This window comes from Crinia signifera, chromosome 3, assembly GCF_055691185.1.
Source record: "Crinia signifera chromosome 3, ASM5569118v1, whole genome shotgun sequence".
Classification (NCBI taxonomy): Eukaryota; Metazoa; Chordata; class Amphibia; order Anura; family Myobatrachidae; genus Crinia; species Crinia signifera.
The window spans coordinates 204,109,850-204,254,028 of NC_139219.1; the positions used below are offsets into that span (position 1 = coordinate 204,109,850).

The window sequence follows — 144,179 nt, forward strand, 5'->3', positions numbered from 1 at the left end:
CGAAACATGTCAGGGAGCACCTGCTGATTTTATGCTGATTTTATTTGGGTTACTGGCAATTTGGATATCTTGATCCTTGGAGTATATTCCTGGTACACCAATACTGGACTGTCTGTTGGACATTATTACCACCTGGTACCATCCACCTTTGGGGACACCACCACCTGCATACTAAGGATCACAGGGGCGCATCTCATCGAGGATACCCACAATTCCAGTGGTCTAATACCCTTCCTCCAGTGTCACTTATCCGGCAAGGTATATGGACCCCACCTGCAAACAGGCACAGACCACACAATAATACCAACTACCTCCAATAAGGACATTTCTTCAAGTATCCAGCCTATAAGTATTATACCCATCTTATCGCTCAATTTTCAAATGTTATTTGAAAATTGAAATAAATTTCTTTTTAAAGTTTGACCTGTAATTGTGTACACAGCTATATACCTGTTTTAGTGGATATATTCCACCCTATACTATGTAATAAATAGATTGTTAATTTTATTATACTATATTGATCCAAACCATTTTTTAGCGCTCCACACTTTGCTTTTTCCTTTTACACGATATACAGGGGCCTGACACCCCCTAGAGGAGCTGTTGACAAACCACCCTATTAGGCGCCTGTTCACTACTAGCCTAGGCTACTAGTTTACCTTCTATACAATTGGGAAAAATGTGTCTATTTTGTACCCTGATATCCTAGAGACTTGAGACTGGTATCATATGAAAGAGAAGACTCTAGTAGTAGTTTATATGACATCAGTAAGGGAAGCGGAAAGCATCCGTAGTTAGGGCTTCCTCCAATTGTCCACCTAATGCAATTCATTACTACTGAGTACCGCAAATAGGAGATCCTGTATAGAGAGTCTAAAGACAGTGAAGACAGTGTTTTTGCATCCGAGGACTTAGGGAGGAGCTTTTATCTGTCCCCATTAAACTTATATTGCTATAACTTATAGCTGTAACTGTTACAGCAGAGTACAAAAAAAAGCTGTTTGTGCTACTAAATACACAAAGTGCTATTGAGTAGCAAGTGCTACTTATTGCCCAAATAGGAAAAACTCTATGGACGGGCTAGGAACAATGTTTTTTATTGTTATTATAATTCTTTTTTTTAATTTAAACATTTACAAACCTTATATTTAATAGCACTAGACAAACATAAATAACTGTTTTCATATAAGCCTTTTAGTTTAGCCTAGTAGTTTATATGGCATCAGGAAGGAAAGTGTCCGTAGTTAGGGTCCCCTCCAATTGTTCACCTAATGAGATATAATGAGATCTGCTACGAGGTTCAAACAGAACTGCATCAACTTTCTTTTTTATAGCAAGCTAGGTGAGACTTTCAACCTGACTTACAAGCAAAGTTTAATATCCAATAAGACCCCTATCTGGCTTGATCGTGTTTACCACCAGCCGAGGAGCAGTGGGCAATTTGTGCAGCAATGCAATAGCTGCAAAGGAGTGTAACCTTCTGACCAGATATAACCAGGCGACGACCAGCCGAGGAGCAGTGGGTGATTCGTGCAGCACTATGTTGTTCTACGAGTGTGTATCTGTTTTTGTCAGTTTAATACCCAATAAGACCACTATCTGGCTTGATCATGTTTACCACCAGCCGAGGAGTAGTGGACGATTCATGCAGCAATCAATGACTCTCAGCAGTGATATTGCTCAGCTCTGTGATTATTACCAATTGAGCGCAAACAGTTGTATGTGATTAAAGGCTAGTCCACTTATCTCACATATAAATGACTCTCAGCAGTAGGATTAATGAATGGTGATGCAAGATGGAATTGTCCTTGGGCCCTCCCACCCAGGGGCGGATCCAGGAAAAAATGACAGGGGGGGCACCAAGATAGGGGAGGGGGGTTGTTAGTGGTGCCAGTGTGCACGCTCAGAGAGCAGAGAGAGAGAGAAGGAGAGCAGAGAGAGAGAGAGAGGAGGAGAGCAGATAGAGGGTGGGAATGGGATTAAAAATAGGCCCTGGCATTGAAAGTATGCAGGCCTACCTTGGCGTTAATAGTGAAGTATGTAGTTGTGCACGCGCCAAAAAAGGGGGTGGGGCCACTCAATAGGGGGCGTAATCTTGAGTGTAGTGTACCACACCATATACCACTTCTACACATCATGCAAAATTCACATAATGCTACACAGATTACGTCAATATGTCCATTACGTATTATGCCAAACACCATAATGCCAATTACAAATTATGCTACATAAGTGCTGCTTACCTTCATGCTCGTTGCCAGGGGTTCCATGCTCGTTGCCAGGGGTTCCATGCTTGTTGCCATGTGGGATTCCATGCTCATTGCCATGTGGGATTCCATGCTCATTGCCATGTGGGATTCCATGCTTGTTGCCATGTGGAATTTTTTTTTTTTGTCCCAGCCAATGATGCTTATGCAGAAAGGAATAGTGGGTCCTGGACTCCTGGTGAGTATGTGTGCGGTGCGGTGCGGTGCGGGGGTGGGCACACTGGCACCCAGTATTGGTGCAGCATAGTGGGCAAAGGGGGCACCCAGTATTGGTGCAGCATAGTGGGCACCCAGTATTTGTGCAGCATAGCGGGCACAGGGGCAGAGAACAGATGGATTGCTGGATCAATGCTGTTAGCAGTGAATAGCTGGAGTAGCCACAAGTGCCCCTTTGTTCCCTGCTGCTGCAGGTGGGTGGCTTATAGCTAAACATTATCTTTCCCCCGCAGTGGTGTCTGGCTCCATTAGAGGCTGCACAGTGCACTGCCCCAGCAGGTGCCACATTCTAATGGTGTGACTATACAGCAATGTTTCGTATGGTCGCCTACATGGTGTACAGGCAGCATTGCTACTGTCTGCTCATCATGATAACGGTCCCCACAGAGGAAACTAGTTCTTTTGTCAATGCAGTGAGGGGTGTGGAGGTGCAGGGGGTGAGGAGTGAGAGGTGTGGAGGGCAGGGTGTGGGAAATGAGGGGTGTAGGGGGCACAGTGTGTGGGGAATTAGGGGTGTGGAGGTTGTGGGGGCCCAGGGTGAGGGGTTCAGGCTGTGGGGGGATGCAAGGGCTGTGCACAGTAGTAGAATTTTTGCCTAGGGCTGGGGACTGGGAAAAAAATCTGCGCATGCTCCCACCCACCCTTATGTTGCGGAAATAGGACATGCACACTTTCACAAACCAAACATTTCAGTGACAGGGCCTCCAAATCTGTGGCTGAAATGATTGGTTTGTTTGGGCCCCCACACAAAAAAAAAAATTCATATCTCCCTGTATAAACTGGCTCTACAGAGACAAGGGGTGAGATTTAATAGGATGAGATATTTAGAAAATGGGAGATTTGGTAAGAAACCTCCAGTTTTTTTTAAACCGGCAATCATTTACACTGCAAAACCAGTTTGATGTTGCAGTGTAAATGATTGCCGCTTTAAAGACCCCAAATCTCTCACTTTCTGAATCTCTCATCCTATTACATCTCACCCAAAATGTCATCGTCACTAGTCATCCTTCCTCGCCCCCTTCAGTGTGTACTTCCTCATCTTAATATTTGGTCACTGGATTTCAGTGGCCAGATTGGGCGCTAATGTATCTAGTGTTATAATTAAAATAATAGATTTGTTTTGGATGTCAGTATGAGCTGCAATTTTTCTATATGCCTGAGCATTTCTGAGCATATATATTGTATTGGATCTGGAGCCAGAAAACCTGGATCCAGAATCCACACAAGAAAGAGCCAGCTATCCCAAAAGGGTTGGAAATACTGCGCTAATATATTCTTAATCCTTTATAAATAAATACAACATGAATGAACACACATGAACAATAACAAGATGGAGACTGTTTCAAAAATATATCATATAATCTATTTTAACCAATAAAGAATATATCTTATTTTACTAGGCGGCCACCTATAAAAAATATAACAATTACACATACTAGATAACAATAAAATTAATTGTAATGCGCATATATTAAAAACAGTTCAATAATAGAATTCGCATGGGAGTAAGCCTTAATACTTAATACTTTAATAATTTTTTTTCCAGCTTCCAAATTCAGCCACAGAGTATTTCAGTTAGCTGATGTGTATGAAAGCTTGCCATATAAAGATATTTTTCATAAATGAAATGAGTTAGCCGGGCTGTACCGGTAGTGATGCCAGGCCACGGAACTTCACAACGGGGAGTCTTTTGAATGAAAAGTGAGTCACGGATGGACAGTTTTTGTATAAAAGCAAATATTGTAGAGGTCGGTGCACAGCATGTGTATATCTCACCTATGCCTCCATGCAGGGATGTCCTGAGTCTTTGTGAGCACTGCAGAGTGTCCCGCCGTTAGGAGACTGATGTAAGTGCGGTCAGCATAACTCTCCTCTACGCTGCCGGTAGTTGGAGCTCAGATCACAGCGTGTCTCTCCCCCACGTGGATCAGAGGCTCCTGCTCCTGCTGGCATTCTCCATATTTAGACTTTAAGCTGCAGCTCAGATGGCTGGATGGTAAAGCCGTTTTGAAAGACCATGTAGTTGTGGAAATGGTGAAGAAGGGCCGATCATCAAATGCTGTCTGGCTGATGTGAAAATTCAACTCCAATCGCTGGGAGATAGCTTCTAATGTGTTTCGCCCATATGAATAACAGGTCCCTTTAGAATCTCTGGAGGCAATTCCTGGTCTTCATTGAATAATTGATAATTCATTTTTATGAACATTATCTTCTCCACATTTTGCAGAAGCAACCTCCTTCGCCGCTCACTGACCAGGTTCCCCACTGCACTAAAAACTCTTTCGAAGTACACACTGGAGGGGAAACAACTCAGGCAAAATAGAGCCAGTTTGTACAGGGGCTTCCAAACTGCCTTTTTTTCCTGCCAGTACAGGTAAGGACTGTCTGACATGTCTACTTGGATGCTGTCACCAAAGTAATACTCCAACATTTTTTCAATGGTGACAGCATCCAATGCAGCGACAGTAGACATGTCAACAATCGTTGGCAGATTCTTTAGTCCGGACCAGATGTCCAAACTCCCTCTTGCCTGCCCTGCAACCCCGCCAGCGGGTTGTGTGGGAAATCTACCTTTGTAGACTTGTGTTTGCCAGAAACAGAGACACAGCATACGCTTTAAACCGAGGATCGAGCACGGTGGCCAAAATTAATTCCTCTGACTTTAACAGACTGACCACCCTCGTATCCTGGCAAAGTGTATGGAGGGCTTCATCCACAAGAGCTACATGATTTGCGGAATTGCAACGCTTTAGCTCCTCCTTCACTTTCTCCAGCTGCTTCTGAAACAGCCTGATCAGGGGAATCACCTGACTCAAGCTGACAGTGTCGGAACTGACTTCACATTTGGCAAGTTCAAACGGTTGATGAACCTTGCACAACACGGAAATCAGCCTCCACTGTGCTTGAGTCAGGTGTGGCCCTGCTCCTCTGCCTATGTGGTAGGTGGCCATGTAGGCTTGAATGGCCTTTTGCTGCTCCTCCATCCTCTGCAGCATATAGAGGATGGAGTTCCAGCGCATCACCACCTCTTGTTTAAGCTGATGGCAGGGCGGGTTGAGGAGTTTTTGCTGCTGCTCCAGCCTTTGGCAGGCAGTGGCAGAATGACAAAAGTGTCCGCAAATTTTATGGGCCACCGCAAGCATCTCCTGCATGCTCCTGTCACTTCTGATGAAATGCTGCACCACCAAATTTATTGTGTTACTGCCATTGTCCGACACCACAAATCCCCAGAAGAGTCTAAGTGGGGTAAGCCACTGGGAGATGATTTCCCTCAAATTCTCTAAGAGGTTGTCGGCATTGTGCCCCTTCCTTAAACCGGTGATAAACAGCGTAGCCTGCCTTGGATGGAGCTGGCATGCAGGAGATGCTTCTGCTGTAGAAGGAGATGCATCTACCAAGTGGGCAGTCACAGTCATATAGTCCTTAGTTTGCCCTGACCCACTTGTCCACATGTCCTTAGTTAAGTGGACAGTGGGTACAACCGCATTTTTTAGGGCACTGAGGACACTTTTTCTGACCTCTCTGTACATCACGGGTATCGCCTGCCTAGTGAAGTGGAATCTAGACGGGATATGGTACTGGGGACACAATACCTCCATCAACCGTCTAAATACCACTCCACTGATGGCGGACACAAGATGCACATCTAACACTGCTGTCAAGGCCACGGTTATCCGCTTTGCCATAGGATGACTGCTGTCCTATTTTATCCTCATGGCAAACGACTGTTGGACAGTCAATTGCTTAGTGAAAGACATAGCGGTCTTATGACTTCCCCTCTGGGATGATGACCGACTCCTAGCAGCAACAGCGGCAGTATTAAGCGTAGCTCAGCAGGATCTTCCGGAGGAATCCCGGATAGAAGAGGAGTCAGTCATGATGCTAACATGGCCTGCAGGACTCCCCCCAATCTGGATCAAGGAGGAAATTGACGAGGAGGGAGTTGGTGGTGTGCTTTTCAGGCGCTTGGCTCCAACAGGAGGACCAAGGGATTTAGGTGTCCCTGGACTGCTGACGGTTCTAGCCACAGTTCCTGAACTAAACACTGATTTATGAAGGGTCTTCAGGTGACGTATAAAGGAGGATGTCCCTAGGTGGGCAAGATTCTTACCCCTGCTTATTGGAGCATTATATAAGCTACATGTGGCAATATATTTGTTGTCCGGATTCGGATAAAAAAATTCCACACTGTAGAGGTGGATTTATTGGTCCTCTGCCCAGGCATGACGATGGGCTTTTTCATCCCATGGACAACAACTGTTCCGCCCCCGGTGCCTCATTTAGGCAAACCACATCAGCATCCTCCTTGTCAATTTCCTCCTCAGCGCCAGCTAAATCAATATCCTCCTCTCGGTCTACAACATTGACAGCTTTATCAAAATCAGGAACTGCACTGTGGGTTATCCTTCCAGCATATGCAGAGGGAGTGCTGAAAATGGTGGAAGGAGCCACCTCTTCCCGTACAGCGATGTGAAGGTCAGGCATCGCAACTACCAACACCCTTGGACTCTCCTTGGGGGTTTGTGATAACATGTCTTCTTTAGTAGGCAGAGATGTTTGTTGTGTTTTTGATGACAGCTGAAATCTCTTCAAATTTCTAAAGGGGGGAGTAAGAGGGCTTGCATGGTCATGGGAATTTGAACCACCAGTCTCTCCGTGTCATAAATGGCACATTGGCAATTTTACATTTCTCCTCCAATGATTTGAATTTTTTTTTTGGTCCTCCTTTTACTGAACTTAGCTGGCCATTCATATTCTTTTTACATGCATACTGTATTTGTCCCTAGGGAACATATATGTGGAGGATCATGTTGGAGTGAAAAAAAGAAAAAGACCCATTGATATGCGCATTTTATCCTATGGAATGTGAGTGCACTGAATAAATATTATCATTGCTCCACGTTTAAAACATTGCTGCACTATGGTCGTCTTTCTTGTTTGAGTTTCTTTTAGATCCAAAAGAACTCCATTTTTGAGTATATTAATCATTGTGTAAGTGATATATACGTTTATTTGTGTGAAAACTCGCCAGTGGATCTACAAAACTTTAGAAGGCTTTATTGTATTTCCTGGGCAGAGTGTCACTGATTGCGCTGTGGGTGGTTCAGTAAAAATCTTTTTCTATCCTAATACTGTGTTTGTATTCCTATCCAGGAATACGAATGCGTACACCATCAAAAGAATATGAATAGGAATTTCCCAATCTTTTTGAATGATGAACCCAAATTTACTAACCAAAATACGGCCGGTAATTGACCGAAAAATACGGCTAAAAAATACTCCTCATTTTCAATCCTTATTTGGGTGACTGATCCCTGCAGGCTTCAGTGTGAAAAAAAAATTAATAGAAAAAATAAATAAAAAATTTAAATTACCCTAGGCCTGGTTTTAAAAATTCATAGGTTTAAAGATGTAGGGGTTCCCCAGAGTTTCTAAGACCAGCACCAGGCTCAAGAGCCAGTCCTCATTCCCAAAATATAAAATAAGTAGGGGTCCCCGTATTTTGAGAACCAGCACTGGGCCCAAACAGCCAGCAGGGTAATGCCAGAGCTAGTTCCCCAGCCAGCATTAATCAATGGGGCTGGTCAGGCCAGGCAGGGACTCTGGGGCAGTGGGGACCCGCCAATAAAGGGATCCTCCCCTCCAGAATTTAGCCTGCCTGTAAGTCATATTTATTTGTATATAGTGTCAGAAAATTTGGGGTTGGCATCTGGACGTGGGGTCTCCTGGGCTGTTCTGGGTGGACTGTCTCAGGGCATCACTACTTAAATACACAGTCACTTTTTATATCATGTTTGTTCATTATTTACATATGCACATTTTTTTCACACACTCTGAACACATAGAAGGGACCTTCATACTTATAACTTTATAACTTTACCATCACTATCTTAATTGTGATGCCCTGGGGGGGGTCATTGGCTGGATCTTGTTTCAAGGTTCCCTCACCCCAGATGATGACCCCATAGTGTTAGGGACCTGCTCGACAAGAGGTGACCTGGACGATTGGTGGGCAGGCCAATATCACTGGCCAATGATATACCAACAACCTTTTATAATATATTATATTGTCATGTAATGCCATCATTGACGTCAGAGACCCAAACAAAAAACACCTTGTCACACTTGTGTTTTAACAAACACACCCATAATACGCCATGTTTCCACCCCTAAACACTGTCTTCCTGTCAATCAAATTGTAACTGCTATGCGTACAGATATTTATTCGCAAATTGCATGGATACATGGGCAATGCAAATGCTGCGCATGTGGATAGCGATCCATGCTGAATTAGGCCCATTGTCAATTAATATGATCAGAGGCAGAACTCTGGGAGGCAATGGAGTCATCTGCCGCCGGGCTCCTACTCCCAATGGGGCACCTCTCCTCCCCCTGGAAGTTTAAATCAGTTATTTAAAAGCCAACGATACTGCTTCTGAAATATATATGTGTTCTCTATCTATCTATGTATCTATCGATATTTCTGATCAGAAATATATATTTTATATAAGGTTATATAGGGTTGTGTGTGTGTGTGTGTGTGTGTGTGTGTGTGTGTGTGTGTGTGTGTGTAGGGGGCGCACCAATATATATCTTGCCTCCGGGCAACTGGAACGAACTTACGCCACTGAATATGATTAATACTAATAGTAAATATACTGTAAGACTGATCAAATATAATTGTACACATATACACAATTATAGTATACTGTATTCCATGTACATATAAAATGCCACCTTCTTACCAAGCTTTTACAATACAATATTTCAACATTTCTACACTTTTAAGATGAAAAACTTTTCATAGTAAGGTGTCCCTTGTGTAAGCTTTTCTCAACAATACGCAATGGATAATTTATCAACCAAGAAGTAAAAGCGATATAAAAGTCGCTGATGGATGTGGTAGCTTACAGAAAGATTGTCTGTGGGTTAATGACGATAATAATAAGAATAAACAATACAGGAAAGAGACAAGCTAATGAAATGTTAAAAAGAGGTACAGTAAACTAATGACAAAAAAAGAAGAAAATGACGGAGTGGAATGGTACAGCATTTGGATCGGGAATATATCATTAAGAGAGCCACATAAATTATTGTCTCAAGCACTCAGGATGTGCATCAATAGTTCTAGCTCTCAGACATGCACAAAATAATCTCACTGTATCTTATTAGACTATATATCCAGTTGAATGGGTTTTGTTTACAGTTTTGACCTTTTCATCCAGGATAAGTACTGGACTGTGTGTTCTATTGATGTCCATCTACTGCATCCTAATAAAATACATTCAATTGTTCCCACAGTATCTTAAAGTTTTGCTTCTTTAATACCAGACTTGCTAAATATCTGTAATAAATTAATAAAGAATTTATATCACAATGCTGAAATTGGCTTAATATTATTTTATTTAGCCTTCACTTTAGCCTTTAGTTTATAGCATGCTTTGGATACATGAGGGCAATACAATTTGCATTTCTGAATACCCATTGGCCCTTATTCAGTTCTGATCGCAGTACAAATTTGTTCTCAAAATGGGCAAAACCATTTGCACTGCAGGTGGGGCAGATGTAACATCTATAGAGCAAGTTAGATTTGTGTGAGTTATTTTGTTTCTGTGCAGGGTAAATACTGGCTGCATTATTTTTAAACTGCAATTTAGATTTCAGTTTGACCACACCCTACCCAAATCTAACTCTCTCTGCACAAGTTACATCTGCACCACCTGCAGTGCACATGGTTTAGCCCATTTTGAGACAAATTTGTACTGGGGTCAGATCTGAATAAAGGCCATTGTCTCATAGATGTTTAGGAAAAATGTAGGACCTGCTTCACTGTGTATGCAAATGCATTTGAACGTGCAAACTTTCAGTTTTTGCTGCCGCTTTACATCTCATAATCGGTCCGTTATTTTCAATCACTGTGCGAATAGATCCTCTCTGCAACATTAATGGAAAGGTAGCAGACAAATTGGCACAACAGGGGGTGTGGTTCTGGAATATGGAACAGTCCGTGGGGGATAAAACATGATTGCATTACCCCCCCCCCCCTATATAATTTACATATTACCATAATTGTGAAGTGGAGGGGTGGGGCAATGATGATGTGTGAGTGCCACATGATTTTCAGGCACCTTCAAGGCACTTGTGCAGTGTGACTTAAGGAGCCCACACACGCACCGATCCCGGCAGTGCGATGCTATGTGATGGGGTGCGCGCTCCCGCGGCACCTCATCGCACAGTACAAAAAGTATGTGCTGCACATACTTTTTGTACTAGCTTTTTATAGCATAGCATCGCATCGCATGCACATCACATGCACAAGGCATATGATGCAATGCTATGTGTGCTGGTTAAGCCCACAACGCACGCCGGGATCAACGCGTGTGTGGGCACCTTTACACGCATGTGCAGTGGCACAAAATTGTTCTATTGCACACTAAATTAACAGTGTGTCCATTTCTGAATTAGGCCTTTAGCGAACAGATTAGAGGGCAGATTTATTAAGCTTGGAGAAGAGATAAACTGGAGATAAAGCGGAGAAAAGGTAAAAGGAGATAAAGCACCAGCCAATCAGCTCCCAACTGTCTTTTTCAAACACAGCTGATTGGCTGGTGCTTTATCTCCATTTACCTTTTCTCCGCTTTATCTCCAGTTTATCTCTTCTCCAAGCTTAATAAATCTGCCCCTAGGTCTGAATAACCCCCTGTGTTTTTGTTGGTGATTGCAGGTGGCATCGATAGAGTACCTTGGCATGTGCACAGTCAACCTATAAATGCTCAGTTGCATAAAAATCAGCATAGCATACAAATATTTATCGGGATCTAGAAGGCACTTGGGGCCTGATGGGCGCAAGGCCGGTGTCTAGGATGCCTTTGTGGAAAATCCACCTCTGGTTCCAATGTAAACAGTGTACATGTAGTAGGGAATACAGATTGTAAGATCCACTGGGGCAGGAACTGATGTGAATGATCAAATATGCTCTGTAAATTTCTGCAGAATATGTGTGCACTATATAAATAACTGTTGTTGATAATAATAATAATAATAATAATAATAATACTATTAATAACAACAAATTATTCTCCAGCCAATCAACTCCTGTCATGTGTTTAACGAATGATAGTCAGGACTTGGCTGGTACACCATTTAACATGCAAAATAAGTTTTAAGTAGCCAAAACTCATTGATAAATGGGCCCCAAAATAGAGTATATTACCAGAACCATGCTTAATATAAATTAATTGATCATTTATTTTTACATTGCTATAATCTGCAAAAATTCCTTTTCTGGAACAATAAATAAATCTATCAATATATTAAAACATAGGTTATTTGGAAGCTTTGGTCAAATACATTCTGGTATTACTGGGATTTGCAGATTTTTTTTTTTTCCACAAACCATAAAAGAGAAAATATGTTAGAGGGAGAAAACATTACAGAATGGTAGTGATTGTACACACAGGGGAAAAATAAAATGTGTGAATGTATTGTGCGAAAAAGAAAGATGAAAAGTAGAACCACGCCAAGCAAAAATAAATCATGGACAGCGGCACAAAAGATGATATTTTTAAAAGTAAACCAAGGGAAGCTGTAGAGTGTGACAAATGATTTTCTTGAGATGAATCTCAATGTGGGAAAGAAACTGTGTTGTTGCCTCACTGTTTCCCCTATTGATTTGTACAAATGTGGAATCATCAAAAACTTAGCTTTTATGAAGAACATAATTCAGTTGCATATTTTATAGGTTTTCATTGCAGAAGTCTCCACTCTGCTGCTTCTTGTAAGATTAAAGAACTCTCAAAAAAAAAAGAAAACCGATCTCGCATTCCTGTGAAAAAGAGATTAAGAAATACTTTTTTTTTTCCTTGTGAAGAGGGTCCCAATGGCCAGTATATAAAAAAAGCATGGCACATCTGCCAACTGCCCGCAGGATGTGGAACAACGGAAGGGAAAAGTAGTGTGTTATTAGTTCTAGCTGTAGAATATGCTACCGCAGTGGTACCTAGACGATTTGATAATGTGAATAGTGAAATAAAAAGATAGGATTATTTGCTGTAGCCAATATTACAGGAGATAGCGGAAAGTATAGTTAATATTGGTTTCAGAATATTTCGGATTTTAGGACACAGTACAGGGGAGGATTGGGACAAAGAAAACTTCCCACTGGGCCAGACCCCTCTCTCAGCAGTACAGTATAAGGTCATATACAGGGTGACAGGTGTCCCAGGCTCCACACCACCTTTCTGATTGGTAGCTGCTGTTACAGAGGGAAACTGATGTGGCCCCACGTACCTACATCCAATTATTTAAGCAGTGAGACTGCATGGACTCAGAGTGTATTACCAATACACTGGCCATACAGGCTGCATGTATAGGGGAGGTGGGCATAGAGGTATGGGAAAAGGAGCAGCTGCTGCACTGCAGACCTCTAAAGTAAAGGTGGTGATGGAGGTAAGGATGGAATCAGAGTTTTATGGTAGGAGCAGGATAAGCCAGAGATTAAGGGAAGGAGTGGTGTGATGGAGGAGAGGAAGAGGTTGATGTAAAATGGAAGTAGAAAGCTAATTAAAGAGAGGAGTGGCTAGAGTGTGAGGGAAGAAGAAGAAAAGTAGTTAAAGAGAGAATATGGCTGGGATGTGAGGACAGTAGGAGGTTGATGATGAAGACTATGTGGGTGGGTTGTAAGGGCAGGAGAGGGTTGATGAAGGATAGAATGTAAGGGAAGGAAAGCTTGATTTAAAGTATTGAACCAGGGTATTCCAGCAAACTATATCCATTAATGCAATGCCTACTGTATCTGGCCATTGTTAAGATCGACAATGTTCTTAGCAGAGAAACCTGGTCAGCACAGATTGCTCATCACACATCACTGATGAGTCCCATGTATGCTTAGCAATCTCTGCTTAAGCATGTTACACAGCATGGGGCTCCCGTTGCCCTAGGTGTACAGGACTTTATTCTTCACACTTCCATTTTACCATAAACCCAGTGTCACCAGCCTTACCATCAGTGTCATCAGCTGATCACCAGTGCCATCAGCCTTTTAGCATTAGCTGGTTTTGTACTGCATTTTTGGTGCAATAATAAATATGACTAGTTCACTTATACAGACAGAGCTGCTCTCATCAGAGCGGCTCCCGGCACACCATGCGAGATGTGCTGTCCGCCAGAATGGGGCTGTGGTAAGCAGAGAGTGGACCATCTGTAAATGTTATTATATCAATCTGGTAAATCCACGCACAAAAGGCAATTTCTAGTGAATCGTTATTGGTATATCCTGAGCAATTGTGGCACGTTTGAGATGTACCTGTACCCAGCATGCTGCTGGATTTTGTAGAGTGACACTAAAGCAATTATTGGCAGATATCAGGGCAGAGGAGCTGGAATGGAGAAAGTACCAGAATGGATGCAGTACACAGTGTTTGAGGTGAATTAATCAATACTAATAATATAATGATGCTGTATTGGTTTTGAGAGCAGTGTGGTACATGGAACTGGCCAGTATATTGTAAAATCCCCATGTCAACCTAATGCATGTCAACCTTTTAAATGTATCTGCCTTCTACCTGTCAAACAAAAGTGGTCAACCTGTTGACTATCAACCTAATGAATGCATACCCTGTGGATCATAACTTTACTAATTCATGGGAATATTAATTTCCAGGAAGGTGACATCAGGAATAGTCATTGAAAAGTAATTTCATTAAACTTTGATGGTCAATGTATATCTGCAGCATATGCATGGACTACAGGCCTCTCATTTTCTTACACGGGGTTAAAACACTTGCAGGCTGGGTTAGCACACAATTAACACTAGCCGCATTGGTGGGGGACATTGCAATGTACCATGCAATGGTAGAAAATTGAGGCACTATTTAAAAAAACAGACCTTTTAGTGACCTTTGTACAATACAGAGGCCGACATACAATACAGAGAACATACCAGAGAATCATAATGGTAATCTTATAATACAGAAAGTATTTTAGTTAATCTCTGGTGTTGTTGTGGATTATACAGTATGTGTGAAAACATGACTGCATAGACCAACACCTCTGTATGTAAACTCCTCCTAGATTTTGTAAATGATTTGCATACAGTACATCCTTGGAGTGTTGTCTCTAACAACAACAAATGCAGGGAGAATAGCCATGATTGGAGCACAAAAGAACTAGCATTCCTTATTTACAATGGAAACCCAGAAAGACATTTTTCATTAAAATTCCCAAATTCACATTTAAGATTGTTTCATGCTTATCAACAGATAATTAGTGAATACAAAATGTAGAAGGATCCACAGTCTATTCTTTTTCTAGGTATCTTTTAGTCCTAGTCCATTTCTCCTGGTGGGAGATACAGTAACTTTTTATTACTTTCATTTCATCTGAAGTTTTCTTCATTTACTATTAATTTGCAACCTTTATAGTACATGCTCACATGTACTATAAAGTACAGCTACACTGTCAACTACTTTATTAAGTTACAAAAATATTTAGATTACCAAAGAGAAATGTACAGAATTATCTTCTTAAGTTTTATGCAAACTATGTTCTTTTATTTCCATTAAATACATTTATGTCAGCAAGACAAGTCATCTAATAAGATAACATGAAAATTGTTTGCCTCTAATCTGCCCCAATGTGAAGTTGTATTGGATAAATTAAATGGATTTAATTAAATTCATATGCCTTAGATTGTTGGGCATGCTTATTTATTTGGTACATTAATCAGGTAATTATAGTTAAAAAATGATTGATATCAGACTGTTTATGAGGTATTCTTGAAACTGCTTTAACTACCAATAATGGTGCTGGAAATGTTAAAGTCCAGTTTGTGGCCACAAACTGGAAGCAGTACTACAACTGGACTCAGTAAATATGTTTGGCAGAACCAGCTAATGTGTGACCAGTTTAAAATTATGCTGATTTATAATTATTTCACTGTGGAAGTTTGCCAATCATCCACACAAAAGCCAGCTGCATAACTGAATGGGAGCCATGCCTGTCAGAAGTTAAAGAAGGGTCTTAAGAGGTCCATGATGAGTCTGTTGAAAGAATCATCCAAATAGACTCTACCAACTATGGAGTTATTTTCTCTGTTCTAGCATTAGCAACCTGTAATGATTTTAGCTCGGATATTGCAATTTACAGATGGCATCTGTAAAATGCAGTTAAAGATTGTAGTAATCTGTGATTAATTGATCCACAGATTATATTAGCCAGCACGAACAGCTCAATCTACTGGCCAAGGTCAGGAAGAGACTATGATCAGCAATAGTGAAAGAAGAAGGGCCCTAAAACTAGTTGCTGGATTGTGTTGGGTCACTGTTGAGTCTTTTTTTCTCCACAAAGAGGTATTGTTCCTCGTGGAGAAATGTATCTTCTATGTATTGTGTTAGCCTGGGAGTTACAGTATAGTGGGCATACCCAGACTTAGTTCCCTATATAGTCCTAGGCTGCACAGAACAGTTCTTAAATACAGCTATGTGACAATGGATATGGCCTGAGATAAATTCAGAACAGGAGATCCCTTGTTTTTTCTGCAAATTCCTTAAAAAAAACTGAGATTGGGGCACTTAAATAGCTGCTCTGGCTACAACAATCAAAGCTCAGCTGCAATCAGGCAACTCAGTTGTGGACCAAAAAGCTGGCAATGCACAGTGGCATGCTACACCAACACCTTTTACAGAGCAAAACACAGCAATTCTAATACTTTTAAAACCATAACTGAAATAATGAAGCAGGAATTGATATCATCAGCCAAGCAGGGCAAAACTTAAAAGACCCAGTCAATGACCCTAGAAGGGACCTTGACACCAATAGGGGTGGCCACTTTAAAAAAGTGATAAAAAGGAAGATTGAGAAGATCACTGGTCATTGTAAACTTGGTCACAGATATATTTGAAGTGGTAGCTGCAGACCAGCCAAAAAAAAAAAAAAAAATGGAATCTCACTCAAATAATGAACAAAACTATTTAGTAACATGGTGCTGAAGAATTACCAGTAATAACAAAGGGAATCACAATTCATGCTATACATTATTGCTCCATTATGACCTCATAACTTTCAGTTTACTCAACAGACAGTAACTTACTTTTGTTACTTACCATACCATGTAGATGAACTTATTCTAGTCATCAGATACACCCTCAGCAACTTTCTGCTGAGAGGTATTCCTCTGAAACAGTTGGATAAGCAAGAGTCTGAATACAGATAATTGATAGAGGACTCTTGTGATGTATTATTATACTGGCATTCCTGGTATACTATAACTAGTACTGTTGTTTACATAGTTAGCTGACATACTGTGTAAAAATACCTTTAGTATTGTTTCCTCCAAACTCACAAGGTACCAGAGTACTGTGCCAGCTACTGTATATATAGCCATCTTTTCAAGGAAGTAAGGCATACATTAACCAAGAATCCCCACATTGAGGGATGGTGCACATTTGGTATTAATAGTATAGAGTGACTGAGTCCTTTGTTTAAAAAAAGATCTGAGAACAGTAACGTAACAATCAAGTACAACTGGTTCTGCTAGTAAACGTCAGAATTGTAGGCACATTGGATAGTTGTCACCTGAACATACAGTATGAATGCTCTACTCTACACTACCCTGGCAAAAAGTAGTTATCTGTAAGTGTTCTATTATGTATGATCCAAGTAGGTATTATGGGCGCTGTGGACAGTTATCACCTGTACATATGAGTGCTTTACTCTTTGGCCCTGATTATAATCTGCTTGGTAGACAGATAAACTCGCAGTTTACCAAGCACCTGTAATGTCGCCCCACCAAGACCCCCCACCGCTGATTCCCCATCAAATAATTTCTATTAGCTGCGCAAATAAAAGTCAGTGGGAACTGACTTTATTTGCACGGTCTAGGACAAAGACAGGGTGGACGGCTGATGATGTGTGACTTCAGCCATCCGCCCGCAGAAAACATCGGCCCAACCTGCACAGCCATAGGAATGCCCAGCGTTTTGATGGGAACACCCATGAAACGCTGGGCATTCCCATGGGTGGCCACCGTCAGCCACAGCCTGTTGGGATAGGGCCGAACTTGCTATATAGCGAGCAGATTAGAATCACCCCCTTTATGTCATAGAAATGTTGACTCAGGAGCCTGTAGAAGTGATGTCATTACACCTTCCTGGAATATGTAGCTGGACAATCCACTAGAATTTCTCAGATTGCATTACCTGTTTTCAGTCAGATATGAAAATCTCTTACAATTAGTGTCTATCTCCACAATTTAAAAAAAAAATGCATTCCAAGAAAGGTTGAGTAGCATCTTGCAAACTGAAGGTGACAGATGGTGAAGCACACAAGTATCATACAGTATTTATCCCCCCACCTACCTATATTTAGAAGTCCCTAAAATGTATACATTTCCAGGTAAATATAATTCTGTAATTTGCAAAGCCTCCAGTGGACGTCTCAATAAAATCCAGTATGAATCTGACTTTCATTTCCTGTAAGTTTTATATTGCAGACAGATATTAAAAACGGAGTTGACACAGGAGCCCCTAATGACTAAGCATCCAACTCACTGTGAGTATTAGAAAAAGAGGAAAAAGAAAGTCCCAAGGCGCAAAAATTGGTGTCCATGCAGTCACAATGTTGATGGAGGATCACTGGAAATGCCTCCTTTGCCTCCGTGGTATATGTTCAGTGGTGATTAGTATGGATTATTTTGAAAAAAAAACAAAAAAAAAAACATATAAGTTGCCACAATTTCGAGCGTATAAATAGAAACTGGGGGGTAACAAGAAGTCACATGGGTATGAGTAAAATCCAGTGAATAAAGGTTTCTTTATATAAGGACACCTTCAGTGTATTCCCAGGAGAAAAGTGATAAAGATGCGTACCATACTCACAATAATGCAGAGCTTTCAACTCCTATCAAGGTATCTTGGTACTTATTTGTTAGTTGGGTGCCATCTAAGCTATTTGCTTACTGGGCTATTCTGCGTAAGTAATCGCATTGCATCGCATGTCCAGTGTGTTACAGGATGCGATGCGATGCAATATTAATAATTAATATAGTCAGTGCTATTTTTCCAGGTCTTATCGCATTGCATCGTATTGTACCTCTTGCATCCAATGCAATGCGACTTTACACTGTCCTGCCAATTGTTGGTACCCCTCCTACTACCCACAGCACCCCATAGCTACCCCCCCACTATCCCCTCACTATCCACACCACCCTATAGCATTGCAAGTGCAGCGTTGCCCCACTATCCATGCCATCCCAAAGCATGGCGAGCGGCGGCAGAACGCGTCCTCCCGACCTTTTCATACCCCCACTATCCACGTTGGCATGGAGTTGATTTTATATAGTGTGGTGAGCGCAGCTCGCCACCAACCCCGAAGCGCGTCAAGCATACACGTAAATCATGTAAAGTAATCCGCGCCCCCAAGCGAACGTATGTAAATTGGGAGCCCAACTAACATATAAGTACCGGTATCTTTATACTTGTCCTCCTGTTCTTTGACATCCAGTTCAAATGACTCGATTTGGAGGTGTGGAGGAGGTAGTAGTAGTAGTAGTTTGTTTATTTATAAGGTGCCACAAAGTGTCCGCAGCGCCATACATAGCAAACAAAAACAAATTACAAGGTAACGTACAGGGTGTGTTGATAAAATACAGCATAAATAGGGGTATAGCTGGTAGAGGTTAGAAACAAAGCAGTCTTAGATATCAATCCTCAGTTGCAAACCATATTATTCATCTTTGGGAAACCAATATAGTGTACCAGATTCACAGGTTTAATATGTCACTGTGCCTATAAAGGTTTCTTTTTCTAAAGGGTCACCAGCAGTGTAAACCAGGAAAAGCTTGTGCTTGTACAGGGACCTTCGGGCATATGAGGTCACCCTCCAGGTATTTTATTGTATTTTAATCCTTTTTGTTAGTTTTTTAAAATCATCTTATCGCTATTAAATCGTTTGCTACTGAGACGGTTCCAATTTTTTCTTCATGCACGGCCCTTCTACATATGAGAGTCTATTGGAATCAATCTAAGAGCAACATTTGCAAAATATACCATTATAGGGGTCACTATGAGTATTGATTTTGTATTTGGGACAGATACTCTTTAAAGCATCTGTGCCTATGATTTCTAACATTGCTAACAAAGTAGCAGTGTTTCATACCAGTGTGAGTCACCTATGCATGTTCGACCTGAATTCACACATGTGCACCTACACTGGGCACACGGTTCAGTAGTGGAGAACCGATCCCATTGAATCCCTTTTAGAAACCTCAGACCTCCCTCTCATAGGAAGGAGTGGGGCTCCTGAAACTAACACAAAAGATGACATTGGTTTCCACAGACAAACTCCAAAACTTTCTGCATGTGTAACAGGTCCATTAAGGCTGATGAATAGACCTTAGTGAGAGGCATTTGCTGTTTTATAATGGCAGTAAGAATTAAGGTGTTTAGCCATATGATTATGTTATGGTGATGAATATTGCTTTATACAGTAATTCTAAAGCCCAAAGTTTTGGATTTAAAATTTGCATTCTTAACCAATGTAGGATTTGAACTGGGAATCAGTTCAGACAGGATCTCCTTTAGTGGATCCAGACTGTGTTTTGGTTCAGTTCAGTTTCTCAGTTTTCAGGTGGATTTCGGTTTTCTGAAGAACCGATTTCCACATCTCGTAATACTTGTGCACTAATCGCTTCTTGGCCTTTTGGCTAAGATCAAGTGTAGTATCTGTTCTTATCAGTGGGTATGGACTAGCCCCTGGTAGAAGAATAGAGAAAGGCTGGGCTGAGTAACTGCTGTGATAGGTGGAGGGGATGGGATCCCTCATGCCTGGGAGCGGGGAAAAGTCTGGCTGAGTACCTTCACATCTGCCAGATGGTGGGGCAGTTCTAGTGCTGTAATTCCACTGGTGGTAGGAGGGGGGGGAGAAACACTGGGCCCAGTAGGTGATTCTCTTGATGGGGTTTGTAGCCCCTGAAGGATAAGACAGCGAAAGGCTCAGTTTAGTATCCATTCCGAAGGAGTGGAGAAATGCTGGGACTGAGTAGACTGCTCATATTCCAGAGATTCGTAGCCTCTGATGAAGAGAGAGCGAAAAGCCCAGCTTAGTACCTTAACCTTGGGATGCAAGAAACACTGAGACTGAGTAGATTGCTCTTCCAAGGGGGCCTCAACCCCTTAGGGAGTCATTCGAAAAGCCCAGTGGATTATCCATTCCCATGCCAGGGGCTGGAAAGTGCCCTAGGTGGTAGCAGAGAAAGACTTGGTCAGACACTGTCTGGCTGGCTGCCTGGAGCCCGAGGCTACACTTTGCCCCCGGGAAACTCGGGGGTGCCGGAACATGCACTCGTGATCCAAAAATCACTATGCACAAGTATGCCACTTGCACTGCGCACTCTCCCTTTAGGTTAGCGCTTCCTTACCCTGGGCCTTTTGGCTGGGGTAGGACAATTTTTCACACCCCACACCCGGCCTTCTGGCTGAGGTCTCTTTATTATTTATTTCTCTCTTTTTCACGTTCGTTCACTTTTCACTTATTGTTTTCTGTAGTGTGTCACTTTTTTGGGGCTTTGTGTGTGACCCTTATGGGCCATCCAATCCCCAATGTACCAAAGCTCTTATCCCTCAAGGGCGACCCCGAGCCACAAGGCAGAGGGAAGCCTACTTCGGGTCTCTCCAAACCTTTGGGTGCCCACCATCCTAACCCCTCTGAGGGTTGAGGAAAGCGGGTCTCTCTGAGCTCTGGTGAAGAGGACCCACAATCTCTTTTTTCCCCTCTTCGGGCCTTATGGCTTAGAGGGGTTAGGGGAGTAACGGGGCCCTTCTCTTTTGGGAGAGGGTCCATAAGTATGTACGGCCCACTATGCATGATTTAGGTCACTGTACTGGGTGTTAGGAGTACACCTCGGGCTCCCTGAGTTTCTTCAAACTCAATACAAGTGCACTAATGTAAATCATCTAACGAGCAAAACTTTGTGACTCTGCATCCAGTGCTGTCAGGAGACCTGACGGGGCCCCATACAGAGTGGCAAAGCTGATTAGGTGAATGAGTATGCTGAGGCATGTTTAACATGCAAGTCTCCACAACACTGGGATAATTCAGGTCATGATCATATGTAAGTGGAGGGCCTGTCTGTAGTTGACTCTAATAACACTGTTTTGCTGCTCTTATAAATGTGCTTAGCCCTAAAAAGATTTCCATCTTTATAGGGCTAAGCACATATAAAGTCCCTGACTCTACACACTCAGTTTAATATCTGTGCATTGTAAATAAATCTTGCCTATAGTAATGAACTTTATTTGTATTTTTCATTTTTTACTTTCCAATATATCTTCCTTGACAATAATTATGCAGACTATTTATATTAAAATATCCTGTAGGCATCATCATATATTCCAGGATGCGGAATCTAACGAATTCATTGAAGTTATTTCCCATCTTTAAACTGCCTAAACTGAGGCAACAATGAACATTATTTAGAATTTAGCTTCTATTCTGTAGAGGTTCTTTAGGCTTTAGGAAAAATATGACTTTTAAACTGATGGCTAAAAAACATGTATTCAGTTTTCAATTCGATTTCCGCTTGCTAGGCAGCTTTTTATTGTCAAAAGTAAATAAAGATGCAAAGTTTGTGTTTTCAGCACTGACTTGTATTACTTATCGGTAAACATTAACATATGCTCCGAGATAAAGGTATAATTCTTGAAATATTATGGTTCTAGTAAGTGTGTGAACATTTTGATTGTACTATTGAAATAAAGTATTTATATGTAAGAGAATGTACAAGCACATAGGATGTGTACAGCTTTGTCTGCTGTACTATAAAGCTAGGCATTTATATTTTTAAATCTTAAAAAAATAACTTTTATATAATATTATTTTACACAGTTATTAACGACTAGTCTAAACATTTTCCTTTTATGATTAAAAGAGGATGGTTTCTGTTAATCTGTTAAATAGAACACTTTTTTTAAACTATGTTGAAAGTACAGAATGAAAGTCAATAAAATAATGACTGAAAATAAAGAGTCAAATGCAATGATTACAAAAATCCTAATTCTACTAGGTTAACAATTCTCCTTATGGTAGCAGTGATTTTGTGGCACATCAATGATCAACAACACAGATTCGGCTTGAAAATATGCCCAATGGTCACAAAGGACAGATTTTAAAATGCAATTATTTATTCGATATTCAAACGTGAGTACAACTGACAAGAGAAGATATTTTTATATTATTATTTTACATTTCCAATGTTATTGAATCGGTCCATTTAAACACCAAAAAAAAGTTGCTCAATGATTTATTTGAAAAAATATGTCACAATAAATGTTGATTTTTAATTTTGTATTTTTGTGTGATGGGAATGTTTACCGTAGCAAAGACACAGATCTACATGTGCACACATATTATATACAAATTGACAGGATCCATCATGTGATTAGATCCCAAACTATGGTATTATTCCGCATGGTCTTCAAATTTGGTCCTCAGGACCCCACACATGTTTTGCAGATCTCTTCACAGAATCAAGTGAAATAACTAGTTCCACCTGTGGATCCTTTAAAATGTGCCAGTCAGTAATGGGTAAACTGGAAAACGTGAACTGTGTGTGGTCCTGAGGACCAAGTTTGAGAACCACTGTATTATTCAAATTGTATATGGTGCCACTTTATTTTCTGTTTGGTAGATGTCATTTCTCAAGACTCTGTGCAGTATCTGGAAAAACAACCTTTTACCTAGTACACAGACTGCATATGCCTATCAATTTGCCATTGTCTGTCCTGACTAACAACTATAAATCAACTTGTATGGGCCAAAGCAAGTAATTAACTGTATGGGGTGTCAGACAGGGAAACCTCTGAAAAAAACATTAATTGTGGTTCTGAAATGGGTTAAAAACCAAAGCAAGTTGTGTGTATGCCAATAAACAGGATTGGAATTATAAAGATGCGGGCCTGGAGAAATGTCATGGTTGTTCACACAAGGTTGCGACATATAGTAGTTTGGATGATGCTACGATTTCCAGCATTGGTCCTTCAGGCGATGTCTGAACCATGTTTTTATCATGCTTATTTCTGAATAAAGCTCTGAAGTTAGTCTTGAAAATAAAACATTATTTCTAGTTATGAATGATTCCTGTTTTCTTAGACCCAAGGCTCACATGGCCTTTGTTTCCTTTTTTGTAAAATATTAATAATTGTGCGCAGGTAGAAGCTAAGGCTACCTAGTGGTAGAGAACTGAATTCCTCTTGGTGGCAGCAGGGAGCATGTCTTAAGTAACGCAGTAGTAATGTGTGTCGATTTTCAGATTGGTGTATCTGGAGAATCAGTTGACCAGTCATGACACAAATATTTAGATAAATAAATGCACTATACATATAAAAAAACATATCAGACTATAAAGTGTGCTATAGCCTATACATTACTGTATATAGTACAACCTTTACACAAATCATAATTAATATTAATTGTTAGGTTATGCTCCCTATCACATTCTAAGAAGACTTAATTACTTAAGTTGGTGTTAAACCATTCATAATGGTGTGTTAGTTGGACAAATGTAATGATACATACTGTCATAGGTTAAATGTGTTAAGTGTGAGCAGAAACAAGCTTAGCTTAATTGATGCATTTAATTTTAAGTTTGAGTAAATTGGTTTCTAGCGTATTTACGTCTCTATCATTTCATTTTGTAGTAATTCTGACTATGTGCATACAGTATGCTATGCACACAAAGTGCATTGTTTGTAATGCTATCATTTATTTTTATGATTGTACTACTGATTAAGAATTTTGGTGGAAACACAGAGTGTGGACCCCCTATGTGTTTCAAGCCCTAAAATTCTGGTTTACTTGCACATCCTGAGGCTTCAAACGCTTTGCACTAGCTCCTTACTCTCTGGAAACAACATGTTATTCTTCATTGAGCACAGCATTCAGAAATGTTTGCAGGGAAGAGGCTGGATCAGTATAAGTAGCCTATAACCTTGGCCATAGGTGCGTAACTCTCTTGTCTTAGTTATAAAAAGTCAACTTGCCTCTTCATAAATAACAAGCACCGTCACACTGCATTGTGCAGGGTCGATTTGTAATGTGTAACAGTTTTTATATATCAGAAAGTTATTTGATAAATAGACCAAAAATGCTATTTAGAAAATATACAAATTGTTTGCAACCAAAAATTATGTTTTCTAAATGTATTGCTTTGCTGCATTGGTGTGTTGTCCTTTTGATGCTTCGTAGTGGTGTAAGATTTAAAAACTTTAAAATATATTTGTGTACATTCATACTTACTTACTTATTGTGTTTATCCAACCTAATTTAAGTTAAATGCATTTGTAAAAATAATTGTAATGATTAAGATATTTAATTCAGGGAAAAATACTAAATACTTTTAGAACTACTATTACTTCTTCTACTACTACTACTACTACTACTACTACTACTAATAATAATAATAATAATAATAGATGCGTCATACACAGAGAATTCCAAAAAGTATAAATGAATTATACATTTTATAAAATTAGAGTTGTTATAAATGTGCTAATAATGTATTTCTACACATCTTAACTAACCATGCAGACTAACTATGCAGACTAACTATGCAGGCTGTTATAGGGTAGAAGACAGAATGTCCCTTCATAGTAAGTCACAGGGACGGATTGGGACTGCAATCCAGCCCGGGGAAAAAACTCCTGCAGCAGCCCGGGGGGGGGGGGGGGGGGTTGGTGGTGGTGCTGGTAGCGGTGGCGGCAGCCCGGGAGGGTGGAGCTGGGTGCTGGCAGCGGTGGCAGCCCGGGGGGTTTGCTGGCAGCGGCGGAAGCCCGGGGGGAGGTGCTGGTGGTGGGGCGTATGAAATTGGGGGGGTAGGCGGGGTCATATCTAATTCGGGGATGCCGAGGGTGGTGGCCACTGATGTAATGCAGGCGGCGGGGCGGCGGTGTTTGTAATGTGGGGCGGGGGGGCTCACCTGCTCCTTTCTGCTGCCTACAAATGGGGGAACGGGAGCCCGCTGCCGCCGCACATGAAAGCCCATGGGAGGTGCTGTGCGCTATCGCGCATGTGCAGCAGCCCTCCCGTGGCCATTTTGAATGTGGACAAAGATGTGGGCAGTCCAGGGGGAATGCGTCCGGCCCGTTTTTATGGATTTTTGGCCCGGCCCACCGGGAAATGGCCCGGTTTTCCGGTGGTCTAATCCACCCCATGTAAATCAGATCAGTATATATCATGTTTATGGATTTTTCTTCTTATTTTCCCCATTTTCAGAATTATAAAACAGTTTGAGCACTATCTTGGCAGACAGACTAAAAGGATTATTACTTTTTTAAATGATACATAATGTTTATCTACTACCTATTTTAGAAGAATTTAGATAACTATGACATGCCATTAGTATGTAGTTTGTATGTGTCTTTATATTTGTGTGATTACCATATGTTTATTGATATACAGTACCAGGTACATTGGGATAAAGTATTAGATGGTACACAATTTCTATTGAACTGCTAACATCATGGACAAATTCCCAATTTAAATGGCTGCTGCCAGGATCCTTAAGTAGCAATATTAACTAACTACTGGTAGAAAAGATATTACATACTCTCACAGCAAATCATATAAACCAAAAAGGATTATTGCACCCATCTAACATGAGAAACCAGCTGGCATAATTAGTTCCCTGCTAAGTATCCTGGGGCTTATTGTTGTTCTGAATCTGGCTGATTGTACACACCAATATAAAAGTGTTCTTTATTACCTGACATATAATTTTAAAATAATAATAATTATGTTTCACAGATATCTGAGTTTTCAGAACACACTTTTAACATTGTTTTGCCCATTTGTGTGCTTCTTGTTTTGCTAAGAAAGCTGAATCAGGTACTTTGCTGCAAATCAGCCCATCGATGGAACTACATTACATTATCTTGTATCCAACTACATTGTCTTGCCGTGTTATATAAGTAGACAATGGCATGTGGATAAGTTGAGCTTTAGTTCAGCTCTACCACACACACACACTATGGGCCTTATTTTGGTTCATTCTTTCTGACAAAATCCTTCTTAGATGGGCAAAACCATGTGCACTGCAGGTGGGGCAGATGTAACATGTGCAGAGAGAGTTAGATTTGGGTGGGGTTTTACTTCAAAGTGAGATCTATATTGCAGTGTAAAAATAAAGCAGTCAGTATTTTCCCTGCACAGAAACAAAATTACTCACCCAAATCTAATTCTCTCTGCACATGTTACATCTGCCCCCCCTGCAGTGCACATGGTTTTGTCCATCTAAGAAGGATTTTGTCAGAAAGAATGAACCAAAATAAGGCCCTATATTATGTAGTGCAATTAAATGTGAAATACTAAGAACAGTTCACTGTTTGAAATTATTATTTCATTGGTTCAAATTCTGCATCAAGGGTAACCCATATTGACATTAAGGACTATCCTTCACTCACACTAATATCTCAACTTTACATTGAGTATTGAGCTTTTATGAAGCACTGAGGATTAATATATTGAGATTTACTATATGTATATTTTTATTTCCTTTTCTTATTATATCTGTAGAAAATATCCTTCCTGTACTGTATTTCTGATTTATATGTGGCAGGTCATGAGATCTGTGAATGGGGCTTGTTTATGTATATACTATTGTATGGGGAACTGTTGTAATGTCCCTTTCCTGTGATGAAACCGCAATTGTACATAGTGGAGAAATGCATTATACAATGCAGTTTTGAGATCTCCTGTAGGTCTTGTGTGCGAGAAGCACCTTGAGGTTGTAAGTCGTACATTTATGCTTTCAAGCTCTTATTATCATTTTTAGTATTATTAACAGTTTCTTATATAGCACATACATATTTCATATCCCTTTACAAAAAATATTTGAAAAGTCACATCAGTCCCTGCCCCAGTGGAGCTTACAAACTATATTCCCTACCACATGTACACACCCACACATGGATTCTAGGGATAATTTTTTGGGGGAGTACAATGAACCTGCCAGTATATTTTTTTGGGGAATGTGGGAGGAAACTAGAGTACCCAGAGGAAACCCACACAAGCACAGGGGGAATACACAAACTCTGCACAGTTAGGGCCATGGTGGGAATCAAACCCATGACCTCAGCGCTGTGAGGTAGTAATGCTAACCATTACAACGTCCGTGTTGCCCCAGTTGACACTATTTTGCCATAATTTACAGGAGAGCTGTTATGCCAAGATGCAGTATTTTACTTCAGAGACTTCTTAATACCTTCATTGCAGCCAATGAGGAGAACAAGCCTCACACACAGCTGTATATGACAACACGGAAAGTTCTGTAAGTTCATACTTTATATGTGACATTTGCAAAACCTTAGAATTTCACCTACAAGAACTAAATACACTTTTTACCTTTGGAGGCGCTGAGTACTTACATCACTTGAGGCTCACAGCCAGTTGGAGACTTGGAGCTGAAGCTTAATTGCGTATAATTGCTCTTGAGATTTTCCAGGTAAAGTTTACAGTACTTTCTAACCGAGCTAAGCTTTGCAATATCAATTAAAAGTTCTTGAAGTGACTACATGGCTTGAAGCTTTCTACAAACTTCTTATATGGGGGTTTAACATAGCATGTCTGCAAAATTGAATGTTTAAGTGACTGTATAAATGAATGTGAATCTAAATTTGTGGAATGTAATACTGTATATCTTTTTGTGGGATACAATAATCCTTTTTGTGTGGATTCATATTAAATAAACAATCAATATTTAATATCTTGATATAAACACTCATAACTCGGGAAATATAATAAAAATGTACATGTTAATGAATTATTTATGTTTTTATGAGATTATTAAATAAATTGCTTTACAGTATTATCATTGGTTCCTTAAACTCCTTTTTTATTGTATTTGATTTATATTGTATACGATGTAGGGATCAGTTACCCTCTAAGGGAGAAGTAAGTTTTATCCATCATTGGGGTTCTGCAAAGCATTTTTTATTTTAGAGCTTGCATTTGTTTTACTTACTTGTGTATTGTTCTGTAAAGTAGCCAAAATGGTTGACAAATATAACTGGAAGACTGATATACTGCAAAACCCATATGCTACGAATGATGTTAGTCACTCTAAATTAGAAGAACTTGTCACAGCTGTACCCGCTAAATTACTGCAGAACTTGGCAAAATCAAGTGCAAACAGATGATCCCTGCATTAAATGTGTAATCTCTGTAGGAATATTTCTGTTTACAAGTACAGTATTATGGCTAAATTGGCTAAACTGAAAAATGAAAAGAAAACTATATATACTATTTTAGAGTCCTGGGTTGTCTGATAAATTTTGCATATACAGTAAAAATGTTCAAATGTAATGTGCTTAGAAAATACTGTGCATGCGAATGTAGAGTATACAAATTTAGAAAATAACTGAGTGTGATAGTTAAGAAAATAATAAAAATATTGATTTGATAACGGAATCTGCACAGTGTGTGGCATGTTGGAATTGATCCTTTTTCTGGGACATCTGACAAACAAAAAGAACGCAAACAGAGCCATATAGCTTAATTGCTATCGGTATCCGGACGGCAGATTGGCCAGTTTTAGGTTGACAATATCATAGTCAACCACTAGGCATCTACAGCTAGATGCCTATACTTGGTCGTCGGCATTTAGATAGACAGTGATGCTAGATTGACGGGAGGAAGGCATCGGCGGAAACCTGGCTGACAGAAGCAAGGTCGTCATGGGTTTTTCATCTTTTTTTGGTGCCGGTCCACTTGGTTTCACAGTCTTGACTGACCTGGACTTGCGGTGTCGGGGCCCAAGAATGGGGCAGGTGACTGATGTCCTGTGACATCATCCACCCCCCCCCCAGAAGGCAGGTGCCCGTCTGCGTCCGCATGGGGATGCCCAGCATTTTTCTGGGTGCACCCACAATTTTTGTGAACGCCCACTACCCGCTTCATCCCGCCCTCCTGCGCAAACGCCATGGTTACTATGCAAGTCATTGAAGGAGTCCGCACAGCAGCCCTGCACATATACAATATGCACAGGTGCAGAGCGTAAATATCAGTTCCAGATGCAAATTCACCAGGGTTCGAACAGACCAGAAAGTGCAAATTCACCGGGGTCTGAGCAGACCAGAATGACCCCCTTAGACCAGTCTTAAATTGCTGAAGTTATGCTAGTGCCTCTCCATCAGGACTCATATCATATATACAATGTGACATCTGCTCTCCAAATAATATTATGGTGTCTTTAGATCATTTTGCTAAGTTTATTCAATACATTCCTGTGCCCTGCCACTGCCCAAGCCCCAACCGCCAACCATAATAGGTGGCAGGCTGGGGGATGTTTGGGGCGGCTCGGGAGGACTCGGGCAAGCCGCTCCGCAGGACTCCCGAGCCGACCGCCTGCTATTTACTAGAACTAATGGCAGCGGGGGCAGGGGAGCTCCGGCGTGCAATCGCCAGAGCTGAGGTGAGTGGGATTGATGGAAGGGGAGGAGAGTGGAGCAGCCACTGGGGTTGGGGGGGTTCCCGGACAGACGATGCGCCAGTGGTGCACACCTGGACACCACTGGCGCACACCTTCATTTTAGTGGTATGCCCGGAAATTTTCCCGCACAGCACAGCTGTGCCCGGAAAACTTCCTCAAGTGATTAAACATGCATGGCATACACACAAGGATATTGTGTGTATCCCACGCATGTCTAAATTTCTCTACTGACTCAGCTTCTACCATTTCCGACAGGAGGCTAGTCCACTTACTTATTAAATACCCTTTCTGTGAAGATGTTTTCTTTCAAGTTCCCCTCCCTCCAGTTTCAATGTCTTCATATTCTAATACTTCTCTTCCTTTATAGAATGTTTCCCTTCTGTACCTTCTTCAAACCCTTGGTATTTATCAAGTTCCCCATTTACCTTTCCCATTGATACACATTCTTTAGACGTACTGTATAAAGAAATGTTTGTCTAAAATATTACATGGCATTTCTAGACCACCATCCACTTGCTTTCCATTTGAAAAATACATATTTCACACTTTCAAGTACTTCGCTTCATGTGAACAGTTCCCTCCCATTTTCCCTCAGAATGTTTTACTGCATACATTGGAGAAAAAGCCTTGCAAGGAACTTACAAACAAAGATTCCACTATTATATTATATAGCGCACACAAATTCTGCAGCGCTTTTACAGAGAATATTTGAACATTCACATCAGTCCCTGCGCCAGTGGAGCTTACAAGCTATATTCCCTACCACATATACATGCACACAGACATTCTAGGGTTAATTTGTTGGGAGCCAATTAACCTATCAGTATATATAGTATTTGGATTGTAGGAGGAAACCGGAATACCCAGAGGAAACCCATGCAAGTACGGGGAGAATATACAAACTCTGCACAGTTAGAGCCATGGTGGGAATCAAACCCATGACCTCAGTGCTGTGAGGAAGCAATGCTAACCATAACACCATCCATACTGCCCACACTATGACAAATATATTCTATTAGCATAAAATTCATAATGCAGAGTTATGCAAAACTGGCCTCCTTGTAATTTCATAATCTAAATCACCATTATCCTTGGGTTATTGTGGATAAATGTGACAATGGAAGGTGAAAGGTCCACAGAAGTAAGATTGGCATATTTAATTGGAAGCAACTTTTAATTTGGCTTAACTCATGGATAAACAAGAAATCCCTGTTATTCAGTGGCATGCAGCTTTCATTTGCTATACAATATAACTCTGTAAGGGATTATTTGGCAGAGTGGAAGAACTTGGAAGGAGTGTAGGATAAGTGGGAAAAATTAAAAAGTGCAATTCTAAAAGCAACAGAACTTTGTGTCAAAAAAGTTAGGAAAAACACAAGAAAAAGAAAGCCATTGTGGTTTGCAAAAGAAGTAGCAAGTATTGTGAAAGCAAAAAAGGTGGCCTTTAAGAAATTTAAGCAGACACAGAAGAATGAGGACAAAGAGGTGTATCTTGTTAGACAGAAGGAGGTTAAGAAGGTAATCAGATGTGCAAAAGCACAGGCTGAAGAGAAAATGGTCCAGTCAGTGGGTAAAGGGGGGGAAACTTTTTTTAGGTATATAAGTGAAAGGAGAAAAACAAAAAGTGGAATAATTAGACTGAAGACAGAGAGTGGAAGTTTTCTTGAGGGGGACAATGTAATAGCAGATAATATTAATAATTATTTCTGCTCAGTATTCACTGCTGAAAGAGAGGGGAAGGGGCCACAGTTAAGTTGCAAGTATAGTCAGAAAACTGAGGGACAGACAAGTACATTTACAGAGGAGAAAGTCCTCACAGAACTCTCAAAACTGAAAGTGGATAAATCAATGGGGCCAGATGGGATACATCCAAGGATACTAAAAGAGCTTAAAGGGGAGCTGGTAAAACTAATAACAGAATTATTCAACCAGTCACTAGCTACTGGAGTAATCCCAGAGGACTGGAAAACAGCGAATGTAGTCCCACTGCACAAAAGTGGAAGCAAGGAAGAGGTAAGCAACTATCGACCAGTGAGCCTTACATCAGTAGTAGGGAAATTGATGGAAACACTCTTAAAACAAAGAGAGTAGAATATCTCAAAACCAGCAATTTACAGGATCCAAAACAGCATGGGTTTACTGGGGGAAGATCATGTCAAACAAATCTTATTGACTTTTTTGACTGGGTGACTAAAGTAATAGATCAAGGTGGGGCTGTAGATGTAGCTTATCTAGACTTTAGTAAAGCTTTTGACACTGTCCCACATCGCAGACTGTTAAATAAACTTGAAAGCTTGGGATTGGATTCTAAGACAGTTGAATGGATAAGAGCGTGGTTGCAGGACAGAAAACAGAGAGTTGTAGTAAACGGAGTACAGTCAAAGGCGGGAAAGGTTACAAGTGGAGTACCCCAGGCATCTGTACTTGGACCGGTGCTTTTTAATATCTTTATTGGTGATATTGCAAATGGAATTGAGGGTAAAATGTGCCTTTTTGCAGATGACACAAATGTATGCAATAGGGTAGACACACCAGGAGGGGTAAAACAAATGATTGAGGATCTAGGTAGATTAGAGAAATGGTCAAGAGAATGGCAACTACAGTTTAATGCCAAAAAATGCAAAATCATGCACTTGGGTCTCAGAAATCCAAAGACTCAATATACTGTAGTATAAATGGCACTATAATGGAAACTACTGAGGAAGAGAGGGCTCTAGGTGTCACTATTTCAGGGGACTTAAAAGCAGGTAGGCAATGTAACAAAGCAATGAAGAAGGTAAGTCAGATGCTTGGTTGCATAGGGAGAGGTATCAGCAGTAGAAAGAAAGAAGTAATAATGCCACTGTATAGGTCATTGGTACGACCTCACCTAGAGTATTGTGTTCAGTTCTGGAGGCCATATCTCCAGAAGGATATAAATACATTAGAGACTGTACAAAGAAGAGCAACTAAAATGGTGCATGGCCTACATCACAAAACGTACCAGGAAAGACTAAAAGATCTTAATATGTATACTTTAGAGCAGAGAAGGGAAAGGGGGGACATGATAGAAACTTTCAAATATATCAAGGGTTTTAACAAGGTACAGGTGGGAGACATTCTTCACAGGAAGAGGAGCAACAGAACACGAGGACATGCACTGAAACTAGAGGGAGGAAGATTCAGGGGAAATGTGAGGAAGAATTTTTTCACAGAAAGAGTAGTAGATAAGTGGAATAGCCTACAATCAGAGGTGTAGTACAATTTAAACATGCTTGGGATAAGCATATTGATATCCTTACAAAAAAAATAAGGATCAAATATGGTTTGAGGTAACATGTTTAAAAAAAGGGGCAGACTAGATGGGCCAAGTGGTTCTTATCTGCCGTCAAATTCTATGTTTCTATGTTTCTATATATAAATGTTTCTCAGTTCCTTTAATGCAAAGATCTTATTTGAATATTTCAAAAGCTGCAAGCAGAAAAGAGCTCTACCAAATAAGTGATCATCATTATTAAGTTTCTGGAGGTGGAGGAACTCACCCATGCAATTAATGATAACTATAATAATATGTAATCTATTTTGGTAACTTGGATTAATTATATGACGAATTTAAATTGATTATTTATTATTCTCATTAATTTAGAGGGCAAGAGTTCTGTATTCCATATCACACATTTGTCACAATACTAAAGCATACTGTAGTTAAAAATATTTAGATATTGATGATTATATTGCTAAAAGTATAGCTTGTGTGAAGTCATTGGATATTATAAAAAAAACTTATTTATCACTTATTCTAAAAATACTTAGGGGTATTTTAACCCTTTGAGTGCCAAGGGTTTGTTTTCCAAATAGGTATGACATTTGCCAAGCAAACATTTTTATTAATAATGACCTGCAATGTTTACCATATATAGGAAATATAATTTTTATTACATATTTTTTATTTGAATGTATATAACAAATGTGAGTGATGCTGGCAGTTTTGTGGATATTCTGTGTATCTCTCACAGAGCTGTTGGAACTCAAAGGGATTATCAGATATTGCATGCAGGAAAAAGTTTATGAGAAAGCTATGTCCTTGTGAATCCCTTTCCCGCACTTCTCCGTGTAATCAGGCATGTGCTGTCAGCAACCAACACCTTCTCTTTTGCTAACATTTATATCACCACTGCACCCAAGGATCTGTCGCATATTCTTCTATCTTTAACACCAATGATCAGCATTGACCAGTGCTATAAACTGAGATGCAACATTGTATTTTATTATTTTATTATTATTATTTTTTACTTATTTTTTCAGTAATCAAGTCTGTGGTCTATTTAGACACAAGGCTGATTACAGGCGCCGGCACTGAACACAGCTCTGGCTGTCTGTAGATGGGTTATTATAAATGGGATTCCTCCTCTTTCTTTTTTTCCACTTTTATCTACTTGAGGTCCCCCACAATTCCCTCTAGAGCAGCAGCTAAAGACAGTGCTCACCTATATGTATTGTACTCCTTATATTTTGAACTCCTCTATTTTATAACTATTTCATTTTAGTATATTATAGAAAATCAAATTTCTCATTACAAGTATGGGTCAAACCAGTCCTCAAGATCTACCAACGATTCATGGTTTCCATATCACCTAGCTGGTGCACAGCTGTAGTCATTACTAACTGTCACATTTTCAAACATGCTGCATTCATTCCTACTATAGATCCACAGGTCGCCTAAGAAACATGAACTGTTGGTGGGACAGGTTTGGCCACCTCTGAAGTATGGGATCTGCTTTCTATAATAATGCAAATTGAAGGGCTTGGAGGAGAATTTAGCAAATTATTGCCATTTCAAACATTTTCTGGATACTAAAATAACAAGAAAACTGTATGAAAGCACCAATTTTTACATTATTGTAGGAAAAATGATTTGATATCTATGCCCATATTAGGGGTATTTATTGAATTTTGGAGAGAGGTAATTTTTTGAGAGATGAAGTACAAACCATTCCTCACCTGTCATTTTTCAAATACAGTCTGTAACATGTAGAAGCTGATTGGCTGGTACTTTATTAACTGTATCACAATTTTAACTCTGAGCTTTAATAAATATCCCCTGTAGTAACATAACAGCACACACATACTGTAGATAGATAGATAGATAGATAGATAGATAGATAGACATACACTGGTAATTTTTATATTAACTGTATTCTGCAAACTGTAAATCTGTTTGTTTAAATTACTTTTCTTTGGATAATATAATTAGATCCTCATGTCATATACGGACAAATAAATGACAAAAAGCCAAACATTTTGTGTGGGAAAAAAGATTCATTTTATTTAAAAGAATATTTAAATTTATACATACAGATGGAACCGGCCTCCCTCTTGCTGGCGAATCACCAGATTGTCTCCGCTGGTGATCTGCCATCGGCGAGGCGCTTCATCTGACTGAGACGTGCGTGCGCCTCACACGCACTCGCGTCTCAGTTTCCGGGCACTGGGGCGACGGGAACCCTGTCCGTCTCCGCTTCAGGGAGACGGACAGGGATAGGGGAGGCGGTGGGTGAGAACGGGGAGGCGGTGGGGACCCCGGATGACCACCGGCAAGCCGGCGAGGACCTGGGGGAAGCGCCGTTGGAAGGGGACGCAGGCGCATCTTGTGCGCGCGCGTCCCCTTTCGCAGATCAGATGGCAGCTGGCGGGGGGATGGCGGCTGGTGATTCTTCCGCCATCCCCTGCAAAGACCAGGCCGTCTCCATCTGTAGTTCTGATTACAGGAAAAGCATACAAGAATGGAGTTTGACCATACTGGGAATAGGATGTGTAGCAACTACTTGATTCCCCCTTTCTGAATGTGCGAGCTCATGGCAGTGGCTTCCCTTAGTGTTGGTATAACATGCCCCGCATGCAATGCATTTTGTCTTAAAAATACCTCTTTAGTGGTGAATCAATAATGAAACTAGGCTTCAATTATCCTAGATAATGTAAAAACATGCAAAGTCTTATTACTAGTAGTAGTCATTCACTCCTGGGTATTTTCTGCTGACCAACATGTGCACTCTCAGTCCAAGACAGGATATAGGTATTCATCTATCTATCTATCTACAATACAATCCCTGGTAGGGTTGGCTGCCATTTTTATAATTTTATAGAGCATAGAGGATTAGGTATATGAAACATTTAGTGTATCTATGACAAAAGGGAGCATCGACACACAGGGTATGTTTCATTGGTTATGTCACTGTTTAAATTCATGATTTGTTCACTTTGTGTGCTGTGCATCCCACTGAAAAGGCCCACTAGACCTTGAAACGTTGACTAAAGAACACCAAATATTTTTTCAACAAGACCATAATTGGAGTGCCGAACTACATGCTGGATAGATAGATAGATAGATAGATAGATAGATAGATAGATAGATAGATAGATAGATAGATAGATAGATAGATAGATTAAACTATTCAGAAAATGATTAAAGCCTTTTTAATTTGTTTAGTTTGTAACTTTTCACTGTTTTACAAAGTTACCTAAATCCAGACATATGCTTTTTTTAAAGTGAATCAGAACCATTCTGATGCTTCAGACACATTCTAAAAGATCTGATCATTAATATGAATAGGATTCCAAAAAAATATTGCCAAACATATGTAATAGACAGGTATGATAGTGAAACTACAGAAACAGAACACTGTCATTCCTATGCAGTAAACAAGGCAATCACAGGGAATAACACATGTTTGTCTTGCTAAGAAGAATAACAAGAGGTTCTGCAAAATGAGCTGAATGATTTAATGTTACAATTTAGACACAGAGTACCAGAACAGCAAATGTGGAGCGAATGAATGTCAAATCGAGAAATAACAATCAAAATGCAGTAGGGATTTTTCTGTCATCTTTAGGTCACCGGTTTTTAGAATGAAATAATGGTAAACTAACAAGGGTAAAGGAAGGTAATATTAAATTCTAGGAAATCATGTCTCCACAGAATGCCAGACAGCCTGCTGTCCTACACAAGGCATTAAACAGCTTGAATGTGTTAATGCAACAATGTTCATTTTCTTTCTCTGCGGGCTTCTGTCTTAAAGGTTATCTGTTAACAACTGCAAAAAAAATGTTTTTCTGCAGAGTGGGTAAATTTTTCATTGAGAACAGCTATTGGTACAATCCATGCCTCATTAGTTTATAGGAGGGAGCTAGTTTCTATTAATTCTCTCTTCACTTCATTTGCTTGGCTCAGTTATAATTAGCTTCAGAATAACGTGGGCAGCTTTCAACAGATTTATTATCACAATTGCAATCTCTAGCGCCATGTTTTATTCCTATATTTATTTTCTTGTCAAAAGTTTAGAGAAAAAAAAAGTTAGGAGTAACCTGCGGCAGAAATGAAGATTAATTAACTTGATTGGTTCTTTCTTATTGTCATGGTTATACTATATAATGTTGTTCCACTGATAGTATAAGAATCTATGTACATTTTGGGCTGGATAATTTATTCATTTAGTGAAAAACAATCTATTAATATCAGTGTGCGCCAATGTTTGTTCCATTTCTTTGTGTTTTTATATAATATGTATACATTATTGTTTCACATTGCCATACTTTATACCCCCTTGTTTGCAAATCATAATGATTGTGTGTGGGGCTTAGATATCAAATTTTAAGTAGTCAAAAGTGAGTAAACATTATCCTATTTGAAGGGTTCAAATAGCCAATAGACCCAGATGACAGTACATTAGTATTACAGTAGTGTCATAGAGCACAGTCGTTTTGTACTTTATGTCTGTTCAAGGAAATGTAACCTATTATAAATAGGGTGTGTACATCATTCATTTAGACTAGCTTTACTTAACATTGAAAAACTGCAGTCAAGACTCAACATAATTGTAGATATATTTTGTTGCTCACAAATATTTTAAACAAAGTTTTTAATTTCATATTTTATTATTAATACCTTAGAACAGGCATCCCCAACCTCAAGGTAATCAAGGCACACTAACAGTGCCGGTTTTAGTGATATCCAAGCACAACTGATTAAATCAAAATACCTGGGGTACTAATTAAGTCACCTTTGGCTCAAGTCTGGATATCACTAAAAGCTGGAACTTTAGGGGTTTATTGATTAAGATGGGGGTTCTATTAAAGATAGGATGTTGCTATGGGCAACCAATCATAAACTACTTCTTATTTATTTATCACCTTCTAGAATATAATACAAACAATATGATTGGTTGCTCATTGCAACATCAAATCTTCAGTGGAACTCCCCTCTTAGTAAATAAACCCTGTGCACTGAGGACCAAGGTTGGGAATGCCTCCCTTAGAACAATGGGGCAGATGTATTAAGCCTGTTAAAGAGATAAAGTAAAGTGGTGGTAACACAACAGCCAATCAACTTTAAACTGTGATTTTTCCAACACAGCTGAATGGCTGGTGCATTATCACCTTCTACTTAATAATCTATTTATGCTAATTGGGGCCTTATTAATGAATTAATGATGAGCACACTGACACTTGCAGTGTCACAAAGGTGATTATTAAATTATGACTCCAAAAGTGATAAATAGTGTATGAAATTAATGTACACACAAAAATATTGTATCTCTTAAAGTGTTGACCTTTAACAACACCTTAAGGGTCAACACTTCAACTCTGATGATGAGGTGAAAGCTGCCATTCGGTCCTGATGTTGACAACAATTACCAGCTTTGTTCTCTGATGGGTTTGCTTGACTCGTCAAGCGTTGGCGTACATGCGTGGAAAGGGATGGGGACTATGTTGAAAAGGGAATAGTGTCTTACATAGAGGATAAACTGTGTTATCATGTACAAAAAAAGTGTTCAAGTGTGTTCACAAATAATAACTTATAGCCAGGTGCTACTAGTGCTCAGCGTTGCCTGGCACAAATGCAGAAGCGCAACCTAATCCTGTGAATCCTGGGACTGGAGGCTCCAATCCCAGGATGTGCATCAGACTACTCCACATGACCCTTGTGTGTGCTCAGACACCTTCACATTCCACTTATGCATTATCAGACCCATTTAAATGTCCGTAATTTCAATTATGTGCCATCAGACCCCGCCACATGCCCTTTATATGTGATCAGACACCCTCATATGTCCCCTGTGTGCTATCATACCCATCCAAATGTCCCTCATTTCCCTTATGTGGCATCAGACACCTACATATAACCCTCCTGTTCCTTTAAACCCTTTGTTTACCCTGTTCTTGTTCTTTTCTCTGTATGGCTCTGTGGAAATTTGTCATATGTCATACAGTAAATACAGTATTAAAATAATAACGCAAACGTGCATGCAAAGAGTAATTAGTCTGTCAGTGTAGCCAGAGTATTAGATGGTAATGACCGATATGCACATTTTGTGTATAAAGGTTTATATGTCTATCTTAGAAGGAATTACATTGGCAGTTATAGTCAGTATGTTACTTAGTTGAAATGACTTATCCAGGAAATTAATCTAAATGCCATCTAAGGGGTCAGGAACATTTTTTTCCCACTGTGAGTTTAATCTGACAACTAATGCTCTAGGGGATTTATTTTCATTCTTATGGATCAGTGCAGTTAGAATGTATAACAGGTTGAACTTGATGAACTTGTGTCTCCTTTCAACTTCATTAAGATTCTCAGTGACACCATTCTACCAGATGGATATCACACATTTTGGCAAGTTCAGAAGACATTAGTAGGTTTGTGAAAGTATGAAAGTGATTAAAAAACAATTCTTAAAGATATATTTTGTGGAAAGTAAATTACAAAAGCATGAATGTAGTGTTTGTGCAGCACTAGACTTTCGGAAACAAAGTTGCCCTAAATTAATTAGTGTGCAGCTTGCATTTTATGTTGTTCTGCTCAGCACCTCATTCTCTGTTGTTTTTGGGAAGCCTACACAGTAAAAAGGAAAATACAGTAATTCTTAACAAATTCAGACCTTCTGGAGAGTTACAGATGGAACCGCTCTCATTTAGCGGGGGTCTGGCAGTCGGATCGCCAACCGCCAGCCGCCAGAAGGGGACGAGCGTGTACGGAGCTCCCTGTCGTTTCCCGCCACCTCTCCGTCACTATCCGCGAATCCTCGCCACCTCCCCACACCCCCCTTACCCTGCCTGTCTCCCTGAAGCCGCCACCACCCAAAAACTGGGACGCACATGTGTGTGAGATACTCGCGTGTCCCAGTCAGATGGAGCACCTCTCCACCGGCGCCTGCCAGTAGAGCACTTCCGGTAAGCGCCAAAATCACAGGAATTTCCCTCGAACCCCATTGGTCCGCAGATTATCCTCCATTATAGGAAAGGGGTATAAAACACACCATACCAGCACAGGCACTTTACACAGCCTGAGGAAGGAGATTACTCTCCGAAACACGTTGCTGTACTACGCTGGTGAATTTGCACCTCTTTTGGCACTTGGACACTTTCCAGAAAGGACGCACTTGCACTTTCTACTGGGACCTCTACCCTAAACCTTCTGCGGTGGTGCCGCAGAGCTTACCATTTAAGTCATAGCCCACCGCAACCACACATCAGGGTGAGGTATTCTTTTATCATTGCATGCAAAGAATGTATCCGGTTGTGAAATAAAGTGTCCATATACACTTTGTATGTATAATTTTATTTCTGTAATGAATGTTGTTTTAAATCTGAACAACTCACATTTTGTTTATGAGCTTGCGCCAAGCTGTACCATACCTTACATTTACGAGATTTCAGTTTGAAGGGGGACGGTATCCTCCTATGGTAAAACAGTGGCTGCATATTCATAATTTATGCGCATTTCATCACAAGACCACTAACCCAAATAGTAGGTGCATTCTGGCAAGCCCAGGTTCTGGCTGAGAGGCGCTGCATCTGTAGCTGTAAATTTACTAGAGTCTAAAAATTAAAAGAGGTGATTTTGCTAAAATCAGATTTTGTCTATCATTTCACTATTGCATCCTTAAAAATGATACACAGAATCCGGTTGGTTTCTATGGACATCTTTTTATTTTTAGAAACTTTATTAAGTTTACCCCTTAGCCCCAATACTGCTTGTGTTTGTGCATATTATTAACAATGTGTGCTTCACTAGGCAGCCTTAGGCATTTGCCTAGGGTGCCGGTCACTGGATGGCGGCAGTTTGGAGCTGGTCCCCCCCTGGATGGAGGTGAGCGGCGCTGGCTGTGGCCACAACTCCCCCCCAGCCCCTTGAGCAACTCTGGGCCGCTGCATCACCCTTCCACCCCCGTGGAGCGGTGCAGTGACCCGTACCGCATCACTCAGCAAGCCCCCCCCATGGAATGTCACGGTGACCCATGCCGCATTGCATCACCTGGCAAGCCCCCCCACTGTACTACCCCCCCCATACACGTGGAGCAACACAGCGGGTGAGCGCCGCTCCCCCACATGGAGCGGGTGAGCGCTGGGGCACCCTTCTCCCCTTCTGGGGCGCTCCGGTCCTTTGCACTGGCCTTGGCGCTCCCACACATTGTAAACGTATGTCCCCACCCCCTCCCACTGGAGGCAAGTTCGGTGGGGTCCCGTTGACATCACTGAACTATTTTGTTAATGTATCATTCAGTGTGTATGCACAATATCGTCCACCTAGTGGGTACGGAGCTTGTGTATTGAAAATATTTCAGTTTTGTGCATTGACATTTAAAGTTTCCTGTAATGTAATGTATTCCACTTCCAAAGCAAAAGCTTTAACTTGTTCTGAAAATTGATGCAGTATAAATTTTATATATTCACATTTCCGCATAGATAAAATAAATTATGGATAGTCCTCCTATCTAGGACATTTAACTGCAGGATCAAATAATTTAAAACATTAATTGCTAGGAGAAATTGAACAACAAACGTTAAAGTAGACTGCTGCATAATACACACTGGGTTGAATAATATATCTTATGAAGTGAGGCGGTGCTACTGAGCATTGCTGTAATGGTGCAATGGAGGCGTAAGGCCGGATGTGGTATGAGGCATTTAAGGGGCGCTCAGAGTAGTTGTAGGTTTAGCCTGCTGAGACTGCGGTTAATTTTGTTGAGCATTGTAATTGTACGCTTGAAAAAGGTATGGCATGGCCAAAATGTTGCAATATACTCTGCAAGATGTAATAAGTTTTATGTATCAGTGTGATTCCTGGACTGAACTTTGTGTATGATCTGGTGTAGTCCACCCTAATGTTGCTGCCATTGGAGAGGTTATTGCAGAACTTTAGATAATTATATACAGTATTGGGAATTTTGAAGTGGGAGTATGAAAAATTGAAAGGGATTAGTGTATTCTCCAGAGTGTACTGTTGCATGCGCTGGAGCTATAGGCAATGGAATCTGGTGTTTCTCACCAGTTCTGCTGCCCATACACTTGTGAGATATTGCATGTAATCATTTGATTTTGGCCACATCTGTTCAATAAATCAAATGATTGTATGCACATTTTGTGTACCATTCGATGCGATGCGCGGGCACGTCAGTCGGATCTTGCATCTCATGGTCTTATGTTTTGCGATGACTAGATATTTGAAGCATGCTTTAAATATCTAACCCAGCGATAGAGCAGCACGTCACTATCGCTATAGGGCTTACTCACACAGCAATTTGTGCTTAATTTCTAAGTGATCTGACTAGATCTGACTAAATATTCAAAAATCACTACGTGTGTACCCCATTAGGTTTCTGAAGGGTGTGTTTATTGGGTTCATATCCGAGTGTAGCTCAGGAGTGGTTCTCTTTTCCTGGTTTCCTTGCCAACCCTCCTGCCTCATACTTAAGTTCTGATGCCGGCTTTAAGAATTCCGGCATCGACATCCTCATCCATGGCAATGGTGTTCTGACGAAAGACAGGATTCCAGCAGCCGGCAAGCCGACCGCCGGTAATATAACTGCAAAGGCAAATTCCTTCTCAAGAATGTGAAAAAGGAGAGGTTTTCCTGATTTAGTCTTAAAGGTTGGACTTCCAGGTACACCCGTCAGCAGCCCCTTTAGGAGCGCACGAGAAATTCCCCATACCCAAAAATTATAAATTCCTTCTCAAATTGACAAAACCATGTGCACTGCAGGGGGCAGATGTAACATGTGCAGAGGGATTTAGATTTGGGTGAGTTATTTTGTTTCTGTGCCGGAAAAATACTGAGGGGCAGATTTATTAAGCTTGTGGAGTGATAAAGTGCCTGGTACATTATCAGCGGCCAATCAGCTCCTAACTGTGAAGTTACAGGCTTGGTTTGAAAAATGACAGGTAGGAGCTGATTAGCCGGTGATAAAAACCAGACACTTTATCACTTCACCGAGCTTAATAAATCTGCCCATGACTGATTTATGTTTACACTACAATACAGATCTCACTTTGAAGTAAAACCCCACCCAAATTTAATTCTCTCTGCACATGTTTCCTCTGCCCCACCTGCAGTGCACAAGGTTTTGTCCATTTGAGAAGGAATTTGCCTTTGCGAGTAAACCAGAATAAGGGCCATAATATGTATCGAATTGTACCTGCGATCGAATGCTGTTTTGTGCGCATTCGATTTTTCTAAATGTGATGTTCGATTCCTGAAGATTTCTGGTCACTTCCTGGCCACTCCTTTTCCACCCACTGTGCACATGACTGGAGAGGAGGCTGGAAGCTGCAGAGGAAAAGGTGGGCAGGCTACACCACTGGCCACTAATGATTATTATGCTAAACCACCAATGCACACCATTATATTCTGTCTCACTGCAAAAAGGGCCTTATTCTGGTTCACTCTTAGAGGCAAATTCCTTCTCAAATGCACAAAACCATATGCACTGTAGGTGGGGCAGATATAACATATGCAGATATAATTAGATTTGGGTGAGTTATTCTGTTTCTGTGCAGGAAAATACTGACTGCTCTATTTCTACACTGCAATATAGATCTCACTTTGAAGAAAAACCTCACCCAAATCTCATTCTAATTCTCTGCACATGTTACATCTGCCCCACCTGCAGTGCACTAGTAGGGGCCTTATTTTGGTTCATTCTTTCTGACAAAATCCTTCTTAGATGGACAAAACCATGTGCACTGCAGGGGGGCAGATGTAACATGTGCAGAGAGAATTAGATTTGGGTGAGTTATTTTGTTTCTGTGCAGGGAAAATACTGACTGCTTTATTTTTACACTGCAATATAGATCTCACTTTGAAGTAAAACCCCACCCAAATCTAATTCTCTCTGCACAAGTAACACCTGCCCCACCTGCAGTGCACATGGTTTTGCCTATCTAAGAAGGATTTTGTCAGAAAGAATGAACCAAAATAAGGCCCATGGTTTTGTCCATTTGAGAAGGAATTTGCCTCTTAGGGCAGTATTCAATGACAAATTACGCTATGTGCGGCGAATCCTGTTCAGGATTCCCTGCACATTTGCAGGGTTCCGGAGGGCTATAGCATTCGCTGCCAACCCTCCCTGTCACCCTATGCAATGCCGCAGGGGTTCGCTGCCCCTAATGGCAAATTTTAATCCAACGATGGTGGCAGGCAGGGAGATGTAAGCCTCCCTGTCTGCCCCAGAAAATGTAAAAATTAAATATATATTCATGTGGTGCAAGCACATGAATAAAAATAGCATGCACCTTCACAGGAAAAAAATTCAGATTTTTTGACACAAAAAAACGGTGAATCAATACGAAAATCATGCTGAAAGCAGTTCTCCATCCTTGCATTGAATACACTCTCGGCGAATCCCTGTGAAAACCCCATTGAAATACACCAGCGAATTGCAGCGAGCATGAAACGGAGAACTGTCCGGCATTCACTTTCTGCGACCAATGAACATTGAATAGGGTGAATCAGATTTTCAGTGAAAAAGATTCACCACAAGGAGTGAAAACAGCCCGATTCGCCGAAAAAAATGGTGAATCGGGAGCATTGAACACTGACCTAAGAGTGAACCAGAATAAGGCCCTAAATGCTGTCCCATTGCAAACTGACGGCCGCGCCCTGTGAGACATTGGGCAGTATTCAATGCTCCCGATTCACTGTTTTTTTCTGCACAGTGCTGTGCCGCCGTGCGGACTCAGACTGTCTCAGAGCAGGCCCAGCCCAGCGTTAAGAGAGAGCCGCCGCGGGATAGGACCAAAATATCGACGGTGGGCGTGGCTTCATTACACACGGTACGCACAAGGTCCACAGCCTGGCCCTGCCGCACCCAAGAGATGAGGGAACCGCCGATCCAGATCTTGGAGGATTGAGGCATATGCAAGTAGTATTTTTGGTACTTGTTTCCTAGCACGGCCACACCGATATGAATCTTGTCAGTCTTGAGCATCGCGTCGCATCGGTGTCTTTTTTGTAAGGTTACGATGATCCCGACCCTTAAGATACCCCCGATGTAGTTTTGTACTCCCGATGTATTTTTTTGGCCTCGGTATTCACATCGGCATCTTGTTCATTGAGTCGGGTCCCTTTTAACTATGTACCCCCGACCGACGCGATACTACCGATGTACTTCTTTCCTCCCGATCTTTGTCTTAAATCGCGTCGGTCGCGACGCATGTTTAAGCAAAACCCCCCGATGCTCATGATGCACACGATGTTAATCTGGCATCTTGTTCATTGAGTCGGGTCCCTTTTAACTATGTACCCCCGACCGACGCGATACTACCGATGTACTTCTTTCCTCCCGATCTTTGTCTTAAATCGCGTCGGTCGCGTCGCATGTTTAAGCAAAACCCCCCGATGCTCATGATGCACACGATGTTAATCTGGCCCATTGGTCCTACGATTTTCCCGCTGTTTAGGCCCTTTTTAATAGGCCCAATTAATCTTTATAGTCCAACCCCCTATAAAATCTCCCTAGTACCATATGTTTTAATGTGTTGTAATGTGTGTTTCTATGTCAATATGAAATCTGCTCAGTTACAGCATCAATGTCAATATTTATTGTGATAGTCCGGCCCCTTACTTTGACAGCCCCTTCTGTTTTATTTTCCCCTACTGCCTTTGTGGGTTTGTCTCGGTAGGAGTGAGACGTGTATTCAGTTGCTGGTGATTTTTTGGCTGATTGATCCTTTGCTGGTGATATCTCCCTGATTGATCCTGTGCTTTGAATACTATTTGCTGCTGATCCTGAGCCTTGTGCTGCGGATTGCTACAGATCCAGTGGATTATTGCTGATCCTGATTATTCTGCGATTGATTTCTGGTGATCTTGACCCTGAGCCGTGCTGATCCTTAGTTCTGAGCTGTGGATTGGTGTGCTGTGGAGTGCTCTGTGGGTGTTTCCGTGACCTCTGAGATGGCTGAAGTGAATATGTTCTCACTGCCTACAAGTGAGGAGGAGGCAGTGGCGTTTCTGCAGCGCCATCATCTGCTGCCATCAGAGGCTACGTGCGCCAATGGTCATCCGATGCGGCTGAATCTGAAGGAGACCATGTGGCGCTGTAATGTGAGGGACTGCCGTTTGAAGAGGAGTCTGAGAGCAGGACTGTTCTTTCCTGGCTGTCGTTTGCCATTCCTAACGCTGGTCCGCTTTATATTTTCCTGGGTACAGGAATTTACCAGCGTGGAGTACTGCGAGAAGAATTTGTCCCTCTCAAAGAAGACGGCTGTCCTGTACAATAAGTACATGAGGGAGGCCTGCCTGCTGGACCTCATGGCGCAGCCGCAGCGCCGGATTGGAGGTCCCGGCAAGATCGTTGAGGTGGATGAGACCCTCTTCGTGAAAAGGCAGGCAAATGTTGGCCGAGTTTTGCCTCAGCAATGGGTCTTTGGTGGCATATGCAGAGAAACAGGGCAGTGTTTCGCCACTAAAGTTGCCACTCGGGACGCCAACACCCTCATGGAAGCTATCCTGCAGTTTGTGGAGCCTGGGTCTACGGTCTACACCGATTGTTGGAGAGCGTACAGTACGGCCCAGCTGAATGCTGCAGGATATGAGCATGCCCAGGTGAACCACCGATATAACTTTGTCGACCCTACAACAGGGGTTCACACCCAAAATGTGGAACGGATGTGGGGGGCATGCAAGTGACGTCACAGGGGCACCGCCAGGCATATGCTCCAAAGCTATCTAGAAGAGTTCATGTGGCGGAAGAGCCTTGGACATGATAACCCTTTTGCCCACATATTATATGCCTTGACTTTATTACCCAAGGACTCTTGATATTTACCCCCATTCCCTTTTTCCCCCATTACTGTTCATGTAATATGTTTTGTTTTCAATGACTTATATACAGTTTTTCCATTTTCATTTCAAAAGTAAAATTTGAAAAATGGTTTTAAAAAACTTGTGTTTCTTGTCTCAGCTGAATGATTTGTGATGGATGAATGCTATGGAGTCACACCACCACTATCCAAATAATTTTTGGAGCGCGGTGAGTGCAGTGGACCACTGAGTCCAAAGCGTGGTGAGCGCAGCAAGCCCCAAGAAGCGTGTGTGGGTTACTAACATAATAATTTGCATAGGCTTCTGGGGCTTGTGGGCCTCACCATGGTTTGGACACAGAGACCCGCTGTTATCAGCATACTAAACATGATCAACTTGAAGTTGACATGTTTAGTCGACATGTCGACATGATACACATGTTGACATGTTTAAAAGCATATCGCGTCGGACGCAATGTACTGTGAGCTTAACAGCTCAATGCTGCCGACCGACGTGACATGTAATTGTATAAGCACTATACAGTGTTCATACAGTTCTTAACATGTCCGTCGCGTCGGGAGCATTGTACAACGGCTGCGACCGACGCGATCGATCAGTATAAGCACTATACAGTGTTAATACTGTTCTTAACATGTCCGTCGCGTCGGGACCATTTCACAACGGCTCCGACCGACGCGATCGATCAGTATAAGCACTATACAGTGTTAATACTGTTCTTAACATGTCCGTCGCGTCGGGAGCATTTTACAACGGCTCCGACCGACGCGACCGATCAATTTCCAAGTACCTCCCCGCATTACGAGCTACACCGTACATCTACAAAGCAATATCGCGACGGTCTGTCGGTCTTATGCATTGGCGTTACCGTAACATCACCGCCCGACCGACGCGATTTTTCTGCCTGCCGGGAGAAACGCGCCAAAAGCACTCTGGGGAAGGACATCAGCAGCCATTTTGATGGTAATTATCTTCAACACGCAGCAGCTGTGTCTGGCTCCCTGCCCCTGCACAAAAAAGTAAGTTGAATTTGAGGATTACTGAGCATAGGTGGGCCTTGGGATTTGTGAGGAACATATGCAGGCTTGGGGGGGATGTGGGGGTTTGGGGGGGAGGGGGTAAGGGGGTTTGGGGGGGTGGGGGGTGGGGGCGCTTACTGTGGTTACTGATATATATACATGTGTGCTTCATATATCATTTTTTTGTGGATTAGGGGGTTACCATTGGGTGTATAGAGTGGATAATGTTTATGTTCAAGGGGTACTGTTTATCTAAATAGCTAGAAAGTGTTTATGTGCAGGAGTTTATGAAGTGTATGGCTTTAGTGTCATGCTAATAATGAAAATCTGGATATAACAGGTTTATGTGCAGAGGGTATCATGTGCCTGGAAATGATGTACTGTGTGTTATAATACATGCAGAATACTCTGCTGTTTGTGATAGTAATGCAGGGTGACATAGACTGTAATGATTTCTTGGTACACATATGTAAAATATAGCTGTTTGAGGTGTCATGTGCTTGTTATTGAAATGGTGCAGCAGGCAGTATGCTGTGTCTACTTTATAGTAATGTGCATGTAAAATGTTTGGTACTCTTTACCTAGAACGGCGCCCATCGCGACCATCGAATGCACTAAAAATCGGGTGCGATGCGATGCCCGCGATTTCCCATAGGGGCCAATGTTAAAAATGAGATTGGACCCGATTTTAGTGTTCAATGCCTCAATGCCCGCGATTTTTACATAGGAAACAATGTTAAATGGGCCACAGAGCCCAAATAGTCACCGTGAAGTCTAAAATGGCCCCCACAATTGTTAATGCCACCCCACGATCAACGTCAACCCGAAGCGTGGCGAGCGCAGCGAGCACGCGAGGGGCGGCGGTACGCGTCCTCCGACCTTTTCATGCCCCACTATCCACGTCGGCGTGGAGTTGAGAATAGAATAGTGTGGCGAGCGCAGCGAGCCACCGAGGCCCGAAGCGTGGCGAGCGCAGCGAGCCCCGCGAGGGGACGCGGATACCTTCACAGTTATACGCGTCCCCTCGCGGGCTTCACAGGTGTCCGTGGCGATGTGGACACCTGTGAAGCCCGCGAGGGGACGCTGATACCTGTGAAGCCCACGAGCGGGCGTGGACACCTGTGAGGCCCGCGAGGGTACGCAGGGATCTGTGAAGGTATCAGCGTCCCCTCGCGGGGCTCGCTGCGCTCGCCACGCTTTGGGCTCGGTGGCTCGCTGCGCTCGCCACACTAATTTATTCTCAACTCCACGCCGACGTGGATAGTGGGGGTATGAAAAGGTCGGAGGACGCGTACCGCCGCCGCTCGCCACGCTTCGGGATGGTGTGGATAGTGGAGGGACACAAATATATCAGTACTTCTGTTGTCAAATGTGGTGTAGATTGCATTTATTATATCATATGCTATGACTATCTCAGATTAAAGCCTTGTTTTTTTTCTCGGATTCTATTTCAGTTTGATTGAGATTTATTTTGCCTGAAAGGCCTTTATTTATTCTGTTGATTTCTTTTCTCACCTGCTACCGACTCAGGTAAATATTAGTCGCTTTTTTGTAGCGTATTAATGAATAACAGTGGAGTGCGTTACTTTTTATGGGGTAAACTTCATTTTGGAATATTTCTTTACAGAATGGATCGTAACGTCGACCGCCAGCTCATGAAGAAGTTGATCGATCTCTACAAAGAGAATAGGGGGGACATTTACCAAAATGGATTCGTAGAAAAAAGGTGTATTCGTAGGGAGAAATACACCTTTTTTTTACGAATTTGTATTTTCGGGATTTACAATCCCAAAAATACAACAATTCGTAGTCCTAAAGATGGAACATTCGTATTTGTAGTTACAAATACGAATGCCCTACACCATCGATAGGATACGACAGAAATCACCATTCAAAAGAATGGTGGTTTCTGATTTACTAAGCAGCCGTACTGACAATACGGCTGCTAAGTGGTGTGAAACACCCACGCAAATACGACAGGAAAATAGAACACCATTTTCCTGTTCTATTTGCGTTTTAGCCTGCACGGATCAGTCAGATCCGTGCAGGCTACAGTGTAAAAAAATAGAAAAATAAATAAATAAAAAAAAAAAAACGGCGTGGGGTCCCCCCCACAGCCGAAACCAGCACCAGGCTGAAGGAGCCGGGGCCGGTAATTAAAAATCAGGGAACCCGACAAATAGGGGTTCCCCGATTTTTAACAACCAGCTCCAGGTCCGGGGCTGGTTCCCAAAATACGGGGGACAAAATGAGTAGGGGTCCCCCGTATTTTAAGAACCAGCCCCAGGCACAACCAGCCGGCAGGGTAATGTCACAGCCGGGGGACACTTATAATATAAGGTCCCGCGGCCAAAACATTAACCCTACCGACCAGTCAGCCTGGCCAGGGGCCCTGGGGGAGTGGGGACCCCCCCAATAAAGGGGTCCCCCCCCTCCAGGACTTACCTGACCAGGCTGAAGCCTGGTGCTGTCCCCGATGCCCCTGGGCGGTGGGCATCGGGCTGATTATGTTGTAAAAAATAGATAAACCATTGTTTTTTACTGTGGCACTACAAGTGCCAGCAAGCTGGGACTTGGAGAACCACAAGTCCCAGCCTGCTGGGCATTAAAGGGCCCGCTGGCACTTGTAGTTCTACAGTTAAAAAAATAGTGCACAAAACACACTGATACACTTTTAAAATAAAACTTTATTACACACAAAGCCCACACATACTAATACTTACCTATCTTCTTCCCATAGGTCGCCCTGGTCCTGTGTCGGCGTCTTCTGGTCCTGTGTCGTCTTCTTCCTCCATGTCGACGTCGCTGTCGGCGATGGTGTCCCCGTCCGGATCCGACGAAATCCATTTGGGAAGCTGTGGAAGGAAACCATACTCACCTGTCCCAGCGCGACGTAGTCCAGGTAAGGGTCTTTGCAAAAAAATAAACCGAACACCCCGAAACCAAACCGGACTGACGGAGACGCACGGTGTTTACATCGTGCGGCTCCGCCTCCCGAATGCCGCTATTGGCCGCCTTGCGGCCTAGCGGCCAATCAGGAGCCGCTAGGCCGCAAGGCGGCCAATAGCGGCATTCGGGAGGCGGAGCCGCACGATGTAAACAAACACACGTGCGTCTCCGTCAGTCCGGTTTGGTTTCGGGGTGTTCGGTTTATTTTTTTGCAAAGACCCTTACCTGGACTACGTCGCGCTGGGACAGGTGAGTATGGTTTCCTTCCACAGCTTCCCAAATGGATTTCGTCGGATCCGGACGGGGACACCATCGCCGACAGCGACGTCGACATGGAGGAAGAAGACGACACAGGACCAGAAGACGCCGACACAGGACCAGGGCGACCTATGGGAAGAAGATAGGTAAGTATTAGTATGTGTGGGCTTTGTGTGTAATAAAGTTTTATTTTAAAAGTGTATCAGTGTGTTTTGTGCACTATTTTTTTAACTGTAGAACTACAAGTGCCAGCGGGCCCTTTAATGCCCAGCAGGCTGGGACTTGTGGTTCTCCAAGTCCCAGCTTGCTGGGGAGGCTTGCTGGCACTTGTAGTGCCACAGTAAAAAACAATGGTTTATCTATTTTTTACAACATAATCAGCCCGATGCCCACCGCCCAGGGGCATCGGGGACAGCACCAGGCTTCAGCCTGGTCAGGTAAGTCCTGGAGGGGGGGGACCCCTTTATTGGGGGGGTCCCCACTCCCCCAGGGCCCCTGGCCAGGCTGACTGGTCGGTAGGGAGAATGTTTTGGCCGCGGGACCTTATATTATAAGTGTCCCCCGGCTGTGACATTACCCTGCCGGCTGGTTGTGCCTGGGGCTGGTTCTTAAAATACGGGGGACCCCTACTCATTTTGTCCCCCGTATTTTGGGAACCAGCCCCGGACCTGGAGCCTGGGGCTGGTTGTTAAAAATCGGGGAACCCCTATTTGTCGGGTTCCCTGATTTTTAATTACCGGCCCCGGCTCCTTCAGCCTGGTGCTGGTTATGGCTGTGGGGGGGACCCCACGCCGGTTTTTTTTTTTATTTATTTATTTTTCTATTTTTTTTTACACACTGCAGCCTGCACGGATCTGACTTGATCCGTGCAGACTGCTAGAAATAATTCGTATTAGCAGCCGTATATACGGCCGCTAATACGAATCATTACACCATCGGAGGGTTACAAAGCAGTCGTATCTGACTGCTTTGTAAATCCCCCTCCGGAACACGACTTTGCATACGACTTAAACAGTCGTATGCAGTCGTAGGGAAACAACCAATACGAAAAACTAGGTTTTTCATATTGGTAAATTTCCCCCTAGATGTCTGTGGCGACAAGATCATATTGATTTTCACAACCAGGCAAAGAGGAATGAGGCCTTTGGGAAGATCTCGGCCTACGCTAGGAGACGTGTCCCTAATGCAGACATCACGTGGGTCCGGAGGAAATTTACTAATATGCGGACAGTGCTGGTGAAGGAGCATAATCGGGTCCAGCAGTCACGAGCTTCAGGAACTGACCCTGCAGATGTGTACCAGCCAAAGTTGTGGTACTATGACCGTATGCTGTTTATTGTGGAGGATCAAGGAAGGAGAGAAACAGAGGGAGCTACTACGGATGAAAGCTCTTCATCCAGTGCACAGGAGAGTGCGGACGTAGTAAGTATCTAGTTCAAACATGTTCAGCATGTAAATGTAAGTGAAATGCAATGTTTAAACTTTTTTTTATTTTTTTTTTTATTTTAGGTAGTTCCCTCTGAGTCAACGCAGCAGGCTGAGTCGGTGTCCGAGGTGGCGGCTCCTGTGGTGGCGAGCACGTCATCAGCTCCCCCCAGGAGGCGTAGAAGGAGACAGCCGACAAGACCTGCTGCTACCGGCCAAGAACACTGCTGCCCCTACAAGGAGGAAGCACTAAACAATCCCCCAGATGATTGCAAAATGTTTACAAATCATTTGTGCGCAGAAATGCGAAAGTGGAAGGGTTCAACACAACACCACTTTAAGCGTGTGCTGTATGGCCTTATGTTGCGGGCAGCAGAGGATGATATATGTGCTGACTGCAACGGAACGTCATGCCGCAATGCGCACAGAGAGCCACCATGCCCATACCCACATCACCCCCCCATGTTCAGTGCGCCGGTTGCTCCTCCGCCTGCCCCTTACTACGCGCCGGGACCCCCTATGCCACCTCCCACTGATCCCTCGACTTTGTCTGGGACTGTTTTCTCCGCTTTGCGAAGTGTGCAGACCCCCACCCCAGACGAAGAGCGTTATTTCAATTATTAATTCGGCTAATTTGACTTTTAATTTATAATTTGGCAGCACTGTTCTTATTTCTCTTCCTTTCTGAGTTCTCTATAATAAACAGTTTTTAGTCATGTACTGCAATTTTGGTTGGTGAACGTTGCAGTGCGGTCTTCCTGAAGTTTGCGATGGCTGTACTTGTTTTGCTCCTTCACTAACCACTGTTCTGCATATTTGTAATTTCTTTCGGATTCATGTGATTGTTTGCATTAGTGGACACAGTTTTCTAGTGTGCCGTTATCTTCCCATGCCTCATTTCAATTTGCCTGGTTGTGATAGCCAGGCATCTATTCTCTTTGTACTGATCGATCAACTTCTTCTGAATTTGATGTTGTCGCGGTAATTGTTACGCGGCAATTTTTTGCTGTAAAAAAAAAAAGCCAAAAGAAAAAAAAGAAAAAAAAATTATATTTGTATTTATTGTTAAAAAAAAAAAAGCAAAAAAAAATACTGATATTTGTATTGTTAAAAAAAAAAAAAGTTAACCGGCAATTTTTTGCTGTAAAAAAAAAAAAAAAACATTTATATTTGTATTTATTGTGAAAAAAAATAAATGTTAATCAGCAAATTTTTGCTGTAAAAAATAAAAAAACACCGGCAATTTTTTGCTGTAAAAAAAAAAAAAAAATTATATTTGTATTTATTGTGAAAAAAAAAATGTTAATCAGCAAATTTTTGCTGTCAAAAAAAAAAAAAAGTTAAAAAAAAAAAAGTTTTCAATAAAACCGGTTAAATCTATTGTCATGTGTCGTGTGATTTATTATTTCATGTGTGGTTAAAAATAGGGTACAAACTGTAAATGTGGGTGTAAATGTGGGGTTCAATTGGAAGCAGCCATGTCAAAACATGAAATGGCTGCTTGCAATAAAAAAATCGCGTCGCTCGCGTCGGGGGCATTGAATACTGCCATTCAGTGCTCCCGATGGGACCGATAGCTGGTAATGCCGCCGATACCGGTGAATTCTTGAATTATCGCGTCGATCGCGTCGGGGGCATTGAATACTGCCATTCAGTGCTCCCGATGGGACCGATAGCTGGTAATCCAGCCGATTTCGGTCAATTCTTCAATTATCGCGTCGATCGCGTCGGGGGCATTGAATACTGCCATTCAGTGCTCCCGATGGGACCGATAGCTGGTAATCCAGCCGATTTCGGTCAATTCTTCAATTATCGCGTCGGTCGTGTCGCGGTAATTGAAGCATGGTACAGAATACCCACGATTTCTGAAATCAAGAGCATCTCCTCCGTCGGGGTTGATCGCGGCCCTTAAAGTGCACTAAATAAGAGCCGCGACCGATACCGATTGTGGCCGTGCTAGGAAACAAGTACCGTATTTTTCAGGGGGAGGGAGGAGAAATATGTTAATATGCAATGTGTGTGTGTGTTGGGTGGGGTGGGGGGGAGAGGAGAGATGTGTGCATATTTATACAGTATGTGTGCATATGCAGTATATGTGTGTGTGTGTGTGTGTGTGTGTGTGTAGGGGGGTTCATATACAGTATATGTGTGTGTGGGGTATATGTGTGCATATGCAGTATGTGTGTGTGTGTGGGGGGGGTGGAGGTATATGTGTGCATAATATACAGTATATGTGTGTGGGGGGGGGGTTGTGTGCATATTCAGTAAATGTGTCTGGGGGGTGTTCATATACAGTGTGTGTGCGGGGGGGATGTGTGCATATACAGTGTGTGTGTGTGTGTGTGTGTGTGTGTGTGTGATCATATACAGTATATATGTGTGTACAGTATATAGTATGTGTGTATGGGGGATGTGTGCGTATACAGTGTGTGTTCATATACAGTATATATGTGTGTATATAGTATGTGTGTGGGGGATGTGTGCATTTACAGTATGTGTGGGGGGATGTGTGCATATACAGTGTGTGTGTGTGTGTGTGTGTGTGTGTGTGTGTGTGTGTGTGTGTGTGTGATCATATACAGTATATATGTGTGTACAGTATATAGTATGTGTGTATGGGGGATGTGTGCGTATACAGTGTGTGTTCATATACAGTATATATGTGTGTATATAGTATGTGTGTGGGGGATGTGTGCATTTACAGTATGTGTGGGGGGATGTGTGCCTATACAGTGTGTGTTCATATACAGTATATATGTGTGTATATAGTATGTGTGTGGGTGATGTGTGCGTATACAGTGTGTGTGTGATCATATACAGTATATATGTGTGTATATAGTATGTGTGTGGGGGATGTGTGCATTTACAGTATGTGTGGGGGGATGTGTGCGTATACAGTGTGTTTTCATATACAGTATATATGTGTGTATATAGTATGTGTGTGGGTGATGTGTGCGTATACAGTGTGTGTGTGATCATATACAGTATATATGTGTGTATATAGTATGTGTGTGGGGGATGTGTGCATTTACAGTATGTGTGGGGGGATGTGTGCGTATACAGTGTGTGTTCATATACAGTATATATGTGTGTATATAGTATGTGTGTGGGGGATGTGTGCATTTACAGTATGTGTGGGGGAATGTGTGCGTATACAGTGTGTGTTCATATACAGTATATATGTGTGTATATAGTATGTGTGTGGGTGATGTGTGCGTATACAGTGTGTGTGATCATATACAGTATATATGTGTGTATATAGTATGTGTGTGGGGGATGTGTGCATTTACAGTATGTGTGGGGGGATGTGTGCGTATACAGTGTGTGTTCATATACAGTATATATGTGTGTATATAGTATGTGTGTGGGGGATGTGTGCATATACAGTGTGTGTGTGTGTGTGTGTGTGATCATATACAGTATATATGTGTGTACAGTATATAGTATGTGTGTATGGGGGATGTGTGCGTATACAGTGTGTGTTCATATACAGTATATATGTGTGTATATAGTATGTGTGTGGGGGATGTGTGCATTTACAGTATGTGTGGGGGGATGTGTGCGTATACAGTGTGTGTTCATATACAGTATATATGTGTGTATATAGTATGTGTGTGGATGATGTGTGCGTATACAGTGTGTGTGTGATCATATACAGTATATATGTGTGTATATAGTATGTGTGTGGTGGATGTGTGCATTTACAGTATGTGTGGGGGGATGTGTGCGTATACAGTGTGTGTTCATATACAGTATATATGTGTGTATATAGTATGTGTGTGGATGATGTGTGCGTATACAGTGTGTGTGTGTGTGTGTGTGTGTGTGTGTGTGTGTGTGTGATCATATACAGTATATATGTGTGTATATAGTATGTGTGTATGGGGGATGTGTGCATTTACAGTGTGTGTTCATATACAGTATATATGTGTGTATATAGTATGTGTGTGGGGGATGTGTGCATTTACAGTATGTGTGTGGGGGGATGTGTGCGTATACAGTGTGTGTGTGTGTGTGTGCTCATATACAGTATATATGTGTATATATAGTATGTGTGTATGGGGGATGTGTGCGTATACAGTGTGTGTTCATATACAGTATATATGTGTGTTTATAGTATGTGTGTGGGGGATGTGTGCATTTACAGTATGTGTGTGGGGGGATGTGTGCCTATACAGTATGTGTGTGGGGGATGTGTGCGTATACAGTGTGGTGTTCATATAAATTATATATATATATATATGTGTGTATAAAGTATATGTGTGTGGGGGGGATGTGTGCATTTACAGTATGTGTGTGGGAGGGATGTGTGCGTATACAGTGTGTGTGTGTGTGTCTGTGTGTGGTGTTCATATACAGTATGTGTGTGGGAGGGATGTGTTCATAAACATATTTGTGGGGGGATTTGCGTATATAGTATGTGTGTGTGTGTGTGTGTGTGTGTGTCGGATAGGGGGTGTTGGTGTATATACAGTATGTCTGTGTGGGGAATGCTAAGCAGAAGTGCCCAGCTCACTATTTTTGCTGTGCTGTGTCTCCAGGCTACCTTGACTTTTGCCGCTGTGTCCATCTCTGCCGTGCTGTCCGCCAGGGATGTTACTGGGAGAAGTGGGTGCTTACATGGATATCCGGGACAGATTAGCGCATCTGCTGTAAGTGACTCCCTGCCACATGATGAAACTCAAGCAGGTGCAAAGGGCAAGGTTAGTACACTACACCACACTACACTACATCGCCCCTGACAGCCCAAACCATATACCCCGCAGCCTAACCCTAACCATACACCCCGCAGGCAGGCTAACCCTAACCATACACCCCACGCAGGCAGCCTAATCCTAACCATACCACCCCCAATATCCTAACCATAACGCCCCCACGCAGCCTAACCCTAACCATACACCCCACGCAGGCAGCCTAATCCTAACCATACCACCCCCATAGCCTAACCATAACGCCCCCACGCAGCCTAACCCTAACCATACACCCCCCCACACACACACAGCCTTGCTCTACCCATACACGCATACTCCCCTCCCTGCATCCCCCCTCACACTCTGCGTCCTGTGCCACCATGTCACCCTCACTATGCCACCCTGCATACGTCCTCCCAGCATTCTACGCCACCCTGCATCCCCCCTCCCATGCGCCTATTCTGCAGCCTGAGGGGCTGGGGACATAGCTGGGGACATAACTAGCAGCTCAGAGAGCCACTAGCCATGCCCCCCACAGTGGTGAAAATGGGGCGTGACCTCATTGAAATAGGCCACACCCCCATATTGCTAGGCCACACCCACAAAAAAATTCGGCGCGCAACAGTTCACTCCCCCCCCCCCCCCCCCCACATTAGGGCTGCTTCAGAATATTTCCCGGGCTGGTTTGAATTCCCAATCCGCCCCTGGAGCTGCCTACTGCATGATATTACTTGTTGAACTATTCACTTCCTTAGGCCATTCATGCTATAGCTTTGTCTAACCAAAAGAAAGTTGTCTTTAGCGGTGAGCCATGACTTTTTGCAGTATAATAAAAATCCAGTAATCACCGACCACACGTGTTCCCTTATTGTGTTTTAGGTGTTGTCAACCAGTGATCATCCAGGTCGACAGCGGAGAGAGAACTTCGCATCTTCAAGGTACTGGTGCACAATACAACGTCTGCCACCTTCACACTATGATTTTCCGGCCATCTAGCATACAATATGTGTCCACATGACCTGACAATATACCAGCTTGCAGAGGTGTTTGCATGAATATGTGGTATCACAGTCCTATAGATATACTGTATATGAATGCTTATATACTAGTCCAGCATAATTCCCACATGATTATATTATACTGGTCATCAGAGCACATATACAGTATGCTTATTCATGCCATCACCTTGTCAGACAACTTACACAGTATCTCATAGCAATATTCCAACTCACTGTCATGTTAATGCAGCCCCCTAGGGCTGGCTGGCCAACAGGACATTCTGGCACTGGGAATGAGCAGATGCCTAATGGTGTCGCACAAGCGACCGTCTGTTCTGACTAATATTTATTTGCAGGTGTGGTTTACTCTGGTACCATCTGGACTGGCATCATCTCCTGAGGGATCGAAATGCAGAGGTGTCTTCAGTTTTGCCATCACTCCAGAATTGTCATGCCAGCCAGATTCTTCATGCTGGCTCTTTTACAAAACTGAGAAAATGTAAATGTTCAGATATGTACAGTATGAAGATAAATTGTTTATAATTACCCTAACTTTCAACTGCAGCTGGTAAAATAAGAATAAAAAAGAAGATAAATTAAACGATTGCCTGCCAACTCTATAATGGATAGCAAAAGCTCCTCCCACAAAATGGAAATAATGTTCTAATGGAATCTAAAGAGAATTGAAGCAGATGAGAATACAGGCATTTAAGATCTGTCTCTGATTCTGTGTATGAAAGTACTGTACCAATCTACCCAGTGCAGTACTGCGTCTGCTCCTGTCCCATCAGTTAGAAAAACAGGGAAGAAAATGAGCATTTATTTTTTACAATCATTTCAAATGCTTACATAATGGAAAATGGTGCTTAAGAGTATTTAAAAGTCACTGCTTATTTATAAGTTGGAGAAGGTGTGTTGTTTTTTTGTAATAAGTTTCTCAATAGCAAAGAATAATTTTTAGTCTAAAAATATAAATAATATTATACAAACCTCACGTGTTTATTAAATAAAGGCAGTAGACTGGTGTTCTGAGCAGGGGCGTCTCTAGCTTGATGGGTAGTGTCCCTAAAGCCCCACAATTCTAGGGGCCCAAAGCCACCACTGTTGTAAAGCCCCCCCATTCCACGGCACTTCACTGTATGTACAGTGCCGCCTCATAGCCGCCAGCATTTGCTGCAGTGCTGCCCTGCACACACCGCAGTCTGTGGGCCGCACTGCATTACTGGGACGATGGCTGTATAGCATTGTCAGTCTGTCACTGACCTATCAGTTGCCTGTGGTGGGAAGCAGGGTTTGGGATCCCTGATTCCATGCTCACTGGCTGTGTGCTATGTGTCCAGCCAGTGGCCACAGGAGAGTGTCTTCCAGCTCCTGGGTCCTAGCCAGTGGCATCACTAGGTGGGTGCGGGAGAGGGTGATAAATTGAATGACCTCTGGAAGTTATATTATATAAAGAAGGAAAGGGGGTGGCTATGTCAATGTAATAGAATGTAAGAAAGGGCAGGCTTCAAATATTTAAGGGGAGGGGGCAGTAGACATAAGGTATAAAGTGTGTGTAGTGAATGTGTGTAAACAAAATAAGTATATACATACAGGTAATAGTCTCCCCCACTTATCAGGCATTTGCTTCACCTGTCCCATGCAGGCAAAGCATTATCCCCAAAACAGCTCCTCTTTTCAGCAGTGGTTGGGGGGGTTACCACACTGGGTGACACCAACCCTAGTGATACCTCTGATCCTAGCTCCACTGACTCAGTCAGACTGTACTTCTGTGTGTGTGTGTGTTATTTATATACAGTGTGTGCGTGTGTGTGTGTGTGTGTATACAGTATATAGATAGATATATATATATATATATATATATCAGTCCATGAAGTCCAGCTCTCCCTGTTATTAACTCTCATGCATCGGGTGCCCCCATAGTTAACACACAGATACCCCTTAGATGCGGCACTCCTGACATCATGATATAATAAATTCACAGAGACATAGATATACTGGGCAACGTTTCAGGGCCTAAAATATAATACATTAGGCCCTGAAACATTGCCTAGTTTACATTCCTGTGAGTGGTTGTGTTGGTAGGGGCCCTAACAGAGGCGTAACTAGAATGATGTGGGCCCCATAGCAACATCTTGGCAGAGCCCCCCCCCCCCCCCCCCTTGTCACTACAATGCCCATTTTTGGTGGGGGGGGAGAACAAAGAGTGAGAGAGTAATAGACAAAGTAGGGGGAGAGAAAGGGGGAGGGGGCTTCATGGAAAAAGAGGGAGAGAGGGAGAGGGAAAGAGAGAGAAGAGAGGGATCAAGAGAGAAAGGGAGGGGGCGATTAGGAGTGATATTATCAGGGAGAGAGAAAAAGAGGAGCAAGGGAGAGAGTGTCAGCAAGAGATGGGGAGAGAGAGTGTCAGTGAGAGACAGGGCAAGCAAGAGAGAGAGAGAGAAGGAGGGAGGCCTCTACCAGTACAGATGGCACTGTGTGCCTCCTACTTTACTCACCTTCCTTTATTGTGCCGCTGTGAACCTTTTAATTTTAATACAGGTGCTGCGGTGTGCTGCGGTGTGCTGCGGTGTACAACATCCTATTCACATCCACCAAATTCATAGCTTCCTATAACATTTCTGCTGAAAGACGGGATTACTGTTTTGTATAGCTCTCCCAGGCCCTCGCTGATCGCGTGTAATGAAATTTACTATTGTCAGCTTGTAGGTGTGCTCACGATAAAGTCTGTGTGGCAAGTATATTAACAAGAACATCCGGATCAGGAGAGTGTAAATGTTACCTGTGATTATACCAGTTGATAAGTACGCAAGACACGCTGGGCGGGTCTAGACACCGCACATAAGTGCCGGAAGCTGAGCGCCGGTTCTCCTCACCTCCACACTGAGTCCCCGCAGCACACATGAGAAGTGATTAAGATGCACATTGGTGGCCTTAATGAGAACATTGAAATATGGTGCTGAGGTGGCCGAATATCAGATGAAGGCCTAAAGACAGCATAACATAAATTACACCATTGTGTTTAAAAACATTTCTAAAAACACACAAAGGCAAAAGTACCATCTACTTCTTCGCTCCCAACATGTATGGGAGAAGATTCTGATAGAGAAGTGGCGATTTACTTTTTTGGAACTGTAAAGTTATAATGAAAATATTTTTTATAATTTATTTGTCGAATGTTATTTTTGGGAACCATATATGAGAACAATGCATGCTTGAAATGAGAAAGGCAGGCAAAAACAAAGGCAGGAATACACAAATGTCTCAGCATGTGCTGCATCAGATTTTGAGTATACAGTACATACAGTATTACTCATTTTTATTGCTGCGTACTGTATTATTTAATGACACAACACATAACATTCCTTAGGTGTAGTAGGACTCTACTAACTACTAAATACTGTTAAAACATATAAACACAGAAATAGTTTATGCTACGATTTAAATGTAATGGTGAAAAATGAGCAAATAAACAGTTGAAAACATACATGTACAATTTATCATAAAACCTCTTCCTACCGGTGCAGTCCGTCTGCACACAGACCCTTCAGATTAAACTGCTGTGAGCACCTTCTGCCAGATTGCATTCGTCTTATGGGTAGACACCTTGGCAGCCTCAAAGAACACTCCAACAACTCACCAGCTGCAGCCTACAACTTCTCCTCACACCTCTAATTAAACCCACAAGGTGAAGAGGTTTTGGAGCGTATTTATATGGCTGTGACATGACACTCCCACATCTGACACTTTCTACCAATCATGCATAGTCTGAAGTTACTTCCATTCGCTCGTCTGGTATGCGACGGATGAATGTGCGCCTCTATTTCCCAAACAACTCAAACTTAGATTCATCCATGAAAATAATGTTATTTGATTGCTCAGATGACCAGTCCTTGTGTATGTTAGCCCAGAGTTACCTCTTCTTTTTGTTAATGGATCTCAGCAATGGTTTACAGGCTGCTACAGTACATACACATTTAACTCTGAGGCTTTGAGGCGGCACTTGACAGTAGTAACTAACACGCTCTTCTCTCGTGTTATCATGCAGTGCAGATCTGTGGTACTGTTTGGAACCTTTCCCATCTACTATTAACTAATATATTTGTCCTCTTGCTTTGTGGTCACAGGAGGCTGTCAAGGTCACGCACACTGTTGGTCTTGGCATGTCTCTTTAGGGTCCACTGCACCGCACCAAGGGAAATCTCGTGGGTAATTTGTTGTAAACTGAAGCAACGATGGCAGATCATTTTTCGATCAATAACACCTTCCTAGGAACCATTATTCATAACACATTGGTCGTACTCACAAATATATGTACTAAAATAACGAAAGAGTGGCAATAAAATTCTTTAACTCTGTTTGTGTTGTCAAAACAATTCTGGATGAGCACCAGTCATGCACCTGACGTTAGTGCATGCAACCACTTCACAAGTTTCGAGCAGTTGTGGGGATCATATATACTGTTTTGTTGTAAACCTCATTATCGAGCAAGTTATGAACATTAAGTATTTTACGACAACTATGTACTGATATGATATGAATGAGTCCGAACATCCCTTCCAATAGTAGTTTGAACCATTTATGTGTGGTAACCATTAAGTACGTTCGTCTTTTCTTGAAAAAAAAATCACAGACATGGTGGTGTATTGAAATTAATAGCTGGTAGTGTAGTTATAATAAAAATACAGCAAAAAGTCTATTAAATAATTTCCTGACTGATAGCATTTTGGGCAAAATTCTGCCTGCCTTATGCACCAGTTCGTGGCAAATATTTTGCATTCTAGTTTGATGCATTAATAAAGGCATAACAAGTAAATCTAAGATTTTTGCCCTTTCTATTAAGAAGGCTAATGCTATGAATGATTGATGGCAATAATAAAGTGAAGCTTTATAAGTATGGATAGACTTGGAAGTATTTAGTGCATCAGTGTTGAATTACATCTGTCACGATTTAGTGGCACATTAAAATTTCAATCTTAAAATGTTTTATATTTTCATATTTCTCAAAAACACTTTGTGCTAAATTGACCAGATAATACAATTCAAGTGAACTAAAGAAATAATGTCATTGAATATATTCTTGTCACTGAAAATGCTACTTTAGCCCTGCTTACTGTCTTCTCATGCATTTTAACAAGTCACTGGAATATCTTATAATATATCCTTTACTTCCAGCTCATTTAAAACACACTTCATGCAAAATATAAAACAATGCACACTTTCTATCGCTGGAAGTAACAGTAGGATGAATAATTGATACCAATTTTCATGAAGTCAAAGAAATTGTTAATGTATGCAATTTCAGAACACGAAATAGGAATTTTCTCTTCACTCAAGTTGTTCCATTCTACAGTTCTGGAAACAGATAAGCATGTGAGAAGTGTCAGAAGAAGAAATAGGGGCTATTTTAACTAGTTATCAAGTACAGTAAATTTAAAGTCAAGTTTATACCTAGCTGTAAAAAAAACCTAAAAACATGTAATTAGTATAATCAGAACATAGCTATGAATATAATTGCTTTTGCACAATTTTATTGTGATTTCAGAAGAAAAAAAAACATAATTTTAAGGGGGAATTCAATCAAGGGTTAAAACTGTTGGAACGCCCCAGCTCTTTTTGGTCCTCTCAACTGCAAATTGACATCCGGAATTTAATGTTCTGGCTGTCGAGTGTCGGAAAGTCCATGAATTGGCGAAAACGCAGCCGGTTTTTTGAAAAACATCCACGGAATCGACAATCCACGTTCGTATCCAACAATTTTCCTTGAAATGGTAATAAAATGAGGGCTGAATATAAAATTCATGTTATTACTATACCTATATGTACAGTATATGGCCCACTGTATGGTCTTTAGATGATATGATCAACATTTTGCCTAGTTAATGAGTTTGCTCAGAATAAGATAACGATGTGTACAGAAAATTAAACCGTTTCAGAAATGTTCTATTCAATTATGAGCAGGACTGAATGGGGCAGGGTTTAATGTCTAATCATATGGAACTATTTATTTATATTTAATTATATTTATCACCCAAAAAATTCTATAATGGTAAATTTAGAAATTCAAACCTCTCATTGGTTTCTTGTATCATATTGTATAAATTGAGATTGTCCTCTTGTGTGTTCTTTGACATGTGAGATCTCATTGTTACAGCAGCTATACTCTTGTATTTTATTGGTGTAATAACATAGCCATGGCTTATGCTTATAATGCGTATGGGTTACTACAGTATATAAGCGCACTTACACAGTGTAAGCTAAACCTATGGAAAACCATTTATACATAGAGTTGAAAATTCCAGCCATTTAATAATGGGTCACATACTGTACCTTCACAAATGCACCTCACAAACATGTGTTGAAAGTACAGAACATATCCCCTTGGAAATGTTTTACCTTTCTTACCCTCTTTATTAATATATGTGTTTGTCTATGAGCTCTAGCAGTTAATCAGGAAACACATATTTTTATATAACATTATACAGAAAACTGCTACTGTATCTAACATACTTCACTGGTGAGGATACATGTTCCTTACATTGAGTTTAGGTGAGAAATCTGTACTATATTGTAGCATCCACCTACTTGCTTCAATGATCTAACTTACCCTCTGCAAATAAAATTGAATTTAATTGAGTACAATGGTTTAGTATACATTTTAAAACTAAATACAATGCTTGTAAAAAGTATTGAACTGGGGCATGAGGCATGGTATGCTGATTTTAATCAACTTGATTTAAATCATGATTTAAATTACTGGTTTAAAAAAAAATATTGATTTAAATCACACATAATGGACCCAAGTTACTGTGATAGTTCCAAGCAAAAGCAAAGCAATCCTGTTTAATTACCTCTTTGTTGACCAAGATGTTGTGTCAACAGTGGCATCAATAGATAATACAGAAGTTGTAGCCATACGATTGAATCCCGATTGAATCCCATTCAAATCTGGATCGAACAGCAAGGCAATCGTACCATGTGTACATCCCTAATTGTTCTATTTATGATACTACAAGTCACTGACAGACTTGGCAGCATGTAGTTTCTTCTCAAGGTTATCTATGCGTACCCCTGAAAAAAACATTTCGAAGTTACCTATATGATGAAGCAAAATGATACCCCATTAAATGCGTAATTTTTAATGTTATTGTAAACAATAACTTACTTTTATGAAAGCCATCTACTTTGATTTTGGAAAAGTAAATGATTAGGGTTTGGGTTATTTTTTTCCAGACAAACTCACAGTAATTCAAGTGACAGAACTGTACCATTGAGAGAACTATCCTGCTACTATCCATAATGAAAGGGTTCTAGATTCCCTTCCCATTTCAAGAATGTTCAACACCCATAACCTCATGTCATGGGTTTAAATTTCTAGTAGTGTTCTGGACATGTTTGGGCCACACTAAATAAATATCGGGAATAATAGTTTTATATAAAGGTAACATGAATATGCTACATGTTCTTTTCTTCTCTATTGTAACATACAGTAGCTTCTAATATAGTGACAACACCCTTCATTTTAGAGAAAGTCAGTCAAGTATTCAATGAAAACTCCTGCAGGAGCCACAGATTTATAGGATTTATTTCAAAAGAGCTTGTTAGGATTGTTTTCTGATATATGCTTTTATATATATATATATATATATATATATATATATTTCTTCCAACAGGATTACTAGTGTGTATGTGTATGTATATTTTATGTATGTACTAGGTGGTACTTTTAGAGCACACTCCAGACAACCTCCCTTTTTTTGTACCTACTTTTTGTCTCTCACTAACAGGAAAGATATTCTGGAGTTGCGGTTCGTTATTGAATGAGCGCAACACCTAAACCATACCTTGTGTATATATATATATATATATATATATATATATATATATATATGGGCGGGACCTATCAGACGCACACTTCTGGCCGGTCACAGTTCAGGAGAATGAAGGGGAAGAAAAGTGCGCCAGCAATCCCACGGTGTTGGAGGAGCACTGGATGCGGCAGCGACTGTCCCGGACAACTCCAGAGATCAACTGACTGTGAGATACGGCTATTATATTATATCACGTGGTAGTTTCAGACCACGCTGCTGAAAAGCAGGGTACGAGTCATACATTTTTTTTTTACTTGGTTTTATGAGCAATTGTCACCATTTATTAAATACAATATTTGCACTATGAAGCGCTTCCTCCAATCTTTTTTTCCAGATATATATATATCAACTCCACCTAAAACAAATAGAGGGGGCGCTTCATGGTGTAATACCGTTTTAATAAAACGTGGAAATCACTGTTTAAAAACTTTTCTCCCACGGAGAAGGTAATGCCCGTACCGAAGTTATCATCCGGTGTGGGCTGAATACCACAAGATATACAACACAATCCACTGGCTCAAGAACTGCAGGCCCAGAACTTAATCGTGTCACTCACGGTACCACTCGGGAGCAGAGTAACTCCAAGACACCGGCGCCTCAGCGTCTCAGCAGCGGGGCTTCCAAACAGCTTGAACACAGCGGCTTCACAGATGCGTCACACAGACCACGCCCCTACGCGTTTCGTCAATGGACTGACTTGGAGTTACTCTGCTCCCGAGTGGTACCGTGAGTGACACGATTAAGTTCTGGGCCTGCAGTTCTTGAGCCAGTGGATTGTGTTGTATATCTTGTGGTATTCAGCCCACACCGGAAGATAACTTCGGTACGGGCATTACCTTCTCCGTGGGAGAAAAGTTTTTAAACAGTGATTTCCACGTTTTATTAAAACGGTATTACACCATGAAGCGCCCCCTCTATTTGTTTTAGGTGGAGTTGACGTTTAAAGTCCCGTGGGAATCGGGTCACTCAGAGGGGAGCTGCACCTAGTAAAACTTCATTTCGGATTGGTGTGGATTGTATATCCAAAGAACTTGTTTCCTTGGAGAGAACGGACTTATTAGTGTCAGCGCACCTATATCTGTTTTGTATATATATATAATATATTAATGCACCCCGATTAATGCACCCCAATCCTAGCGCATTTATTCTCACCACTACCCGTGGTACACTCCCTTCACCTACCCTGGTTTGTGCAGTTAAACCTTTCCGGCTTTATACCTCGTTTTTTAACGCTAAGCACGGCCTCATTAACGCTAAACTACTGACATAATATGGCTCCGGCCCAGGTATCCCCCATTGCCATGACTACTCCGTGCTTGTAACACTCTGTTGCCTTAGTTACACACAGCCCCGGCATACTCCCGGAAGCTGTGCGCTCCAGAGCTGCGTTCCAGCGCCGGCTTCCGGCCGACGCACTTCCGGTTTCACCGGAAGTACGATAGCGCCTTTCAGACCTGAGTCTGTGGCGCCTCCCAGCTCCATACCCCTCTCATGGTATAAATAGCCGGACGGGAGGGCAGTCAGATCAGCTGGCTGACCCTGCCCTTGTCCAGGCTGTTCCTGCGCCGCTGACTACATGATGTTTCATTGAAAAACGTAACTATGTTTTTGCTTGTGTATATGTACATGTCTTTTGATTCAGCATGACGTGTACCAACTGTCTGTATTTCTTGTATACCTGTAGGCTCCTTGATAAAGGTCCATGTTAGGACCGAAACGTCGGGGCTTGTATACCCTAATTGCTATATGCTGTGTTGACCCAGCTGGAATTAAATACTTTTTTCGTTTTATCACATGGCTGAATTGTGATTTAAGGAGAGTGCTCTGCTTCCATACCTACTGGTGTGGAAACCTCTATTTATTTAATTGGGGCATGCTGTTGCATGTACCTTTGCCGGGCACCCCACTGCTATCTCCATTTGGGTGAGAGTGCGGTCATTTCACTTTCTCTATATATATACACATATATTATTGTGGGAAAGATTATCTTTAAGAGCAATTCAAAACTCCTTTATACTTTCCAAGCTGGTTTAGACAATTCTCTTTTTGCCGCAAAATACACTTACAAGGCTACTGCTGAGATTTCTTAGGAAATGTTTCACACAACCAATGATCAGTTTTAATGTAGGTTCAAGTATGCACAAAACTGTCCTTTAATGTTTAAGGGGGCACATTCCACCAAACGCGTATATGTATAATCGTGGACATTGAGCCAATAGGGACCATGCATTTTTCTCTGTTCACTATGAAAGCCAGAGAGTTTTAAAAAATCTGTGATTTTGTCAAAGTGAAATATAGAGGATATCAGATATAAAGGAGTAGATCATATATAAAAGCAGTGACCTTTATCTGTAGCGACCCAAATGTTATGCTGAGAACAACATCTAAGGAACCAGATAAACAAAGTAGAGTCAAGAGCATTGGCAGCTCCTACAGTACCTCTGTGGAGAAGGGTGGCTGCCACTGGCCGCTATGCCAGGCCCCCCCCCTCTGCTGCCACCACTGCTGGTCCCCACCGCCGGTGCCCGCTGGTCCCCACCGCTGGTGCCCGCTGGTGCCCGCTGGACTCCACCGCCGGTGCCCCCTGGTCCCCACCGCTGCCACTGCCCCCCCTTTGAGGTCGCAGGACCGGCGCATGTGCAGTCCTGCCCTATCTAGGGCTCCCTTTGGTTGGCATGTATTTTACAGTTTTTTTTTATTTTTTAGCTAAAGGTTTTGTGACAATAATTAATGGTGCTGAGCACTGGGAGCCAAGGCACACTGACTGCAGTGCATTACTGGGAGTTATTAATACCCACCCCCATCTGCAGTTACCCATTGACCAAGTTTATACTGCCTTCATGTGTTTTGACAGTGTAATATTCTTCGTGCAATTTGTGGCCAGTAAGGACAAGTGGGAGGGGGGCCCCCTCTCTAAAGTACCCCGGGCCCCCGAATGCTTAATCCGGCCCTGATCCATCCAGACTTTGTTTGCCAGTTGCCCCTTTCCATTTTCAGTATGTTTTACCAATTTGTGTTCCTATGGTAGTGAGTTATATGTTGAGAACGCACTTGTCTTTTCCAGAGCAAAAAAATATCCTTTAATAAACTAGTGTTTAGCCCATTAAACTTAAAAGAAATAATCTCCTGTCTTCACAAGAACACTTTGGTTTAATAAAATACAGAGCACGACAACATATTTAGTTCAAGATTGTTTCTTATATTAATGGATTTAGCTGGCTAGATACGCTTAATATTTTTGTTTTGTGTCGAGTGGATTGGAGTGCAAATGTTTATTGTCTTTTATAATTAACTCTTCTGAATTAATGTGCAAAGCTGAGCTATGGATTTACTATGTCTTAGATATTTTTATGTGAAACTGAGTCTGTTTACAGTGGGGGGGCAACTTTATTGCAGTTCACAGTAATTTACACATTTATAATGGTCAAGTTAGCAATAAATGTATTTAATTATTCAATGAATTATTCTAAATAATGCAAATGTGAATGACTTAAGGAAACATTCCTTAATACCTTAAAGAAACATTTATGGTATACCCAGTAGTCTGACACAAGACAAAACCTGTAAAGCAGTCCTTTTCCTCACTTAGGGCTATTATTATGTATTTCATAATAAGAAATACATATTTAGTGAAAAACGATGGCATTCTTCTAATACCCCTTTCACACTGCAGCTATAACACGGTAAATTGCAGATTTTTTAACCGTTTCAAAATGATTATAGCTGCAGTGTGAAAGTGCCAGTTTCAAATTACCGGTTCAAGAGAACCGGTAATTCAAAACGTTTAAAAAGCAGAGTCCTACACGGTTCAGACCCGTTTTTTCTGCAGTGTGAATGGGTCTGAACCGGTATTTTGGACCCTACACACTGGACCCCCCCTCCCCTGGTACCTGGCCAGTGGAAACTCGCGCCCCCCCCCTCGCACCTGCGGCATCTCCCACACCCTCCCCAGGTAAAGCGGCATCTCCCACACCCTCCCCAGGTACCTAGGGAGACAGCAGAAGACAGCGTTGACGGCCGGGGTCACGGAGGGGAAGTCCGCCTGAAAAGGCTCCCCTGCGGCGAACAGCCGGTTACCACGTCGCCCCCTGCCTGCGGTCGGTCCCACGGAAGTCTCCATCAGAGAGGCGTGGGTGAGGGTGGCCCGGGGACCCGAGCAGCGGCCGCTCCGGGAGTGCTCCTAACAGGCCTCCACAAATCATCCCAGCTGCACGGCCACAGCTCCCGCAGGTCGGAGCGGAGGGGGTGAAGACAGCAGCCGCACAGCAAGATGCTGCTGAAGGCGGGTGAGTGGGGCTTCTGCCCGGGGAAGGGGAGGGAGGTAGGTACTGGTCTGGCTGTTGGTACGGCGGAGGTGGGCTGCTGCTTTGGCTGCCGCCTCCGGGTCACCCCCTGAGCAATGCAGCTCTAATGCCCAGCATTGGGGTAGCTTTGCTTGGTGTGCTTGAGTGTGCAGTGTGCGCTGGCAAGCACCAGGGGAGGAATGGCATATTACTGATTAATTACCGTGTACCTTTCACAACGGGTTCAATGTGAAAGGTACAAAAAAACGGTAATTAACCAGTAATATACCGTTTACAACATGCAATGTGAAGGGGGTTAAACTTACTCTGACTCGGTTAAAGAAACGTTTAAAAAATCGGGTCAGAGCAGGTTGTGCAATGTGAAAGCAGTATTAGGCTCTAGATTAGTTATCAACATCAAAGTTTACTACAGTACTCTGGATTCCCAGGAGGTATTCCCTCCTGGCAGTAAACATACCCAACACTGCTTCGATTCCAAAATCGGACAGGATTGGGCATTCCCAGTGACCAGGGCCGGCGCCACCTCTAGGCAGCTTTAGCCATTTGCCTAGGGCGCCGGCCACTAGAGGGCAGTAAAGAGCTGCAGGAGAGCAGGAAGAGGAAAGCTCCGCGCTGCCTAGTACGGCACGTGACCTGACCCAGGAGATTATACCAGCAGGGAGCAGGTGAGCTGTATTCCCCCTGCCCTCACCCCCCGCCTGCAGCGTTAAGCTCACTGCCCTCCCCCCTTGGAGCTAGTTGGCAATCAGCAGCGCCGCTGCACCCCCTTCCCTGCTAGACAGCAGCAATCCATGCAGTCACCTGCAGGTCGCCTGGGGCGGTGACAGGGCTTGCACCAGCCCTGCCAGTGACTGTAGACCACACTGAGTGTAATGCTATGTACACACGGTAAGATTTGACATTAGATTTGATTTTTGACTATATAGTCAAAATCGCATGCAGATTGTATGCAGATCGCACAGGTTTTTTACCTTGCAATCCCAATGCGCGCTCCCGTGACAGCACAAATCGAAACCCAGATAGACAGGGCTGCAATGACTATATAGTGCAAATCAAATGTAGATTATATGAATTGTATATATAAATAGTGCAGAGCAAAGATTGCATAGCACTCGAATCTTAAGTCAAATAGCAAAGGAATCTCACCGTGTGTGCACACCAACAGGCTGATTATCAGAGATAGTAAACAAAGAAGGAGAAAGTATTTTTTGGCTGCAGGTGGTATAATGGACCATTTCATTACCTGAGGAAAAAGAGGATTAAAACCCCCTTCTTCTGGCCCTCTTCCCATGTGTGAACTGTTTAATAAAACTTGGGACTGTGGCACCTTCCCCTCTTTTGTAATGCCTTTTGTTTAATTGATATATCCCTTATATGGGGGAAATTTACTAAAATAAGAGTTATTTTTCACATTGGATGTTGCTATGGGCAACTAATCAGAATCTACTTATTTATTACCACATTCTAGAATATACTGTAAGAGATAGCATCTAATTGGTTCCCCATAGCAACATCCCATGTGAAATAGAACTTCCATCTTAGTAAATTTCCTCCTATGTGTCTGTTGTTCAATACAACTTTGGGTTTGTGATTCCTCCTACCTCACCCACTTACCCTATGCACCCATTGTCATCTCAACTGTTGTATTTGTTTAATGTTTTAATGCATAGTACACAACATGCATTATAGTGTGTACTTCTCTTTCCTGAATTGTACTATAACGTTTGCATGTGTATTGTGTTTTAGCTGTGCTGTTACACAGCACGTACTGTATGTTTGTAACATCTATGTATGTTTTTTGGAACATTTAAAATATGTTTTCATTTTAAATGCTTATAATAAAATTAAATATCTGTGATAGTGGCAAAGATAAAATCCTGTCACTTTTCAGAAGCATTGCTATATTCTTCATGTTCACAGTGTTTATCATTTCATTCTGAACAGTAATAATTTCAATCCAATCTATTGGTAACAACTATTAAGCAGTTCTGGACAAAAGACATTCATTAGTAAATACGTAAGAAGAGATTATACAACCATCAAGCTGTAAATGCAGAAAAGGCATTTCGATTTCCAAGTCCTCTTCAGCAAAATTAGTAAAGGCTGAAGTCAAGCAAAAAAAAAACTGCTGGCTGCAAAATTGGAAATTGCTTTCCTGGGGCTCTCTCTAAACTCTTCATTACTTTACTCAATCATGGTTCATTATGAAGGTGGCAGACAGAAATCTAACGCTCAATAGGGATATGTTTTAACACAACTAAATTATCTTTGCAAACATCACCTTAAAGTAATTTTGGATCACTTAGTCTGTGATTTCATAATTTATCCATCTTCCACATTTATATGTTGTATGACAATGGGTCTCATTTTAAAATAGTAGATAAAGGTTTATATAATGAACAAGATGCTCCCTACAGTTACTACGTACATTACTCTGTATAAAAACAGTAATACTGAAGGCAGATAAAGAACAATTGGCTCACTTAGGATCTGATTTTGAGTCGGACGCAAATTGGCCATGTTAGCATGATGCAAAAGAAATCTGATTACCTTATGCTACTAGGAGGTTCCAAAGTGCAAATGTGAGGATCTGTGTGACGAGCAGAAGCCATCCACCCATGACACTCCTACAAGACAAATCATTTCCATGTTATTGCATCACCCCCCAGTTTCTGGGACAAAATCTCATTTTCACGCAAAGACATCTTGCCAAGATCCATCCAACTCTGAATTAGACAGGAGATAAACAAAAATGCGTTAGTTTGTTTCTTCCCATGCAATGTATGCTAAAATTTGATTGAATAAGATTTTTGTCCTCTTTCTTAGTGGCCGAAAATAGAAGACGGAACATTCTACCAGATAAATATCAAACGCCATCAAATTTAAGCAAAATAATCCACGGGGCAAACAAAGGTGGTTTAATTGTACATGACTTGTCCACATATCAGTAGGACAGAGATGTATTGATTTTCCACCCCAGATGATATCACAAAAGAAAATCCTATAATCAGAAAATTACTATTAATACAAATTAAAATGGCAAACTACATGTATCCCGGTACTTGTGTACTTTCACGGCTCCCATCGCATGCCATATGTAGTGGCATGCGATGCGATGCGATTTTCCAGTGTTTTTATGCATTGTGATGCGATGTCTTTTTTCACAGAAATTATGGACATGAGTTTAAATCATGTAAAATGCACCCCAAATGTCATTTTTCACACTGTACCACCCCCACTATCAACGCCAACCCGAAGCGTGGCGAGCGCAGCGAGCCCGCGAGGGGCGGCGGTACGTGTCCTACGACCTTTTCATACCCCCACTATCCACGTCGGCGTGGAGTTGAGAACAGAAAGTGTGGCGAGCGCAGCGAGCCACCGAGCCCGAAGCATGGTGAGCGCACGCGGATAACTTCACAGGTATCCGTGTCCCCTCGCAGGCTTCACAGGTATCCGTGTCTCCTCGCGGGGCTCCCTGCGATCGCCACGCTTCGGACTCGGTGGCTCGCTGCGCTCGCCACACTTTCTATTCTCAACTCCACGCCGACGTGGATAGTGGGGGGTATGAAAAGGTCGTAGGACGCGTACCGCCGCCCCTCGCGGGCTTGCAGCGCTCGCCACGCTTCGGGTTGGCGTTGATAGTGGGGGTGGTACACTGTGAAAAATGACATTTTGGGTGCATTTTACATGATTTCAACTCATGTCCATAATTTCTGTGAAAAATGACATCGCATCGCATCAGATCGCATGCGATCTGATGCGATCGCATGCGATGCGATTTTTCCCTGTACGATGCCCATTGTGGGAGCCGTGATAGTACACAAGTACCTGTATCCCATACCTAGGCATCTTGATACCCCGAAACCCAACCACCTTATACACGATAAACGTAACCAAAGCCATCACTGCCCTATCTAATGATGTAGCCAAATGGGAACATATTTCCTGATCTTATCTGGGACGCGCTTACTTGCTAAAGATGGTAGCAATCCCGAAATTGCTTTACCCATTACAAATGCTTCCAGTCTTACTAACTCAAAAAGATGCCCAACAGATCACCTGTATAACCCGCAAATTTATATGGGCAGGGGGTCGTCCATGCATTACTATGAAGAAACGTACACAACCTGTGTTGAACGGAGGTGGTAACTTTCCAGATATAGTTACCTACAACCACGCAGCTTTATTTAGGCATTTACGGGACTGGCTACACACTAGTTTTGTATATACCAACATCTCCCTGGAACAGGGTTTCTTAAATGACACAAGCCTTGTAAGTTTCCTACACCAACATGATCAAGAATTACCTTACCAAATTAAAACCAACCCTCTGCTATGGTCAACTAAAAAGATCTGGCACATATTAAGACATAAAACAGGTCTAAATCAGCACCACTCCCTCTTCCTACCCCTTCTCAAAAACCCAGCATTTTTGGACGGCATGGCTGCTCATCCCTACACTGCATGAGCAGCAATGGGGATAAAATCGGTTGACTCCCTTCTGGTAAAGGAAGAGAAGAGAGTTCTACGTTTTTCAGAATTGACCGCTAAATATCCCATGGTTAGCCCATACCCCTTGGCCTTTCTGCAAACCAACTTCTATGTGTCACATGTGATAGGTCATTTCTCTAATAAGGACTGGAATAACACCCTGGACACTATGCTTACTTATCAGGTCCAGACCTCAAGAGCTATATCTATTCACTATACCTTTCTGAGACAGATCTTGGATTACACCAAGATCAAGGGCGGTATGGCCACATAGCTAGATCACTTCCCTACGCTTTCGATCCCACAATTGCAGAAATCCTTAGATACTCCCGACAAACCCTCAAAGCCAATATGTACATTGAGCTGTTTCTAAACATTTACCACAACTCTTACCTATACCCTGTCAGACGCTTCCATATGGGAACCTCAGACACCCACACTTGCCCAAAATGCCGCTCTGACAATGCAGATACCTATCATTGTTTGTGGGCATGTCCTATTATTCATTACTTCTGGGTGCTAGTGAAACACTATGCAGAGGCAAAACTCATTACTTTTGTCCCCTTTACCCCAGAGTTAGCGATACTGGGAATATTTAACCCAAACATCCGTATGACAAAAGAAAGCAAAAAATTACTATTGGCTTTGAGTGCAGCGGGTAGGAAAACTATTCTCCAGGGCTGGATTGATCCCACACCTACACAATTTCCCCTATTTCTATGTAAACTACGGGTGACATTTAATAGAATTAGAGTTTTTCGCACTTTCGAAATCGCCCATTATCGCACTTTTTAAAAATCTAATTTTTGCTGCAGATTCACATATGTAATGAGGTGCATGTTCCGGAAAGAAAAGTGAGATTAAGTGCGATAATGTGCAAATTTTTCGGCATGAAAATGTGCAAATTTTTGGCATGAAAATGTGCGAATTTGAGGTAATGTGCGATTTTGTGTTGGTAAAAAAAAAACGCGAGGTCCCCCTTCTTGAGCATATCCAGCCCCGGGCTCATTGATACGGACCTGGTTCCAAAAATACGGGGGACAAAAAGCGTAAGGGTCCCCCCGTATTTCTGAATCCAGCCCCAGACTCTTGGACCGGTCCTGGTTCCAAAAATACGGGGGCCAAAAAATCTAGGGGTCCCCCGTATTTTGAAACCAGCACCGGGCTCCAACAGCCCGCAGTGTCATGCCACAGCCGGGGGACACTTTTTACATAAGGTCCCCTGGCCGAAACATGAGCATCGTGGCTGGTCAGCCTTGGATGGGGTACCTGGAGGAGTGGAATTTTTGCTATTTTGCACTAAACATAAAATAGGTATTGTTATTCTCCAGATGACCTAATTCGCTGACCCCCTACCTTTCTTCCCTGAAATACTTGTGTAGTTTTCTACATGGATAATGGTCAATTAAAAGTGTTGCCATACTTTTTCACTGAGATTGTCCATTTGTTATGGAGCACTCAGTTCTTTTCCTGGTGGAGACCTTAGAGGATACAATCAGCCTATGTTCCCAACACTAAACAGCCCTGATTTTTTAGTAGACTTTTTTTTAAGTAGTATCTAGGGTATGTAAAGGCTATGTAACTATGCCAATAAATGTTACCATAATTTCAGACCCCAAAATGGACAGATTGAAACACAATACTTCCACCGCCACCATCACCACCACCATTTCCCATTCCTACAGTAAAATCTTGGGGCCCCATTTAGACAAACTATGCTGGAATACAATCTGTATAAGTCATGGTGGGCAAGACATCCCTCAGTCAGTGACTACAATAAATTTTCTTCTGTTCATGGATCCTATTCCCTCATAGATTTGGTACTTACTGATAAATTACATCTACAAAAGATACATAAGATATCTATACTTGCTCTTTTCATAACCTGTTCCAAGCTTGTCCTCACATTTTGTGGTGCATAACTGCCCCGTCCTCATTTAGGAGTCCTGTGTAGCCATTTTGGCCCTAAAATCTAAATTTTACTAATACATCTACTGATACTTCACCATAAACTTCTGGTGCACTTTAAAAGCTGTAATAAGTAGCATGGTTATACAAAATGCTCTTCACATCAGTAAAATGGAGGCAAAAAAGAAGCATGACTTAGAGTTTTGTCTCCTTGACTTTGAAACCCAGCACAAATCCCATCCTCACAATGCCTTTCACCTTCAACAATACCACTGCTTAAGGATAAATTGAACGTCCACTCTTTGAATGCAGTTCAACAAAATATCTGTAGACTGAACATATTGTTGTATCATTAAGGAAATGTTGAATGATGACACCGGTGTATGTGTATATACCAATATTGCTTATACAGTAAACCGTGTAAGTGTTCTGGATCTTATATCTAGAATAAGCCAGCCACTGAAACATGTTAGTACTACTGTTCTAAGCAATATAATCATATATAGGATATTGCACTTTTTCTGAAAATCTAAGTATTTGGCTTAGGAACTCTTAAGCAATAGAGTCCTGTTCACAGTAAGGTACAGGGTGTTCAAAACATTACGCTAGTGTATGGGGGAAAGGCATGTCATTCTTTTCATTTTTCCACATGGTGAAGAACATTAGAAACTGTAACTGTGGCCCCATGGGTTACATATTGCAGCAGTGTATATTTATTGTCACGCAGTACATCTACTCCTGCAGAGCTTCACAGAAAGGTACAGAACAAACAAATCCTCCATTAAGTGATTATATGGTGAGTTTCAAGAGATGCAGTTTTACTGGAAACATTAGTTCATGAACATGGTTAGCCATGTTCATTTGTGTGAGGTGTAGAATGGTAGAATGGTGGCCACTTCTAGCACTTACGCTGAAATACTGTAAATCATTTCCCCATACAGGTGCTTGACTTTTTGAACACCCCGGGCCAAATGTAATAGGGTGAGAGTTTCAGAAAGTGAGAGGTTTTGAGAGAGTAGCAATCAATTACATGGCAAAATCAACCTGGTTTTGCTATGTAATTGATTGCTGCTTTAAAAAAAAGGGGAAAACTCTCCCAAAATCTCTCACTTTCTGAAACTATCACCCTATTACATTTGGCCCCCCATATCTTTTACTTATACCAATATGACAATCAAAGTATTCAATGAGAACGGAGTGTTTCTTAATTGCTATTCACCTCTACAACGAAAGGTAAAAAAAAAAGGTTATGCCTGCATTAATATTGAACAAACATGAACTTTAGTAAATTTAACCCTAAGTGTACGAGGACACCTCTGTATTGTTCATTTGAATTCATAATGGAATTTATTGCTAAAACTCACACATGGGACTCACTTTGTAATCTGATCTATTGGTATAATAATAATTGTATTGGCGTTTAATGACATATTGAAGCTGATGTGCATTTCACTGCAATTGTTTTGTGAAGGCCTTATCAAATATTTGCAGCAAAACACAAAATACTGTATGCCTCTCATCTCCTCCAATGAAGGAAATGATGTCCTTTTTATTCTAGGCCCTTTCAACTGGAAAAGAGTGGGAGAGAGATTTGAATAAGGAGGACTACTGAGAACCATCAGGGAACATGTTCTTCAGACAGGGCCGCCATCAGGGGGGTGCTATGGGTACAACTGTCCCGGGCTCGGCCACTCTGACAAAGGGTACAGCCCGAGCCTCTCTGTCCCCACAGCCCACACGGCTGCCAGCACCCACTTCACACCTGACTGTCACTGATAGCACAGATGGAGGCTGTAGCGTATTTGCTGCAGAGCAACAGAAGCAGACGCCTTGAGCTTGGTGCTGCCAATAGTGCTTTTTTTGTACAGTCTATATGTATAGCTGTCCCAGCGCCGCATGCATCTCCCTCTCTTATGTACACTGCACTGTCACTGTCAAAGTGCTCTGCGTGTGATGTGCACGTACAGAGAGAGGAGTCATCAAATAAGAAGAATGCGGTGCTGCCTGTGACTGAGAGCCCAGGTGAGCTGATATAGTGCTGGGACTGGACGCAGGAGGAGGAAGGCAGGGGGAGGGCATTGGAAGTGACTGTAGTCAGGCCAGAGAACAGTTTGTGTGTGGTGAAGGTCTGTAGGGATCTGTCACTATTTTTGCAGGTTCACTGCTATATATATGGTCAAGCATATCCCCTAAAAATGTTGTGGACTACGTATATGCACAGAGGAAATTGTTCCGTGGCTTGCAGTATTGGTTTAGTAGGATATGCAAAGGAATTTATTTTGTACACATATTTGTATTCCAGCATTCCATCTCTGATATTATTAATTAGGGTATATTCATAACCCTGCAGTGATAAGAAAATGTAGTTCCTGCCGATTTTATTATATGCGTGTAATATATGTGTATAAGTTTAAATGGTTTTGCATAAAATTCTGTTTAGACACACTAGATTTAAGTTCGCTGTGTTCAAGTACTGGTTGTTATCAAGGGCTGGTGGCAGAATATTGCTACCTATTATCCTAGTATTACAATGTTGCAATTTCTTGATATTCTTTGTGAATTGTAACACCATCTCTGTTCACAGAGTTTATGCTGGAAAGGTTATACCGCTTTCAGACCGCACTGTGAACACGGGTTATTGCCGTGTTCGCGGGGCTTAAACACGGGTCAAGGTGCGGTATGAAAGCGCCCCACTCAGAAAACCCGTGTTAAGCAACACGGCTTTTCAACCCTGGTCTTTACCAGGGTTGAACATGGCTCTAACACGTGTTTCTGTGCGGTCAGAAAGGCCCCGACCTGTGTCATCCGACACTGCTGTTTATGAAATGCCGCAATTGGTGGATTCCTGTAAGATCAGCAGTCTGACCCCGGAAACCAACAAGCAACACGCTGGAGCTGTGGACCACGGGACACAGGCACCATCCCAGCCTGCGCTCCACACTTCTACAGCCTGCAATCCTCACTTGTCCAGTGTGTATTCCACAATTCTACAGCCTGCTTTACAGCAATATGTCCTCTCTCTGGACAGATGAGGATGTGAGGGAATTGCTCAACATTAGGGGTGAGGAGGAGATCCGCAGACAAATCACCGGAACCGTAAAGGACGCTGTGGTCTACAAAAATATTGCAATGGTATTGGCATCCCGTGGCTACAAAAGGACACAGCAACAGGTGGTCAATAAGCTCAAGGCGCTGCGGAAACAGTTCATGAAGGTACACGACCACAACAGACACAAAAGTTGTGCGGCACGCCTAGATTGGAAACACTATGACCAGTGTGCTGGTGTTTTTGGATACACAGCATTAGCCACACCTGTCAGGCTGTCATCCAATATAGCTGCGCAAAGCAGCCAGGCTTCTGAGAAGGACCATGACAACAGCAGCATTGCACACTCTTGTCCATCGTCGCCACTGTTAATAGATGATGACCCGGCACACACCATGGAGCAACATCCTGGGGGCCATGATGACAGTATCGTTGCGACTGTTGAATCGGCAGAAGAGACACAGGCCGTAGCCTGTATGGCATCTGGAGCCACATCGGCTGGAGCCACGCCACCTCCAAATACCCAGACCCCACCGTTGCGCAGCAACAGTAAGTATTAATGTATAAAAAAATGTGTGGTGCCACTATTTATATTTTATAGTGAGTGTGTGTGTATACTTAAAAAGTTGGTGTAATTTTTTTGGGGGGGGGTATGTGTGTGCAAGCACGTGTGTGTGTGTATATCTATCTATCTATATATATATATATATATATATATATATATATATATATATACACACGCACATAAACATACACTCTCAAAAAATAACTCCCACAGTAGCTTTATTTAATTGTACCTTTTTACTCATCTTGGACATCAATTTGCGGCCCTGCAATATTCATGTAATTTTGTACCTAATTATGTAACAATATCTCCAGGTCTCTACAGTCAGCGTAATTCTGAACCACAACCTATCCTTTCTGCATGTTCTTGGTGCACTCTTTTTCACCTTACGGATGTGCCATATATCTACTTTAGCGTACCTCCTCGCTTTGATTTGTTTTACTGCTTCATTGTCATTTATTTATTGATTGCTAAAGTATTAGACCCCTGCTCTGGTATTAGTTTACCCAGGGACTGGCTGTTTTACTCTTTTTTCTCATCACCACTTACACTTATTTTGGTCATTCCTATATAGGCACTGGCCATCTTACTTATTCTATCAACGTCGCAGACCATTTGTTTTCTTTACAGTGTTCACCTAAAGTTTATACTTTTATTTTCCCATCACTTTCCAGGTTTGGCACCTTCAACTCCAGGGGTACCCAACTCCCGATGTAAGATACACGCCGACAGCTGTCCTACGTTTACAGCCCCAGTGGTCATTAGTCAGCAGCCTCCTAGCTACAGGAAGCTTGCGCTTCACGCGCCCCCGGCAACCAGGAACTTGCGTTCCATTGATATCGGACAGGAAGCCGGCTCATAGTGTTTGACGCACTTCCGTCCCGGACCAGCACGGCGTGCACCGATCGCGGAAGGTGGGAATCCGGGTGTTGTCTTCATTTAAGGGTAAGCAGCACTGCACTTCATTTGATTGCATTTTTGTCCACGAGTTTGCCTTGACAAAGGGGCGGTTGTTAGCCCCGAAACATTGGCCTATTTTATGTGCTGTGTTTAATACACATTTTTCATCAAAGACAAGTCCTCTGAGTGCCTTCTTTCTTCACCAACCTATACACACATACATACATATATACACACACACACACACACACACACACACACACACACACACACACTGACACACAAACAAAATAAATATTCCAACAGAAAATGTTTCCATCATCCTTTATTTATAAAAAATTGTAATGTTTTGCAGTGTTGCTATTGTGCAGGTGGACGAATACCACAAGCACGCGTTTGCTATCTCCACTGCTATGTTAATACAATTTTACGCTGATTATAATGTTCCTTTTTTTTCTCTTTTGTCTAGTATATTCTGTTCCTCCAAGAAGAAAGCCAGTGAATAAAAACAAACAAATGGCCAGAATTATGGCCAATGTCATTGGAGAAAAATTGCAGGAAATGGACGCGGCAATGTCTGCACAAGAAGATGCTCGCCTAGATAGATTTCTCAAGGCACAGGACGCTATGCAAAATGCCTTTTTGACACAGGTAATAGCCATACAGGAGCATCAAAGCAGGGACGCAGAGTTACTGTAAAGAAATGCCCATCAGTTCCAGATGACATTCCTTGAGCGAATACTCGCCAGTCGCAATCAAGGGCATTCTTCAGTTCCACAAATACAACAGGCACCTCAGTACCCAAATCAACCCTACCCCCAGTATAACCCTGGCCCGTTCTATGACCATGCTCACCCTCCTGAAAGGGCAGAAAGGGTAGAAAGTCCTGGATACTCTGTGTACAGGAACTTATCCTAACTCGGCACTTTGTTTTTATATTACTACAGTTTTAAATATGTAAACAGCACTTTTTATAGTTGTAGTTTCACTTGCCAGAACAAGGAATGTTTGTTTTTAGGGGCAAAGATGCTCCTTTCACTATACTGTTTGTGTGTTCACCTGTAAATGTTAATATAAATGTTTACACCAAAGTTTTTGACATGTTTTAGCGTGTGTTGAAGTACACAATTTTAAACGGGTACACTGCTTGAACCTGAATAAACTTTATTTAAACCACAACTTTGTATTAGCATTTATGATGACAGTAGTGAAGGAAGATTCACCATTAGAGCAGAGCGCAGGGGCGGATTGGGATGAAAAACCAGCCCGGGAAATTTATGGAAGCAGCCCTAATGGGGGTGGAGTCTGCTGAGGGGGTGGGGTCTGTGAAAGGGTGCGGGATCCCTACTTATAGGGTAGAATTCCAGGTTGCATGCAGTTGCGGCCTTTCTTGCAACTTTTGCTGCAGTTGCATCTGCAGCTATATGCTAATGCTGTTACACTGCCCTGGTGCATGGCCGTGCACCAAATATATGGACTGGCCCCGTAGGAAAATACAAACACATTTGCACCAGCAGAAAAAAAAAACATACCTGACCCCCAATATGGAAAAAATAATCAATTTGCCCCCCCCCCCACAGGAATAAACACATTGCCACTCCTCCCCCCCCCCCCAGATAAAACACTGGCTCAAATAGAAAACAATGATATTTACTGATAGCCTAAACAGGTAAAATAAATACATTGACCCCTGACAGGTCAAACATTAACCATTAGCCCCCACAGGAATTAAATAAAAACACATTGAGCTCCACACACACAAAAAAGTGTGGAAAGTATATGTCTCTGGGGTGGAGGTACTGTGGCTAGGAGGACTTGGGGTAGCATGGACAGTGTATGTTCCTGGGGGGCAGGGATATCGTCGGTAGTATATGTCCCTGAGGTGGTACTACTGTATAAGTCAGAGAGGTATATTCTGGATCCAGGGGTTTCAGAGGATAGTGGCTATGGGTGGGTACTGTACAATGAGGCCTGGAGGGGAGCAGGGGGCAGGCCGGGAGCAGTAGTGGGAAGCAGAGGCAGGCTGGAGTAGTGGTAGTGCAGATAAAGGGACAGGCTAGGAACAGTAGTGGGAAGCAGGGGCAAGCTGGAGTAGTAATAGAGAAGATAAGGGGACAGGCTAGGAACAGTAGTGGGAAGCAGCGGCAGGCTGGAGTAGTAATAGAGAAGATAAGGGGACAGGCTAGGAGCAGTAGTGGGAAGCAGGGGCAGGCTGGAGTAGTAGTAGTGTGGATAAGGGGACAGGCTAGGAGCAGTAGTGGGAAGCAGGGGCAGGCTGGAGTAGTGGTAGTGTGGATAAGGGGACAGGCGGGGAGCAGTAGTGGGAAACAGCAGGAGGCTGGAGTAGTAGTAGTTTGGATAAGGGGACAGGCGGGAGCAGTAGTGGGAAGCAGGGGCAGGCTGGAGTAGTAGTAGTGTGGATAAGGGGACAGGCTAGGAGCAGTAGTGGGAAGCAGGGGCAGGCTGGAGTAGTAGTAGAGAAGATAAGGGGAGCAGTAGTGGGAATCAGGGGTGAAGCTGAGCCGAGCCTAGGCTTAGGGTGCATGCCCCCAGGCATTTGCCTAGTTTTCTGGGTTAGAGATATGCAGTGGGGTATTTGTATGGTTATAGCTAGGCTGCAGGGAAATTTTATTAGGGTTAGGCTGAGTTGTGTGTAGAAGTAGGTTTAGGCTGCAGGGGGGCAGGGGGTGTATGGTTAGGCTGTGTTTGTGTGTTTTTTTTTAGTTAGGGTAAGGCCTGTGAGGGATATGAGTAGAGTTAAGGTTAGGCCGCAGGGGTGCGAGTATGGTTAGGGTTAGGCTGTGTGTGGGGGGGGGGGTTTCAGTGGCGTAACTAGAAATTTTGATCCCCCCAGCCAAAAACAATTGGACTATTTCTTGGCAATTCGGCTCCCAGTGCAAACAGTAAAAAAAACTGGAACAGTGGCCATGGCCTTACAATGGTGTGGTCTCAAGGGAATGATGTAGAGAGGCAGTGGGTGACAGTGAAAAGGTAACAGGAAGAGGCAAAGAGTGATGTCTAAAAAAGTCAGAGACCAACAGGAGAGAGAGGGAAATGGGGAGATAGTGACAGTCACACCGGGGAAAGGTAGAGGGTGATGTAGTGGACGATGGGGATGGATAGTGGGAGATAGAGTGGCAGTGGTTTACAGAGAGAGACAAAGGGTGATAGAGAGAAGCAGTGGGTGACCTCAGGGAGAGAGTAAGAGGTAGTAATTGGATGATGCAGGGGAAGGCAATGTGTGACAGGGGATGGCAGGTAGAGGCATTGGATGACAGGGGAGAGAGGTGACAGAAATAGATAGTGGGGAAGGAGGAGGGGGGAAAGAGGGGGCGGTGGGAAAGAAGGGAAGGGGGGTAAGAGGGGAAGGGGGATAGAGGGGAATGGGTAGGGAGAGAGGCGGAGAGAAGGGTAAGAGGGGGAGAGAAAGGAGGGGGATAGAAAGAGAGGGGTAGAGGGAAATGGAGAGTGAGAGACAAAGGAAGAGAGGATGAGAGGGAGGGAGATAGAGAGGCTAAGGATGGAGAGAGAGAGAAGGGGGGAGGAGGAGAGGGAAAAAGAGGAAGAGAGAAGGGAGAGAAGGAGAGGAGAGAGAAATAGAGAGGAGGGAGAAATCAGGTGTAAAGGAAGGGAGAGAAAGGTAAAGCGTGACGGAGGGGTGGATAGAGATAGAAAGGGAGAGTCGCAGAGAGAGAAAGAGGGAGTTATGTAACATTGGTGCAAGTGTGGTGTGAAGCAGCTTGTTAGGTAGAGGGCCATACTTCCACATCCTAAGCTGCGCTATACCCGCCGACTTACCTCCGGCTGTCAGCTCCAGGCTGCTGCACGGCTCCCGCTTCTGGTTGCCAGCTCCCGGTAGCTGTGAGGGTCAGATCCCATCTCCAGGCTCCTGCTTCTAGATGTCAGCTTCCGGCTAGCACCAGGTTCATACATTAGCTCCTGGTTCTTGCTTCTGGTGTCAGCTTCAAGCAGCTTTGTGGGTCAGGCTCCCGTCTCTAGCTTTCTGCTTCTGGCTCCCGCAAGGTTCAGACCCCGGCTCCCGTCTCTGGTGTCGGCTCCCAGCTTAAACTAGATTTTAAAAAAATAAGCACCTAAATGATGGCCGGATGTTAGGGTAAAGTCCCTTACAGCCCTACCACAGAAGGCATTCTATACGGCATAGTCTACGCTCACAACACAGGACCCCAGACTCTATCCTTACTATGTAGCATCCATCACCCCTCACCCAATAGAGCACCCCTCATTTAAAACCCCTCTTCAAGCACAGCACAGATCACAGCAGAGCACCCATCCCTGTATGCCATCTCGCCACACTCACCACCCCTGTTCCAGCACAACACAGCAACCAACACCTCTCTCAGCATGTCAGCACCCCTAACCCATTACCCTTCTTCCTGCACAGCAACCCTTACCTACCAGCACCGCACAGATCACAGCAGCAGCACTGATCTCCCTACACAGCACTCAGTGGCGGAACTAATGTCTAGTAGGCCCAGGTGCAAACATATGTTTTAGGCCCCCACCAACCTGCCTCCCACCACAGGACGTCAGCCACCCGCCCAGGTCTAAGACCTGACTCCGCAAGTCTAAGCCAACCAGAATCAGGCCCTATATCTCTACACTGAAATAAATCACTACATTACAGTACATTGCCCCCACTCCTCTACACTACAGTACATTCCCTCAATATGCAGCACTATATCACTACACTTTAAATGCTACACTACAGTGACATTACAGCTTGTGCAGGAAATCGATTCCTCCAGCTCAGTGGCCAAAGTCTGCAGCATGCTGTGCCCTGACCCTGCCTGTAGCCCACATCTTACATCCCCGGGAACCCAGCTTCTGCCTGCTGAACCTATACTGTTAGCTGAAATATAACCCACAAAGCATGGAGACACACATCATCTCGCCGCTGGCCATGCCCAGAGCCCCATTCTGCCTGTATCAAAGCATATGACAGCTCTGGGATGGGGGAAGGGATCAAGCAGATTAAATGGGAAAGTGGGCTGCACTGCGGCAGAGGAAATGCAGGTGGCATGCCTGCCCTGCAGAAACTGTCCCTTAAAGCAGTGGTTCCCAACCCTGGTCCTCAAGTACCCCCAACAGTGCACGTTTTCCAGGTCACCCAGCAGGTGCACTCATTGTTCAGACACGTTTTAAAAGATCACAGATGGAGCTAATTATGTCACCTGTGATTCTGTGTGGAGACCTGGAAAACGTGCACTGTTGGAGAGGGTGGGAATTGAATTAAAAATAGGCCCTGGCATTTAAAGTACGCAGGCCCACCATGGCGACAAAAGTGAAGGATGTAGTTGTGCGCACGCCAAAGGCACGCTCCGGAAAAGGGTGTGTGGCCACTCAACAGGGTGCGTGTCAACACCATATACAACTTCTACACATTATGCAACAAAATACTAGACCCCATTATACTTGCCCCTTACACATGATGCCAAATGGAATGAGCCAAAATTCAAATAATGCCACATGGATTGTGTCAAAATTCACATAATGCCACATGAATTGAGCCAAAATTTACATAATAACAGACACAGAATTGAGCCAAAATTCCCATAATGCCAAATGGATTGTGTCAAAATTCACATAATGCCACACGGATTGAGCCAAATGCATAAAATGCCATACGGATTGAGCCAAAATTCACATAATGCCACATGGATTGAGCCAAAATTCACATAATGCCACAAGGATTGAGCCAAAATTCACATAATGCCACATGGATTGAGCCAAAATTCACATAATGCGACACGGATTGAGCCAAAATTCACATAATGCCACATGGATTGGGAAAAAATTCACATAATGCCACACGGATTGAGCCAAAATTCACATAATGCCACATGGATTGAGCCAAAATTCACATAATGCCACGCGGAGTGAGACAAAATTCACATAATGCCACATGGATTGAGCCAGAATTCACATGCCACACAGATTAAGCCAAAATTCACAATACACTTCATAAACAGGGACATTGTCCACCAAAGGCTTGCATTAAACATTTACACCATAATGTCCATTACACGTTAAGTTACACGCCATTATGTCCATTATGTGTTATGCCAAAAACACCATAATGCCTATTAAAAATTATGCTACATAAGTGCTGCTTCTCTACATGCTCATTGCCAAGAGTTCTATGCTCATTGCCAGAGGTTTCATGCTCGTTGCCATGTGGGATTACATGCTCATTGCCAAGGGGGAATACATGCTCGTGGTAAATGGGGGACAGCCGCCGCCAGGCAGAAGTGATAGCCACTGACAGTGGCAGAGCCTGGCTGTATTCAGAGCACTGCAGGTCCCGGCTATTTGAAATAATACCCCTTTCACACCAGAAAATGCATTCCCAGGTTGGCCCCTTTTACACCAGCCTAGTCCCTGAATTTTCTGGTGTGAGGGGTAGAGAAAACCACCCCTCCCCCCTTTAACCAGTTATCTCATTTAATCGGCTATATCTTCGGAACCAACTGACCCATTTACATGAGACAAGTATTATATTGAAGAACTTTTGAGTGGGCTTTGAATGATTTTGGTCCAGTGAAACTGGAACGTTTGGTTCCAGAGTAATCTGCCCTCAAAGAACATGAACAGCCATGAAATTACATTTCAAAAATAAAAAAATCGGTTTACACGCAATATCTCTGGAACTGATTGACCGATTTGGACCAGTCTGGTATCATATTGAAGGCCCAGCGATTTGGAATTGAATGAAATTAACCACAAGCTTCTGTGATGCCGGGGCGGTAACTGGCAGCCGTCGGAACTGGGTGGGGGTCGGAATTGACGGGTCCCATATTATCCTATGGGGAAAAAACGTTACAGGTTTGCCAGGCGATATCTCCGGTTCCCGGGGGGCTAGAGACACGGGGCTGGGCTCGTTGGAAAGCCCTGGTCCTCAGCTACAAAATAAATGACAGGGGGGGCACGTGCCCGGGTGCCCCCCCCCCTGAATCCGCCACTGAGGACCAGGGTTGGGAACCACTGCCTTAAAGGATGGCCTCCCCTTTTCTCCTCCAGTCTGAACTGCCCCCTTCTTCTTCGGCTACTGTAATCTAATGCATAATCCAGATAAAAATGACAGGGGGGGCACTGTAATTGGGGGAGCATGGTTACTAGTGTGGCTAGATACAGGAGTATGGATGTAGTCCTAATGTTATCGCAAAGGTGGTAGAGATGAGGAATAGTGGGTGGAAGAGCAGGAGAGAGAAGGAATAGTGGGAGAGCAGGAGAGAGGAGATTTATGGTGTACATTGGGGCAGTGGGGCCAGGGATGGTAATCTCAGAGCAACTAGGTGCCATTTTGCAGTGTCAGGGTCCTGGCTGAAAGCACCTCATTACAGCTGCTGTCATTGAAATGGGCAGGGAACTAACATGCACACACAGTGACAAACACACTGTACAGTGGAAGTGCATTACCTGTCAGTACCCTGATGAATCATGCCCTCAGCCACCACCTTTATAGTACTGGAGCTTCATTCTTCTGTCACAGGAAGTTCAGCATCACGCAGCAGCAGCAGACTGTGCAGGGAGAGTGTAGAGTGGACCCCCCAGGCATACAAATCAAGTGAGGAACACATTCGATCCCTGCCTGCTCTGCTTGTCACCCGGCTCCTCTGGCTGCTGATCCTCCGAGCCCGGGGCCCGGCACCCGACCGCTGCAGCGCTGCTTCTAATCCCCAGCAGTAACCATCGCCCTGAAGTGCGGATTCTTCAGTAATGTCCACAGCTGTGTCTGCTTTCATTGCCGCTTTGAGTGCCCTACTCAAAGCGGCAATGAAAGCAGACACAGCTGTGGATATTACGGAAGAATCCGCAATTCTCTCTCCTTGCAGCCGCTCACATACATTTAATTTTCTGCGCGGCTTCAAAGCTCCACTGGCGGGGAGGAGGGCGGCGCAGCGAAACCCGGAAGTGTGTCAATGGGGCTGTAAGCACCGCGGGAGGTGCTGTGTGCGGCCACACATGCGCACCAGCCCTCCCGCGGCCATTTCAACTTCGACCACAGCCGCTGCCATGTTTAATCAGGGCATTTTGCTGCGGCCGCGGCCGTTAACCGCGGAGATGGTGGTTTGGTGGGCCGCGGCCCAGCCAGGGAGGGTGGGCGGCCGCTATGACTCTAAAATGTGCCGGCCCACCGGGAAACGGCCCGGTTTCCCGGTGGGCCAATCCGCCCCTGGCAGAGCGGATCTGTTCTGCATTCCCGCTAGCATCCCCATTCCCGCTAGCATACACAACACGCTGCAACAACATCAGGCATAATCATAAGGTCCACATCATTTCTCTTCATGGCGCAGCGCCAACGTCCTTTTAATCTGCCAAACGCATTATCCACGACCATCCTAGCAGAGCTCAAGGTGTGGGTGAAGGCAATTTGTTGAGGGCTCAACTGCACATGTTGCGTGAAGCCCTTCATGAACCAGCGGCGTAAAGGGTAGGCCGCATCGCCAATAATATGCACTGGTATCTCAACCCCATCAATAATCTTTGATTTCTGTAAACAGAGAGTAAAAGATAAGTATTTGTAACGTGGAAAAATTGCCTACACCAGTGTTTCTCAACCTCGGTTCATCAGTAGGTGGAGGTCCGCGTATGGCTCACTCCTGGTCTCCCCCACAACTTGACAAATGTGTAATTTCTTACCTCTCTTGGGAACAGCCAGCAACCTTGCTTTTCCTCCACTAGTTGGAAAAGGTCTGAATTGGCGAGGACTCTGGAGTCATGTGCTCTGCCTGGCCATCCAATGAAGACATCAGTGAAGCTAAAAGGAATGTATGTTTAATTTAGAAAAATGGTCTCAATGCACACAATATAAAACACACACTGCAAAAACAAACTTACCAGTACTAGTAATCCACGACTGCTTGTAAAACATTGGAATGCCACCCCTTTCTGTTGTAATAGTCTGCCGGGCTGTCACGGGGTGCAATAATAGGGATATGTGTCCCATCAATGGCCCCAGCACACTGTGGATACCCCCGTCTGCGGAACCCTTGGATGGTGTCCTCTAGGCGCTGTCCCTTTGGAAGGGAGATGGACTGCTGGTAGAGAGTATCCAGTATTGCCAGTGTGACTTGGTAGACTATGCTGCAGACTGTAGTCCTCCCCAGGTGTAGCATACCACCACAAGGCGATGGCTAGCCTCCTGCTTGGCTCAATGGGTCTCCTGTAGTTGGTGGTCTGCATAGTGAGTGCAGGGGTCAGTACATCCAGGAGGTGTTTAAACGTGCCGCGTGACATCCGAAAATGAGCCATCCACTGTTCATCTTGGAAAGATTCCACAGCTAGCATGAAAGCTTGCCCATGACTCCGGTCTCTGGCCCACAATGTTCGGGCTGATGCCGTGTTCAGAAGTAGTGCGGTCGACATAGGGCGGTATTCAATGTGAATACCTGCGAGGTGCAGCGAATCCTTTTTTGGATTCGCTGCACATTCGCCACGTTCCGGAGCCGGCGGGCTCCGGTATTCAACGAGTCAGGGGCAGCGAGCCCCTGACTGGCGAATATGAGCTCCTGCGGCGATTGCCGCAGGGAGCCTGAGGATGGTGCCAGGCAGAGAGATGGTAGTCTCTCTGCCTAGCCCAGACCTTTGTGGGGGGTTAGGTGGGCTCCCCGGGTGCCAGGCAGCACAGGCTGCCCCCCCGGGGGTGCCAGCAGGGGGGCGTATATTCACTACACACGATCGTAATGATCGTGCAGTGAATATATGAATATGTAATGAGCGGCTCGGCTCCGGCGCCCCCTGCTGGCTGCTGTGTAAAAAAAAAAATATATTATTTTTTAAATTAAATATATATTCATGTGCTTACAGCACATGAATAAAAATAGCATGCCCCTCCTCAGAATAAAATTCCTGATTTTTTGACACCAAATGTAAAAAACAAAACACTTTATTTTAAAAGTTCACATTCCACTTCACCATAAAAAGATAGCGATTGCTACTCGGTGAATCATGGCGAAAAAAACCTTCAATGTATTCGCCATGTGGTCATTGAATAGGGTGATTCACCGTTTTTGTCAGAAATTCGCCAAACAGCACAAATTCGCCATAAAAACCTGGCGAATCAGGCTCATTGAATACCGCCCATAGTAGACAAGATAAATGCTCTCCTTCCGCGCAAATAAAGGCATCTCTCCTTGTTCCTCTCTGCCCAAAACTATTCACTTTTCCTCAGCATGAAATAAGTGTACAGCATGTTGCATAGTGTGACACTATGCTGCATGCTAACACCTGAATCACACAGAATCAAAGCACAAACATCCATGAGGTCAGAGAAGTCTGCCATGCTGCTGCTGCTGCAATGCTGTGAACAATCTCCCCCCCTCACTTTTATTTCCTTTGTGACAACATTATTAATATCGATAATCGTCAGCCATGTGATTAGGTCTGAATTACCTCCTGTATTTAGCAGCTAAAATAAGAGGCTAAATAAAAGGTCTTCTAAATAATGCTGATATTGATGTAATTACTCCTTTATGACACCACACCTTCAAAATTTTTTGATTGTTTTATACTTGCAGGAAGATGATTAATTGGGAGGAAGGGCACATGATGTCACATGCCTAATGTGACAAGTAAGCATCTTTAGTCAGAAGTATCACTGACCTACGTGACACCCAGTGTGGATATGAAAGTTCTAACTACATGCAATAGGCTGTGGGTGTGGCTTAATGGTTGTGGATTTGCATCCTGACCCCCTGTTTTCATCACTCTGGAGTCACGGGGATGCTGGGAGCCCCTTGTAAGTGTGTTGTCTGCAGTGACGGCTAATGCACAGTGACAGGAGCCAGATGCTGCATGTAATATTACAATGGGTACTCTTAACCTAGAAGGGCGCCCATCGCGGGCATCGCATGTACATCGCATGCCATTATAATGGCATGGGATGCGACCGATGCGATGCCCGCGATTTTACATAGAAATACATGTTAAAATTAAAATCGCGTTGGTCGCATCGCATGCGACCAAAAAATCGCATGCGATGTGACCGACGCGATTACCGCGATTTCACATAGGGAACAATGTTAAATGGCCCAATTGACCCGATTTAACATAGGGAACAATGTTAAATGGCCCACAGATTCCAAATAGCCACCCAAAAGTCTGAAATGGCCCCCACAATTGTTAACGCCACCCCACGATCAACGTCAACCCGAAGCGTGGCGAGCGCAGCGAGCCCGCGTGGGGCGGCGGTACGCGTCCTCCGACCTTTTCATACCCCCACTATCCACGTCGGCGTGGAGTTGAGAACAGAAAGTGTGGCGAGCGCAGCGAGCCACCGAGCCCAAAGCATGGCGAGTGGACGCGGACACCTTCACAGGTATCCGCGTCCCCTCGCGGGCTTCACAGGTGTCCGCTCGCCACGCTTCGGGCTCGCCACACTTTCTATTCTCAACTCCACGCCGACGTGGATAGTGGGGGTATGAAAAGGTCGTAGGACGCGTACCGCCGCACCTCGCGGGCTCGCTGCGCTCGCCGCGCTTCGGGTTGACGTTGATCGTGGGGTGGCATTAACAATTTGGGGGGCCATTTCACACTTGAGGGTGGCTATTTGGCCTCTGTGGGCCATTTAACATTGTTCCCTATGTAAAATCGGGTCAATTGGGCCATTTAACATTGTTCCCTATGTGAAATCGCGGTAATCGCGTCGGTCGCATCGCATGCGATTTTTTGGTCGCATGCGATGCGGCCGACACGATTTTTTACCTTGCGATGCCCAAGATCAAAATCGTGGGCGCCGTTCTAGGTAAAGAGTACCTTACAATGCAGCAACCGGCTCCTGATACTTACACTTTTGTGTCAACTCTAAGCGGGTGACACCAAAGAGGGGCCCGCACCTCTGTAGTTATGCCACTGCTTTAGTACATATGAAATCAATGTGCACTAGAAGATACTAGCCAGTGAGGCTATTCTCAATTTCATATTACTGTAATTAATAATTTAGTATATAAATAAAATAAATTATATCTGCTGGGTTTTTAACATTCCTTTGAATTAGGTCAGCTTTTGTTTGTTGCATGAAAAATCCGACCTTGAAAAACACAAAAGATATACTATTATTTTGTGTAAAAGGTTATTTTCAAGAGGAAAATATGCTCAATAAACAGTGACTATTACTGATATATTTATGGGGTTTTATGACTTTTCATTTTGCAGCCTTCAAACATGGGAATTGCTGTCATCATCAAAGCATTACTATTTCAATTCTACTTGACGAGTGCAAATTAACTTGGTAAAGTTCTGTTTTCTATAGCTTTAAAGGCAATTGTTGTTTCTTAGGTTGTGCATCTATCTCATACCAAGATTTCATGTTATAATCCCTAGTTGTTGTTTGTGGAAAGAAGAATTTATTTTATATACAAATGTTTTTGACGGTCTTTAAAAAAAAGTGCTACCATTTTAGAGTAATAAAACTGATTTATAGCCTTTGGTAATGACTCCACTATCTTTCCTTTTAAGGTCTTTCAAGGGCAATAATATCTTGCAACAAACCTGTGTGGCCAAGATACAGCATTATATTACTGTACTGAGCAATGAAAAAAAAAAACATAAATGGTCAAATTAAAGGAAGAAAGGTCGTCAATTACTTTCTTCGTGTCTTCTTGAATTTGAAATGAAGCACAAGAAACGTGTTCTGAAAATATTGCATGCAACAGGCATATTCATGGCAGTACTGTACCTGCAAGTGTCCATGTTTGCACAGGACGTTTAGGAACAGGAATCTGTGGTCATGGTTACCGGATAGCTGGTAGGATGATTTATATGTACCATATACAGTGGCAAATTAACAATGGGAACAGAACAGGCAGGCACTCAAAGCCAAGGGAGCCCCATGCTGCCCACCCTTTGGTATCCGGAATATAGGTCTACAGTGTCTAGGTGGACAGTCAATATGTCGACACCAGAAGATTGAAATGCAGAATGCTCAACAGAAGAAAAAGGTTGACATGAAAAATGTGGGCACAAGAAAAGGTTGACATGAGTTTATAAAAAAAAAAATAATTTGGGGATTTTTTCTTACTTTAGCATCCACAAGGATTCCGATTGGTAATGGTAAAGCGTACCGAGCACCGCTATAGCGGAAGGAGGCCTCGTGGCTGAAGCATGGCAAGCGAAGCGAGCCATACAAGGGTATGCGCTACACTAATTGGGAATCCGTGGTGACATGTGTCAACATTGACACCAAAAAACTTTTAAAACTCAGGTCAACCTTTCGACCTTTTGACCTTTTCCTTGTGTCCTTTTGCATGTCGACATGTTGTCAATGTCGACATTTTGCATGTCAATATTTTGCATGTCAACCTCTTGGTTTCGACATACTGACTGTCAATACTGTAGACCTTTCCATCCAAACCCCCACCCCACACCCACTAATGCAGCTTTGACTCTGCTTCTGCTTCTCGTGCTGAAATTGTCTCTTACGGTACCTGCCCTGTTTCATCATCAGTATCAGGTCTTGTAACATACTGCACAGAAGGCCACTAGCGTCTTTAAAAAAAACCTTTATACAGTATATCTATCTACTTCCAAAGAGAACAAAATGCCATAACATCCTCCAAATCTGTACTATATTAGTAAAATGAATGTGACACTATGTAGTGTAATTGTAATTATCCCCTTATTATTTTCAACAGAAGTCCAAGTAATCCTAATAGGTATAAATACATAATACACAGTTGTCTGTCATTTCCTATAACTTCCAGGTTAGAGGAGTCCTACACACTGGGTGATGTAATGAACAATATTGCTCAGAAGTGCCAAAATTAGCAATATAAGAATGAGCCTAGTGTGTATGGGGTTTAAGAAGGTTTTTGTTTAAAAAAAAAACCTTCTTAATACCCATACACACTGGGCCTACATATAATTTTTAAAACCTGTACCATGACAGGTAGGAGCCGATTGGCTGGTACTTTATCTCTTTCCACTTTATCACTCTTCATAGCTTAATAAATATCCCCCATAATGTTATACACATTGAGCACTATGGGCTTTATTCTGGTTTACTCCTTCTGGCATATTCCTTCTTAGATGGACAAAACCATATGCACTGCAGGGGGGCAGATGTAACATGTGCAGAGAGAATAATACCCCTTTTATACCAAAACGCTGGGTCGCACCCGGGTTTTTGGACCCAGCTTCAAGCCGGGTGCGATCCGGCGTTTGGTCCTTTTTACACTGGCACCCCCCACCCCTTCCAGGCACAGGCGGTTCCTGAGCCGCCGCTCGGAGATGACATCATCTCCGAGCACCGATCACCACTGCCGCTGCGCTGGGGGCAAGCCCAGCACTAAGGTACTCCGCTGGTCTTGCCCCCAGCCCTTGTCTGGGAGGTGAATGGATGCCGCACACAGGCATCCATTCAACTCCTCCGCTGCCGCCACTGCTGTCTGCAGAGTACAGCAAACAGCAGCGCAGGCTGTCTGGGCCCCCCCTTCCAACCTGCGGATGCTGCAGTCCGCAGGTTGTACATCCCCCATTGATGTAAATGGGAGCCAGTTCGGATGACCTGGCGTACCCATTTACACTGCCCTCTACCCAGGTCCTAGCCGAGTTCTACCCAGGTCAGGACCTGGGTAGAAATCCCGTGTAAAGAGACACGGCGTGTCCCATTTACACCGCTGCTGACCCGGGTCTGACCCGCCGAAGACCTGGAATTTTGCGGTGGTGTAAAAGGGGTATAAGATTTGGGTGGGTTATTTTGTTTCTGTGCAGGGAAAATACTGACTGCTTTATTTTTACACTGCAATATAGATCTCACCCAAATCTAACTCTCACTGCACAAGTAACATCTGCACTTGCAGTGCACATGGTTTTGTTCATCCAGCGTTGCCGAGTTCTCAGCTGCCCTTTCCAGGAGAGGGCAGCCATCTACAGGAAATAGGGGGCGGAGCCGGTGGCCGTGACATTAAAGGGGCGGGGCATGGGTGGAGCTACCCAAATTATACACTTGGAAACGCTTCCTCCCACCCCTCCACGCTGCTGCAGTTTTATCATTATACTTATTTGTTCCTCTCCTCCCCACAGCTTCATTATTGATCCTCTGCCCCGCCCTACTGAAGCTGCGCTGCTGCAGCAGAGTGGATGCATGGAGGGGGAATCGGAGCCTTAAGAAACCCTTCAAAATCAGTGGGGAGCGGATGGAGAGAAGCAGCAGCTTACTCACAACCAATCTGCTGCTCCCACTGTTGAGGCCACTCTGTGTCCTGTGCTGCCACTGCGGCCAGTGAGTGCTATCGCATCCCCCAGTACCCCGCGGCGGCCGGCATGTAATAGGATAGCCGCAACGTCATGACGAGTATGTCATGAAGTTGCACTTGTAGAGCCCGGCCCCCGGCACTTCGTGACTTGCGCATGCGCAGTCACAGGTTTTCTCCTTGCTGACTAAAAGCCGGGAGGATCCAATGTATTCTCGGGAGACCAGGAGGAAGAAGTGAAAAGCGGGAGACTCCTGATAAATCCAGGAGGGTAGGCAACTATGGTTCATCTAAGTTGACCCCCAACCCCAGCATTACTAAAATAAGTGCTAAAAAAGTGCTAAAAAGGTGACACGCTAACAGTGAAAGTTATATAGTATTAAAAGTACAACATAAGAATACTCGTGGAATAACTGAGATATGTGCAAGGAAAGATACAGTCATACTGAATCTCAACAATCCTTCACTTGTTATAAATAACTTGTTATACGGGTGCTTACACTGTACCTTTAGTTAGACACTTACTAGCTTGGGGTGGCTGACTTCAGCGATAAGGACAAACAAGTCCTTTAAATCTCCATTTCCAAGTAAACAGAGCTCTGTATATTTTACGAGCAACAAGTTATTGACTTGTTTTTGCTCCATGGTTAAGGTTTTTTGCTGACATTTCTAATGTATTTAGCAACTAAAGTGTCAGAAACTTTGAGCCAAACACTCCTGTGAATGCTTTTGAGAGAAAAGATAATAAATGTAGGGTGACAGAAGTGTCACATGTAATCTTAAAAGAGGGAAAAAGAAAAGTAAAGAAAATGTCATGAATTCCACCGACCTGTCATGTAGTTCTAATAATGAACCTACTGCAAAACTTGCTTCCAGTTCCTGGAGCTTAGCTCTGTTAAAAATACTATGTTAATAGAACACGCTCAGTTGCCAGTGGTACATGTTGGTGCAGTGAAGCATAGCTCTCAGTCACAGCTTTTGGCATTTCATCATGAAAACAAAAATACAGCAGAGTAGTAGGTTAAAGACTCACTACTATTTATTATTATTATTATTATTATTATTATTATTATTATTATTATTAGATACCATGATCTTTTGGTTTAAGAAGTTCTCCATCATTACAAGACACAGTCATTAAATATATTGTAAATTCCAGCAAGCCTTCAAATCTGCATATTTATTTTCTGTTTATTAATATTTATTTATAGAATGCCGGCATTTTCTGTTCCACTTTACATTTATATACTTATAATAGGCTCTTTATTATATATACCGTACTGTCTATCAGTTTTTTGTACACTAAGAACAAATATATTGATCATTTACTGTAATTCTTTCCAACAATTTCAGTAGAGTAGTTACTAAATCCTGCTACATATTTGTTTTGGTCTGTTGAATAATTCAACTTTTTTGCCATATAATATATGTTTCAGCAATAGTTATAATGATGTAGTACCAAGCATTAAGTGCCCATGATTAGTAACTCTAGAACATGTACATAATTTTGACAGGCAGTAATTTCACGTTTCTTTGGGGTATTTTATTAACCCCTGTATGTGTTCTAGTAGGTAAGGGCAGCGCCGGAGTATAGGAGAAAAGGACGAGGTTGTCAACAGGGGCCAACACATTGGGGCCCTCATTTTGCGACATACATTCCCCTTATTAGGTCTGTTTATTCCCTGGCTGGCTCCCAGTAGCATTGCAGCATCGGACCAATCCAGCACAAAGCAGCTCCCCTTCCTTAACCCAACCACAGGGCCCTGCAGCAGAGCCAAAAAAACATTGCTTGAAGTGACCTCGGTACTTGTGTAGTTTCACGGCGCCAGCATGGCGCCGTGCGTCTGAGTCCCCTTGCGGGGCTCGCTTCGCTTGCCCACGCTGCGGGCTCGGTGGCTCGCTACGCTCCCCACGCTATTTATAATCAACTCCATGCCAACATGGATAGTGGAGGTATGAACTATCCATGTTGCCATGGAGTTAAGTTACTTTTTTGGACATATTTCGTGGCGAGCGTACACCCGGAAGTAGCACGGCGGCATGCTGGCCCCGTGAAACTACACAAGTACCGTGACCTCCAGTAGCAGTGGCAGCCTGCAGCAGTACTGCAACATGAGCAGTCACCGCTTCACTATACCACCACTGGAGCAGCTGTAGATTGAGCCATCCTCATCTAGCCCTTTAAAAGGATTAAGTGAGCCAGAGCTGTCAGAATTAATCATCTGCTAATCCCCTACTATATTGTTCTATGTATTGAATTGCAGCTGAGAACAATACATGATAATAAGCCTCAGCTCACCATGGCTCTCCAAAGAAGGCTCATTGAAGAAGGCTCCATCTGAACACAGACAGGCTGATGTACTAAGCCTTGGAGAGTTATAAAGTGAAGAGAAATAAAGTATCAATCAACCAGCTCCTAAATATCATTTTCAAACACAGCTTTTAACATGACAGTTAGGAACTGAATGATTGGTACTTTATCTCTGTTCACTTTAGTACATACAGGCTTCGTACATCTGCCCCATATGAGGTGAAATCATGTATGGGGGCGGGCAGCTGACATCCGGCGATGTCAGATGCCCGCCCCATACCCACGCGTCACGGCCTCATTACCATGCATACGCCCCGCGTTTGCATGGGAACGCCCATGAAACGCGGGGCGTATGCATAGGGTAATGAGGCTAAGTAGCCCCTCACGCCCCTCTACGCCCCCTCTGCACATGCGCAGACGATCAACATCGGCGGGACGTCCGCATGCGGAGAAATCCGCACCGATCAGAATAAGGCCCACAGTTATGTTTGGGATCACGGATCCAACCCCGTGTCCTAGTATATTATAAATCCTTAAGGGACAATGGTTCACAAAGGGTAACAGATATTTACATTATACAGATTACACTATACAGTTTAGGATATACACAGATTACAGCTATACAGTTAATGAACGCAGGCCCAGTTACCCAGACACAACAGACACACATATATGAATATCAATTACCGTCACAGGCACAGGGAACCCGATCTGATGTGTTCTTATTAGGTCACATCTTCCTTTTCAGTGAGTGCGTGAATGAATGAATGTGGGTGAGTGATTGAGGATTTTAAGGAAAGGGGATGGAGAGTCAATCTTGGTGGTCATTGGGTAAAGCAAAGAGACTGGGCATCTCCTCATTGGTTCTTCATTCAACGGGGGTTTCTTCCTGTTCACGTTATTTCCAGAGCATGAGGTAGAAACTGGTTTCAACTTGTAATATGGTTCTTTGTCCTTAGTTTAGTGTTTCACATAATGATGCACTACATATACAAATATATCTAAGGTCATTTATTGTGATCGCATTACGATCACTATGATGACCTTGCATCTGTGGCGGCAATTACAACAATACTAAACATAAAGTATGGACGATCATATTCCAATAAATGTACATATAAGGGGAAGTATCATATGATTTAGTCATTAATGCATTACATCCGTCCTTGATCGATTAACGATTCTTTTAATTAAAACTAGAACTTTGCAAATAGCGTAGTTAAAATGGCATAGAGGACGGTCCAAATACCTTAATAGCATAGAGGTGCAATATCATTTTCCACAATATATACACGCACGCACACACACACACACACACACACACACGAGTATATACCTGAAGTAACTGGGCAGCACTAAGAGCAAAGATATGTGGACGCCGTAATTAATCCCTTAGTTAATCTAATAGTCCGAGTGCATGTGTCTCTCCTGTGAGTGCCACCTAGTCACTTGATTTATTTGTGGTCATCTGCTATGCTGACAGGGAATGAGAACCGGGCCAAGCATCTTTGTGCTGGATTGCTGTATAATAATGAACAGTAGCTAGGCAACAAAGAAAAAACAGCAGTAGAACAGGGATTTATTCACACAAAACACACGTATAGAATAAACTGCCTTAGGATCAGACTGCAGACTAGATATATGACTACAGTATATAAAATGTATATAGACAATGCTTCGTAGTTCATATAATGGAGGTATAACTACAAGGGTATGTGTAACATTAATCACCACATCAATCACGACATGTTAATATTGAAATCAGTTATATTCATATAAAAATATGCATTTATACATACAGTAATAAGAAAAGTTGTCCTATAGTACAGTAGTGCAGTACAATGTATAAGATACAAGCCTTATGCATTGTTAATCTAGAATTATTAATACTGCAGACTTTTTTTTTTCATTAAATACTTTCTCATCTGTAGTTCTAGATGTTTGCTTTGCTATGTAGAAAATGCTTAATGTCATTTTAAAGAATGCATGACCCTACATTGGTATCCATTCAGCTTTGACTAATGGGTCTAGTCTAGTGACAACCCAGTTGCTAGACTATTTTAAGTTAGGTCATAGTCTGGCTTTTTATAATACCAGGCAATATCTTGTAGTAGGTATGGTGATAGATTTAAATAAGTTCTTCATTATGAGGCAAGATGGATGCACAGATTAGATTTTCCAGACTCTAGGGGTCTTAATGCATCACTGTAGCACCTGTAGCTTCTCTGCTACACACACCCCCCCCCCCCCCCCCCCCCCCCCCCCTGTGGTGCTATGCAGACTTGATTCACCGCCTGACCTGGTTGGAACTGGAATGTCATGCACTTTTAAATAATTGATATTACAATAGCTATAGTGTTACAATTTTTGATGCATAACATAGGCATTTTATAGGCATTTGTCTTTCTCTGCAATCTTATCATCAGATCGTTAACTACAGTACATTGCAGTAGTTTGCATATGGTACTTTGATGAATATTGTTCTGTGGTCCTATCCATTTATTTATTAATTAATAGTATTTAGTTGAGATATGTTAATATGTGATTGAACATTATTATGTTCTCATTAGTTTCACGGTAACTTGGTGATGTCATCTTGTTGGGCTGAGATGGAGATGGAGGTCCAGATAAGGTAGGATGGAGGTACGCTTTCATTTGTGTATATCTGTTGATAATGTCCATGAACTATATATACTGTATGCACAGAATGGGATAGGCCGCAAGCGAAACAGACATAACTAAGATGTACTGTAGATAAAATTACAATTATTTAAAAATATGTATCTACAGTAACCAAAATATTTGCATTAGTAATATATATTCTGTTTAAAATATTCATTCCATTTAAAAAAATAATAATATTTGTTGCATATGCCCCCCCTGTGGATGAGTGCTTAACTAATAATGGGGGCATGGGTCATTTCATATTTTTATAATGTTGGGAGGTATGTCCCATCTTGCTCTGACTTTCTTTACTGATGCATTACTGGGAGGAAGTGTGGCCATGCTGTTCTTGCTGGGACATCCTGTAGCCACAGCAACAGCTCCTCCCAGTAATGTATGTGTGAAGAGAGGCAGCATCAGTTTGGACAGAAGATGGGACAGGAAGCTGGCATCAGCAGACTGCTTGTAAGGTGAAGCCATGGTAAGCAATGCCTTCCCCCTTTCAGTATTTTGCCTCTGGCTTCTGTGTGAGTAGTGACCATCCCCCCACCACCCTATAATCTGACTGGTGTCCATCATATTTGCAGGTTTTTAACTAGTTTAGGTGTTTAATTGCTTTAATATTCCTCTGATTGTGTTTGCTATAGTAGCATATTTCATTTTTTTGAGACTTACAACTAACTAAATTTTAAGAAGAGCCGCCATAAATAATACAGATCTGATGAGAACAGACCAGAAGAATGAACACTGTGAGCCTACTGTATGATAAACTGAAGAATCTGTGTATAGCATGCTAGTAATCTTTTTTTCTTTATAATGTTGTTGTTACAGGGTAATTTCTCAACACTGGAGCAAGTGTTTAACAAGAGGAATGACTAGGAGTGCAGTGGCAGTGCTGGGAGATATAAAACATCTTACCTGCTTTATAGAGATAGCACACAAGACAGACGTTTTCAATTACAGTTAAATGTCAGTCTATAGTATTACCTTCTCACGGCAGCATCCTTCCAGCTATAACCGCATGCTTTCTCTTCCATACAAGTGAATATGTTACATGAACTCTGCTGCACAATACTGTATCTTTATAAGGACACTGGGGTTCAAAATATCCTAGAGCTCCAAGGAGAAATGCATTCTTTGGTGTTGTGGCTACATTGTTATCACTCCGGCATACAGTACATCTTATTCTAGAAAAAAAAAGGAATAAAGAAAATTAGTGTTGATAATCGTGTACACATTTTCGATATGGGTTTCATAAATCCAGATGATGCATCAAAAAAAAGGAAGTCAAAGATGACTGCACAGCATACAGGATGCGGTCGACATGGAGTTTTCACTGTTTTTGGAGTCGACATGTGCCGACAGGTGGTATTTCATGCCCTACCAACCACTAGTGCATGGTGGAAGAATAAAATAGTGTGCCCGATGCACAGTGAGCGCAGCGAGTGATGCAAGGGGATGCGGTGCACTTTAAACTGTGTCCATATCGACTGTGTTGACATTCAGGTAAAAAAACTGTGAAAAAACCCATGTCGACCTTTTGACTGTCAACCTAAACATTGTCAAACTAAAGACCTTTCGACCTAGAACCATGTTGACCTTTTCCCATGTTGACCTAATGGTGTCGACCTAATGACTGTTGACCATCATACTGTAGACCAAATGATCCCAGCCCCAGCATACTTGCCTACGCTCTCAGGAATGGCCAGCAGTTACCCGAAAATCAGGTCCGCCTTCCGGCCACTTGTAGAGGAGAGCAAGTGCCCCACACTGCCACCAGTCTCCTGCAACCCCCTTCAGTGGGGACCAAATGATGCGATTCATGCTGCATTGTGTCATCATGGACCTTCCCCCCCCCACCACCACCACTGTGCAGTGCCTGCAATACCAGCATTGAGCAATGGAGGGTATGGCCAAGATATCATGATCGCAATGACCATGCCCCCAACACAGCCTTCTAACAGTCAGCCCTGTCCCCGCTCCACCTCTTATATGAACACGCCACCAGCCCTGCCCCCTGCCTCAATGTGCTAGGTGCTCTTTCCAAGGGAAGGTAGGATAAAAGTAGGCAAACATGCTGCAAAGCAGGGGAGGCAGAATCTTACCTGTTAAACCCCAGAATTTTGATTACAAAATAATTAGAATAAAAAAGTAAGTAAATGTCTAACATAAAAAAAAACTTTGTGTTATTCTAAGCAGTTTCATAGTCAGAACTAACAAAATTTGTAGAGCTCCAGGGAGAGACAAGAGGTGAGGCAGCAATCAAGTCTCCCTTCTGATAGTCCAAAACCTAGCGTGTGGAGCATGATCACACCATGGCCAATAATACTGAAAAGAAAAAGGTGAGGCAGCTATCACATCTGCCTAACTGAGTACGGCTGCCTTGAGCCAGGGATGGCTCTTTCATTAGGCAGCTTTAGTGAGCTGCCTGAGGGCACCAGGACCTGAGGGATAAATCCAATGAGAATACCTGTGGAGAAATATGAAGAATGTCTCTGATTTCATTATTATTTATACCTTTTGTAGTATGCTGCTCTGGCCATCTGTATTATTACCTGGGTACTGCAGGCATCAATTCCCATTCCCTATCTCCAGCTTTCCCTATATTCCCTTTCCCTCTCTTTCATCTCCCTCTTCTCCTCTCTTCCCTATTCCCTCTCACACAGCCAATTGTGCAAACACCCCCTTCCAGGTTGGGAATCTGAAAATTGACACATCCATTGTCATAGACTTTGAAAAGTAGTTTTATGTATATGGTTTAAATAGTGCAGTGAGGAATTAGGATTGATAATGTGAAGTTTTGCCTAGGGTGCCTAGAAACTTTGGACTAGAAGATGCTAAGGCTTTACCTTTAATCACCATGTTTGAAGGGGCAAATTAAGTCTGCCCCAATTCCGATGCAACCAGGTTTTATGGCTGGACAAGGTACTGGAGATCCTTCAGAGACAGTCAAAAGGTGAAACTGACTAACAAGGGCCTGGCTGGTAAAAACAGTAACTAACGGCTCCTGAGCCAATCCCAGGGAAATGAGTAAACAAAATGTACTGAATAAGTGACCTCGTCGCAAACCTAGTTGTACGCATAAGAAAAGACACCATGCAAAACCACAATATAACACCACACAACAAGACACAGTAAATGACACAAAGAGATAGGTACTTGCAATACGCAGGAAACCACCCTACATGGGTAAAAAAAATAAACTAATAGGTAGCACAGACCTGTGGCAATCCTCTGGCAATCCCAGACGGAATGTACCAATATGGACCAGAGAGCTATAACAATACTGTCCGCAAGGTAACTGGCAAAAACAAGTAGGAATAAACCAGGGCTCCAGGTGGAGCATTTATGTGTCCCAGGACTGGGACTGGAAGTAGGCAGGAATGTTCAGGAGCACATGAGACCAGAAACTGCTGCAGGAAATTGGAACAAACTGGAGGGCAAGTGAATACCACCAAGGTGTAACTAGACTGCAGGAAGCAGTGAGCAAGAAGCTGGGAACAAGTCACAGGAGCTAGAGCTGAAGCTATAACCGGTGTCAGGTTCTGCATCTGCAGTGAATATAACAGGAGCTCCAATTTAACACTGAGGTAGAGGCACAGACCTCCTGAAGCACAACTTACTGCAGCTGAGACCTCAAGTTAGCAAGCTAATTAAGGGACATCCTTGTGCAGGACAATCACACAGAATAGAGCTGCAATAGCACAGACTCACCACAGGAGACCACAAGTGAGTCCCATACCAGAAACAGAATCTTTGAAAGCTCACAGAAACTGAGACTTTCATCCAGCATTTAGAAGACATACTGTACATACTGTACCTGCTTTGAACTTGTTCAGCTGCTTCATCAAGTGGTTTGTGAGCATGCAACTTTGTATAGTCTACTTTGACAAATATATATATATTTTTTAATTAATGTTCCACCTTGTTTGTAAATATAATACATTTTTATGCACTCCAGGAGCCTTGAAAAAGATCCCTCCGTGGATCGAAACGCGTTGGTATGAGCAGGTGGACGTGGTCACTTTTAACCTTATTTTTTAACGGAACCGCAAGAAGCCACAGCACTGTTTTCATTCCACCCATGTGAGGTGCACAGACTCCTTCTCCAGCCTGAAAGCCGGGACCACGGCTACAGTAGCTGGCATGGATTCAGACTGCAAATTTATTTATCCCACCGCTGATCAACAAAGGGAGAGAGGTGTGTAAGGACGGGCAGAAGAGTTGTGGATTAACCCTGCCTTCACCTGTTGTTTTTTTCCACGGGATGGACTGTTCTTTAAATGAGTACTGGACTTCATTTGTGAGTGAATATATTAGTTATCATCATTCATTTTTTATTTTTCATTTTTCACTTTCACAAGTGCATTTTTTTAATTGTAAGATTGTTTTTAAAAATACAATAAATTCTGCCATAATAGTACAAGCACCGGACTGTGCCTCTTCTAAACAGCTAACCCTAAGCGCCTGTATTATATATTTTTTCCAACTTTTCTGCTTTCCATTATTGTTTTGCCGGCTGATTGAACCGGCTGGGAGGAAAGGTGAGTTTGACTAGACTTACACATTTCACTATATTTTATCCAGAGATTTATTTCCCACTCTTTTTACTTATGCACATATAAACATTTTAATTTTAATTATTTTGTTATTTTCACATTATAAGGGCTGCTCTGTAGAATTTCCAACTCTAACCTCAGACACCTTTCTATGACCTAAAGCTTTTTGGAAGAGGTGCATGAAAGAAGTCTTTCCTAACAGCAAGATACAATTTGCACTTTGCCCAATGTCATTTGAACAACAATAAGTGAAATGCTGAAAGCTCATTAATGGTGTACAACGCGTACAGCCTTACTCTGCTTGTGTGTTCAGCATCAGCACATGTTTGGCCATAGGAAATAAAGTACTTTATCTGGGAGCTTAGCAGTACCCACATTAGGTGGCTTTTGTGGTCATGAATTGAAAGACTGGGGCAGATACTGCTGATACCTCTGCACCCAATTCATTCTATGTATTTAAGTAGCACTTATTGTGACACAATTTATGAAACTTTTTTACTTATTCCACTAAGCCAATCTTTTTGGGGAAGACATTACATGGGTACAATAAGAACAAGAACTATATGACTATTTCGTTTGTATCACTTTACTAGAAGGATATATTTTCTAGCATTTCCAGAAGAAAACCTTGGCATAACGTTGGTGGGTACATCTTCCAGCTCATTGTGAGCTGCTACCACTGCACTTCTCTCCATAATACAATTATTGTACTTGTTGGGTGGTGCTTCTCTGATATAGTAGTCAATTTAATTGCATCTAAAATTTAAATGTTGGCTCAACTATAATGTATTAGAATCCATTACATAGGATGCAATAAGGCCTTTCTTAATCCAATATTCTCAGAGTAAAATAAAATAGTCAATGGCATCACTGTATATCAGGTAATATCACAGCACAAATTACTATAGTGCAAGAGATGAAACATTTCCATACTGAAGTGCATTACGAAGTACTCCAAGGTAATGTATCAATTAACTTTGTGCCCATCATAAAATTTAATTATTCCCTCTTTAAGTGTTGGTATAATAAAGATATTAAACTGCAAGTAGGATCATAAAATGTGATTAATTGCAATAATCTAATTTTGACATTTTGCATATGTGTTTGGAGTTGCCTCAATTAAAATATTCTTATATGTAAGTCAAGACCTTTCTCTCAGCACACATGTTAATACAAAATAATTAAAAAAGTATAGGATCAGATGTATCAAGCTTAAAAAAGTGATAATGTGGAGAGTGTTAAACAACCAGCCAATCAGCTCCTAACTGCCATGTTACAGACTGGGTTTGACCCATAGTGCATGTACAGTACTAGAACACTGGATGTCCTTTACATAGTGCAAACAGTGCTGCACTGCAAAACACCTTGATACCAGAGCTACTCAGTAGACTTCATGATGCTCATGTCCTTACTGTACTGGGAACTGCTTCCACACTAAAAGTGCCTGTGGAGTGAGGAAAACATCTTTACAGATGATTCAGACAACTATCCCCAAGGGCACTCTTACAACAGTGGGTGTAAATAAAATAGTAGAATTTAACAAATAGATAATGTACTTGTTTGCAGGGCCGGTGCTAGGGTGTCCGGCGCCCTCCTGCAAACCATACATTTTGCGCCCATTCACATTGCCATTGCAACAAGCTGCAGCCCGATTGTGGGAGTGTACGCAACATGCGATCCTATGGAGGATCTCAGGTGCATGTACATGTATGCATACACCATCTCAGTGCTGTGTCCACAAAATGTTGCAGGCACTAAAGGTGCCCATACACGCTGCGAGAATCCCATATGTTATTGGCTAATCGCATCGCATGGCATGCATGCGATGTGTGTAGGATGCGATCTGAAAGCAGTACAAAAAGTATGTGCAGCACATACTTTTTGTACTGTGCGATGCCCACAGGAGCGCACATTGCATCGCACGCTGCTATTGCAGCGTGTATGGCCACCTTTAGGCACATAACCCAGCCCATTATTTAAAAAGTGTCTAAATTAATATGAAACAAATCTACAATTATTAAAAAAATTGTTATAAACATGTATAATAAAAGTCTCACTGTTCTTTTGCTGTTTAACTCTTGTGCAGTCCGTCCCCTTCTATCTGCGTAGGCAGGACGCTGAGGACGCCATTACACCCCTCTGACTGAGGGGGAAAGGAGCTGACAGGCGCAGGGAGCAATGGGTAGGGGCGGATCTGGACATGACATGTCATCCAGGCATTCACAGACAGCGCTACATTGCTTAGCGCAAGTGTCCATGAGGAAGAGGGGGCAGGTCGCAGGAGGAGGATAGTGTGTGCGCGGTGCAGGGAGCTGCTCAGCCTCTCCATACTGCCGCCCGCTGTCAGACAGGCACTGCGGGCGGCTTGCAGGCTGTGTGCACTCTCGGTGCAGGGAGCAGCTCTTTATACTGCCGCCTGCCCACTTTATACTGCCACCCGGCAGCGTGGAGGAGGCAGTGACAGTGAGGGCTGAGGCAATTTTAGCAGAGCAGGGAGGGAGCCAGCACCTTTTCAGCATGGCGCCTCCCTGCTTTGCAGGAGCTGCTGAGTGGGTAGTGCCGGCCCTGCTTGTTTGGAACTACAACTCCTCAAAAACCCTGACCATTTCGGCATGGTTATACAAATACAAAGTTCCCTGGAACATGTCATTCCACAATGGTACCAAATGAAAAAGAAAACATAGACATTGAAATTAAAAGTATTTTAATACCAATAAAACTTTCACATACACTTATTTTACTTTTTAATGCAGTACTTAAATTGAGAATACAGATCAGTGGTAAATAAACTGCGCAATGAAACGTGGGAATGTTGCAGCCTTAGTGTGTAAGTGGGGATAACACCTAATCCGCAATGGGACAACTGAAGAAAAAAAATATACGGTACTTGTTTCCTATCACGGCCACAATCGCGGGCATCGTGTGCCTTAACTTTAAGGCACACGATCCACACGATGCGACGCGATGCCCACGATGTCCCCATAGGCTTCAATGTTAACATTGAAGCCTATGGGGAAATCGTGGGCATCGCGTCGCGTCGTGTGCCTTAAAGTTAAGGCACACGATGCCCGCGATGCCCACGATTTCCCCATAGGCTTCAATGTTAAAATATTTAACATTGAAGCCTATGCGATGGACCCGATTTGTCCATAGGCTTCAATGTTAAATTATTTTAACATTGAAACTGAGTCCATTGAACATAGTAAGAAATGGGAAAAGGCCGAATAAGGGCCATTTCTCATTGGCTATGGCCCCGTCATGTGTGTAAAAAATAATGGCCCCCCATTGTGGCCGCCACCCCCACGATTGACGCGAACCCGAAGCGTGGGGAGCGCAGCGAGCCTGCGAGGGGCGGCGGTGCGCGTTCTCCGACCTTTTCATTCCCCTACTATCCACGTCGGCGTGGAGTTGAGAATAGATTAGTGTGGCGAGCGCAGCGAGCCACCGAGCCCGAAGCGTGGCGAGCGCAGCGCGCCCCGCGAGGGGACGCTGATACCTGTGAAGCCCGCGACGGGACGCACGGATCTGTGAAGGTATCAGCGTCCCCTCGCGGGGCACGCTGCGCTCGCCACGCTTCGGGCTCGGTGGCTCGCTGTGCTTGCCACACTAATCTATTCTCAACTCCACGCCGACGTGGATAGTAGGGGAATGAAAAGGTCAGAGGACGCGCACCGCCGCCCCTCGCGGGCTCGCTGCGCTCGCTACGCTTCGGGTTCGCGTCAATCGTGGGGTGGCGTACACAATGGGGGGCCATTATTTTTTACACATATGATGGGGCCATACCCAATGAGAAATGGCCCATATTGGCCCTTTAACCATTTTTTACTATGTTAAATGGACTCAGTTTCAATGTTAAAAAAATTTAACATTGAAGCCTATGGACACGATGTATCCGATTTCTCCATAGGCTTCAATGTTAAAATAATTTAACATTGAAGCCTATGGAGAAATCGGGTACATCGCGCCGGTCCCGTCGTGTGCGTTTTGGTATGCACCCGACGCGACCGACACGATTTTTTCCGACACGACCACCACGATAGAAATCGTGGTGGCCGTGCTAGGAAACAAGTACCAAATATACACACAATGGTCGCAGTTTACCACGCTAATTGCTCATAACACAAGATTGAACTTAGAAAAGTAACGGTACTTATGTAATATCTGGGCTCCCGTTTTTCTTAAGAGACCGCGTCCCCTCGCGGGGTTCGCTGCGCTCACCACGCTTCGGGCACGGTGGCTCGCTGCGCTCGCCACACTATATAAAATCAACTCCATGCGTAGTTGGATAGTAGGGGTATGAAAAAATGGGGTGCATTTAACATGGGAGCCCAGATAATACATAAGTACCAAAGTAACCATTAATTTATTGGTAACAACAAAGAAAAACAGTAACATACAGTACATATCATGCATATCAGGCCAAAACACAGCATACATCTGATCCTTGATGTAGGTCAAGTAAGTTCTATCATCATATATCGTGGCTGTGATGGGCTTTGCTATATAAGCTGGGTCCCGGTGTAGAAATGTGCTGCATCTACGCAGAAGGCTTATTTAAGGAAAAGAGTCCAAGGTATTCAGGTGCTGGTCGCTAGAAAGTACATGGTGCGGTCAAAATAAAGTACTGAATAAAAGTGCCAAGTGCTGAATTAGAGATTATTTAGGTCCATAAATCAACACGTTTCAGAGTGTCTGCGCTCCCACCTCAGGATACCAAAATTCACATTATACCTCACAATGGCCCTTATTCTGATCGGTGCGTACTTTCCCGAATTCTTACGGTGCGGTCCGCACGCCACGCTGTGCGGTGGCGTACGGCCAACGTCCGTAGAAACGCCCACGTGTCCTCCGCATTCGGACGGACTCACTCTTTAAGAACAGGGCGTGTGTACGGACGACATACAAACCGTGCGTGTGCGGTGGAAACGTACAGATTCTGCACGGTCTTCCCGCACAAGCACGGTCTTACCGCGTCAGAACGTACGGGAAGCTGTCCGTACGCACCGATGCGGAGTATTTACGCTCAATCCCACACTTTTTTACTGAGTACACACAGCGATCACATGACCCACTTAGGCAATTAGGCAACCTGATGAAAAAGGGATTGTTATCAATTGCAATCAATTAAATGCTCATCTATACTGACCCACATTCCTACTACATTCATTACACACATTAACCCTTACAGCATGTGACCCTAACATACATCTATATACACTATTTACATTTTGCTTATTTAAAAGATTTTAAACAAGTTACACATATACTTTTGCATGTTAGAAAAAAAACACTGACAACTTTGAACTTTAAATAACTATTTATTATTAGCAAGAACAAATGTAGTAAAAAATAATTTTCAAAAAAATTAATTTGGCCCATCTATGAGCCGGTCCATTTCGGCCATAATCAGCCGCATGTGGCCTCTAATTCGTAGGAGGGCCCCACGGAGACCCTCCTCTGCTTGGGCAGGCTCATCTGTGGACGAAATAAAAATTCAAAAATTAATAATGATATTCATGCATACATTTAACATAGTCATACCTACATTTTAAACATGCACCGTGACAGGTGTGTGTGTATATGTATATATATATATATATATATATATATATATATATATATATATATATATATATATATATATAGACACATATATAACTATATATATGACACATACACCTATACATACATGCATACATACTACATGGAAAGCCTGATTTTTGCCCTATACCCTTTACTCTGTAGAACACCTCACAGTCAAAGTTCAGTGTCTGTTATATGATGGAGCCTGGCTGGGGAGTTACACAACTCTCAGGAATGCACAGTACATTGGTGCAATCAAGCATGGCTTGCCTGCTGATGGTCTGCTCCAGAAATCATTGTCATAATGCCAGTTAGGGGAAGCTGCAGCACTAACCCACTCCCATGCTCAAAAGCATTACTAAGACCAAATCAACACACAATTATGGTGCAAAACATACATGCAGACCACAGGGGGTGGTTAGCTAGAGGAGGGCCCAGGGGCACTGACCACTTGTTACTCCAGTCTAAGCCACGCCTGTCCATACTCCATTTATGCCATACTGAATCTAGTTTACAAAGATCAATCACCAGTAAACTCTACTCACCTATATGAGGCTTTCTTCTAGGATACAGATTAACTACACAGGTTCAGTGGCACTTAAAATCGACATGAAAGCCATCCGCACAACCTGTGTCATTAATATGTGTCCAGGATGAAAGGGATGGTTTGCCCACCCTATCTAACCCCTAAGTGTGTCTGTTGCTACCCAGTTTGTTTTATCACTGTATAGTATTTAAAAAAACAATTGAATCACCAGTGCTACAAAGCAAATAGAAGATGACAAAAGGAATAATGAATCTTTATGTATACATACCAATTTCTGGTGCCTGCACCACCTCACAGGCCTCCTCTTCTCCTGTGGACTCCACATGTGGCACCTCCTCCTCTTCTGCCACCTTGTCCTCCACTGCCACCACCTCCGCTGCCCAGACCTCCTCCTCCACTTCCTCCCTTTCCTCTTCCTCCACTTCCTCCGCCACCCCTTCTTCTATGGCAACCTCCTCCGCCATTACTGCCTCCGCATCCTCCTGGGCCTGGGAGGCCTCGGAGTCTTCTCGGGCCTGTCTTGCTCGTTCCCGTGCTGTGTTTGGGAAAAGACAAAAAAGTGCCAATTAGTGGTAATTTGTATTAAGCCTTATCAACCTATAAATGCAAAGGTTATAATTACTGATAAATGTACAGCCAAACAGCTCCTTAGTGGCCTTTACAAAACACAGCCTGTAACATGGCAGGTATGCTGTGACATTAGGGCCATTGTAAGCATCACAAACATTAATCCTACACAATGACATATTTTATCACCATTACAGGGTGTCAAACAGGAAGTAGCACACATATAGTGTATGCCATGTTTCACTCATGATCAGGCTGGGGACCTTATTGCCTTAAATAAGGTCATGTAAGCAATCATGTACAAATGGCCATTTAATGTATAAACACTCACATCTCGCTATGCTGGCCCTGATTTGCTGGAGCAAATCTGGCTGGCGACGTCTCAAGTCGGACCACCGCCGCTCCAGCTGTGCGATGGTCCGCCGCACCTGCGTACGTGCGAATATGCGGCGGAGGGCCACCGCATAAGCATTCCGCTTCTGTCGGTTCGTTATAAATGGGCCCGCCCGCCCCAGCCTGGTCTCCATAACGGAGACCAGTGTCCTCAGCTCCGCTGGCGAGAAAGGTGCTGCTCTGCCATAGGCCGCCATCTTAGCAATGGCACAAATCAAACAATCATGTGCTGTCATTGGTTGATCAGAGTGATATTTGGTATTAACTTTATTGTTCATTTTTACACTAACAGCGTGTATGCGCCCGAACAGACGGCTAACCCAGTGCATCGCACACCCATCCTAAACAGACAGTGTAAAAAAAGATGGAAACACATTATATATAATCTATAACATTCACCAAACATGGGTATAAGCAACAGGTGAAATAGTCTGCATCACTAGACACTTACACCTAACTCAACAAGGTACTAAACAGCTATTTTATAATGAAAGCTATGCAGCAGAAACATAGCAAATAGTGGCAGACCTTTTCCCAAAATTAGGCCATGCTGTCATGTGTACAGTTACCTTCTACTGGCCCATACTACAGAGGTGGAATGAAAAGTAGCTAGCATCCAGCCTGAATTTGGAGTGCTTTCACATGTGATTTGGATGCTAGCACTGATTACTTGTGCCTAAGTGGTGGACTGGATTTACATATGGAATGGGTAGTGTCAGTTGTACTACATACCAAACAAGTGCACAGTACAGATGTACATTCAAATATACATTTCATGTGTGACCTCAGTTTTATTTGGTCATTGGTGTTCAAATCTGCATTTAGCTACTAAATCAGACTTACTCAGTTTGCCAGGTTTTTGAGAAATATTTATCCACACCAAGGGGCGTGCCGTATCCGCCGCACGGTTGACGCTGCCGTACGGAACGCGGCCGTACGGAAGGCAGGTTGCAGCTGATTAACGCCAATTACAGAAATAGTATTTAAAGTTGTCCTAGAATGGCAAACAGTTGTTGCAAACATGGCTGGCTCAGAGTCAGAGGAAGAACAGGTGGTGCAGAACCTCTTGGCCCGCATGGAGTCCAACACCACCTATGTCCCCCTCAACCCAGAGCAGCCAGATGGGCCATCAACATCAGGCCAATCGGCAGCTGGCCCATCCTCAGCATCAGCAGAATCATTGGGAACACAGCAGGTGGCTTCCCAACAGAGTAGCCAGGCCAGCACTTCAAGTACAGCAACCGGTGGCCGTGGCCGTGGCCATGGCAGTGCCAGTGGCAGTGGCGGTGCCAGTGGTCGTGCCCGTGGCCGCAATCGAGCAACAGAGGAACCAACCACCAGAAACATGGCATATGAACCGCAGGAGCTTGCCATCCTGGTGACCCGGGCACGGGATTTGATCGAGTGCCCACCGGTAAAGTTGACACACACAAGGAGATGGAAGATCTGGGAGGAGATAACGGCGGAGATTAATGCGGTGGCTCCACAAGTTCGTGAGGCGGAGCACGTTAAGAAGAGGCAAGTACATGTGTGTTACATTTGAGCAGTACAAGTCCAGTAATGTTTACATTCAATATTAGATGGAGTTGGTCAATGGGTGGTCACGTTGCTTGGAGGCACAGACATGTTTGCCATGACATTGAATTGATAGTTATTGTAGGGTGACTGTGGTTGTATCTTCTAAGGGTTGTTTTTCAAAATGAATATAATGTAAGTTTGGTGTCAGTAGGCACATGTTGTATTATGTTTCAGATTGCAATGGGTGCTACAGCAAACATGAGGAGTGACATGTATTAATATGTACACTTTGATTGCAGGTGGCACGACTTCAAAGGCAACCTCAAGAAGAAATTGACCCAGCGGTGGGAACACAGCCACACCTCTGGGGCTGGCCCCATGCCTTCAAAGCTGCAGCTCACCCCCCTGGAAGAGATGGCCGAGTGCTGCATTGCAGTGGAGGAGGTCCGGGGGGTGAGCACCATAGACAGCGAGTCCCCAGCGGAAGTGATGGCTTCTACGCTTGAAGGTAATTATTTCCCAGGCCATAAGTAGATGTTTTGAATTTTGCATGAAATGTGTGGTAATTGGTATTTTCTCTTTCAACAGCATCCCCACCGCTTGGTCAAGAATCTCTTGAGGAGGTTGTGGAGTCCGTGCCACCTGGCCCCAGTAGCAGGCCCGTGCAGCAAGAGGCGGCAATGTCCGCGGCTGAATTGTCCACGTGCGGGCATGTGCTTGAAAATATTGTGCAGCAGGGACAGTCGGCATCAGAGCGGGTGCGTAGGGCCGAGGAGGTGCTGCAGGGTTTGACCACCAGCCAGCAGAGTATTGCTGCGAGCATGCAGGCTATTGCTGCTAGCCTGCAGGTGCTGGCTGATCAAGCCCTGCGGCAAAATGAACTCCTCCTCCGCCATAATGAACTTATGGTGGAGCTAGTTACCAGCAATAGGGTCCTAATGTCACCCGTTTCTGGTGCAGTCCCAACATCATCACTCCCTGCTGCCAGAGGGGGAAGAACATCCCCCCCCTCCCCAGCATGTGCTCCACGTGACCCACCATCTGAGCGTGGCCGTGGGCGAGGCCGAAGAGCTGCTGCACGTGGCAAGGAGCCTGCCAGGGGCAAACGTGCCCGCAAATGAACTTGTGTCCCCATTAATCTCCACCGTTATGTCTTCGCAAATCTTCCATTGAGCTGTGTGTGTCAGCATCCTGTGTCAAATCCCGTGCCGAGGGTCACCACATTTGCCCACGGTTCAAATGTCATGTTTGGTTCCCCTGTTGCCCTGTTTGGCCTAGCATTACTGTGTGCTGTACTTGAAGTGTTGGTGCTCTACTTTTGTTGTGAAGCCACCTGATGTGTTCCTAATGATTCTGCTGTGGCTATTTATTATATATTATTTCCTTTTAGTCCTGTTATGGTACCATTTATTTTGTGATGGTTTTTAAAATATTTTCTACGTTGATTTAATAAATGTTATTTTTGCCCCCCAAATGTCTGGATTAATTGATACATGCAGAAGTGACATGTGTATTAGTATTATTAATATGAAGTTGTGTTCATTATTTGCAGTGTAAAAGTGTGTGAAAACTGCAGCATATATGTGTGTGTTTAGTAATGGTCCATTTAAGGTGCATTGGTTTCAATTGAAGCAGTGAGAAGCGTGTATTTTACAAGTAATGAGTAAATTAGGTGATTGTATTGTGTTCAGCTGACATTGGTTGAGGTGCGTCCGTCCTGATTAGGCGTTCCGATTGCCTAGCGCATGACCGAGTGGTGTCCGCTAAGCAATACTAGCCTTTTGGACACCGCACATTTCTTCCCTTTTTGTTCGCGTGCATTCGGCGTGCTATCCGAATGCACGCCTACCAAAATAAGTGTACTCCCCGTGCCCGCCCATGTTTCCGCCCAGTTTAGCCCACTTTGAAACTACGCCCCTGTGTCATTCCGCATGACGCTCATAACACGCCCATATTGGCCGAGTGATTGCGGTGCACATTTCTGTACGGTATTAGTGAGAACAAGTACGGAGACCATGCGTGGCACATGCGCATGGCGTTCCCCACGCATGCGCAGACGGCTAAAAAACGCGATCCGAAAGAATTCGGGAAAGTACGCACCGATCAGAATAAGGGCCAATATGAGCCCACATTCACATTATGCCACACATTATGAGTCAAACTTCACATTATGCCACACAGCCAGATCAAAAATTCAGGAACAGCTGGGAAATAGGGACAGAGAGAGTGACAGCAGGGACAAAAAGAGTGTCAGCAGGGAGAGGGACAGCACCACATCTATAGCTGTATATAAAACTCCATCACAGGCAGCAAGTGGGATGAATTTACACTTGTGAAGATACCCCCTTTCCCTCCCACCACATAACAGCATAAATATTTGTTATATATACAGTGAGAGAGGATCTATTTTCAAGTGTAAGTTCATCCCAGCTGCCTGTGAGATGGAGATGTGTGCCCCTTAAAAATAATAGTAATTATTATATATACAGTATATACTGTGTGTGTGTGTTTGTATGTATATATATATATATATATATATATATATATATATATATATATAGTACAGAGCCCCTACAATTTATATATATATATATATATATATATATATATATATATATATATATTTATTTTTTAATACATTTTGTATTCTTTTTAAGGGGACACAAAACTCTATCCCATTCACCTGGGATGAACTAACACTTTTGAAAAGACCCCCACCCCTCCCTCTGCATAACTTACAGGGAGTTGGCTGTTATTATCTCCAATGTGTTGACACTGCTGCTGCTGATAAGGATGATCATTTACACTGCTCATGCTGAGCCTTCCCTCCACCTCACAGCCTTCTAATCAGCATCGAGCCTCACAATATGCCGACTGGCTTAAACTGGCTCAGACGTGCTCCTCACTAGAAGTGCATGGGTGCGAGGTGCTGTCATCCATGCACCCGCCACAATGCATCCCTGGGACAGCTACAGTCACTGCTAGCTGCAGCAGGTAATTAAAGCCGATCACGATATACCAGAGGGGGCTCTACGATTGATGGGTAGATCGCGATCAACGTTCTGGCAAGGTCTGGTCTAAAGAGTTGTGATTAAAGAAAGTTTGGGAACCATTTGTTCATGTGACATAACTTCAAAAGATAATAATAAGAATGAGAATAAGAAGAATTGTATTTATATAGCAGGGTTGCCGACTTTTTAATGCTCCTCTCCGGGAGAAGCCCGGAGAAGAGACTTTCCTTACCCGATCGGGGGGCGGGGCTTGACGGTGACATCATTAAGCCCCGCCCCCACTACGGGAAATAGAAGAAATTACTGATATCCATGGAGGGGGGCGGGGCTAAAATGACGCGATTGTGCCATTTTAGCTCCGCCCCCTCCTCTGAGACCCGCGGATTGCGGCATTTACATGCCGCGATTCGGTGGGTTCAGGGGGGTCCCCCAGATTCCGGGAGGGTTACACACCCTTCCGGGGGGGCCGGGAGGGGGACCCGATTTTCGGGAGACTCCCGGGAATTCCGGGAGGGTCGGCAACCCTGTTATATAGTGCTCTTTCTCCAATAGGCCTCTAGAACTGTGCAGGGAAGTGAGTTCAATAGAGTTGGAGCCGCATGGTTAAAAGCTCGACCCCCAGATGAATTACTGGAGATTCTAGGTACTGCTAAAAGTCCTTCATCTACAGATTGCAGAAAACAGGTTGGACAGTATGGAATCAGAAGCTGCTTCACTAGAATAATTATGTTAATACATAACATTAAAAGTTTTTCATAATAACTGCAAAAAATCCATTCTGCCTTTTGTAACAGACAAAGCTTGCCGTGGAAAATGTACTAAACAGCAGTTGTGTATGTGCTGTACAAACCGCTACACATTGCATACGTCTTTCAGAGCCAACCAGATTTACTATGCTGCAGTCTGGAATCTGAAACCTCAAACCGCATCCAATAGTTGCAAATTGCATGTTCATATTGTCAGTGAAGCCTACAGTAACTTAAGTGCCACAACATGGGAGGTAGAGCATTATAGTATTTTAGACAAATGTGGCATATAGTACATGCTTGATATATACCAATTCACCAAATATGTTAAGAACAGACAATTATTCTTCCATTATTATAGTAGTTTCTTGTCAGCCAAATTCCATTTTTCATGAATATAAATTTGAAAAGATTAATTTTAACACACACTTGTGTCTCGTAGTTATCTTTAATGTTCTATCAATATGACACTTCTTTAAATGTGAATAATGAATGTGACATTCATAAAGTAAAATAAAGGATGTTCATTTATATGGTTAGGAGCAAGAGTATATCCACCAGACTAGACATGTGTGCATACTGTATAATGAAATAAGCGGTTATATTAAATGCAAATCTTTAATATTTTTATAGTGCTTCTTTTATTTCGGATAACGTGTATCACAATATTAATGTACACATCTATGTCATGTGTTCTGAAACAATACTTTAAAGAAATTAATAAATGTACTCTTTTACAAAAAAACCATAATGGAGGTTATAAGTGCTATAAATCCTATAATAGGTGCTCACCATGTCATCATACTGCTTCATTGACTTTACATGTTTAAGGGCAGGTTTCATTCAGCACAAGTTTTTCTCAGAACCTTGTGCACGGGTTACTATGGTAGGACAAGCAGTGGCGGAACTATATAGGGTGCAGGGGATGCAGCTTCTATGGGGCCCGAGAGCTTGGGGGGCCCCATGTCTAGTAGCAATCCCCTGCACCTATTAGAATTTTTTTTTATTGTACTTTAAAATAGCAGCGCTGCCGCACCGCGACAGGTTCAGGGCCGGAATTTTACTTACTGCCAGTGCCTAGGAGTAAGGGAAATAGTTTGCGGTTGCTGGCAGGAAAGTGAAACTGGTAATGGAGGGACGGGAGGAAGGAGGAGCTGCTCTCTGGGGTTGAGGGTAGTGGCCAGGAGCTAATGCTGCCGATACACCTTGCCTGAGCCGCTGCATTTGGGGAAGGGATGTGGGGGAAACGGGGTGGGACGAGGGTAGAGGGACCCGCTCCGTTATGGGGAGGAGAGGGGGAACCGCTGTTGCTGCACGGACCTGCTCCTGTGTGGGCAGAGGGAGGAACCACTGCTGCTGTCACTGCCCGGATCCACACCAGAGAGGAAGATGACTGATGGAGGCTACAGACCTTGTTATGGTGAGCCCCCCGATCTGTCCCCCCATATGGTGCATGGTCTGTCCGTTTATACCAGGGTTGCCGACTTGCATAAAATCCTCTCCGGGAGAAGCCCGGAGAGGAATCTTTCATGACGAGTTTGGGGGTGGGGCTTAACGGTGACATCATTAAGCCCCGCCCCCATTACGGCAAAATAGCCGAAATAACTGATCTCCATGGAGGGGGCGGGCCTAAAATGACGCGATTGTGCCATTTTAGCTCCGCCCCCTCCTCTGAGACCCCCGGATTGCGGCATTTAAATGCCGCGATCGGGGGGCTCAGTGGGGGTCCCCCTGATTCCGGGAGGGTTGCCCACCCTTCCGGGGGCCGGGAGGGGGGACCCGATTTTCGGGAGACTCCCTCAAATTCCGGGAGGGTCGGCAACCCTGGTTTATACCCTTCCAGCAGTCTATACTGCCCCATCCCCTCTACCAGTCTGTGCCCCATGTGGTGCTCTGTCCTTACATCTATGACCCCCCACCCTTCTGTCCTATGATGCTTCCTCTCCCTCTGTCTGTGCCCCATGTGGTGCTCTGTCCTTACATCTATGACCCCTCACCCTTCAGTCCTTCTATGATGCTTCCTCTCCATCTGTCTGTGCCCCATGTGGTGCTCTGTCCATATCTCCATCTATGCCCTCCACCCTTCTGTCTGTCTTTGCTGGCCCCTTCCCTTCTGTATGTCAGTCTGTGCCCCATGTGGTGCTATGTCCGTCCATCCATCTATGACCTTCACCCTTCCAACCATCTATGCTGCCCCAGTTAATCTGTGCTCACATATGGTGTCTGTCCCCTTATGTCTTTACCCGTCACCCATTCATTTTTCCATCTATACCCCTGTATGGTGTTCTGTCCATTTTTGCCTCCACGTCTGACTGTTAGTCTATTCCCCATGTGGTGTTGTCTGTTTATCTGGCCATCTCCCCATCCATACCATACGGTGCACTGTCCTTCCATCTGTTTGTCCTTGTCCCCCATCTACCCATGCCCTCCCGTCCTTCATCTGTCCATCTCTGTGCCCCCCCACCCCTATTCTGTGGTGTAATCAGGTAGTCTCTCCTACTTGGTCTCCCTCCCTCTATCTCTCTAACACACACACTCTCTCTTTCTCTCTGACACTGTCTGTTTCCCTCGCTCTCTTCCTGGCACTGTCTCTCTCTTCTCCCTCCCTGACAAACTCTCTACCTCCCTCTCTCTTCCTGACACGATCTCTCTCTCCCTCTCTCAGGCAATGTCTGTCTTTGCCATAAAAGGTCTCTCCCTCCCTCTGTCTGACTCTCTCTCTGACACTTTTCCTCCCTCTTTCCCCTTCTAAAATGGTCTCTCATTCCCTCCCCCTGACACTGTCTCTCTCGCCCTCTCTCGCTGACACTTTCTCTCTCTGACAGCGATGGGGGGCCCTTTCAAAATGTTGCTATGGGGCCCACAAGATTCTAGTTACGCCTCTGAGGACAAGCTTTCATGTTATTTGTGGCGCATGATAAAATACAATCCTGACTTTCCTGTGTGAGGCAAATGCATAGTTTTTGTGTGCCGGATTCCAAAAGAGTCCTGGTACTTACTCAATCTGATCCTACCTAATGTAATAAAATAACATGTTTCACAGTTTAATCATAATACAGTAGTATGATGCAGTGTTGTGCCTATATCGGTTTGTTTAGTGTACCGGTTATCAAAGTCGGTCCTCGGGACCCCACACAATGCATGTTTTGCAGGTCTCCTCACAGAATCAAGTGAAATAATTAGTTCCACCTTTGGATCTTTTATAATGTGTCATTGAGTAATGAGTGCATCTGCCGGGTGACCTGGAAAACGTGAACTGTGTGGGGTCCTGAGGACCGAGTTTGAGAACCACTGGTTTAGTGTATCTTGTGTCTTTTTGCACTGCACATGTTCTGGACCCACACCTACGGGTCATGCAGAGTTGTAGGGATTCAGTCACATTTATATTTATGACTAAGGGGGAAATTTTATGAATGCTTGGAGTTAGATAACGTGGAGAAAGATAATGTACAAACAATTAAGCTACTTTTTTTTACCGGCTGTGCTTTAAAAATAACAGGAGCTGATTGGTTGATTGGTTTTATCTCTCGACTTTCATAAAGCTCCCCCTTCAGAAACCTAATGGGGTACACACGTAGTGATTTTTGCATATTTAGTCAGATCTAGTCAAATCGCTTAGAAATTAAGCACAAATTACTGTGTGTGTAAGCCCTACAGCGATAGGGATGCACGGCCCTATCGCCAGGTTAGATATTTGAAGCATACTTCAAATATCTAGTCATCACCCATGTTCTCTCTATTTTGAACATGGGCTGTGACAGATCGCTCAGCACAAAGCTCCCATCAGTATGTGTGCAGGCCCCATATAACTGACACTATGTAATCTAATCAACACCAAGCTGCAAATCCCCTATTTAACCCCTTGTGTACCAAAATAGTTAGTCAATTCTATATTTTGGAGGTTTATGGCACAAATAAAATGGTTGCTGTGTTTTTTTGTGGTACTTGTGTAATAGCACGGTGCCCGGCTACGCTACGTTTTCAGCGTAGGGTAAGCTACGTGGTCAGCATAGCCCAACGACTGCCCAGGGTAGTTAGCGCAGTGACAGCCCAATGGCTGCCTAGCGTAGTTAGTGTAGTGACTCCGCGGCAGCCCAACGGCTGCCTAGTGTAGTTAGCGTAGTGACAGTCCAATGTCTGCCTAGCGTAGTTAGTGTAGTGACTCTGCGGAAGCCCAATGGCTGCCTAGCGTAGTTAGCGTAGTGACAGCCCAATGTCTGCCTAGCGTAGTTAGTGTAGTGACTCTGCGGCAGCCCTGCATAGTCAGCGCAGTGTCCCAATCAGGCAGCTAGTCACCGTACTGTCCCCAGGAGCTTTAGCTCTGTCCCTGACGTCCCTGACAAGCCTAGTGAGTGCCTTTCACACAGCGCTGGTAACCACCAGATCCCCTGCACTGGCGGACGCCGGCGGAGAGGGGATCATGTGGGCACCGGTGTAGAGGCGCTCCATCTGTCTGAGACACAGGAGCGTCTCAGATGCTCCTGCGTCTCAGTAATTATTGCGGCAGGGTACGGCAACCCTGCCTGTGTCTGCTTCAGGGAGACGGGGTTAGGGGGTTCGGCAGCACATGCATCTCATGCCCAAAGGGGGGATGCGGGGGGATGCGGGCGCAAGTGCGTCTCATGCACAAAAAGGAGGCATTTGCCAGTGCTCCATGTTACATACTGGCAAATGCCTCCTTTTCAAAATCCCACTATCCACGGCAGCCCGAAACTTGGCGAGCGGACGCATTACGCGTCCCCCCGACCTGTTCATACCCCCACTATACACATCGGCGTGGAGTCAATTTTATAAAGTGTGGCGAGCACAGCAAGCCACCGAGCCTGAAGTGTGGCGAGCTGACGCGGAATACAAGTTATCCGTGTAATAAAGAAGCAAAAAACACTAAACAAAGTACAATAATATGAAATAACAAGACAAATAAAATAATAAAACAGGGTACTTGTGTTATAGCACAGCACCTGGACAGGGACGCTGACTACGTTGGCCATGGGAACACTACGCTACTTCTGACAGGGACGCTGACTACGCTTACTACGCTAAGCGGCCACGAGAACACTACGCTACTTCTGACTGACTGCGTTAACTACGCTGGATGCACAAACACTACGCTGATTCCGACAGGGACACTGCGCTAACTAAGTAACGGGTGCAGTGCTATTACGCAAGTACCTTTTTTGTTTTGCCATGTTAATGGTATGTGACCAAAGAATTCCATCAGCATAACAATAGGCATTTTGCATTGTTTGTAGTCTATTAAATATCCTAATGTTGTGCTCACGAGAATTACACCACTTTTTAAGATGTTTAGAGCATTATAGTATGGTACCTTTATATTTCTGGCGATTGCCTGAAACAAAAAGTAAAATAGCAGAACCTACTTTAATTTCACAGTTTGTGGTTTTCTTCATAAAATGTTTGAGGAACAATTATTTCCTATGATTGCTGTGCTCAAATGAAGGTAAATGATTAATGTAGCAAGAGTTCTGCGCAATATTACTGTGAATGTGATTCCAGTTAACAATTTTCATGATAAAATAACGGAATTTATTCAAGATAATGTTCTTATTTTTACTGCAGTGCAACTATAATTCAATATTCCTAGTGAACATTCTTGACATACTGTAGTAGTACAAGTATTTAACCCTTTGAGTGCAAACGTTGCTGGGAGTGATCCTCAAAACATCTGCTAAAAATGCCAGTATCGCTCACAGCGACTGTTCTTTTAGTATAAAAAGATACAAATACATCCAAGTCAATTAGTTGAAGTTTATTTAAATATTGCATTAAAAAAAAGAGCAGTCGCTGGCACTCAAAAGAATTAATTAAAAAGTTTGCTTGCCAGATTTCACTACTATTTTGACAAATTCTCTTGACACTCAAAGAGTTATACTAAGTAATTCAAGAAGATTGATTCTTTCACGGACATACTGTAGCTAGATGTTTGTTGGCCTCAAACCAACTTAATAAAGTTCCCTCAATTTACAGTATATTCTAAAATGAGAATTATGGCCTTATTCAGACTTGAAAAACATGTCCGCAAATTTGCAGCGGCCAGCATTCAATGAAGCCACCGCCCGCTAAAGAGAAATGCTGCCTTGTGAATCAATGTATACCACTTCGAATGGATGTGTACAGCTACAAATCCATTTGCAGCCAAACCAAAATGTCTAAAACTCATCACAACAGGCTCACCATCTAATAATTTTTGACTCTGTCCACAACTCATCAAAGGCACCACGTAGGACTTACTCAGGATGGAGCTGACATCACACTCCCTCTTCTAAAATGCTCAGGCAGGCATATCGCTTTCCTGGACAATCCCAGCATATTCTGAGACATGCCTCTGTTTTTCTTAGCACTCCACTAAACGACCATTATCCACACCCAGATGCCTACTTCCTGTCAATCACCTTGAGAAGGCCGTGCATATAGAAAAAGGTTGCAGGACTCCATCACAGGATGGCCTCACGCATTCATATGACGGGCTAAACTTATGGGCAGTGTACTGATAACCGGCCACTGTGTGAATTTGTAGCTGTGTGTTCAGGTCTGAAACAGGCCCTTAGAGTACTTTTCATGTACAGTGTTTTGTGTATACTCTATGATAGTGGTGGCAAACCAATCAGAGGCAATGAAATTTAAAAAAGAGCCAATAACATGCAGAAAATGGTTGTGGCCTAGCTCCCTCAAGGCTACATCCAATTATTTAAATGGATTGTGGCCTAGCTGGCACAAGGTATTGCCCCATTATTGTGTTCATGCCTTTTGATTGACATTTGTAGGATTTTTTTGTTATTTTTAGTTTAGCTGGGGGTGAGACAAACACATTGAAAATGCACAATTTACATAATCTTAATAAAATTAAAAAACTTTATTAACTTTTTACATTGCTGTCATTTTTTTTATTAGTAGGATATTTTAAAATCCTTGTTTTAAATATATTTTACAAAAATTCTAGCTTGTATGTAAAGCTACTTGCAATAATTCTCTCACGTGTGTGTCTGTAAGAAAAGATAAATATTTTTATTTCACTTATTTCAGTGTTGAAAAAAATGTCTTACAGAGGTGAGTAGACAGTCCCCACTCCCACTATGCTATGCAGCTGCAGACCTACTCTGAAGTCCAACCGCCGCACCCACTCTGTTGTCCAGCTGATGCACCCAGACTCCCCCTAATAGTGTCTATTCCTGCTCCCTAATGCTGGGTACAGCATGCTCCTACCACAATGTGACCTTATGACATCATGTCGAATATACAGCAAAGTAGCACACAGTTAGGCGAGGCAAGCGGAAGTGCTGCGGGTGCGGGAGCCGGCACACAGCGGAGTAGCACAAAGTCATAGGAATCATGCAGCAGTGCAGTGGCTGTGGGAGCCACATCTCATTAAGAAAAGAGCCACATGCGGCTCAAGAGCCACACGTTGGTCACCCTTCTCTGTAATATGCTTCCCACCAGAGGCAGAACTCTGGAAGGCAATGGAGTCATCTGCCGCCGGGCTCTTGCTCCCAAGGGGGCACCTCTCCTCCCCCTGGAAGTTTAAATCAGTTTTTTTAAAAGCCAACGATATTGCTGAGTTCTTAAATATATGTGTTCTCTCTCTCTCTATCTATCTATCTATCTATCTGAACAGAAATATATATTTTATATATAGAGTTGTATGTGTGTGTGGGGGGGGGGGGGGCACCAATATATATCTTTGCGTATTTTCTAATTAACAATCAAATCTGAATTAGGCCCTTTATATCAGATTATGTTAGGATTGCAGTATATGTATGTACGGTATGTTTTTTTTAAATTGTTATTATTATTATTATTATTATTAATAATCCTGTTTTAATATGTGATATTTATTATATGGGTTTACACACCTCCTTATTGTATTAATATGGCGGCCCCCACGCTTTTCAGTTTGTTCTTTTTGGTGTTGTTTTCTGGACCTTGGTGTTGTTGAATTGGTCCAGTGGTGTGCATCCAAGTGAGCCGGCATTTCAGGTTTTCAGATATAATCAAGAGCAACATGGTTGAACTGCTATGAAATACATTTGGACTGTTTATTAAATATTATTTTAGACTATTTTGTGCGTTTGCTCAAATGGTGTGTGTGTATATATATATATATATATATATATATATATATATATATATATACACAAACACAGGGGGCCCAGCACTCACTACAACAAACTAACTCACCTTAACATTCAAATAATCAATTAAATAAAAAATGGGGTTTTAGTTCATGAATTGATCAGTGCATTTAAGCTTGCAGCCCATCGCCAAGGGACCCCATTTCACTGCAAGTCCCACACTAACAACTGATTTTCATGGGAACCTGGCAACTGTTTGCACATCATAGCTAAAATGAACATGTGTTATTTTTCTGGGTTAATGCTCAACTGCCATGTCCTAATGGCTTTTAAAAGGTGAGACCATCCCAAACACAGCACTTGAATTAGTATTAAGGGGGCAGCTGTCACAGGTTTCAGGTAAATGAGCTTATCTAGGGTGCATGAGAAAGCTATGATCACAGTAACAGAGGGTAATTAAAAATCAACCCAAATATATAGATACAGAAGTACCACCACACTCGCCATTCCTAGGAATGGGGCGCAAACAGCACCCACATCCCAGGGTGGGGTGCGGTGGCATGTGACCACACACTCAAGTAAATACAAACACAGGGGGCCCAGCACTTACTACAACAAACTAACTCACCTTAACATTCAATATATATAGTAAATAGGAAAAGACTTGTAGAAAAAACTTTTTTATGTAGCCATTAAAAATGTGCAAAAGGTAACCAACGTTTCGGGGATGTCCCCCTTTTCAAGGTGCAGAGTGTAACGTTACACTTTCAAGGTGTACCTTGAACTTTACACTCTGCACCTTGAAAACGGGGGACATCCCCGAAACGTTGGTTACCTTTTGCCGCCTTTTTTCCTATTGCCTACCTTTTGTATTGGAGGGCACCGGAGCAAATATTGCAAGTGGACCAGAGTGCCGGACCGAACCACAGTCTATATATATATATATATATATATATATATATATATATATAATTTGCAGAGAGGCAGGCACTCACCAACACTGAGATTTTGTGCAAAAGCAAAGTAGTATTTATTCGTCACATCATAGGGACATCAAACAGGCATCAACGTTTCGACCCACAACAGGGGTCTTTGTCAAGATCATCAACATGGGTACACCAGACAAGATATACAGCTAACCTGTTGACCGGCTATTTATGGCTTGTACCTTAATTAACTGTCACCATCCACTCACCTGTGGCAGTCTAACAGGAAGCACTGAAAATACTGGTTTTCACTGACAGCAAAAAAGAATCCAACTGCGTGTTACATAATTAATTTAGAGTACACCCAAAGGCTAAAAGTAGCCGTAAATTTACTAATTGGGCTAGAGACGCCGTGACCGGAAGTATCGTGCGTTCCATAGCTTTGGAACGCACCTCCCGACCGGATGTAGTCATCCACAGCGCTGAAATGTACATAGGCAGTGCAGCGTACTCACAGCTGCTGCAGAACAACCCGGAAATGCGATGCGTTCCACACTCATGGAACGCAACCCGGATATGTATGCGGATGACAACCGCTATACTAAGAAAACACCATAGGCAGTATGCACGATCTAATAGATAACAACTATCATATATTTCAAGCCATACATAGCATAGGTCAACAGGTCACTTGCATTTACAAATTTTATTAATAAAAACATTAATATATGAAAAGAAAAAATAATAAATCCCAAAAAACAGCATACAAATGCATAGAAAAAAAGAAGAAAGGAGGAAAAAATAAATGACAATACATATATTGCACTACCCCATAGTCCATTGATTCTCATGCTCATATACCCTCTAAAGAAATACATTATAGGCATTGTGCTCATTTAATCCCCTTGGGACAAGTGTCCCCAATTCAAAGATCCATCTCGCCTCCTTTCTTTGCAGCACCTTCTCCCGATCCCCACCTCGTTTTAAAGGTGGAACGTGGTCGATCAGCATACATTTGAGACTTGCTACAGAATGTCCAATCTGACAGAAGTGTCTCGCAACTGGTTTGTCAGATTTTTTATTCTCCAGTGCTTGGCGTATCGATAGACGGTGATTCGCCATTCTGTCTCTAAACGATCTCGTTGTTAGACCCATGTAATAGAGTCCACAGGGACAGATTAAAATGTAGATCACATACGATGAGGTACATGTAATCCGATGTTTAATCTGTATTTGTTTACCACTGTGTGGATGCGAAAAGGAACGTCCCACTAACATGGAACGACAGGTTGTGCAATCTGCACATCTTACACAACCCAGTCTCTGTGTCGGTAGCCAGGTTGTAGCGGCCAATTTAGGTTGTTTAGTTGGACACATAAGGAGTTGTTTGAGGTTAGGTCCACGTCGGTAGGAGAACATAGGTGTTTTTTTGTTTAACCCCTTCATCTTGGTATCAGACGTGATTAAGGACCAATGTTTCTTAACAGTCCGCTCACTGTCCTTAGAGGCAGTGTTGTAAGTTGATGGGAAAATCATTCTCCCTGCCTCCAATCGCTTTTTTGCATTACTCTCAGTGGTATAGTGCCTTTTCTTAGCCTTATTTAGGCACCTCTCAATCGTTGCTGATGTATAACCTCTGTCAAGGAATCTGTTATGCATCTCATCGATCTGAATGGTAGTATTGCTGCTTGAGGTATTGTTCCTTAATACCCGCATAAATTGTGAGATCGGGAGGCTCTCTTTTAAAGTGCTCGGATGATGGCTGGTGGAATGTAGGAGGGAGTTTCTGTCCGTTTCTTTACGGAATAATGTAGAACACAACTGTCCATTCTCACAGTAGATTGTAACATCCAAGAAGTTAATCGAGTTTGTATCCACTGTGTGGGTAAAACGTATAGGGGTATCAAGAACATTGAGAAACTCCAGCATTGCCTCAAACTCTGTCTCAGTGCCACTCCAAATAATAAAAAAATCATCAATAAAACGTTTGTAACACAAAATTTTGGAACCAAACATAGGCATAATATGCTTGTTTTCGTAGTCATGCATATACAAATTAGCATATGACGGGGCCAGGGATGACCCCATTGCGGTCCCCATCCGCTGCATAAAGAATTCATTATTGAAATAAAAATGATTCTGACCTAATACCAGCTCTGCCAGTTCCAACAAAAATTCAATCGGTGGACCCTCATGTCCGCCACCAAGGAGACCAGCCTTCATTGCACACAGTCCACCCTGAAGGGGAATGACCGTGTACAGCTAGCTGACATCCATGGTGGCAAACAGTGCGGTTTCAGGGATATCATTTAGTTCACTTAGTTTCTCCAAGAAGTCAGTGGTGTCCCTAATATAACACCACATCCCCTGAACATGAATCTGCAAAAAACTGTCAACATATTTCGCAATCGGTTGCAGAACCGAGCCCATTGCAGAAATAATCGGTCTTCCGGGTGGCACATCCAGTCTTTTATGTATTTTAGGTAACGTATATAGGTATGGACAGACTGGATGGTCCAACCGGAGATATGCGGCGCATTTAGGGTCGATCCATTGAGCCATGACCGCCCTTTCAATCATTAAATCAGCCATTTTCTTGATTTTAAACATGGGATTAGTATCGAGTTTTTCATATGTGCTACCATCAGTAAGTTGTCGTTGTATCTCTGCATTATACGCTGCCCAGTCCTGCACAACAATTGCACCCCCCTTGTCCGCCTGGCGGAACACGAGATAGTCTTTCTTCATTAGATCATGTAATGCTTGTCTCTGTTCCACAGAGAGATTATCATAGCCATGTGTATCCTTACACATCACCATCTCGTGTTCCACCATGCGGGCAAAGGTTTTGATACTGGGATTCGCTGTCTGTGGGTCAAAAGTACTAGTTCTAACAAATTCATGGGTACTCTCTGGTGTTTGCATTGTATTTTCCCCAAAGAATTCACGAAGACGCAACTTGAGTGCAAATTTGTAATTGTCAATTGCCAGTTCAAATTTATCTGGTCTAACGGTGGGAATGAATGAGAAGCCAAGCGACAACAGATCAGTCTTCATGGGTGTCAAAGGATGGCTAGAGATATTAAATACTACCGCTAGGCTTTCCCTTTCCCCCCTCTTTTTCCGCCCCCCGCGCCCCCTCCTGCTCGGGTACTGTTTGGGCGGTCTGTGGGGTCTGGGAATTTGCGGGTTGCTCTCCCTAAAAAAGTTGCTGAATTGGTGGGGTTTCTAGGGGTCTATGGTCAGTAAACTCACTCTCAGAATTAGACTGAGAGGAGCTATCAAATGATCTAAATTGTCTCGACCTATATGGCCGGCGTCCCCCTTGGTACTGGTGGTGCCTGGGTTCCCCCTTAAGCCACCTGTATACCTGATGGTTATTATAATCAGAATTTACAACCTCCAATTTTTTCCGTTTAAAAGCTGTAAGGTCACCCTGGTAGCTCTTTATCTGGTCGCCAAGCTTCTCAATCCATTTCTCACTTTTTTCCACGGTGAGGGCAGGTAGTGATGATACATTGAATTGTGCTATCTCCTGTTTAACCTTTGTCAATTCGGTACCAACCTCCTCGATCACTAACAATACAAGATCTAGTGAACATCTGTTAAGCACTCCACACCACCGAGTACAAAATGCCAAATTATTGCGCCCGATGGTGGGTACATTGTTAACCCTAAAACCGCGTGGGATCTTTTTATTGCGAAAATAGTCTGATAGAAATTGACCATGCAGAGTCAAATCGACTTCCCTTTAATTTAGTTTTAAGATTTTGTGATAAAGATCAGCAGCGGTTTCATTGGGCAAATCAATGAACTCAGAGTGGTCAAATAAGACCTTTTCAGCCTCATCATCTGTCAATGAAACCAGAGTATTCTGTGCCCTCTCAAGAGTAGCATCATCAAGCATTGATAATGCAATTTGCGACATCATAGACTCCCTGGAGAGTACAAACAAACTATACTCACACATATAAAGCAAAAAAAAAGAAAACAAGAAAAGCAAAAATAAGAAAAATATTTTCAAAGTAACAAACAATATAGAACTGGAGTGGCAACTGAGACTAGATTATCTAGGCATGCTAAAGCGGAGAATCCTCACCCAATCCATATATGGGGTAGCGCAATTTCCAATAAAACAGGGAATAGACCCCTTCAATAAAGCTGTAAACTTGTCATGCTGTAGAGCCAACAAAAGAAATTCAGTATAGCCGGTATCATCAATCATCTGTATTAATACTCTGGGTCGGTGCTGGAACAGGGAAATACATGAAACAAATTCAGGCACTCCATATATACTTTGGAAGAACCGCACTCAGTCCATAGATAGGAGATACAGGGCGGTGCTCCACTTTAGAGGATTTTGAATCCCAAACATAGAATTTGCAGAGAGGCAGGCACTCACCAACACTGAGATTTTGTGCAAAAGCAAAGTAGTATTTATTCGTCACATCATAGGGACATCAAACAGGCATCGACGTTTCGACCCACAACAGGGGTCTTTGTCAAGATCATCAACATGGGTACACCAGACAAGATATACAGCTAACCTGTTGACCGGCTATTTATGGCTTGTACCTTAATTAACTGTCACCACCCACTCACCTGTGGCAGTCTAACAATAAGCACTGAAAATACTGGTTTACACTGACAGCAAACTTACCAATCTCACAGGATAAAAGAATCCAACTGCGTTCTGTTACATAATTAATTTAGAGTACACCCAAAGGCTAAAAGTAGCCGAAAATTTACTAATTGGGCTAGAGACGCCGTGACCGGAAGTATCGTGCGTTCCATAGCTTTGGAATGCACCTCCCGACCAGATGTAGTCATCCACAGCGCTGAAATGTACATAGGCAGTGCAGCGTACTCACAGCTGCTGCAGAACAACCCGGAAATGCGATGCGTTCCACACTCATGGAACGCAACCCGGATATGTATGCGGATGACAACCGCTATACTAAGAAAACACCATAGGCAGTATGCACGATCTAATAGATAACAACTATCATATATTTCAAGCCATACATAGCATAGGTCAACAGGTCACTTGCATTTACAAATTTTATTAATAAAAACATTAATATATGAAAAGAAAAAATAATAAATCCAAAAAAAAACAGCATAAAAATGCATAGAAAAAAAGAAGAAAGGAGGAAAAAATAAATGACAATACATATATTGCACTACCCCACTAACAACGAGATTGTTTAGAGACAGAATGGCGAATCACCGTCTATCGATACGCCAAGCACTGGAGAATAAAAAATCTGACAAACCAGTTGCGAGACACTTCTGTCAGATTGGACATTCTGTAGCAAGTCTCAAATGTATGCTGATCGACCACGTTCCACCTTTAAAACGAGGTGGAGATCGGGAGAAGGTGCTGCAAAGAAAGGAGGCGAGATGGATCTTTGAATTGGGGACACTTGTCCCAAGGGGATTAAATGAGCACAATGCCTATAATGTATTTCTTTAGAGGGTATATGAGCATTTGTATGCTGTTTTTTGGGATTTATTATTTTTTCTTTTCATATATTAATGTTTTCATTAATAAAATTTGTAAATGCAAGTGACCTGTTGACCTATGCTATGTATGGCTTGAAATATATGATAGTTGTTATCTATTAGATCGTGCATACTGCCTATGGTGTTTTCTTAGTATAGCGGTTGTCATCTGCATACATATCCGGGTTGCGTTCCATGAGTGTGGAACGCATCGCATTTCTGGGTTGTTCTGCAGCAGCTGTGAGTACGCTGCACTGCCTATGTACATTTCAGCGCTGTTGATGACTACATCCGGTCGGGAGGTGCGTTCCAAAGCTATGGAACACACGATACTTCCGGTCACGGCGTCTCTAGCCCAATTAGTAAATTTACGGCTACTTTTAGCCTTTGGGTGTACTCTAAATTAATTATGTAACAGAACGCAGTTGGATTCTTTTGCTGTCAGTGTAAACCAGTATTTTCAGTGCTTCCTGTTAGACTGCCACAGGTGAGTGGATGGTGACAGTTAATTAAGGTACAAGCCATAAATAGCCGGTCAACAGGTTAGCTGTATATCTTGTCTGGTGTACCCATGTTGATGATCTTGACAAAGACCCCTGTTGTGGGTCGAAACGTCAATGCCTGTTTGATGTCCCTATGATGTGACGAATAAATACTACTTTGCTTTTGCACAAAATCTCAGTGTTGGTGAGTGCCTGCCTCTCTGCAAATTCTATGTTTGGGATTCAAAATCCTCTAAAGTGGAGCACCGCCCTGTATCTCCTATCTATGGACTGAGTGCGGTTCTTCCAAAGTATATATATATATATATATATATATATATATATAGTTTCCAAAGTTGAAGTTCTAGATAAAATAACAGAAGGGGTGACCTTACTCTTCAGTGTACTCTTGGTAAATCAAACATTCTTAAGAGCTGTCCAATTCTAGCTGGACCATATTCATACATCAAAAGTTATATGTATCCGAAGGCAGAAGTTTAAACAGGAATGTGTTTGGGGTTGAATCATAGCTATGGCAGCAAAAGTGTACACAAGATATTGCTGCTGCTGTTTCCCCTGAAATTGATGGCAGCATTGTGTGTGAGAAAGAGATAGAGAGAGACAGGTTTGCTTGTTGCAAGTCCCTTTTAAACTATGACAGTGTCTCTGAGTCGAAGGTCATTATATGTACTCTGACAAATGACTTCCCTATATTTTCCCTCCAGGTTCTTTATTGCTTTCCTTACAGCAAGTGAAAGGAAGATAGCAGACACAAATGAAAGCTGAGTTTGATGGATACTACCTACAAACTCTAGTTTTCATCTTGATAAGGTGTAAAACTTAGGGCTCTGTTATCTCATGTGTAAGCACTGGTAGCAAAGTCAAGGTATTTTTTGTCATCCTGACATTCTGCAGAGTGCTACTGGGAAAATGCATCTTTTGGGCAAGAGCGATTGATTTCAATGGTGCCAGTCAGGCAGTTGTTTCATGATGATTTATATAATGTGCAATATATCATTTTCCAGTCAATGAACAACTGTCAATACATAAACAAAAAATAAGGATGAGCTAAACTTTGGTAGATGCCATTGCCTAGAGATTGGGTCAGATCAAGTTCATAACCTTGTATAGTACGTCAGATAAGGTGAAAACATAACTTTAGGGATGCAGCAATGCACAGTGCAGCATTTCCTAGCCATGAAACAATATACAGTACACACTTGTTTCCTCTTACAGTTTAGAATTAATTTAAACAGTAGTTACTACTAATGTCAATTTTACAAATGGTATCATAAAAATATATGCAATAAAGAAAACACTGAACTATTAAAATTTATTTTATTGTTGTTTTAATATATTTATTTATCTGTATCACTACATATAAAAATAGTCAAAAAATTGAAAAAAAAACCAATACACTTAATAATCACTGCAACACATAAATAAATAGAGCACCACCTTGTACCCACCTCATGAGATATAAATAAAAGTAATAATAACCACTGTGTACTGTCCACTCATGATGTTGATGCTTCAAATTGTCTCATTCAATTAAACTATAGAAGAATACATATAATAATATGGGGTTGGAAATGTTTACATTAAAAGGAAGAGTTTTGGGTACATTTACAGATTTTATAATTTGGATGGATTTTGGACACTAATTTGGTGCTTATATTAACTGTGACTGTGTTATACTATGTTTACTTTTTGCACTATTTTTTTTTTTTATTATATTGTTCCATGAAACAATACTTTGCGTGGACACTGTCATAATGTACAGCATCTATGTAACTTATTTATATTTATTTTTTGTATCTCTTCATTGATGTATTTGCACCCAAAGAGAATGTTTCTTTTGTATCTATTTTGTTACTCAACAATACACTCCAGTCATAAGCTTGTACTCTTAATAGACCTTCAGTGGTAGAAGGGCAGCGGTAGTGCAAACTACTGTAGAGATTAATGGTTTAGGGGTACTGAGCTGTGAAATCTTTGCATCAAAATACAATTTTGTCCCACAGCAAAATGCAATTTTCATGTGCACATTTTCAGTATCATATTCCAATTCCAAGATGAAGCAGGATAAACAAAATATTGCCACATTTATTTGTGCTAACAAATTTTTGATCACATATACGTATAAAGTGAGCATGCCCATCTGCCATTTTACCAGGGCACCATATATATATATATATATGATGTCAGTCACTGTGAATGCATTTCGAGCATCCCAGTGCTCTTCTTCTAGGGCACAGTGACTGGCATCATGTGAAGAGCACTGGGATGCTTGAAACGCGTAGGTAGTGACTGACATCATCTACACTTGTGGACTCGTGCTAAGTTTTTTGGAGCCAGGCAGGGTGCACTTTCAGACTGCATCCCTTGCTGGCTCCAAAAAACCCCTAGGGAAAAGAATTTTATTATTTATTATTTAAACCTAGTGCCTATGATTGCTTTTCCTATTCAGGAAAATGAGAGAGTATGCACTTGATCTGGTGCAGTCAGTAGCGCACGCAGGGGGGTTTCCGAGTACCCAGAAACCCCCCCAGGAGTCTAAGGGCCATTGTCTGAAAGCTGAGGGTCCCCTCTTTCCAAGCGTACAAGAATTTTTAAAATCGGACCTTGGGAACCGGAGATATCTGACTTCAAAGCAGTGGTCCCCATCCAAGCCTGTTAATTGCTGTTCCCAGTCAGATATTTCAGGTTCTGTCTGACGTAGAGTTTTTCTGAGGATATATTCCAAAATCTGTGACTCTCCCCCTTTGAAGGACACTAGAAGCTTGTCTCTACTGTTCCCAGAACCAGAGATATCAGCATTCAAGCAGCTGGTTACTGCTCCAGCTCCACACACCTGGTATGTAGTTTTATATACTTCTTGGCAGATTGCTCTGCCTCCTGAACTCTGATCCCCTAGTCCCCAGTACCATTTGGTAGGTGGGATTCTCTGGTTTTTAATTCCATTAAAATCTAAGAAATCTATTTCCGGGAACTGGAGATATCAGCAGTCAAGCAAATTGTCCTCCCACCAGAAAATTATGAATAATAAGCCCACTCCACTATACACCCCTCCTCTGCATATTAAACATCCCCTACCACCCTGGAAGTTATGTATCAGGGCCCCTTCATTTAGCCCAATGCCCCCTTCTTCCACCTCATCTCCCACCATCTGTGCAGTAAAGGGGTAATTAGTGGAAGTTACTGATACAGGCCCTACATGCTGAGCGGTTGATATAATACCCCCTACCACCCGCGGGACATCAAAATATATACTGGGTCACCTAAGTGTCCATCTCCGTACTTTGCTCCGCCCCTCTGGAAACCCCCTTCTGAAAATCCTGCGTTTGCCACTGGGTGCAGTCACCACAAAAAAATATTCAAATTCAAGTCTGAACTGACTTTTGTCTTGCCCGCTGGTCGACAAATTGGGGGCGGGTGCTGGCGTCATGTGATGTCAGCCACCGCTGCCGCCACCGACCCCACCCCTCTTCCCCAGGCAGAGAAAGCTACGCCTTTGATTCTTAGGGGAAAGTCCAACATTTTCATGGGGATGCCCATAAAACACTGAGCGTTCCCCTGATGCCACCCCCTGTCTGCCCCCCTCGCTTACTTGTGCGGACGCCATGGCGTGTGTGATACTCACCGAAGGCATTAGCATAGGGGGGTTTGCACATGCGCAAATACACACATGTGCATGCATGGACCCACCCCAACGGAATGGGCTCAAATTCGTCCCCTTCATGTCGGGTCTGAATTAGGCTCTATATGCATTGTTACAGTAACAGTAAAATCCAGATCGTTTTTAATTGTTATTAACCATTTGTGTTGATTGATGTAGCAATTAACATAGCAATGTAGAGTAAATTTCACATGTTGGCTAAAAGACAGACAAAGGAGGCTTCATGTAAAACACAGGATTCCTCAGGATGTTATCATTTTAGGATGTTTGGGATTAGATCAAATAAAATATCTAGCCTAGTGAAATAGATTAACTCTCAATGCATAATGAAATGATTAAATGATAACCTTTGTGGGGATTGAGAATGGCTGTTTCTACTGTACATCTATTGCACAATTGTCTTCAGATGTTTAAGTCATCTTGTGTAAACTATTTAGAATGTATTTTAAAAGTTGCTTGTACTATTGAATTGAATTGTTGCAAGTAAAAGTCAGCATAAGCAATGTCAATTACATAGGATAAAAAATGGGGTATATCTTGTCTGTGTCTCATTATTTTGATTTGAAGGCTCAGTAGTAGCAACACAGCAAATGTTGAAAAACCCCAGAGAAGATGAACGGGCTGATAACAAGAGCATAAAACTGCCAAAAGCTGGGAAAAAAATCGACCATACTGTCTTCCAGCAGCGTTGTCTGTAGAGCACATACACACGGATCTCAGCTAGTATCATATTTCTTACAGTTTATGTATGAGAGTATACAGATAATGTCAGGAATAAATCCCCAGCACAACTACAATTTATATTTACTTACTTTTTTAGAAATAAAAAAATATATATATTATGTCAACTTTGGGCAAGGTGCATAGAAATGTTTGGAAAACATGATAAAAGTTGAAATGTCTTATCACCTCTGGGCATTCGCTTTAACTCATCAAAAGCACTTTTAAGCCTACACTGAAAGTGTCAGATGGTAAAATGTGGGTTCAGGTGAACAGTTCACAAAAAGTAATTTGTCTAACACCATCTGGGAGTGGAGATATATTTATTTTTTTAATCAAGGAATTATTTTATTAATACACACATCAGACAGGTTATATCATGTCAGATTGTGGAATGACCAGACAAGAGGGGACATACAGTAGTTAAATGTGAAGCAAGAGAAATCTGCACTGAAAGATGTTTAAGAATCATCTTATTTTACTATTTGTTATTGCAGTTTTATAAATGTCTATCCATTTGCTTAGTGGATTCCAAACTGGGTTCCCTGGGGGCGATGGCAGGGATGCCCTGGGTTGGTGGTTCAGAACCAATTCAAATAATTTATGATTATTGCAACAGGCAAAATCAGTGCTTGTGGCATCCAATCATAAGATCTGTGGACAAGCAGATGTGAATCCTGTCCTGCACATAACAAAACCAAAGGATGGGTATCCGGAAGGCTGACAGACAATGGGGGGGGGGGGGGGGGGTGTATTCAATCCTGCCCGATATTTCCTATAGTGTGAAATATTGGCAAGGACCTATTCAATCCCAACCATTTTTATCCGGGACTCATCGCCACATATTTGATTTGGTTAAAAGTCAAATCTGCATTGTCAGAAACAAACACTCATTTGTTGAGCGCACGTTTTCTAAAAAAATGACGTGGGTCAGAGAAACAGGAAAAACATTGAATAGGTGAAATATTAATTTTACCTAATCTAGGTGATAACTAACAATATTTCTGGTGCTACAAATATCATCAGGCAGTGAATACCCCTCAATGTCTACGTTGACAGTCAATAGTTCGACATTAAAAGGTCGACATGCACAAGGTCGACATTGACAAAGTTTGACATACGCAAATTACATTTTTGTTCTTTCATACTATTTCATCATTCTTTTGGCCTAGCGGATCTTGAAAAAAATACTTGCCTACCATTCCAGAAGCTATAGGGGACACCTGATTTTTGGGGTAGTCCTCCGCAGCTCCGGAAGAGTAGGTGACTCTCCTGCATCCTGCCCACTTCCATGGCATGACACTCATCTGCAATTACAGGGGCAGCGGGAAGGTGACAAGACTTAATGATAAATTGCACCATTTCTCACTGCCTTGCAGTGGACTCGTAAATAACGTGTGTTTCACTATGATGGAGGAGGGGCATAATGGTGAACCAGTAGAGCCCCACCCTCCAGAGTGGTTACTGTTGAAGTTGGTAAGTATAAAGTAAGCTTTAAGGGTTGACATGGAAGTTTTACCATTGTACTTCCTCGCTTATGACTGGCCCCTTTTTTCTGTCAATATAAACATGCAAAAAATATAAGATAGTGACATGGAACAAAGACAGTAACAACATTCTCTTACTTTCATGATATTTAAGACATGACATTGTTAATAGCTGGACTATAAAATATTATCATTCATCCTATTCCATTTCCGACTGGGTCAATGTGAATTGCAACAAATTCACTTACAGTTAGGTGGGCTTCTCAATCCACGAACGTTGAGGGTTCCGCCCCAGGTATCCGATGAGGACCGGACAGGGGCGGATCCAGGATAAAATGACAGGGGGGGCACCATGATAAAAGGGTTTGGGTGGGGGAGGGGCGGTGTTAGTGGTGCCAGTGTACATGCTAAGAGAGCGGCAGGAGAGGGTGGGAATGGAATTAAATATAGGCCCTGGCATTTAAAGTACGCAGTCCCACCATGGCGACAAAAGTGAAGGATGTAGTTGTGCGCGTGCCAAAGGCGCGTTTCGGAAAAGGGTGTGTGGCCACTCAACAGGGGGCGTGTCAACACCATATACAACTTCTACACATCATGCAACAAAATACTAGACCCCATTATACTTGCCCCTTACACATGATGCCAAATGGAATGAGCCAAAATTGACATAATGCCACATGGATTGAGCCAAAATTAAAATAATGCCACATGGATTGTGTCAAAATTCACATAATGCCACACGGATTGAGCCAAAATTTACATAATAACACACACGGATTGAGCCAAAATTCACATAATGCCAAATTAATTGTGTCAAAATTCACATAATGCCACACGGATTGAGCCAAAATTCACATAATGCCACATGGATTGAGCCAAAATTCACATAATGCCACATGGATTGAGCCAAAATTCACATAATGCCACACGGATTGAGCCAAAATTCACATAATGCCACACGGATTGGGAAAAAATTCACATAATGCCACACGGATTGTGACAAAATTCACATAATGCCACATGGATTAAGCCAGAATTCACATAATGCCACACAGATTAAGCCAAAATTCACAATACACTTCATAAACAGGGACATTGTCCACCAAAGGCTCGCATTAAACATTTACACCATAATGTCCATTACACGTTAAGTTACACGGCATGATGTCCATTATGTGTTATGCCAAACACCATAATGCCTATTAAAAATGATGTTACATAAGTGCTGCTTCTCTACATGCTCATTGCCAAGGGTTCCATGCTCATTGCCAGAGGTTCCATGCTCGTTGCCATGTGGAATTACATGCTCATTGCCAAGGGGGAATAAATACTCATGGTAAATGGGGGACAGCCACCGTCAGGCAGAAGTGATAGCCACTGACAGTGGCAGAGCCTGGCTGTATTCAGAGCACTGCAGGTCCCGGCTATTTGAAATAATACCCCTTTCACACCAGAAAATGCATTCCCAGGTTGGCCCCTTTTACACCAGCCTAGTCCCTGCATTTTCTGGTGTAAGGGGGAGAGAAAACCACTACTCCCCCCTTTAACCAGTTATCTAATTTAACCGGCTATATCTTTGGACCCATCTGACCCATTTACATGAGACAAGTATTATATTGAAGAACTTTTGAGTGGGCTCAGATTGATTTTGGTTCCGTGAAACTGGAACTTTTGGTTCCAGAGTAATCTGCCCTCAAAGAACATGAACAGCCATGAAATTACATTTCAAAAATAAAAAAATCGGTTTACACGCAATATCTCTGGAACCGATTGACCGATTTGGACCAGCCTGGTATCATATTGAAGGCCCAGCGATTTGGAATTGAATGACATCAACTACAAGTTTCTGTGATGCCAGGCCGGGAACTGGCAGCCGTCGGAACCGGGTGGGGGTCGGAATTGACGGGTCCCATATTATCCTATGAGGGAAAAAACGTTACAGGTTTGCCAGGCGATATCTCCGGTTCCCGGGGGGCTAGAGACATGGGGCTGGGCTCGTTGGAAAGCCCTGGTCCTCAACTACAAAATAAATGACAGGGGGGGCACGTGCCCAGGTGCCCCCCCCCTGAATCCGCCACTGGGACCGGAATATCCTAGAGGGGAAAGAGATACTTGTGACACACAGCTGGGCTGTATAGTAAGACGGGGTCGCTTACGGACGCCCACGGGTGGCTGCGAGCTTCGCCGGTTAGGCGAAAGTCATCATCGGCCAAAGGCCTCAGCCACCCTAACTTCACCTATTCGCGCTTCCGCACGTAGATGGTAAATGTGACTCTCTCACGGGAGAGCCACGGACCGGCGCTCAGGGACGAACACACACACGGATGAAACTCACCTATGCAATTCCTTGTCACCTTGCTAGAGGATCCCAGCACCTGGGGAACAAGAACGAAAACAGCCTCTCTACAACTCTTCACTAACCTAACTAGGACTAACCTGTCCCTAATGTAACACGAGTAACTAGGCTGAACTTACACTAACAAACAACAAGCACTATCCTCTAACTAACAATCAAGGCAGACATAAGGACAATCAAGCAACAAACAAGGACGTGATCAGATTATACTAGAACAGGTGTGTGTGTAAGGTACTAACCTCCGTGATGTAAAGTGCGACCGGCCTAATGCAGTGCCCCTCTAGGACAGTCACCGATACCTGGGTAGACAGCCGTCTATCCCAGTTCAGGGCCTGTGGTGTGGGGCTGAACTGAATATCACCCTTCCCTTATTATACAATTAGCTGACTTACAAAATGGCCAACAGGCCTAAAATGGCTGCCGCAGGCCTATGAGACACAGGCAGAAGGCCTGGTGATGAGGCACAGGCCGGAGGCCTGGTGATGAGGCACAGGCCGGAGGCCTGGTGATGAGGCACAGGCCGGAGGCCTGGTGTTGGGGGCACAGGCAGGAGGCCTGGGGTTGGAGTACAGGCAGGGGGCCTGGTGATGGGGGCACAGGCAGGAGGCCTGGGGTTGGAGTACAGGCAGGAGGCCTGGGGTTGGAGTACAGGCAGGAGGCCTGGGGTTGAGGCACAGGCTGGGGGCCTGACACTGGTGGTGTAGGGAGGCTATATACTGGTGGTGGCCGGCCAGGGCCACTTACCCGATCCGGTGGGAGAGGCTGCAGCAGAGGACTTCGTTAGCTCTTTTGTCTCCCCACTGCTGCAGCACTCTCCGGTCCTCAGCTTCTGTTCTTCGGGCTCTTCGGTAGCCCCTGCTGCTGTGCTGGCTGCCTCCGGATCTGCCTCTGGATCTGCCGCCGTCTCTGCCGCCGTCTCCGCCGCCGCTGTTCTCTTCCCACTTCAGGAGCTCTTCCTCGCTCCCTCTCCGCCGACGAACTGCGCTCCGCCGCTCCACCGCGTCTAATATAAGACGCTGTGAGAAGGCGGAGCTATGACGCGGCGAGCCCGGATTGGTCCGCCGCGTCCCGCGCTGATTGGCCGCCTTGTCGCGAGCGCTGATTGGCTCGCGCGAGGCGCGCCATTCGAAATACCGGCGGTTAATTGGAGGAACTTGAATCCTCCCGGACTCAAGTTCTTCCAGGCCGCAATCCCGCCGCCGACGCCGCAACGGGGAACCAGCCGGAGGGAGACGGAGGTAAGCCTCCTCCGTCCCCTCCCCAGCACAGCCCCCCGCCGTCTGTCTACTCACATTTCCCCCCCCTTTGTCCTTTGTCGTCCCGACAAAAACAGGACTGGACCATACAAAGTTGGGGTCAGCATATTGCGGACCAGGAACACCACGGTTGGTCCTCTGTGAACGTCTCATTGGGGGAACAATCCCAGGACCAGGAGTTCCATCATCAGGGACCACGCTGTCCCTAGGCGGTTCAATGGGCACCCACCAATCTTCGCTTGGATCATCTTCCCCGGGCACTGGTGGTGGCAAATGTCGCGCGTCCGGAGGTCCTTCCTCCTCGATGTCTTCTGGAAACGGGCAAGGACGCAGCTTGTCTCGATTGAGGATCCTCAGCCGACCTGTCCCATACGTACTTTCTACCTCATAAACCGGACCTTGCTCAGACAACCGTCTCCGGACCACATATGGCACCACCTCCCAGCTTTCGGACAGCTTGTTCCCCGGACGGACCATGCGGACAAGTACTCGTTGGCCCACCTGCAGGGGCTCCCCCCCTCGACCACTAACAGGGGGGTGAGCATGATCCGCTATTCTTCTCCTAGCTATGTCGTGTGCCTCTTTCAACCTCTGTTGATGTTCAGTGATCCAATCCCCTGGCAATGCGTCCCCCCCTGCTCCCGATTCGGACACATGTAATTCCTGGGCATCTCGTCCTGGGCGCCCAAACATAAAAAAAATGGCGAGAATCCCGTGGTGCTGTGTACCCTGTTGTTATAAATCCACACTAATTCCTGCACATGTTCGGGCCATCGTCGTCTTGGTTGCTTCTAAGGTTCACAACATCTGAAGCAACGTCCGGTTGAACCGTTCGCAAGCGCCATTGCCCTGGGGATGATATGGCGTGGTGCGAGACTTCTGCACCCCATATAGCAGGCAAAGCTGTTCCATGAGTTTCCCTTGAAAACAGGCACCCTGATCCGAATGGATCCGTTCAGGACACCCATATTGCCGAATGAAATGCTCCACAATAGCTTTGGCCGCGGACTCCGCCGTCTGATCCCAGGTAGGCACCACCACAGTGAACTTGGTAAAGTGATCCGTCATGACTTGGGCATATTGATGACCACTGACAGATTCTCC

At 43.2% G+C, this 144,179-nt stretch overlaps 1 long non-coding RNA gene and 1 pseudogene across 3 annotated transcripts; one reads left to right on the forward strand and one right to left on the reverse strand.

Annotated features, from left to right (window-relative positions):
* The first annotated feature begins 20,164 nt into the window (after positions 1-20,164).
* On the forward strand, positions 20,165-20,273 carry LOC146066058 (U2 spliceosomal RNA; annotated as a pseudogene).
* A 43,680-nt stretch (positions 20,274-63,953) lies between these two features.
* On the reverse strand, positions 63,954-102,715 carry LOC146064126 (uncharacterized). Of its 3 annotated transcripts, none has more exons than XR_014471751.1 (4): positions 102,638-102,715; positions 73,104-73,180; positions 65,230-65,449; positions 63,954-64,140 (listed from the first exon to the last, which is right to left on the reverse strand). It is a non-coding gene; the product is annotated as an uncharacterized LOC146064126 (long non-coding RNA). The 3 variants fall into 3 exon arrangements; XR_014471752.1 differs by having other exon boundaries at positions 73,104-73,279; positions 102,638-102,685; XR_014471750.1 differs by lacking the exon at positions 102,638-102,715 and having other exon boundaries at positions 73,104-73,708.
* Positions 102,716-144,179: the final 41,464 nt, after the last annotated feature.